Below are 139,398 nucleotides of genomic sequence, written 5' to 3' on the forward strand. Positions count from 1 at the left end.
CCATAAGGTGGCGATATTAACCTGTGCCCCCACATGGGCCTGTCTGGAAGGCACAAGGGACTGCGTGCTGATCGCTCACGTGGAGACTGGGCCTCTATTTCTGCCCCCCCCGAACTCGCGGCCCTCCCCCCAAAGGCGGATCTCAGAGCCCACCTCCCATGACCTGCTTTATACCCTATAAACACCTCTGCGCCTCCACATGGGTGGCCTCCCGTCTTGGCCTGCATGCCTCTGATGACAGGGGACTCACGCCCTCACCGAGCAGCCCAGACAGTGAGAAAGCTGTATCCCTGAACCTTCTATTTCCAACGCAGCCCTCTGCAGTGCCCCACCCCCGCCCCCCACGCAGGACCTGGAGGGGACAGTGGTCATGATCCACCTTTCTGGGGGAGGGGGGGTCAGCTGAAGCTGGTGGGTGAGGAGGCAGGACTGGGACCGCAGAGGCAAGGCCACAGGTCACCTGAACGGTCCCTTCTCCCCAAGGGGCCAGGCAGCCTCTCAATGAGGACAGGCAGTGTCAGAGACACCCGGCCACCCGCTCTGTGCTCCCAACTGAGAAATGACCAAAGCTTTTGTAAAAACAATTTTAATTTTGTATAAAACAAAGGTGGTCTATGCCCGGGAGCTGTAGGAAGTCCAAGCAGACCGGCTGGGGTGAGGGGCACAGCCTACCTCAAAGGGGCTGGTGGGCAGGGGGACTGTCCTGGAGGGACTGAGAAGGCACATCAGAGGCCCAGGTCCCACCGAGAGGCCTGGGATGCCCCTCCTCCGGGGCCGAAAACTGGGCCGTGGGGAGCCCCCATTGTGCCCCAGGGGTGGCCACAGGCTGGGGGAGGGGCCTGAGACAAACCCCCAGGGCCACAGTCCACTAACTTTTTACAGGATAAAAGGAATGTCAGGCTGGGGAGAAAAGCACCAGGTGAGGCAGGGCCCGAGGGCCCCGGATCTGAGGAAGGCCCAGGGCTTGGGGTGCTGGCTCCGCCCTAGCAGCCCCCGCAGCTCCTCGCACAGGAGGCTGCCACGGACTGGCACAGGCCACTGCTGGCCATCACGCCACATTTGGAGAACTTGTCCCGACACAGGTCAGCTGTTGCGGGGGGCAAGGAGTCGGGGTCAGGGAGAGGCTGGTCATGGGAAACCATCGGCCCCTTCCCGATCCCGGGACAGGGAATGTTCTGAGGAGAAGCAGCCAGGAGGGAGTTCAGGAGCCTCCTGAAAGTGGCCGTGGTGCAGAACACGGGTTTAATAAACACCAGGTGGACGGACAGGAAGAAGGGCGGCGAGCGGGTGTGGGGAGGGGGAAGGTCTGGGGGTGCAGGCCTCCCTACCTCGGAGGAGCTCCTCGTGGGCACACACCGTGCGGACACAGATCTCCTTGTTGACCACGTACACGCGGCGGAGGCTGGGGGGTGGAGCCGGGACGGCGGGGTCACCCCCGACCCCACCGGGGGGGCTCCACGCATCCCCGCCCCTAGGCCTGGGCTCACCCGAGCGGAGTTCAGTTCAGGGTTCATGCTCCCCTACAGTCCCACCTCGGGCCGGGGGGCACTGTGGCTGCCTGCCCTGCCCCCCAAACCCCACCTGTGCTCACCTGTAGAAGCAGACCTCATTGAGACACTGTTTGCAGGGCTTGTGGATGGAGTAGAGGCGGGTGCACGGGTACTGTTCCTCGCGGCAGTCTGGGTGACGGGCAGGATCAGACTAGGGGCCGCAGCTTGGGCGTGGCGTAGCCCCCAACGATGCCCACCGAGACTGGCTCTCATCGCGGGGTCTAGGTCCACCCTGCACCCTCTGGCACAGCGCGGGCACACGCACACGCACGCGCACACACACACACACAAGCACAGACAGCATTGCTGGGGCTCCCAGGGCTGCCCGATTTTATACAACACATGCATACACGCGCAAGTTTGCAACGCTTGGAAGCATGTACCTGAACAGGCATAAGCTCAAACACAACCGCACCCACACACAACGGTCACCCAAGTCCACACCAACCAACTGGGCCGGGCTCAGAGGAGCACACGCGGACACTGAGCTCACGGGAGTGAGAGCAGCCTGCACGGTCTGGCCGTCTCCGGCTCTCGGTGGGGGCGGCACGGGGGCTGGCTCAGCTGGCCTGGGCTTCTGGTCCCCTCTCTGCCTCGCTGGCCACGAGCACCGCCCACTCCTGCTGGCTGGCAGGCAGGCAGGAAGCCCCCAGCACGCTCCCTCCCTCTTCCCAGTGTCTGGGGGTGGAGGGCCCTTCCTGAGGCTGCGACCAACTGGGGGGGGGGGGCAAGGGGGGCGTCTCCCAGAGCTTCCCGGGGGGCCCTGCGGTTGCCTAAAGCACTGGCCTGTCTGCAAGCCCCCGACCCTGCCATCGGCCCGGCAAACGCAAAAGGCTTGTCTGTCTCTGTCCCATCAGCGCTGCAATCAGCTCTACCCCCGCTGCTGAGGCCGTGCCTCTGTTTCTCCAGCTGTCAGGAAGCTCTTACCCAGAGGCCCAGGCTCCGTGGGCTCTGTCTCCGCATTTCCTGGTGCTGGTGTCAGGAGAGGAGCAGGCAGACATCACTGAGAGGGGTCCATTCAGGGCACCAGCCCCGCCCCGGCACAGACCCGCCGCTCCCAGGGTTGACAGGAGCCGGCAGCCTACCTGGGGTGGGGGCCAGGACGACTTCCTGCCGGACTTGCTGCTGGGACTGGAACTGCTCCGCAGGGGGCCGAGGAGTCACCTCTGAGTGGGGGGGGGGGGGCAGGCGACAAGGGGGTCCACTCCATCTCTCCACCCCAGCGCTCAGCTGCCCGCCCCCGCCGCCTGCCCCACCCCAGCCCTTTACCTTGATAATCATAGTAGTCCGGTTGGTCTAAGAACAAAGATGAATGTGAAGTTGCGGGGGCGGGGGGGGGGGGGGGGCAGGCGAGCTCCCAGTCTCGGGGGGCACAGGAGGTCACGGCTACACCCAGGACCACCCCCTATGACTCCCACCACCCTTCCCCACCTGGTCCCCAGCTGCGTCGTGCACACCTGGGAGCCAGGCCTTGATGATGTGGCCGGGTGTGGGGAGGGCTGGGCGGGGGGCAAGGCCCTTACCTATCTGGTCACTGTAGTGGGTGTACTGGACGTGTTCCGGGAACGGAGACAGAGAGTCTAGGTCATACTGGCCCTGAGCCAGCAGGCCCGCTGTGAGGAAGCAAAGCATGAGGGGGTGCCCTGCAGGGAAGGACAGCACTTCTGGGAGGACAGGTAGAGGTCCCAAGGGCAGGCCGGTGAGACCCTAAGATCCTACAACCCAAGGGATCCAAACTCCTTCCTCGACCCTTACAGAGGCCCTTACAGAGCCGGCTCCTGGGCACCTCACAGACCTTTTCTGGCCTGTCTTCCCCTGCCAGCCTCCTGGCCGTTCCTGGAACTCAGCACACTCCTGTCTGCCCCAGGGCCTTTGCACTCGACTTTCCCTAGGCCTGTGATCCTGGGTAACTTCTCCTCCTTCAGATCTCAGCTAAAAATTCAGTTCTGCCCAAAGGCCATCCCCGGCCTACCCACCCTCTCCATCCAGTTCCTCTGTTTACTTCCAACCTCATGCTCAACACGCTGGCACTTATCACGCCTACTTGATATAGCAGCCTCCCTTCTCTAGACAGGCGGCACCAAGAAGGCAGGGGTATGTCTGCCCAGGTCATCATTGTACCCCAGGGTCTAGCCCAGTGCGTGGCACATGGTAGGAACTCAGTATCTGTTAAATGAATAAATGTTAGCTATGGCAGGGCCTTCAATCCCTATGGATAACTCCTCACTTCACCAATAGGGATCACTCCAAAGTCAAGATTGCATGGTGGGGGTGGTGGGGGGGTGGGGAGGGGGTTGGGGTTGGGGTTGGGTCCCAAATGGGTCTGGAACCCGGACCTACAGACTCCCTGCCTTGGGCGCCTCCCCCTCCTACACATCGGCTTCCTCCTGGAAGGGAGGGAAGGCACGGACTCTTGGTGCCTGGGTGTGTGCCCACTCTCCAGAGCCCTGCCTGGCTGCTGCTGTGGAGGGTTGGGGTGAGGGCTGGGGAGGCTCATGCTTTGGGAGGGGTTGGCCAGTACAGTCTGTGGTCCAGGAGGTCCCGGGACCGGGGAGTTGAGTGCTGGCCACAGGGCACAATAAAGGCTCACTGCCAGCTCCCAACCCCCAGCCACACAAGGGGAGCCCCCAACCCCAGGAGCCACTTACCAGGCAGGAACAGCAGGAAGAGGTAGGCAGCTCTCATGGCTACGCGGTGAGGCAGTCTGGGCTGGTGTCAGGACAGCTGGAGGGGGTGGGGGGGCGGGCTGTAGCTTGGACCCACTCACCCAGGACTGTGGAGCCCACCTCTGCTCCCCCGCATCTAGCCCGGTGAAGAAGGGGGTGCTGGGAACAGAAGCCAGGCATAGGGAGTGCCGGGAGTAGGGCGGAGCGGGGGCCGGGTCTACATCTGCTGTCCCCGAGGGCCCCCTGGGTGTTCAGGTCCCAAGTCACAAGGCCCCCAACCTCGCTCCAGAGTTGATCTTACAAGCGGACGGAACCCACCCTGCCCTTCTCACCGAGGGCACGTTTCTAGCCCCCCGCTAGCTCTGACTCTGCTCTCCTGGCCCGCAGCCGTGCCCGCTTCTGATTCAGCACCTCCCGGTGTCTGGCGCACTGATCATGGAAACCCTTGACCCCAGGCCCATCCTCAGGACCCCAGCCCCTCTCAGCCACCATCATAGCCCCGACTCTGCAGCGTCTGCCAACCCCACCACCTGTTCCCAATTGCTCTGTGGGGAACCACATGCATGCATGGGCCCCAGGGGCCGAAGGGCAGCCAGGCCCGGGCAGGGCTCCCACCCCCAGAAGATTCCTCTCCTGCCAGGCCTCCAGGCCTCCTAAGACCTGGCTGTCTTCATCACAGACTCACGAGACTAAGGTCTATTTGTCTGCAGCAGCAGGAAACGCTCAGGGTGGAGTCTGAGGAGAGATTCTCTGGATCCTAGAAGGGCAGAGCTGGAGGGGACAGTGATGTCACCCAGCCCAGAGGCTCTGAACCCCTGAACACTGTATGACAAGTGTTGTGTGCGCAATTCTGGGGGGAGAGGGCAGTGGCCCTCAGCCTTCACCAGGCTCTGGAAGTTCAAGAACTCCAGCCTTTGGCCACACAGTGGGCTTGGCAGGGTCTACAGGTCCCAGCTCAGTGGGGGGGGGGGGGGGGGGGGGGCAGGCATCAGCCTTCCGCCTGGAGCGCTGGGAGAGAGTCCATGGGCTCACCCATCCAGGAAGGCCCCTCCCACCACACAAAGGGACTTCTTCCAGACGGCTAACTGGAGACCTAACTGCCACAGGGCGTCTAAGGAGAGAGGAAGGACGCTCGGGCATCTGTCCTTCTTCGCTCCCAATCCAGAACCTTCCGGGACCCCCTGCCCGGCTCATACATTTACCATGTCCCTTCCTTACTGAGGTGGGGGTGGGGTGGGGTGGAGGAGAAGAGACCCACCACTCAGGCTGCCCCGGAGGCAGGGGACCTCGGGCTCCCGGTGTTCCTATCCCGAAATCCCTTGGCCCTCTCTCAGTAGGAGGGACCCAAAGACCTGGAGCTCTTTCCCTGTAACTCCCCCCCGCAAGGCCTCATCATCCCCTCCTTGTCCCCACGGGGCTAGTGGCAGCCAGGCCAGTTGGAGCTGTCACCACTCAGAAGGAGGCCCTGAGCTGGGGCCTAAGAGGCCTTAAGAGGTGGCGTGGGGGCTGTCTGTCCCCAAAGCCCCTCCTAGGCCTCACAGCCTCCCGCATGGAGTCTTTTCCTCCCCTGGAAGGTCTGGCACCCAGGCCCAGGCTTACTGGGGGCAAGGGGCCCCCAGGGCAAGGGGCGTGGGAGTCCTGGATCCTCCCCCGGGGCCACATCTCCAAGCACTGCTGTCTAGACTGTCGATTTTGGGGTGTGGGGGAGGCCAGGACCTGCCTAGAAGGCGGCCCCCCTCTGGCCCCTTCCGCAGCTGGGGACCCCACCCCGAGGCGTTCGTGGGCAGGAGGGAATGAGCGGGGCCTACTCAGAGCCCGGCCCCCACACCGCCCCGCGGGGAGGCCAGCCGCGGTGCGGTGCGGCCGGAGGGGACCAGATGTGGCCGCCGCCGCACAGCTGGGAACAATCAGCCACGGAACTTGCTCGGCGGCTCCCCACGCCCTCCCGGTCTCGGGTCTCCCTTTGTCTCTCTCCGCCGCTCTAGCCCGGCGGCTCCGGCCGACGCCCCCACCCCACTCGCCAAAGTCCAGCCTCCCGGGGCGAACGGAAGCCCCCCCCCACCCCGGCCCCGACGCCCCCAAACGGGCCCCCCTCCCAGCGACCCCAAACCCCCCAAGTGTCCTCGTAGCCTCTGCTCAGACGGCCCCGGGTTCGGGAACTCGGGCAGCCGCCCCCAGGCCTGGGGACCCGCAGACCCCTACACCCCTGCCTCCCCCCACCTCCCCCGGGACCCCCTCCCCCCCACTCCCGAGTGCCGCCCTGCCGCTCCCGCCGCCAGGCCCGCGCCTACCTGGCCGGGTCACTCCGCCGCCCGCTCCGAGTCCGCCCGCGGAGCCGCCCCTGCGCCCGCTCTGAGCCCCCCTCCGGGCCCCCGACGGGCCGGCGCCCGCCCTCCAGCCCCGGAGCCGCTGGGTCCTAACGCGAGCCCCGCCCGCCCGCCGTGCGTGCGGGTCTCCAGCCCGCTTCGGGGGCGGCCCTGGGGGAGGCGCCCCAGGAGCCGTCCTCACGTCTGCGCCGACCTCTGGCGGGCAGGACGCCTCTCCAGCCTCCTCGGCACGTCTGGGCTGGAGTCCAGTGTGAGGTGGGTTTTGGAGGACGTGTTACCCCGTTTCACAGAGGAGGAAACTGAGGCTCCTAAAGGCGATACACCCGCCGCGACTCAGCTCTCCCCTCTGGCTTCTCCTACCGTCCGGGACAGCCTTCCGGGCCTGCTTTCCCTCCTGCCTCTCTGGCTCTGCCTTCTGGGTATTCTTAGCCAGTTCCAGGCGGGGGGCTGGCTTCCATAACCTGCATTGCAGACCTCGGGCCACAGGCTACCAGGCCTGGCCCCGTGCATGTCTCCAAGGATCCAAGTCCAAATTCATGACCCCTGACCCTCCCCCAGACCTGGCTGTCCTAGAGGTTCCCGTCTAGGGAGCAGTCCCCGCACCCTTCCATTACTCAGGCTTCCTCTCTTGCTCTCAGCCCCTGCGTCCAATCCAGCACCCGGCCTCTAATCCAGCTTCACAATCCTTTTTCACACGGGGCCGCTCTCTCCGCTGTGCTGTAAGCCACCATTAGTTCTTGCCTGGACTGTAATAAGCTCTAATCTAGGCTTTCCCCAGTGGGGCCTGCCCTTCCAGACCCACCTCTGACACTGGCCCCCTTGTGCTTAAAGCTTCTGCTGGTTTCCATGGTACCTGGGATCAAGGCTGAATTCCCCTGTGGCCCCCAAGGATCCTACCCTTCCCCTCCCGTCTGGCCCTGCCTCCTGGTTCCGTGCAGCCACAATGGCCTTTTGGTAATCTCTCACTAAACCCCTTCCTCTGCCTGCTCCGGGACTTTTGCTCAAGCTGTTTCCTCCTCTTGGAACCCTGGTGAGGTCTGCCTCCTCCCGGTTATAGAGCAAACCCTCCCTTCTTCAGGGGAGCCTTCCCTTTCTCCCCGTTCCGCCCCTGAGCACTTTCTGCTCTACTGCTCACAGCTGTCGTGCTGCCCTATGTCTGTGACCATGTGAATCCTGCTCCTCTCCCAGAGGAGCTCATGAGCTTGTGCGCCACACGAAGACAGCAAGACGGCGACAAAGTCTGTTTTCGCTCATCCCCGTTGATGCTCATTAGGCACAGCGCCAGGCTCAGAGCAGCTGTTCGGTGAACATTAACGGAATGAATGAACGTGCACTCAATTCTCCCGGGAGAGCCCGCGTGGGGGGTGGGGTAGGTTCCTGCCTCTGGGCCAGTCCTCAGCCCTGCCTGAACCTGGGGCAGGGGCTCAGGCTGGGAGGACGTGGGGGTCTCCTTGCCCCCAGTCAGGCACCCCACAACCGCCTAGCCCTTGGACTCTGAAATCCTATTAGGCAGGACCTCGATATGTCTCGTGTATCATTTGCTCCCCGGTGCTGGTTTGGCAAATGAATGAATACCTGCCACCCCCTCTCCAGGGTCTATCACCGAATAGCAGGGGCTTCTGCTACCTGGAGCCCTGGGGGCCCTGGGGGCCAGCACAGCCCTCCCTGCCCTCCCTTAGCCCTTGCCTGCTCCAGGCACAGTCCCTCTAGGGTAGGAGAGGCAGAAACACCTGGCAGAAATGCTGTTCCCTACACTTGACAAAAAGGGGAAACAGAGGCCCCAGAGCTTGCCACTCTCACGTCCTGGCCCCCAGATTCTCTGTGCTGCTTCTACCCACTCCCCTGGCCCTAAGGACCCAAGCAGAGGCGGCAGATACTTGGGGAGCGGGTAGTGGGTGTGGGTGCTCCCATGACCTTGGAGATTCGCTCTGTCTGTTCACCTCTCACACCAGGTTACAAGGTACATGTGCAGAGGCCAAGTTCTTTTTTTTTTTAAATTATTTATTTATTATTTATTTATTTTTTTTTTTGAGAGAGAGAGAGAGAGAGAAAGCACAGGAGGGGCAGAGAGAGAGAGAGAGACACACACACACAGAATCGAAAGCAGGCTCCAGGCTGTGAGCTGTCAGCACAGAGCCCGACACGGGGCTAGAACCCATGAACTGCGAGATCATGACCTGAGCCGAAGTCGGACGCTTAAGTGACGCAGCCACCCAGGCGCCCCTAGGCCAAGTTCTTTTGTACACTGTGGCAGCACCTGTGCCTGGCACATGACTGTCCAATAAATGCGTGAACCAATCGGTTGAGGGATTCGAACCCAGCCTCTCCCCGGGTCCTCCAGCCTCCACCACCCCGAACTGTTGCTGGTTGACGACTCCGTGCCCGGTACAGGAGGTCTGTGGATGTGCCTCATGTTAGAAATTGCTTTTTCGGGGCGCCTGGGTGGCTCAGTCAGTTAAGCGGCCGACTTCGGCTCAGGTCATGATCTCGCGGTCCGTGAGTTCGAGCCCCGCGTCGGGCTCTGTGCCGACAGCTCAGAGCCTGGAGCCTGTTTCAGATTCTGTGTCTCCCTCTCTCTGACCCTCCCCCGTTCATGCTCTGTCTCTCTCTGTCTCAAAAATAAATAAACGTTAAAAAAAAAATTTTTTAAAAATTGCTTTTTCATGCTAACTCGGATGTAAATTAAAAAAAAATAAATAGGGGCTCCTGGGTGGCTCAGTCGGTTAAGCATCCGACTTCAGCTCGGGTCATGATCTCACGGTTTGTGGGTTCCAGCCCCGCGTCGGGCTCTGTGCTGACAGCTGGGAGCCTGGAGCCTGCTTCAGATTCTGTGTCTCCCTCTCTCTCTGTTCCCCCCCTGCTCTCACTCTCTCTCTCACTCTCTCAAAAATAAAGATTAAAATAATAAAAAAAAACAAAAACAAATTTCTACTCTGAAAAAAAAGAAAATTGCTTTTTCACACCCCACATCCTTTCTGCTCAGTTTGATTCAACATTTACTCGGTTCCTGTAAGGGGAGGCCAGGGATGGTCCCAGGACTCCCAGGAATGAGGTTGGCGGGGGGCTTCTGGAGGGCAGGAAGCAGTCTTTCTTTCCCACTCCTTTCTGCCCAGCACTCGGATGACCGAGTTACATCTCCAGAGTGGGGCTTGGCCAGGGTCCCACTGATGGGATGAGGTCAGAAGCACCCACCCTTCCCCCGGGGACAGTGCACGTGGTTCGGGCTGGGAGACGTGGGCTCAGAGCCTGGACCACAAACACGGCCCAGGATGCTGGGGGGGGGGGGGGTGGTGGATAGGAGGGAACTGCCCCAGTCAGATGCCTCCTCGGCGCTGGCACAGGAGCGTGGCAAGCGGGTACTGGAGTCAAGGCGATCTGGCCCCACCTCCGGCAACTTGTGTGACCTCTGAACCTTAGTCTCCTTATCTGCAAAAGGGGAATCAGATGCCGCAGTCGTAAGGATTAAAAGACGATGCGTACAAAATGCTTGTTGGAGGGGCGCCTGGGTGGCACAGTCGGTTAAGCCTCGGAGCTTCTGATTCTGGATCTCGGCTCGGGTCACGGTCTCACGGTTCCTGAGTTCCTGCATCGGGCTCCAGGTTGATGGTGCGGAGACCGCTTGGGATTCTGTCTCTCCCCGTCTCTGCCCCTTCCCCACTCATTATTATAAATAAATAAATTAAAAAAAGAGAGAAAAACAAAACCCCAGATGCTTAACGGAGGACCAGGCACTGCTCAACCTGAAAGCATTACTGTCCCACGAGGAGACGGAGGCCCGGAGAGGGGAGTCGTCCACCGTGACCTGAGGTGCTCAGAGCGGACACATGCCAGGGGCTCCCAGCCGGGAACCCGGTCAGCGGTACCACGTAGGAGACAGCCACGGCCGTGCCAGGAAAATATCATGACTTTATTTGTTCCACTGACAGAGGCTCTGGGGGCATTGGTAGCTGTCATGTGTACACGGGAGGTCTGAAGTTGGGGACGACGGCATTTCCCCGGCCGAGGGCAGGGAACGCTGGGCCGGGCAGACCCGGGGCAGGAGCAGGACATCTGCCAGCCTCCGGGCTGCACGAGCGGTGGCGGTGGCGTCTCCGGAGACGGGTCCCAGTCGGTGGCTCAGAGGCAGGGAGATCGGCGTCCGGTGTGCGGACGGGGCCGCGCTACCTCGCGGGCTCGGCGGGCGGTGGCCAAGGCTGCTCGGCCAGCTCCCGCTCCAGCTGCTTGAAACGCTTCTTCGAGACCTTTTTGGGTCGGAGCCGCCGCAGGCAGGCCGGGAGGCACTGGTCCAGCACGCTCTGCGGAGGACAGGGAGAGGGTGGGAGGGGCAGCTGCGGCCGAGCCCACCCTGAAAGCCCACCCCCCCAGCCCCAACCGAGGGTGCGCCCCACCTCCAGCATGAAGGCCCCCACGAAGTTGCAGGCCACCAGGCCCAGCAGCAGCAGCTTGAAGCAGGTGTCAGCGATGTTCCTCAGCCCCAGCGGACCTTGCAGGAGGCCAGGGACCAGGAGGAGGCCCACCAGGACGGAGCCCAGGAGCGCCAGGGCCATCAGGAAGGGCACTGGAGGGGGAGGGAGTCCGTCAGGCCGGTGGGCCCCTCCCCACTCCACCCACGCCAGCCCCGCCCCGCCCCGCCCCGCGGCCGCACCGTTGGTGTAGAGCGGCCGGCGGAAGGGCGCCCCCTTGGACACAGCGGCGGCCAGGATGAGGTACTGGAAGCTGGACAGCGAGAAGACCACCGTGTTCTCGTAGTTGGGCAGGTTGTCTGGCGCGGGCACGGTCTTGTTCAGGGGCACGAACCTGGGGGCGCGAAGCCCGGGGTCAGGGAACGAGCGTGGAGGAGGGGGCTGGGCTGGGATTGGGGGACGGACTCGCTACTCACCAGGGTTGGGCCACGGTCAGGAAGTAGCCCCCCAGCTGCACGCCGGCCACCAGGGCCACCTGCAGCAGGAGGCTGCTCAGCACGGGCGCACTGAGCAGGGCCCCCGGCGGCCGCGCCCGCCCCAGCGCCAGCGCCGGCCCCGTGCGGCTCATGAGCACTGCCACCGTGGTGGTGATGACCAGGTCGATGGCCAGGAACTGCAGGTCGCCCAGGTTGGTGTTGATCTGCCAGCAGGGGAGGGAGGGCAGAGGGGCAGGTAGCAGCGGGGGCACCAGACCTGCGCCCAACCAGTCCGATGGGAAGGGAATCGTTCCGCCCAAAACCTGATGGGGAGGCAGCGCCTTCCTGCCTCCGGGAAGCGCCTAGTCTGATGGAGAAGACACTGCACCGCCTTCGGGGAGCCCCTCTCCCGGTCTGAGGGAGAAGGCAGGGGGGCCTAAATCTGAGAGGGCAGGTTCCTCCTACCCACGGGGAGCTCCCTCCCAGGCTGAAGGGCGTGCTTCGGCTCTGCCCGTAGAGGACGCAGGTCCTGGTGGACACAGGGACAGAGGCTCGTACGAGATCTGCATTGCCCGGAAAGGTCACCTCCTTTCCATGGGGGTGAGCTGCGTGTGCTCAGAGCAGAGCGGGGAGATACCCCTCCGGGCAGGGTGTGACGGGTACAGCCAAGGTCTCGGCCAGGGCAAGCAGGGAAACAGGTGGATCCGTGGCGCAGCGACCCTGGCTCTCCGTCCCACGCCTGCCTCGGTCCCTGCCTGGGCTCTGCCTCAGTCTCCCTCGGGCATGGCAGCTCCCGGAGGGCAGGCGCGAAACGCCAGCACGCCAGGTCATTCTGTGGACCTACTGTGTGCCGGGTGCTGAGCTCGGCGTTGTGCGACCCAGGGCTCAGGAGTCGTCCAAGCCATACAGCCAGAACGCGGCAGGGCAGGATGGGAGACGGCACCGTCCATTCCAGAACCCGCTGGGCTCCCAGCCACGCTGCCGAGCGTCCTGGCCGTGGGCCTGCTCTGGGCGGCAAGATCACTACTCACCGTGTAGAGGATCAGGACGGAGATGAACTGGGTCAGGCTGTACAGAGCCATGTACTTGAAGACGCTGAACGACGTGTCGAGGGAACACCGGCCTTCCCTGGGTAGCAGGGTATGGGCATTAGGGGGCCCGGGCTGGGCCGACGGGCCCCGATGAGCCCTGGCCCACTGGCCCCTGCCCGCCTCACCTGATGACCATGGGCACACACTCGATGCTGGCCATGCTCGAGGTGAAGGGCGAGACCACAGAGGCCTCGGCCTGGGAGAGTGAGATGCCCACGTCGGCCGCCTTCAGGGCGCCGCAGTCATTGGCGCCGTCCCCACACATGCCCACGCAGTACCTGACGCAGAGGGGTGTGCAGGAATGGCCGGAGCCGGTGAGGAGCCTCCGTGTCTGTGAAGTGACCCCCCTCCCCTCCCATGGGCTTGCTGGCAGAAGGTGGGGTTGGCCGGGTCCCTGCTGCCTGCACGGCACCCGGCACACAGCAGGGGCTCAGCAAACAGGGGCAGTTACTGCTTCCGGCATCACGGACCCAGGAGAGCTGCTTGGGTTTTCCCGGAGGGTGAGGATCATCCTTAATGCCTGAGGTGTTCGTGCACCACCACGACCACCACGGACCAGCTGCCCCCTGCAGGTCCCACATGTACTCACTGAAGCTTCTGGAGCTCACAAACCAGCTCTGTCTTCTGCTCAGGAGCCATGCGGGCAAAGACAGTGCCCTGGACCAGGACCTGAGAGCACAGGGAGACAGGGGAGGCTGGGGCAGCTGTAGGGTGGGGGCGGGAGAGCCACGAGGAGGGAGGAGAACATGGGGTGGCGTAGAGCGACCAGGGGTGAGGCTTGGGGGCAGCCCTACCTTGGGCAGCAGCTTGGGGAAGTGCTTCATAAGGACACCAAAGGTGGACCCGCTGAGGGCCAGGTGGCTGCATCGGGGGTCTGGCTCCAAGGTGCAGCTTGCGGCCTGGCCGAGATCCTGGGGGCCCAGGAAGCTCCGCTCAGCTTCCCCTGCCCACCCCGGAGAGCTGGGGCCCGGGTCAGGTGACGCGGGGGCGGGGTCATCGGTGGGGGGTGCGGCTGGAACCCCGGCTCAGCCTCACCTTAGCCCCGTTCATAGCCGTGGAGGATTCTAGTGGCAGGAGCTCAAGGGAGGCAGGCCGGCCTCGCTCGGGGGGGGTGGCGTGGATGAGGACCAGACGCTCCTGGGGGCCCACCATGCCGCAACCCTGGGCCACGGTGACGGCCGTCTGCAGGTTGTCCCCTAGGAGCGTGGGGACGAGGTCAGGGCCCAGGTGCTATCTGGGGGGCCGTCCTCACCCTGACACTTACAGATGGGAAAACTGAGGCCAGACACAGGGTGTCTATCACGGCTGGCTGGGTGAGCTCGGGCAGGTACATCAACGTCTCTGAACCCCACTTTCCTCTTCTAGAAAACCAGGTATCGAAGGGCTTAGGGGAAACTGGGCACCCGGGTTTCAAGTTCCACATACACTACTCGGTGCTGCCGGACCTTGCTGGCGGGTGTGCGTGCGAGCGTGTGCGTGCGAGGGTGGGGAGGACCAGGACGAGGACGCAGACCTGTTGGGCTCCTCCGTGTTGCCCTGGCTAGAGTCTTTCCTTCCTTGCCCCATGAAATCGTCACCACTTTCGAGGCTGACATAACTTCCCCCATTTCCTACAGGTGGAGCTGGAACTTGGGACTTGGAGCCGGGCTGGAACCCAGGCTGATCAGCACCACCCCGGGACTCTCTGGAGGTCATTCTACCCCCCCGAGTTTCGCCTGCCTCATCCATCGAATGGAGGGACAGTTACCCCCTGGGAGGGACGTTGTGAAGATCCACGAAACGTCTGAAAAAGCCCCGGCCTGAAGCGGGGGTCCGAAAAGAAGGGACGCGGCGCGCCCTTCCCTCTGCCCGTGACGGGGTAGATTCTGCCCTCCTGACCCAGGCCCTGCTGCCCGGGGTACCTGTCACCATGACGGTGCGGATGCGGGTCCTCCGCAGAGCCCGGATGACCGGCGTGGTCTGCGGCTTCAGCAGGTTCCTCATGACGAGCAGCCCCAGGAGGCTCAGGTCCTGCTCCACGGTGTCCCTGGAGGGCGCCAGAGCTGGGTCAGAGGTCAGGCGGTGGCCAAGGCCCCTCTGCCAGCCACCGGGCAAGGACACCTTCCCAGGGCGCTGCCTACGCCTGGGCCTGGTGCGCAGTCCCCAAGGGGCGGGACAGGGGACGGTCCACCTGGTCAGTCGCTGAGCGGCCTCCAGGCTGGGCGCGATGGGCAGCGGCTTGCTGGCGAGGGCCACGACGCGGTAGCCGGCGGCCGTGTAGCTCTGCAGCATCTGGGCGAAGTCCGTGGGCACTGCCAGGGACAGGCAGGTGTCACCGGGCCGGGGGGGGCGGGGCCAGGGGCAGAGGCCGGGTGCCCACCCCATTCCCGTCAGTGGCCCGCCCCCTGCACCTGTCTCGGGGTCGCAGAGGCCTGCCACCAGCTCAGGGGCGCCCTTGACATAGGCCTCCGGCTGCGCGGCCCCCGGCCACGCCACCACCACGTCCATGCGCTGCAGGGCTGACGAGAACGGGAAGCGGCTGAGGACGCTGACGGGTGCCGGGGGCTCCTCCTGCAGAGTCGGAGGGGCGGCTGAAGGGCCGGCCTGTGGGGCCCACCCCGGCCGCCCCGCGCCCCGCAGGCACACCCGAGACTCACCATGCCCTGCAGCTGGGGCTCCTGAAGCGGGGGTTTCATCACCGCCAGGACCTGGGCCCCGAATGCCGAGTCTGCGGCCGGCCCCTCCTCCAGGACCTGCGAGGCGGGCAGAGAAGGTTGGCATCTGACGGGCTGGGCACCGGCTTGGCCCCGGGGCGGCCAATCCTTGGCCCACGGAGGGAGGCGGCGCGGGATTCAGATCAGATTGGAGGAAGACTTCCTCCATGGGAGACTGGATGGAACGGGAAGTCAAGAGCGCGGGCTTTGGAGTCGGATGGACCCAAGTTCAAACTCTGGCTTTGCCACTTACAAGCTGCAGGGTGACCTGGGACAAGTTATTCCAAATCTCCCTCAGCCCGATCCTTCCTCCCTGTGAGGCAGGTTTGAAGCTTCCTTCCTGGGCTACAGGAGGAGCACGAGACAAGGCCTGTGCAGCGGAGTGCTGGCACACAGTAGGTGCTCGTGTGTGGCCTTGGCCACATTGTTATTAATGACGGCGGCACACTGGACACCACCTGACGTCCTGGAACGGAGACCGGGCAGGGTCCGTTAGAGCCCAGCTGCCCAGAGGCAGGGGCTGCCCTGCTCCTCACCCAGCCAGTAGATTCCACCATCTTGAGGTCCATGGGGTCGCCCACCGGGGTGTCCTGGAGCCGGGTGAGGGCGTGGCAGGTGGCCAGCGCTCGGAGCAGGGGCCCCACGGGCAGGCGGCGGGGCTCCGGGACCAGAGGCAGGAACGCCTGCCCTTTTAGGGGCACCACACCCATCACATCCAAGCCGTCCTCCGTGAGGGTGCCCGTCTGCAGGGGGCAAGGGGCAGGCCAGTGGTGAGTCCTCGGGTTGAGCCGTGTGCGGCTGTGCTGGGCGCCCACGCCCCAGAGTCGCCCTCCCCAGCCCCCACTTCCTCTGTCTGGCACCACTGCCGCCGGGTCCCCACCCGAGGCCCCTTTGCTGCCCTATCACCCATCTGATGCGGTGCCAGGAAGGGGCCCTGCCACACGCAGCGCTCGGTGTACCTGCTGAATGGATGAGCGAGGCAGGCGCCAGCCTGCACGCCCCAGGCTGTGTTCCCGCGGCCCAGGGACAGCCGGGGAGCTCTGTGAACACGATCAGCTTAAAACCTCTGTGGCCCCCGGTGCCCTCAGAATAGTTAATGTCCAAACTCCTCCACGGGGCTCACCAGCCTCTGACGACCAGGGCGCCCCCCCATCTCACCCTGCCCCCTTCCCCCCTGCTCCTCTTGCCTCAGGCACGTGGTCTGCTCAGCTTCTCCGGCCCTGCCCCAGTGGCCCAGCCTCCCAGCGAAGACTTCCTCACTGCCATCTCCCTGAGGGAGTGACCTCAAGTAGCACCCGTCCCATTACTCCGTTCACTTCCTTCCCCAAGCCCATCACATCGTCTGCAGCTTTCTGTGCTTTCTGGTGGGGGGACATCGCCGTGGGGTCTCTGCTGGGTCTCAGCGCTGAGAGCAATACGGGGGAAAAGCCTGAATGATCTCGGACAGCTCATCCGCCAGGCCGTGAGCTTGACGCGGCTGGGACCTGGGTGGGGGTGGGGGGGTGGTATCTCTAAGGGTTTCCCCCCCCCCCAGGACAGGATCTGGCACCAAGCAGGCCCTTGGTCAGTGTTGCCGAATGAGACACGGGTGCGGAGGCCTGGCCGTGGCGCCCGGGCCCCCTGCCCTGCGGCCCCCACCTTGTCGAAACACACCAGCTGGAGCTTGCCCCCCAGGTTGATGCGCAGCGGGTGGATACAGAAGATACCCTGACTCCGGAGCCGGCTCTGGGCGTAAAGCGTGCACACGGTCATGGCGGCTGGCAGGGCGGGGGGCACCACGACCGTCACCAGGTCCAGAGCGCGGATCACGATCTCATTCAGAGGCACCTGGCAGGAGGCACCGTGAACGCCAAGGGCCAGGCCGGCCCCGGGTCCCCGCTGCCGGGCCCCACCCGGCCCCCCGAGACTCACCCGGTTGCGGTGAAGGACGAAGATGCTGTAGATAGTGCCGAGGAGAGCTGGGGAGACAGCAAGGGACTCAGCGGGATTTGGGACGGGATTTGGGACGGGATTTGGGATGTCCCACCAGCAGAGGGGAATGCAGGGGGACGCTCACCCAGGACAGAGAGGGCGGCCACAAACTTCATGCTGTGCTTGTAGAACTTGAAGCTGATGGGCCGGGGATGCAGGATGGAGCTCACCAGGCCCCCTTTGGCTGTGCAGAACCCTGGGGGGAGCCGGGGAGGCCGAGGGTCAGGACGGGTCCTCTCGGCCCCTCCCCTCCACCACCGCGCCTGGGGGCTGTGAGATGTGGTGCTCCCAGGATTAGGAATCATCCAGTTTGGGGTTCCTCGTGATGGCCCGGCGCTCACAGGGCTCAGTAAAACCGGAATGAATGGACAGTTATCTATAAAGTGGGTGGTTTCACTTAAAATTCAGATATGTGGCTTGTGCTGAAACACTCAGATCTGGTGACACCGGGTCCCATTCCCACACGACAAGAACCTGCCGGCGTCGTACGGGGCTGCTCCCTTCCGGAGGGGTGGGCTCCTCCTTGCTGGCCACATCCCTGCCCACATCAGCCAACCCCAACTTGGCAGTGGGACTTGTCTCAGGTCCCATGGTAGGACAGCAGCGGAGATGGCCCCCGCCCTGCCCGGTGTCACGAGCCCAGCATCCCTCCCTGCGTCCCGGACTCCCACCTGTTCGAGTCACCACTGCCAGGACGTGGGGTCCAACAAAGGCCCGGGCCTGCAGGACGAGGGTCCCACAGAAGAGCGTGTGCCGCCGGTGGGTCTCGGGGCAGTAGGGCACCGGTCCTTCCGGCAGGGCCGTCTTCAGCACTGGAACGCTCTCCCCTGGAAGGGACGCGGTACGAAGCTGGTGAGGGGGTTCCATGCCACTCCTTCCCACCGACCAGAGTGAAGCACCGAATTGTTTCCTAAAGCCCTAGGTCTCATTTAACTCTGGGAACCATGTGTGCAGAAACCACTGCCCCCATTTTACACAGAGGGACACTGAGGCTGAGAGAGGGCAAAAGACCTAAAAGACACAGTCAGGCAACCCTGCAAGGCCGTGTGCCAGCCAGGTACCGGGACCCCTCCCGCGGGGAACATGGGAAAGCGGGTGTGCACTCGTGTCCACATAGTTGGGGGGCAGGGGGTGGGGAGGATGTTCTCATTCTGTTGGAATTATTTTATAACAAGCTGTACTCCTTTTATAACTCAAGCCAATAAACCACAGGGTGGGGCGTGGGGACTAAACCTCTACAAAGCCCCGAGCATGCTGTCTGGCAGAGTAGTAATCTTTTTTTTTTTTTAATGTTCATTTATTTTTGAGAGAGCGCAAGCAGGGGAAGGGCAGAGAGAGAGAGAGAGAGAGAGAGAGAGAGAGAGACACAGAATCCGAAGCAGGCTCCAGGCTCTGAGCCGGCAGCACAGAGCCCCACGTGGGACTCGAACCCACCGACATGTGAGATCATGACCTGAGCTGAAGTCAGAGGCTCAACCGACTGAGCCACCCAGGCGTGCCCCGAGGGTCAATCTCTTACTGAGTGCCTGAGCATGTAGGATTAGCAAATGCCGACCCGACCCCCGGGTTGTGACTTGAGCACAAAAGAAAAACCTCAATGTCCCCGATGCGAGCAGAGGGGCCTGCTGGCAGGGGAGGAAGACCCGGAGGGCTGACCTGTCAGAGAGCTCTCGTTGACCATGCACTCCCCAGCCACCAGGGCAGCGTCGCAGGGCACCAGGCCGCCTTCCTGGGGCAGCACCAGGCAGTCTCCAGGCACCAGCTCGCTGGAGTCCACCCACTCCTCCTCTGCGGGTGCGGGCAAGCGGAGGGGGCCTCAGCACGGCCCAGGGCGCCCCCCCCCGCCCTGCCCCCTCCCTTCCCCAGCGCTCACCTCCCCCGGGCCGGCACACGCACACCCGTGTGGACAGCTGCACCATGTCCCTCAGAGTCTGGCTTTGCTGCGGGCGGGGGGACACGCGGGGAGTGGGTAGGCAGTGGCCCCCTTGGGGACCCGCCTGCCCCGCCCCGGCCCCCTCACACCACTCACCTTCCTGGTCTTGTAGAGCGACAGACAGATGGAGGCGGTGGAGATGAGCAGTATGCAAAGGGCATATGAGTAGTAGCGGTCCGCCAGCCACAGCCCGATGCTGAAGGCCTGGAACCCATAGTAGGGGTTCAGTGCCTGGGGGAGGGGCGGGGAGGCAGCATCAGGGCCCGTGACCCCGGGCCAGCGCAGCCCCGGGCCGGGCCGTTTCCCTGCTCAGCCCCATCCGGACAGCTCTCGAGCCCCCGGCTTCTCTGCTCTAGGGAGGACGCGGGCATTTCCATGCCAGGCCCCCGCTAAGCGCCGCGTCTGAGTACCATCCGATGGTGATGACAATTCCACGGGGTGGATGCTACCCTCACTCCATTTTGCAGACAAGGAAACTGAGGCACAGTAGGGTCAAGTCACTTGCTCCAAACCACACAGCTCCCGAGTGGCTGCCTGGGGTTTACATCGGGCCAGACTCCTGAAGTCTGTTCCCCTTCAGGGGCGTCTGCCTCTGGCTCAGAGGGCTCAGATCCCTCAGAGGGATCCCTTCGTCCCCTATGCCGTGTCACCCCTCTGAAGCCTGGGTTCTTTGCATATGAACCGAGTGTCCCTACTCCACGGCTGCCAGACGGTTAAAGCGGCTTAAGCACAGAGAGTCACGGCTCTCACCCGCAGGAGAAGCCCAGCCCCTGTGGCTTTGCCTCCGGGCCTCTCTTCCCAGCCTCAGCCTGGATCAGAGCCTCCAAGTCCTGGCCCTGAGCTGATGGGGCTGGGTCTGAGATGACTCTCCCCTGTGGAGAAGGGGACGGCTGCTCTGGTCTGCCACTGGAAAGTGGCCCAGAGAGGCCAAACCCCCGGCCAGGGTCACATAGCCCATCCAGGCCAGAGCTGGGGCGAGGCCCAGGGACAGCCCTACCTCGTCCACCAGCAGCTGGGGATAGGACTTGACCGGCACGCTGATCACGTTGGGGCCATAGATGGTCTTCCTGCAAGAGAGGTGACGAGGCCAAAAGATGGAGGGGGGGAGCGGCGGCCGGATCCTCCAAGGGCAACAGAGGTCCTCATCTCACAGCCAGGGAAACCGAGACCCAGACAAGGCCACACTCAGGGGAGCAAGACAGGGGTCCCCAGAGTGCAGGGAACCTCTGGTCCAGGGCAGCACCCACCTCACGGCTTGCTCCTGGAGGCTGAGGCCAGAGCAGGAGCGGCGGACGTCGTCACAGGTGCGGCCGTGGTCCAGCAGGCTGCGGGGGGGTGGGGGGGTTACTCAGATAGGTGATGGGACCCGGGTGCCCTGCAGGCCAGGGACTTGGGGCTCCAGGTCCCTTCGGGCCCACTGAGCTCCTAGGAGGAGGCAGGTTCCTCACAAACTCTGGGCTTAACTTTCTCCTTCCATCCCTCTGACTGGCCCCAAACTACCTCGCCGAGGAAGAACAATGAGAGATGATTGATAACATTTAATACCGACAAGAACCACTCTTATTTAGTGACAGGAGTATCATTTACAATGATGACGCCTTCGTCAAGCGACTCAACCTCTCTGTGACTCAGTTTCCTCCCCTGCGGAATGGGGATGGTGACAGCACCCGCCTCACAGGGCTACAGGTGGAATAAAATAGAAGCCACACAAAGCGCGTGGCTAGTCCCTGGCACCTACGTCGTGACGAACACGTCAGCCATTTGTGCTATTCTCCTCCTGTGGCAGGGGCTGGCCCCGTCCCCCCATCCGCGGGGTGCCCACCTCTGCAGACGCAGCTGGCACTGCAAACACCTGTCTTCGCTGGCGGGTTGTTCCTGGCTGCAGGAGGGTGCTCCACCGCGAGCCGGGGAGCACCAAGGAATTCACGTCCGTGGCCAGGAGCCAGCCGCCAACACGGGTGGGGCAGGGGTGGGGGATGATGGGAAGTACCCCCAGCCTCCTCGCTCCTCGGGTGAGGGCACCCCGGGCTCCGCACTGGCTCGAGAAGATCCCCAAGGGGACCAAGCTCCCTATGATACCTCCTGCTCCCCCCACACCCCCCAGTGTTCCCCGGGATCACCTTCCACACAAGCTCCCTGCACTTGAAGATGTGTTGTGAGCTCCCATTTCTCAAGTAGGTGGCAGAGCAGGGATGAGACCCCAAATGGAGGGTCCCAGTCCAGAGCCTCAGCTCTGATTTGGTGTCACCCCCTTGGCCCGAGGCTGAGCCAGACTTTACACGAAGCTTACAGATTTCCCCCTCAAGATAACCCTAGGAGGCATGGATTCTCTTCATGTCCCGGTTACAGGGACTCTGAGGCCTGGAGAGGCTCAGGGGCTCGCTCACGCCGCAGGGGACCAAAGCACAGAGCTGCGGGGAGCCCGCCGGGCCACCTCATGCCACCCCTCCTGCCCAGCCCAGCATCGGCGTGTGCGTGCCGGCCCTGACCCCTACCTGACTTGGCAGAAGGCCTGTTGGCTCTCGATCCAGACGTAGCGCTGGCCCCGGAAGAGGTAGTATCGCAGCTTCCGCTGCTGCATAGGAGAGAGAAGAGGCTGGAAAGCAGCCCCAAGAGGAGCTGGGGGGTGGGGAGGGCAGGGGTAGAGAGGCCAGAGTCACAGGAAAGAGGGAGGGAGGCCTGGATGTGTTAAGGTGCTCAGCCGGCATCCGGGACATTTGGGACAATGGAACCGGAGGTGCCTGGGGAGGGTGGAGTCCAATCCATCGCCGTATAGAGCGTGAAAGTGAGGCCCAGGGACGGGTAAGGACTTGTGCGGACCCAGCTGTCCACTCACTGCCTCTTCGTTCCTGCAGAACTGGGTGGTGTCCTTCCATGCACCCTCTGGTACTGCCCCAACAGCCGCCTGGCTCCGGCCGTCCTCCGCCTGGACCTGGGCAGGCAGCTCCAGGCTGGGAGGGGTGTGGGGGTTACTGCGGCACTCTGGAACGTTCCAGCACCACCCCATCCCCATGGAGCCATGGTCCCTCCCTGGGGTGCACGGCACCAGGGTCAGAGCCTTTGTGGGAGGAGGCCGGTGGGGAGCAGGGGCTTCTGGGAAGGGTGATGGGCTGCCTCACCTGCTCTCACTGATGGCCTCAGTCTGCACCTGCACAGTATACAGCTGCCACGAATTATCCTGGAACACAGAGGCGTGGACTTGGTCCCAGAGGAGACTCCTCCCTTCCCAGGCCCCACCCTGCCCACCCTGTGGCCCCTGCTGGAGAAGGCAGGGATCAAGGACGTAGATGATCCTCCTCTCAGGAGCCACCTAACCTGTCCCTTCTACCCACTGCTCAGATGGGAAAGCTGAGGTCCAGAAAGGACAACCTGTGTCAGGTCCCACAGAGATTCCGGGGCCGGATCGGGCTGAGAACCCGAGCACGATCCATCGCCTTCCTCCCCCTGCATCGGGCCCTCTCCAGCGCCAGACCCACCCCACCCTCTCCTCTGCCCCTGCCGGCCGGGACTCACCTCTTTGTCTCTTATTTCGATGACGAGTGTTTCGGCGCGGGCCAGGTTGCAGGGCCGGAGCCGCAGCCGCACCCGCCACACCGGCTTCCAGCGGAACAGCAGCAAAGGGACCCCTGCCATCATCCAGACCACGATGTGATAGCCTATGACCCTCCATGGACTGCCACAGTAACCGCTGAGCCTCTGCGGAGACGCCGACAGAGAAGGCCGAGGTGGGGGCGGGGCGGGCTAGAGGAGGAGCCGGGGGGTCTGGGGGGCCCACCCGCCCACACCCGCCCACACCCGCCCACGTACCACGGATGAAACTGAGGAGCTGAGGGGATCTACAGATGTCTCTATCGTCAGGGTCCCATAACCGGCGGGCGTGCTGCCCACGAGAGGGCTGCTGTCTGTGGGCACAAAGGAGAGAGGTCACGGCCGGGGGGGCGGGGCTCCTCCTGCTCCTGTTTCTTTAAACATAACAAGCATTGTCATTTTGTGGCCCCTACAGAAGCCGCGGCTGTTTCCATGCAGCCGCTGTGGTCAAAAAGGAGCCGGCGTGGCTGTTCTCCCTGACGGTCACGGTTCTGTTTGCCATAACTGACCTGCAACATTTTGGGAAAAGACAGTCCCCGCTGTCCCTGCCAACTCTTGGGTACAGAGTCCTTTGCTAAAACTGGCATGTTTCCAGAAGTCAGGAGAAACGTTCCATGGGTGGGGTCTCGCATATAGTTACCAGAAGGAGGCTCTCGAGAACTCGCCTGCTGAGACCAAGGACCCGTCCGGAGGGGCAGATGGGAGCGGGCTGGACACGTACTGGAAAAGACCTGTGTGGTGCTTTGGGTCCTTGCCCTGAAAAGCTTAAGGTGTCAGTACCAGCACCAAAGGCAGTCAAACCTTGATGCTGAGGAGCACAAGAAGGGGGCCATAAGCTTATTCAAGACAACTGTAGTCACAGCTGTGCGAGACAAAGGTTCTGGCATGAGTGAAGTGGCGCTTTCCGTGAGTGGGGATCCTGGGGTCAGGACCGCGACGGAACACAACCCCCTCAGGATCTGGCTGCCCCCAGGTTTCCTGGCAGCGTCTGATTCTGCAGACGCTAGCTTGTTGCTGATGCTGTGTTCAGAGTGAGGTCTGCTGGGGCGCCTGGGCGGCTCGGTCGGTTAAGCCTCCGACTTCGGCTCAGCTTATGACATCACGGTTCGTGGGTTCGAGCCCCGCGTCGGGCTCGGTGCTGACAGCTCGGAGCCTGGAGCCTGCTTCCGGTTCTGTGTCTCCCTCTCTCTCTGCCCCTCTCCCGCTTACTCTCAAAAATAAACATTAAAAAAATAATAATAATAAAGTGAGGTCTGCTGCTCACAAAGCTGTGTCTGTGATTAAGCTCCCCTCATTCCCCTAGTGTTTCTCTCCCAACTGTGAACCCATAATCACCCGGCCTGACCAATAAAAGACTGAAGTAAAAAGCATCGCTGTTTTATAAACTGGTCTGACGGATCTAATAGCAGTGATCTGGCTGTTCTACTGGTTCTCACTCACCATGTCGAGCTCCTTTGTGCGTCTGGCTCTCTCTGGCTGGGTGTCGGCTCACAATGGGGTGGGGGACAGGCCCTGGGGGGAGGCACCCTGAGCTCACACCGCCCTCACACATCTAGCTGGTAGCTTCCTGGGAGCTATGTGCCCCTCTTTTCCGTCTGGTCCCCACCCTGAGGGCAGGGATCAGGGCTGCTCCTCCTTGGTCAACTCCCGTGCCCGGCAGAGTCCTGGCAGCGAGGAGATGCTGAGAAGCCAAGACGTCAGGCCCGCCTCTGATGGCAGCCAGGAAAGGGGCCTCCACTGCAAAGGGGAACTGGGGAGGGGTGAGGGGAGGGAGGAGCCCAGCCAGTGGGGGGGTGGGGTGGGCAGAGAGGAGGGTTCAGCTGCAAAGAGAAGATGCTGTGTCCCAGCTGAGCAGTTACCAGGGTTCCTCACTTAACCTCTGCAAAGGGAGGGCTATCACCCCCATTTTACAGATGGGAGAACTGAGGCTCAGAGAACAGCACTAGGTGGCTCTATTGCAGAAATTCTGTTTACTTCTGTATCCCCAGCTGTAGAGCTGTGGTCCTGGCAGGGCGGGCAGGCAGTGAATGTTCCAGGGCTACAGACGGGGTGGGCTCACGGCTCCCGCTGTCAGGCAGCCTTTGTGGGGTTCAGACATGCAGGTGCCTGGGCCCCTCCCCAGACCTGCCAGAGCAATGGCAGGAGCCTCTGGAAAAGCTCGCTTAGAGGGATGGGAGGGCCAGGCAGGTGGGGGCGGGCTGCAGGTTTCCCAAGCTCCCGTCCTTTCCCCTCCCCAGAGGAGCCCTGCACAGCCCTGGCCTAGAAGTTTCCACCAACGAGCCCAGAGTGTCCCAGGCCGCTGCCACTGTCATAAACATCCCCAGCCCCTCAGCTGCTCTCTCCCCAAACACTTGGGCTTCTGAAGCTTTCCAAACAGCCAACGCTTCCGAAGGCCCATTGTACACGGTTGACACGATAACCCTGCCATGGGAGCTCAATTATTAGCCCCTTTCTATAGAAGAAAAGGAGGCTCAGAGAGGTTAAGTCACTTGGCCAAATCACACAGCAAGTACACGGTAGCGTCGGGATGCAAGTCCAGGCAGGCTGACTCCAGGGTTTTCTCCCTCTGCTGGACCACCGGAGGACACCCTGAGGATTGGGGCCACGGGTCCCCATCAGGCCACGCAGATCTCCTACCCCAGCCCCCATATCGCCACGTAACGACGGGGATAATAATTACTATGGTAATGACTATAAAAAGCAGCCAACAGTCAATAAGCACTTCCTGGGAGACAAGACCCACTGGGAGCATCCCTATGAATTCGCTCCTTTACCCTCCAGCAACGCGAGGAGGCCGACTCATTTTTCTCATTGTACAAATGAGGGAACTGAGGCTCGGAGGGACAGAGAGCCCCAGGTAAATGATGGAGCCAGGAAGCTGGAGCCAGATCCTGTGTTTTGGGGGCCCATGTGGGCACTTTCAGAGACCAGGGCTCATGGCCTGCACCTCCCTAGGCCTCTCCGAACCTGATGAGTCAACAACCAATTAAGCCCCACAAGCCCCACCTCCAGCCAGTCCCTCCCCTGCCCTGTCCACTTGGCTGACTCAGAACACAAATGGAGTGTCAGCTCAGGGACAGGGACACACACACACACACACACACACACACACACACACACACACACAGCCTGGGTGTCTGGCCGGCAACAGTCTCAAAGCCGGAAGGGCAGGAGGCCAGGTCAGCCTTCTTCCCTGGGGTTCACACAGGTCCCAGACCGGGTCTCCTGAGATGGTCCCTTTCACTCTCTGGTCCCAGCCCAGTCCAGCTTGTGAGTGAGGCTTAGCAGAGCATCACTTCCTTCCCTTCCCGACAGCAGCCTGCAGACGACACACAGCAGAGGGCCCTCTGCTATCTGGTGTGGCCTGGGGGTGGTGATCACTAGGGTTCCGGGCCTGGAGGGGGGGGGGGCAGAGAAGCAGGCATTTGGGGCAAGTGACACAGCCTGGCAAGCTGGGTTCGCAGGTCCTTGGCCACCCAAAAAGCCATAGTCTTCTCTCGCCCCACTTCAAAAGGGGACAGTCCCAGTTGCTACCAGAACCCCAGCCATCTCTTCTGCCAGACAACTGCTCCCCGAGTGGGGCAGGGTGGGGAGTTTCTCCTTTAAGGTTGATCTCGGCTGGTCCGAGGTGTAAGGGAAACAGAGAGCATCTTGGAGTGATAAGAGGTTGACACAGGCCGGGCATCGTTCCGTGGGCTTTATACACATTAACTCACTCAATTCCTCACCACAACTCTATGAAGAGGGGACTCCTTTTATCCCTATTTTACAGATTAGGAAACTGAGGCCGGGAGGGGTGAAGTAAGTTGCCCAGACGCCACAGAGCCGGTGAGTGGCGGGATCCGATCTAGGCGGTCTCGCGCAGGGGTCCGTGTTTTTTTTTTTTTTTTTTTTTTTTAATTTTTAAGCTTATTCATTTATTTTGAGAGAGACAGAGACAGTGTGAGTAGGAGAAGGGCAGAGAGAGGGAGAAAATCCCAAGCAGGCTCCGCACTGTCACCACAGAGCCCGATGCGGGGCTCAAACGCGTGGAACCGATGCATTTGAACTGATCGTGACCCGAGCCAAAACCAAAGAGTCGGACGCTCACCGGCCTGAGCCACCCAGGCGCCCCTAGGGTCCACGCCCTTAACCACTGCCCTACCGTCCTCACAGCTGTCTTCGTCCGAGCCCCTGGCTCCCTTACAGGCAAGCTGTGTTTTGTGAGGCAAGTACCTTAACCTCATCACCCCGTCTGAAACCCACAGCGTCCCCTGCTCCCCGGTCCACACTCAACAGCCTCTCCGGGCTAACTGCTCGGCTGGGGATGGGGAAGAAGCCTGCGGCACGCCGGGCCACCCAGAGCGGGTCGCTTCCCTGATCTGCTTTCATCCTGCCGTTTACCCCACTTAACAGGTGCGAAGGCTGAGTCCTGGGGAGGCAGTTTGCCCACCGACTTGTCGCAGCTGGAAAGGATCTGTCTCGCTCCCCCGTCCTCTCTGTCCGCCTCAGCCACACCCACTGGCAGCCATCACAGCATCAGGCCTGCACGGGCGTCCCCCTCCGGCTCCCAGTGCCTGGCACGAGGCTGGGACTCTGGAACCGTTTACTGAATGAACGAACGGCCGAGGCACGCCTGCACGTCTCGCTGACATGACAGCACCAGCCCCTGCCTCTGGGCCAGTCAGCTGCCAGGTGCAGAAGTACGGGCCTCGTCTTGAAGGGCCCTGCCAGAGATCACCCTGTGGCACCCTTGTTTGCTCGCTCCCCCCAGGCCCCAAGCACCGTTCCCTCTGGGAAGTTCTTCCTGGTGCCATCACACACCCCTCCTTTCAGGACGGGATGCTCTCCCAGTCAACCTCGGGAGGAAGGAAGGAAAGAAAGAGGGGCTTGAAGGAGGAAGTCAGATCTATGGAGAAGTCTAGCCTAGAAAACTCTGGTCTTCCAGCAAGATCAAGCCTAGGGCACTCTTTCCCTCCAGCAGGACACTTGTCAAGACACTGGCAAGTGCCTGTTGATCTCCTGTCACATCTCAGCTCCCCAGGAATGGCACAGGAGGATCAGGGCAGTATCTGATCTCTTTCAGTATCGCCAGCTCAGGCTGGCCCAGAGCGGTCTGTGCGGTGTGGGATGAGAATACTTTTCAGGATGATTCGGTTGCTCTTCTGAATAACAGTGACTGAGGGGCAATTATCATCTCATTTTACAGTAGGGAAAACTGCGGAACAAAGCTTCAAGATACCTCGCCCAGAGACCTACAGCTCGAAAGGGCAGAAGCTGGAAATGAGTGGTTCTGCAGGAACACATTCCTCTTAGCTCATCCTCGCAGCCGCACCGTGAAAGCAATGGATTTGGATCCCATTTAAAATGAGGCACAGAGAGGTTGATTAATATGTCCACAGTCACACAGATATGGGTGGTCAAGACTAGACTTGAAGCCAGCTTGACTCTGCAGCCCTGGGGCAATGCCACCAGCACTCCAGAGTGAAGGGGCTGCAAAGCCATCTGAGAACCTCTCGTTTCCTGCGGAAGCCCCAGCTTCCTGCTGGTGACCTGGCAGTGGCCCAGGGCAGCAGCACTGCCTCCTCCTGCACTGTGCTTCCCCCGTGGCCAGAAGCTCCTCTCCTCTGCCAGGCTAGGGGGGGAGAGGAACAGCCTGCTAGTAGTAATCCGATCTTCGGGTCTGGTGTTCGGAGGGTATCTTTCCTCAGCTTTCCCCCTTCCTCACCCCCGGTGCACTCCCAGCTTCCGGTGGGGTGGCAGCGGTGGTTGGGGAGAGAGGTGGGAGGTGGGGAGAGAGGTGGGAGGTGGGGAGAGAGGTGGGAGGTGGGGAGAGAGGTGGGAGGTGGGGAGGGAGAGCCCAGAACTGAGCCTTCTGCGGCTGTACAGGATGCTCGACCTTTGGTGGGCCCTCTGCCGAGGCCTGAGTGACTGACATGGAGATGAGACCTTCCCCCTCCCGGAGAAGAGCGGCTCCTTCTCAGAAGGTGGGATTTAATTTATACTCAGAAAAGGGTGGGCTTGGGACACGTGGTCTGGGAAGGGTAACAGGCAGGGTGTGGTCCTCGGACCCCGGGTGTTGACAGGCTTCCTCTGGAGGCCTGAGGCAGGAGTGGCATTTTGTGTCCAGGGCACTCTGACCCAGGGACTCGGGAGCCTGGCGTCTCCAACCCCATTCATTCATTCATTCTTCATTCATCCAAGAGGAGTAAGCACCCAGAGGCCCCGGATGCGGCGGCGTCCACGCATCTTCCCCATTCATGCGGCCTATTCCCCCGCCCTGGACATCCGTCACTGCGGGAGGGAGTCCAGTGGGAGTGGGGCATCTCCCCGCGCCCCTTCCCCGCGGGCCGCCAATCACCCTCGTGCACAGCGCCCAGGGCTGCTGGAAAGCAGGGAGGCGACGGTTCCGCGCGGCGCCATCCCCGGGCTCCTGGCCTCTCTGGGAAGGGTCCCCGCGCCGACTCCCCCAGGAGGGGGCCGGGATGGGCGCGGGCATGCCTCCGGAGGTCGTTCCCCTGGCCTGCGAGCCTGCGGTGGGGGTGTCGCGCCACGGCAGGCGCGACGACAGGAGGCCCAGGAGGCCCGGGGACCGCGCCCTGTTCGGGGAGGCCCCAGCCGCGGACTCACCTGCGCTCATGCCGGCTCCTCGCGCTCATCGCCGGCCCCGGCGCTGCGGCCCGTGGCCCGGGCCCGGGCGTCGCGATGCCCCGCGGCGGGGGCGCGAGGCAGGAGGCGGGAGGCGGCGGGGGGTGGGGTGCGGGGCAGAAGTCCGGTGGCGCGAGGTGGTCCGAGGCACCTGCACGGGAGCCGGCTGCCGGCGCGGCTGGGACGGTGCCGCAGTCGGGGTGTGAGCGCAGCCAAGCCCCGCCCGGCCCACTGCGGCCCCACGTCCGCCCCGCGCGCGGGCTGCCGGGACTTGTAGTCCGAGCCGCCTCCGCCGCCCGCGTAGAGGCGGATCCACCGCCCGAGGTACACAGACCCAGAGGAGGGCGGGGGGGCTCCGACAGGGACTGTCAGGAACTCCGACGGCCAGTCCTCAGACACGTGAACACACGGACACACACTCAGAGACGGTAACCTTCAGACACACAAACACCAGTGCACAACACCCCTCCCACGCCACCCAGATTCACACACAGAGGTGTGACATTTAGAGAGAGGACAGCAGCCCTCAGGCGCACCCACACAGATGCACCCACAGAGGCAGGGGTCTGTTTCAGGGAAACAGGACAGCTCTGGCCCAACAACACACAGGTACACAACAACCTCAGATACACGCATACAGAGTCACGCACGGAGGTGACACGTAGAGACAACACACACATATGCAACGGTGATGTGATGCTCAGAAACACAGCTATGACAACCCCCTACCAACGCACGGCACGCACAGAGTGGGCCCCAGATACTGGTCAAGGGCTATGCAGCCTGGGTCAAGCTGGCCTCCATCTTTTCCAGGCTGGGTGACCTTGGGCAAGTCACCTGACTCTCTGGGCCTCCCTTTTTAACCTACGGGATGGCAATGACATTAGCGATGCCTGCTTTCACAGCGTTGTGAGGCTCACATGAGGAAAGACATCAAACACTTGGGACAGTAGCTGGCACGGCTCACTAAATGTCAAAGAAGGAAGACACACCCGCCCAGAGACTCACACGGTCAGATACGCCCCTCAGAGATAGGGCGTGGGCACGGGGAGACTGCAGTGATGCATGAGAGGCCTCTAAAATGCCGGAGAAATAGCGGAGGTATAACCCAGGCCTCAGAAGCCTCACCTCATGACTGCGGATACACCTGCACAAGTGGGACGCACGGAGGCCTCATACTTGTATGCAGCTTGTGACACTGCCAACATGGCGTCCCCTGACCCTGGGGTCGGTGGCTTCTGGACCAAGGACCTCCAAAGGCAGAGGGTGAGTCAGAGACCCCCAGGGTCTGGAGTAAATCAGGGAACGACCATATCAGGGCCAAGGATGGGACCTGTCATCTATCCAATGTGTCATCTATCCAATTGTCATCTATCCAATACGATCTATGGCGTGCCAAGCGGTTCTAGAAGCTGGGAACACGATGGTGAATAAAGCAGACACGGGGAACAGCCAAAGGCAGGCAGAGGAAAACTCCAACAATTGCCTGTCATGGAAAGGGCTGGAAGAAGCCAGAGCTCCGATGGGGGGTTATGGTGTAGGATGGCACCTTCTGGAGAAGGGAAAGAAGGGAAGGCCTCGACAGTGTCTTAAACAGCAAGAGCTCGATACGTCCATTTGCTAAAGGGACAGATGTTGGCAGGACCCTCTCATGGGTGGGACGAGAACGTGCAGGAGTATGGAATCAGCTATGCTCCAGGGTTTAGTTCTGAGCGGATGGGGGACAGTGGAGCCACTTACCGAGCTGGGAGGCTGCTGGCCTAGCAGCTTGACCGCCTGGGGGACGCGGCTGGCTTCACTCAGTTCAGATAAGTCCTGTGTCATCTGCCGATGACATTTCCAGTGCGGGCAGGCTAACTTCTCACAGTCCCCATTTCTTCCCCCAGGGCTTAGCTCAATATGCCCGACGGATGTCCTCCCCGGGGAGCCCAGACCCCCACAGCAGGCACAGTGGCTGGGTGTGGAGAACCGGCCTGCCAGCATGGCCTTGCCAAGAGGCAGTGTGGTCCTGGGGCTGGGGCTGGGCTGTGACACCTCTCCTGGGTTGGGATGTGCATCAGGCACTTTCTAGCTGTATGAGCTTACAAAAGGCACTTTCCCTCTCTGAGCCTCTTTCGTGGCTCAGAGGGTGAAGAGAGATAGCAGGTGCTTGGTAGAAGCCAGTTGCTTTCTTTAGCTCCTGGCGCTGGGCTAGAAGCTTCATAAGAGCAGGGGGCTCAGATACCCGCACTGCAAGGTTGGTTCCCTCGCCCACTCCCCGCCCCCCTTCCTACTGCTTGGCTTTGAAGAGGCTCCACCCTCTACGCCCATCTAGGGAGGAGGCACACCTGCCGCTCTCCCCATCGCCTTCATGGGGCAGGAAGCCAGAGGAAGCTTCTTCCCAAACCACAGAGGATGTGGAAGTCTCTGCCATCTGCTGGGGTTACCTCTGGGGAAGTGGCTCTCCCTGTGTGGTCCTCTGAGTGGTTTGTGGGTTGGGCTCCAGGCACCTGTGGGTCAGGACCCATCAAGGAACTTTCCTTGCAGGGCTGCTGCTCCCTTGGGGACTGGCGAGAAAGACGTAACATATGTGTGGTCCACGTGGCCAAAGGATTGAGAAGTCACTAGTTTGGGCCAGTTGATTCTAGAGCGTTGCCTTACTTCTCAATTTCTCCAGCTTTGCTAGATTTTTGCCACGAAAGCGGATTTTCTCACCTAGTGACAGAACCCATGACAAGATGATGGCCGTCCAGACACATGAAGTGGGGTTTCAGCAATTTGTCTTACAGTCTCCTGGGCAAAAAGGAGAAGGGCCAGAGAGAATTTGGGTGTTGGGGTCTGTTGGTGGCACTCTGTCCCTGCACCGAGTGGTCAGTGGGACATGAGAAATGAGCGTTGTTGGTTCCGCCCAGAAAAACCATCCTCTGAGTGGGAGGGAGGTCCCTCACTCTGGTCAGGCGTGTCAGAAACGTCCCGGGTCGTCAAGTCCAAGGGGCCAGGAATAGAAGGCCTGTGTGGTCCCCGTGGCACCGAGTGGGCCTTGCATGTCGTGGGTAGTTGAGACCAATCAGTTGAATTGTGTTTCTGGAGCATTTGCTCTACTGCAGGCTAGATGCTTTCTCATTTATCTTTTTTTTTTTTTTTAATGTTTATTTATTTTTGAGACAGAGAGACACAGAGCATGAACGGGGGAGGGTCAGAGAGAGGGAGACACAGAATCCGAAACAGGCTCCAGGCTCTGAGCGGTCAGCACAGAGCCCAACGCGGGGCTCGGACTCACGGACCGCGAGATCGTGACCTGAGCTGAAGTCAGATACTCAACCGACTGAGCCACCCAGGTGCCCCATCTTTTTGAAAACTAATGTTAAGTATTTATTTAAAAAATTTTCAGCTTTTTTGAGGTATAAAGGATTCCCTTCATTGAGTTAACACATCTATCACCTCACATACTTACTTATTTTTTGAGTAAGAACTTAACATTTATTCTCATTGAGACTTGAACCACAATTCTAGTAGGCGAATGCGGTTAATGCCTGTTTTATATATAGGAAAAGAGAGGCACAGAAGTGAAAGTTGCCCAACGACCAGGTAAGAAGACGTGGCTGGGTTCAGTCTTAGAGAAACTGGACGAATTCCACAGTATTACTTTTGCAGATGAAGGCACATCGTCCGGACACAATCGGGGCACAGAAGTAGCACAAAGGACAGGTTCCCGTCTCTCCGCTGAGATCTGCAGTTTTTATTAGAACGAGCCTTTGTGACTGTTAAAAATAGAACGGTTGCCTGCGTGCAATCCAGGGAAAGATGAAATAAACAGTCAATACAACTATCGGTTGGTACCGTGTTCCCATCTGGCCCCGGTGGAGACGGGGTGCCCTGAAGCCACAAATCTGACGTGCCCTGAGGCAGATTTGCAGTGACAACTCCCAGGACACTGCCTCGTACCAGCAGCTGGGGGGGCAGAGCTCGTCTTTCTGAGCCATCATGTTATTCGTGGGAAAAACTTATGTTTCTCTGCAGACCTGGATATTAGAAGCAAAGTCAAATTATCCATGAATCCAAGGAATGTGACCTCCCCGAGGCTGAATCGGTGTCAACGGTATGGAAGGTATGGGGGCTGCCCCGGGGGGTTTTCAGTTCTCACTTCCGGGTTTAGGCTTCAACACCAGAGGTTGGGTTACCCGTGTGGTCTCACTGGGGTGGTCGAGCATCTGAGATGCTATACTTTAGGGCGAGGACCCTGTTCTGAATTTCTAATAATACAATGTTTGTGTGTTGTTTTTTTTTTTTGGTGTGTGTGTGTGTGTGTGTGTGTGTGTGTTTGTGTTTTAATTTGGCGACCTTGGCAGGGATGGCAGGGAACGTATCTTGCTCATCTTTACCCCCCAGCACCTCGCCTCTCCTAATGAGTAATGCTGGAGACAAGACTAGTGCTTTTGAACTGTCCCTTTTCAAAGCCACCAATGCTCATTAAAGGTTCATCCTGGGTGAGTCAGACATTTTTCTTGGCTGCCTGCCTCACGATGCAAGAGGCCTTTGTTTCCTGGATGATCTCACTGCTGTGAGTTAAAAAGCAGCCTTGGAGTGTTCCTGAATGTAAGGAGGGCTTGCCCAAATGGGCAGCAGTAGAGAATCACTGTGCACCTGCCCCACCAAACACTTAACCAGGGGTGCCAAAGGCTAAGGTGGACAATAAATCACACACACACACACACACACACACACACACACACGCACACACTGAGGCAGATCATTATTAGCACCAAAGAGGCCCTTATATATTGTGGGGTGAGAATAGAAAGCTGCTATATTATTGATGATAGCTAAAACCTGGAAGCAACCAAGTATCCACTGAGGGATGGATGGATCCAGCAAACTGTGGCATCTACACACAATGGAGTATTATTCAGCCTTAGAAAGAAAAGTAATTCTCGGGACACCTGGCTGGCTCAGTCCGTGGATCTTGGGGTTGTGGGTTTGAGCCCCATGATGGGTGAAGAAATTACTTAAAAAATAAAATCTTAAAAAAATAAAATCTTTTATGAAGAATGTTTATTTTTGACAGAGAGCATGAGCGCACGTGTGGGGGAGGGGCAGAGAGGGCCAGAGAGAATCCCAAGCAGGCTCTGTGCTGACAGCACGGACGTGGAGCCTGAACCCACGAACCGGGAGATCGTGACCTGAGCTGAAGTTGGACACTCAATGACTGAGCCACCTGGGCGACCCATATTGTACTGTATGTGTGTGTGTGTGTGTGTATATATACACTTTTTAAAATTTCTTTTAATCTTTATTTTTGAGAGAGACCGAGTGCGAGTGGGGGAGGAAGAGAAAGACACACAAATCTGAAGCAGGTTCCAGGCTCTGAGCTGTCAGCACAGAGCCCGACATGGGGCTTGAACTCAGGAACCGTGAGATCGTGACCTGAGCTGAAGTCCGACGCTTAACTGACTGAGCCACCCAGGGGCCCCTGCACTCTGTTTTTGAAGGGAAAGCTTTCTGTACGCCCATTTGTCATGGCAGAAAGGTCTGGAAGGAAGTGCCTCAGCTGTCATTGGGGGAGGCGGTGTGGGACTCGGGGTGTTTGCGGGGCTTTCCGTTTCCGACCTGCCGCACTTTTTGCACCATCTGTCTTTTCAGTGAGTGTTGCTGCCTTCGTGGTAGAGTGTTACAGCCAAGGTGGCAGTGTTGGGAATTCTGGCAGTGTTGGGAATTCGTGCTTGCCTGGAGAGGTCTCCTGAGGTCAGCCGTGGAACTCAAGGTCACAGCTGATCCCGGTCATTGCTCTGTGCTGGAGGCGTCTAACTGACTTAGCAAGACGTGGCTCGAAGTAATTCTAATACTGAAAGCTTCAGGACCCGGGAGGCTGTAGGACAAGAGCTCCCATCAGTGAACGCACACATTCCCTCCTGCAGGGAGCAGGGGGGAGGTGGGCAGGGTCACAACCCCCCCCCCACCCCCACTTGGGCAGACCGAGAGGCCAGGAGGAGGAGGAAGCTGCCTGAGGGCGTCCCACGGGGGAAGGGCAAAGGGAACAAGTCCCAGGCCCAGGAGGCTTGTCCACCGGGACCCCGCCCTACCCCCAGGGGCTCAGTTCCAGGGTCGGGCCCTCTTCAAGGATAAGGGCCCTTCCTTCTGGCACCCGTGCATCCCTCTTCAGCAAGTAAAAGGAACAGGCGTGCTTTTTTGTTAATAAAGTAGAATAACATTTATTTCTTTCTTAGAATCTTTATTATACATGCTGTATTCATGGAAAATCAAGACCTCAAATTGGATATAAAGTATGTCCAGCTGGGCCGGTTAAGTCGCGGTTAGCGCGGGAACAGTTACACTGACGCTTTCTTCCCCTTATAGGTGGCCATCATTTTCTTGATTTCAGCAATAGCTTTGCCTGGATTCAGCCCCTTGAGAGAAGAAAAGAGAATCAGTACCAAAGGGTACGTGAGACTGAATGAAGAACCCAGGGCCTGGGGCGAACCCCCCTCAAGTGGGGCTGGGGTCAAAGCAAGGCGATGCGAATCTCATCCTTTCAAAGCCAGGGGCTGGGGCTCAGGGCTCTCCGGTGTCCACCTGGAGACGCCTCACAGCGGCCGGACGGCTCCGGTGACCCCTCCCGCCCCCCTGCGCAGACCCACGGGGGCCGTGTGCTCGAGACGCACGCACGTCCAGGAGAGGGCAGCTCTTCCACGGCCACGGCCGGCGTCCCAACCAGCCGGCAGCCCTCAGTCTCTTACGCGTTCCCGTGGACACACGAGAGCCCTCACGGGTGCCGGGAAGGAAGGGCCCTCCCTGGGGACCCTTCCCAAGCTCCCGTGGCAGCCTGACTGGCCAGTAACCCTGCTTCCGCAGGAGGCACCATGACGAGCCCGGTGAGCGCCGGCCGCCTCAGCAGGGCACAAGGACGCAGCCGAGGTGAGAAGAGAGCCCCGTCTTTCTAGGAGCACAACTCTACCCTTGAAATGACAGTGTGGGTCGTACGGGCCCTGAGCAGGAAGTGGAAGTTTGGTACCTCTAACACCCGTGACCTGGGCGGGGCGGGGGAGGAGTGGCGCTGCCCTCTCAGGGGCCTGAATCTGTACGCACACGCAGCTCCAACAATCGTGCAGAGGAAACTGAGGGAGTGAAGAAGGAGGTGGCACTTTTTAAAAAGTTTACTTATGTATTTTGAGGGGGGAGAGAAGCAGAGAGAAAGGGAGAGAGGGAGGAAGGGGGAAGGAGAGGGAGGGTGAGGGACAGAGAGAGGGGGAGAGAGGAGTAGACAGGGAGAGAGAATCCCAAGCAGACTCTGTGGCACGGGGCTCGAACTCACGAGCCACGAGATTGTGACCTGAGTCTGGTGGACGCTTAACCCAGGCTCCCAGGAGGTGTCACTTTTTTAAAAATTTATTTTAATTTATTTTTTTAATTTTATTTTTTACTTTTTAAAATTTACATCCAAATTAGTTCGCATATAGTGCAACAATGATTCCAGGAGTAGCTTCCTTAGTGCCCCTTCCCCATTTAGCCCATCCCCCTTCCTACAAGCCCTCCAGTAACCCTCTGTTTGTTCTCCATATTTAAGAGTCTCTTTTGTTTTGTCCCCCTCCCTGTTTGTATATTCTTTTTGTTTCCCTTCCCTTATGTTCATCTGTTTTGTCTCTTAAAGTCCTCATGTGAGTGAAGTCATATGATTTTCGTCTTTCTCTGACTAATTTCACTTAGCATAATAGCCTCCAGTTCCATCCACGTAGTTGCAAATGGCAAGATTTCATTCTTTTTGACTGCCGAGTAATACTCTGTTGTATATATATGCGCCACACTTTCTTTATCCATTCATCCATCTATGGACACTCGGGCCCTTTCCATACTTTGGCCATTGTTGATAGTGCTGCTATAAACATGGGGGTGCATGTGTCCCTTCGAAACAGCACACCTGTATCCCGTGGATAAATGCCTAGTAGTGCCATTGCTGGGTCATAGGGTGGTTCTATTTTTAGTTTTTTGAGGAACCTCCATGCTGTTTTCCAGAGTGGCTGCACCAGCTTGCATTGCCACCAACAATGCAAAAGAGATCCTCTTTCCAGGAGGTGGCACCTTTTAACAACTTTCTCACTGATGCCAAGCACCCGGCTCTGCCCGAGATCAAGCCCGTCCGGCCAGCTGGCCCTGCCCAGATGCTCCGCCCTGGCCTGACCCCGGCACTCCCCTCTCCATACTGGACTCCGCGGGGGCTGATGCCCCCGATCTTGGGCTATGGAGCCGGTGCTGTCCGCCCTGCAGTCCCCACTCTGGTGGGGCCGAGTAACTATGACGCCTCCCGAGGCCAAGGAGGCTGTCCTGGGAAGCCCTGGAACAGGATGGTCGGAGGAGACCCACGGGCTGCTGTGGAGTGCTGTGATCAGGACGCTCCAGATGATGGGATTTCTTTTAAGCCACCTCCCTCTCCGCACTCATGGTGTCACCTAGCCTCGTGACTGCCTGGTCCCATCCGCTGAGAACCTTTTGTATGTTCGACCCTACTGCCAATAAAGCACTTCCATAGTGTGGGGGGTGGCGGTGGGGGAGGGGGAGAAATGTGTGGAAAGAAAGAAAAGAGAAAAAGAGAAAGAAAAAAAGAGATCTTCAGAAGGAAAGAAAAGGAGAGAGCACACTCTTCCAAGGCTGCTATGGAATGATCTCGAAAATAAATTAAGGGGTAAAGGCAGTGACTGGGACTGAATAGGCCCTGTATGCATTTGGTACAGCGTGCAATCTCTGGAAAGGCACACGAGAGGCGGGGAACATAGGCTGCGTTGGGGAGGTGGAGGGGGTGATGGGGTGAGGGATGAGCGTCCACGGCGCCCCTGCCCGCCTCCGCTTACCACAGGACTAGGGGGTCAGCACACCCGAGCCCACCTGATCTGGGGCAGCAGGAAGAGGCTAGTCTGGGAGGCAGGGGGCCTGCTTTTCTGGCCTTGCCCTGCCCCGACAGTGACCTTGGCAGGTCGCTGCCCTCTTTACTCCTGCCCGGGCTCGGCTTCCCCATCTGTAAAAGGGTCCCTTCCAGTTCAAACAATCTGGGCCCGTGTGTCCTCCCATGGGTTCCAGACAGCCTCCGTTCTTGTCTGCTCCCATGTGTCATGCAAAGACGCCCCCCAGGGAATGCACCCAGAAGCCAAGTGCCCCCCGGAGCTGCTGTCTCTGAGTCTGGAACAGGCCGGGCACCCGTCTGTGGGCCCATTTACTGAGCGCTCACTGTGCCAGGAGCTGTTCTGAGCACGTCAGTGGTCTAACTTGCCCCACAAATTAGAGGTCCCGGGGGCAGAGCCTCACCCCCGCCTGGGGGCCCCTACCAGGCCCCACTGCTGATGGACCACGAGAAGCACCGTGGCAGAGACGGGCGCCTGGAAACACGGGTGTCAGGCAAAAAAAGAAGGGAATTACCCACCTGGATGTCCTGTTTAAGCTCGGCTGCCTCCCCCCACGCTTTCTTTAAAGCTGCTGGCTGGTTATCCCGGTTTCCATCTTGCTGCCTGCTCACACACTCACCCCACTGCCTATAGTCTCTGCTCGAGGGGCAGCCATGCTCTGAGCTGCGTGGCCCGGGCTGCTCCCTGCCCACCGCCTGGACCGAAGGGCAGCCAGCCCACAGCGGGCCACGCGCAGCCAGCCCACAGCGGGCCACGCGCCTCGGATGTGGCACAGAAACGCAGAGAAGACAGGCGGATGGCCGGAGCTGAAATCAGGGCGAGTCCAGGAAGCAGGAGGACGAGCAGGAAGGGGAGGGAAAGCTAGGTGAGCTCGAGCTGAGACCGAGAAGAGACCCCGAGAACGAACGGGCTGGCTGCGAGAGCATAGCAGACTGGCTGTGGGACGCTGCGAGACGGAGGCACAGGGACACAGAGGGAACCGCACATGGCACTTCGGACGCTTCGGCCCGGAGGCAGGGCGGAGGGCCGCCGGCGCCTCGTACCTTGGGGCAGGTCCTCGTGCAGTTCATGATGGTGTGGCAGCGATACAGGGAGAACGGGTCCTGCAGCTTGGCCAGGCGCTCCTCCGTGAAGTCGTCTCTGGAGTCGATCATCCAGCGATAGGCCTGGGGAACCGGGGGCCGAGGCGCTGAGCTGGCAGCTTAACCCGTCACAGCTCAAAGCCCCAGGCAGGGGTGCAGAAGGGAGGGAGTCTCTCAGTTTAGGGGCCTCGTCTCTGCTCCTTAAGTCCTGCCATCTTTCAAGGCAAGGCCCCCCCCTCTCCTCGGTAACCCCCTTGATTAACGACCCCCCAACTTCTGAGCCACACTGCACCTGGTACCCTGGTGCTTAATTACATGCGAGCAGGCACCGCCCCCTCATCACTTCAAGGCGCTCATTGGCTTCCTGGATGCCCAGCATCTGAGTCAGGGAACCGCCTTCACAGCACCTACCCACAGTCTCCCGTAGACTGATGACTTAAGATCTCTGTCCAGAGAGGATATTTAATATTTGTTCCACCGACAGACTCCCGTGATTGGCCAGCCCATCTGGGAGCCTGGCCTGGGCCGGCTGAAGGCGGTCAACCGCCCGAGCACGGGCTGCTGGCGCAGGGAGGCGGAGGGGGCTCCGTTCCCCAGGACCTCACAGCGATGGTGCGGGTGCCAACGGTGAACGAACGGGCCTCGTCGTTCGATCTTTTATGTGGATGGGAATCAATGCTGCTAAGTGGTCACACCGCACGGAGCTTCCCTTTTTGTGGGAAGATGAGAAATGAGAACTGGTGTTTTTGAGCTGCTCGAGAATCTGAGAAAAGCACTGGCCAGAAACTTAAAAAGCACAGCTTTATGGGAAGGAACAAAGGCAGTTTCCCTGCAGTGAGTACACATGCAGTGATGTGCCCAGAAAGGCTGTGCTGCCTCCTCTCCAAGCAACCCCTAAACCCAGGACTCCAGGTTTTCATCAGCCTGGAAACAAGTGCCAAACTTACAGCTGGGAGGCTGCCCCTCAGTCAAATTTCTCTCTCCGGCCTGCACGTCCAAACTCCCCGGGGAGGGAGACGGGGGGCTGCCTGACAGATGTGGTCTGGGGAAAGCAGGCACGTGGGGAAGCAAGAGACAGCTGCACAAGGAATGCGTTTTAACATCTGCAGGGCGTGCGTTGCCTCGGGGTGACCCTCACCACACAGAAACGAGGTATCTTGCAGAAGATGTACTGAAACCACGCGAAGTCCAGGCACCCCATTGCCCTGCCTGTGACGGACGCCCATTGGCATCCTGGTTTCCAACAACCCACCGTCCTCTGGGACTTCTGGATGCCTCAGTTTTAACTTGTCTTAGAGCAACGAAGGAGCACCTTACCTGCATAAGGACTGCAGGTCCCAGGTATTTGTCTCCGTTCCACCAGTAGCTGGGGCAGCTGGTGCTGCAGCAGGCACAGAGAATACACTCATACAGCCCGTCCTGTGCGGAGGGAAAGGGCATTCAGGGGCCCAAGGCCGAAGAGACTTGGGTTTCTAGCTGACTGAGTGTGATGTCGGCGGTCGGCACGTGAACAAAGCGACTATTTGCATGTGAGTTTTCTTGGCAAAATCCTAGGGGTGGCTTGTAGGGATGTATCAGATTTGTAAAAAGAGATCTTGGAACCAAAATGTAAACATTTGCTGGATTAGAACCCAGAGTTCTGAAGGCCATGTACAATGTACTTATCCTTTAATACACCACCTCTGTTATCTAAAAACAAACAAACCCCCCAAAAAGCAAAACAAAGAAAAGCAACCAGGGAAACCTGGGTGGCTCAGTTGGTTAAATGTCCGACTTCGGCTCAGGTCATGATCTCAAGGTTCATGAGTTCGAGTCCCGCGTCGGGCTCTGTGCCGACCAGCTCTGAGCCTGCTTGGGATTCCGTCTCCCTCCCTCCCTCCATGTCCCTCCCCAGCTCGTGCTTTCTCTCTCAAAAATAAATAAACATTAAAAAAAAACAAAACAAAAAAACTTCACAGCCTGGATACTGGAACTCAGAGTGACAGGGCTGTCCCCCACCCTGCCCAGCAATCCCTGGACTCTCGGTGTCAGCAAAGAACAGCAAGGTTCTAGTCCCAGTTTTGCCATGAACTCCTTTGCTCCTGTCTGCAAAACAGGTGGTGGAAGCAGGACCACCAACGGCCAGGACGTGTCTGATTTGCCCCCGAGTGTCAAAGAGCCTCTGATGGGGGCGTCAGCTTGGAAAAACCTGGTAATCTGCATACAGGTTTCTTTTGAAAAAGACAAACATCCTGCAACACGGTAATGACGTGCCCTTCTAGGCAGTGTGGGCCTGCTCCAGACCCCTGGTCCACTGTGGGCCCTTGTGGGTTCACACTGCCCACGTGGTCCCGAGAGGATGGCAGTCCAGCCCCTGGACAGATGCTCTTGTAGTTTCCTTCCAGAACACACTAAATAAACGGTCCGCACGATCCCATGCTGCCACTCTCCACCCCATCCCCCCAAGCCACACTTCCTGGCAAGCATCTTGGCAACAAGATTCCTCAAAGCAAGACAATAAATGGGGACTAATGACCAGTTTCTCACGATCTTCTATGGACTGCAGGTACTGCTGCTTGCCTTCCTGGGATTCATCCTTCTTCTTCAAATAAGGCTCAATGGATTTGTACTGAGCATAGAAGTTGCTCAAGTCCTGAGGTTAAGAGGCAGAAGGAAAACAGGGTCAGATTTCACCACCACTCCTTAGCTTCCTTATTCACCCCATTTCGTGGACAATCCCTACTTCCCCCCCGATCCTACAGAAGTCTGACTCACTTCGGCGTGGATCTGTGCAAAGACTGCAGAAGGAGAAATCGTCAGCGTTAATTGTGGCTCGGAAATCTCTCCTTCACCCACTCAGGAAGCCTTCCAATCCCATAGCCCCTCCAGTGAAGGTGGTCAAACACGGGGAGGCAGAAATTAAAGTCCAACGCGTAACCAGTGTTGCCTTCCCCACTGGGATTTTCCACATGAATTCTTTGTAGTTATGGCCAAATTCTTGATTCTGGGACTGTTCCAACTCTACAATCTTGTGCCCAGTTATTCCCAAACAATCCTCACCAAATGAGCTGCTGGAGAATCTTCTAGGTGGGTTTATCTTCCACCATTCAAATTCCTTAACTCAGGGAAAAAGCCTGCCCTAAAGAACTGATAACATATCTTTCTCTCTCTCTCACACACACCTCTTCCCCTCTCCCCTGAAGATAAAAAAGGGGGAGGGATGGGGGGGATAGGAGACAGAAGGGGGGATGGGAGGGAGGGAGGGAGGGAGGGAGGCAGAAACTCACGGGAACAAGATCCTTTATCACATACATATGTGGAAGAGGGTAGATTTTGGAGACTTTGCTGAGGTTGGTGTCAATCCTGCGGGTGCAAGCCAGAGTGTTGCCTCCGTTGATGTTCATCGCGCAAGAGCCACAGATGCCTGATAGAGAGAATGCATTTAACACCTCCTCCCCGCCCCCGCTCAGGCGGTCCAGCTTCAAACTCTCTTTTCTGGAATGTTGTTCCTCTACCATCAGGGGCAGCACTGACACAGAATCCACTGGGGCAGGAGGTGATGCTGTTTTCCCTCTCCTCCATCTTTCTGCCTGGAATGCAGATCTAGCGGCCACAGTTCCAAAAGCCATTTTGGGACCGTGAGGTAACCTTGAGGCTGGCATCGACACGCCACAGATGGCGCTGGGAGACAGAAGGGGTCTGGGGCACTGGTGGCATCACAGAGGGCCCACATCAGTCCTAGCTCCAAGATTCATGTATTTCCAGGGGCATCACAGAGGGCCCACATCAGTCCTAGCTCCACGATTCATGTATTTCCGGGGGGGGAAAAGTTTTTTTTTTTTAAAGTCCCTGTTACTTGAACTCAAACTCTAACAGACAGAAACCAAAAGCAAAATATCATCTTCCGGTTTAGGCCTGGGTGTGATCACCCACATAGAACTCTTACTCTGTTTTCACCAAAACTAGCAGCATAGCGGCTCTGGGGATATGAAACCCACGTAAACTGGCTGAGCACTGACCTTCCAAGGAGAAGAATGAACTAACTGGAACCAAAGCACAGCAAAAATAAGGTGCTGACGCAGGACCCTGAGAGTGAGACTTCTCTTTGCCTGGACTCACGTCCCGTGTAGGGAAATTTCCTAGGTATTTCAGAGTTTAAAGATGACTATGCAGTATGAATCCACTTCTCTGAAGCTGTCTTTTGAAGATCAGGCCAGAGAAATGTGATTACTTGTGAGACGTGCACTGGGTTATCACTTTTATAGTAAGACCACTCCCTTCTGTGAATCTTAATAAGCGTGTCTTAAGCAAATACTCCTATAGTTCCCCAGGGGACTGAATGTCGTCAATATATTTATGTAAGCCTGGCATCCCAGCAGAGAAATATGCTTTTGTAAGCGATGGCATACAATTTAAAAAATAAATCTGGGGTGCCTGGGTGGCTCAGACGGTTAGGTATCCAACTTCGGCTCAGGTCATGATCTCACAGCTTGTGAGTTCAAGCCCTGCGTTGGGTTCTGTGCTGACAGCTCAGAGCCTGGAGCCACTTATGCTCTCTCTCAAAAATAAACAAATTTTCTTCTTCTCTGAAAAAGGCTCCCCTAGAAATTCTCTTACCAACAAGGGAAGAGAAAGGAGTGGTAATTAATATCATTCTGCTTCGTAGTTTTTAGTCCAGATGGGCCACAGCTTATATTCTTGGCTCTGAAAAAGTCTTACGGGGAAAGGTTACTGAAAAGCATCTATATTTCCTGTGTTGCCAGGACTTACATGGGGAAGGTTGGTGTTTAATTACAGCAGAATGTTCCCTGAACAGCAGGACTCAGCCAAACTATGGTAATATCTGTCAGCATTTGGTACACTAAATCCCATCCTGTAAGATTAGATGAATCAAAGCAGATGTCTTAGAAGCAGGACTGAATGACCTGAAATGTACAGCAGAACGAAGATTAAAAAGTGATGGGCCAATATCTATAGTGACTTTCCCTTTTAGGAAAGGTTATTTTAGGAAGAAGATTCAATCACTTGTTTTGGCCCACACTACCCTCTGTTTCGTTTTCTCAGGTTTTCCAAGCCTGGCCAGCAGACCGTACCGCCTGAGTGCAGTTCTGGAATCTGACAAATCTGGCGGACTCCTGGCTCCCCAACTATCTGTGTTTTTCTGGAAGTCCCTTAACCTCCCCGGACCTCAGCGTAAACAGTAATAGGGCTGGTCTATTCCGCGTAAAGTGAACAGAACAGAGCCGGGCATGCACACTGTGCTCCACCGCCATCGGGACCAGTCAGCCCTCGTAGCATCCCTCTGTGACTTTTGTGATTGGTACTCAAAACGTACCACTGAAGATTATCTAGGGGTTTTCTTAAAATCAACTCATGTTTACTTAGATTTATGTTAAAAAACTTTACCACTGTTACACTGTCATTAGTAATTATACTTTTCTAACGTAGCATATAAACACACGGCTATTAAAGTAAAACACGCGGGTCTGAATACTGCTGGAAATCAGCTCCTGCGACACCGGCTGCACACTGTGGGAAACTCTGTTCCCACCCAGAATGTTCCTACTGAGCAGCTGCTCTGAGCGTGCGTAATGCTGGGAGCTGGGGGTGGGGGCACACCCGTACCCCCCTGCCCCCCTGCCCCCCTGCCCCGGGGCGAAACAGCTTGGCAGGGGTGCGGAAGTGGCTGGCTAGCAGACCCAAGCTGGTCCCTGAGGGTGTGAGAGCTCACGGGGACCGCCGGATGCAGTGACCGCGTGACATAAAGCTCCTGACGGGAAGAAAATTCAGAAACCAGAGCTTGTACTACGGTTCGAATTTTTGACACATTTACCCAAGAGAAGGAAGTGCGACGCACAGCAAGGTCACCCGGCGGATGGCCAGCTGTTCGGGTAGCTGTCTCAGTCGTGGCCGGCCCGGGCACCAAGCATAAGGGTCTAAAGCCTAATAAGGAAGGAGATACTTACCTTCTCTGCATGATCGTCGGAAAGTCAAAGTCGAATCGATTTCATTCTTAATCTTGATTAAAGCATCCAACACCATAGGACCACATCTGACCAAAAACAATAAGACACTCCAGTCGTACTGATGGGAAGTCCAATGTACCTACACTTCATTATTATAATATGACCTGACACGTCTGTGTATATTAGCTGCTCTTACCCTTTTGGCTTTCTGAGGTCACACTCAGGAATTTTTCCATCGTTCTATTTTTGTGTATTCTTACACATTGTAAGTCCTGCAGAGTCACACTGCGTATACATTTCTAGGAAAAGGAAAGCTGAAGGAGCAGAGAGAGAGCCCCCTTACTCCAAAGCACTGCGAGTGCCCATGCGTGAGGGGGGCAGTGGGGTGAGAGGAAGGGCAGTAGCACAGGGCTTGGAACTTGGGGCGCAGGCCTGGCGTCTGAGAACCTGGTCAGAACCCTGGCTCGGCCACTCGCCAGGTTCTTGGCAAACCGCTTCATCAGCTTCCCACCTACGAAGCAGAGGCAGCCCCTACATCTCACGGGACCGCTGCAGGTGAATTAACACACAGGACAGTCAAACAGAGTGCCTGCCACATCCGCTCAGTGTAACTGTGATCATCATCGTGCAGAGGCTGCAGTTGTATGAACGGTTCACTCTCCCTGAGCCTGTTTCCCTGTCAAATGGAACCAAAACTTAAATCGCAGGATTATTACAAAGATGAAATAAAAGCATGCGACTTTCACAGTATCTGGCACAGTCACGTGCTCAACAAACCTATTTCCTGGTTGTCACGCCCATGCCTCCCAGTCCTGCTCTATGCATGGGATTTTAAAAAATATGCCCCGCCCCGATATCCTTTAGCATTATCCAGATTTCTTTTGTTTCTACTTTATTGAGCTATAATTGCCATATGACATGCAAATTTAAGGTGCACAGCATGATAGCGTAGCACATAATTTAATATACGTATATACTGGGGCACGTGGGTGGCTCAGTTAAGCGTCGGACTCTTGATTTCAGCTCGGGTCTTGATCTCATGGTTTGTGAGTTTGAGCCCTGCGTTGGGCTCTGTGCCGACAACCCAGAGCCTGCTTGAGATTCTCTGTCTCTACCTGCCCGCCCTCAAAATAAATAAACTTAAAAAAAAAAAGCGCCCCTAGGTACATATGGTGAAATGATCACCACAACAAGATTAGTTAACAGGGCCGCATTATCTGTATTTCTATCAGCAAGATGCAAGTACCCTTTTCACCCTATCTTTGCTAACACTGGGAACCACCCTTTGAAAACCTCTGCTATTTTGAGAATGGAGAAGTATTATCGTTTTAATCTGAGATCTTTGAGTATTTCAGCGGTTGAGTATCTGTCATAAAGCCATTGATGTGTCTTCACGCTCCAGCTGCTTATTGGAAGTGTGCTGTGCCAGGTTCCACGCTGGCTGCTGGACATACACCAGAGAACAGATGAAAACCCTGCCCGCGAGGCACCTTCATTCTAGTCGACTATGCTACAGACTCGGTCCACCCATGTTCTTTGCCTCTTTGTTTAGGAGATCTTAGGAATTGTTTTTAAAGGAAAAAATCTTTTTTAAAGCTCCAAAACTCATCATTCCCAGTACTTCACTTCTGACACTCCTGGTCACCAGGTGTGTGGTTTCCGGAACCGAGCAATCCTGCAACCCCAGCTGGGTGTCCCCACAGTGTAACTCAATCTGGCCCCACCACCACTGGCCGGTGACAGCACCAGATCCCACAGCTGAAGGGCTCGGTCCCAGCCCCCACCCCCACCGTCCTCGGACACCCGCTGCCCGCTGCAAGCTCGGGCTGTCCCCCGGAAGACTGGCTGTGGATCAGAGATTCTCATGATCCCCTCCCTTGGGTTTGACAGTTGCTAGAGCAGCTTACAGAACTTGGATAAACAGGTAATTTACTAGGTTCTGATTTAGTAGAATGGCCAAGTGGAAGAGGTGCACAGGGCAAGGTGCCCAGGAAGGGGAGCAGAGCTTCCGTGCCCTCTCCCTGCACCTGCACGAGTTCACGCACCCAGACTCTCTGAACCCCACAATCCGGGTCCTTTCATGGAGGCTTCACGGCACAGGCATGATTGATTACATGGTGCTGCTGGTCGGTGGTTTGACCTCTAACCTCTCTTCCCTCTCAGGTCAAGGGGTAGGGCAGAGGGTTCCAACAGTCTAAACACAGGGTTGGTTCCCTAGTAATCAGCCCCCACCCCAACCTGTGGTTATCTAGACTTCTAGAAACCACCTCATTAGAGTAAACTCAGGCGGCTGAAAGGGGCTTGTCATGAATAAAAAATACAAGCCCATTTCACCTTCAGTATTTATCCGGAGCTATTTCAGGAACTGGGAACAAAACCAAAACTATTATAACAAAAGATGACCCTATAGCTCTTATCACTTTGGATCACAAGGGTTTTAGGAGCCAGAAACCCTGGAAAAGACCAAATTTATACCACCAATCTTTTCTATCAGTGGCGAATCCTGCCCCTCCCTCACCTCCAGCCCATAACCAGCAATTGGCTATTTGACTTCTAATTTTGGTAATGGAACTTTTAAACCACACAGATTTAAATGCTTACATGTTACAGTTGACCACCCTTTCCCCTTATGATACTATCACTATTTTTAATGTATGTATGTATTTATAAAATTTTATTTTTTAATAATCTCTATACCCAATATGGGGCTTGAACTCATAATTCCAAGATCAAGAGTCACACACTCCTCTGCCTGAGCCAGCCAGGGCCCCAGTACTATCAATTTTAAATCTAAGAAGATTAAACCCCTTCCTGACGTTTCAAGACTAGAATTTTCCTCTAGATTTTACATTAAAAAAAAAACGTGTATTTATTTTTGACAGAGAGAGAGAGAGAGAGAGAGAGAGAGAGAGCGCGCGCGCGCGCGAGTGCACACGAGCAGGGGAGGGGCTTGAACTTATGAACTGTGAGATCATGACCTGAGCTGAGGTTGGAAGCTTAACTGAGCCACCCAGGCACCCCATGCATTTTAAAATTATTCCCCCCAAATTACAAAAACTGCTAATCAATTGCCCCAAATCACTGACTAAACCTTCTTTTGCTTCTGATTCATGGTACTTCCTTCTGGTATTCTGTAACAGAATTTCACTGAAGTAGAGTTTATTTTGCAACTTAAAAAAATTCAAATGATCTGTCTATTCTTGTCCTGGCATGTTTTAAATGGCAGCAATCCTCTATTTTTACAAAAATTTCAAATATCAAGTTAAAAAGCCAAAGCCCTCCCTTCAAGTGATCTCTCCTGCTAAATTTCATAATAGCTAGGGACTGTTAAAGAGTTTGGTATATTTTTCTCACACCTAAAAAAAGCAATATATATAATAACACCTTGCTTTTTTCATTCAACATCTCCAATAAAGGACAATAATCACCTGTTTTCCTATGGAAGGACCCTTAGCTTGCTTAAATCCTCCTCTATCATATACAATGATGCAAATAACATTTTTACATAGAAATCAAGATTTTTTTGGCTATTCTGTGTCCCTTACATTTCCATAGACATTTTAGGATCTGCTTGTCAATTTCTGCAAAAATGACTGGTGGGCTTTTGACAGTAATTGTGTTGAATGTGTAAATCAATTTAGGGGTGCAGTGCCACCTTAAAAAGATTGTTTTCCAGGGGCGCCTGGTTGGCTCAGTTGGAGGAGTATGTGACTCAGTCTTGTGAGTTTGAGCCCCACGTTGGGCGGAGACTACTTAAAAAAATTGTTTTCCAGCCCTTAAACATGGGATGTCTTTCCATTTATCTAAGTCTTTAATTTCTTTCCTTTTTTTCTTCCCCCCCATTTGAGAGTGAACAGGGCAAAGAGAGAGAGTGAATCTTTTTTTTTTTTTTTTTTTAGCATTTACTTATTTTTGAGACAGAGAGAGAGAGAGCATGAACAGGGGAGGGTCAGAGACAGAGGGAGACACAGAATCTGAAACAGGCTCCAGGCTCTGAGCTGTCAGCACAGAGCCCGACGCGGGGCTCGAACCCACGAACCGCGAGATCATGACCTGAGCCGAAGTCGGCCGCTTAACCGACCGAGCCACCCAGGCGCCCCAGGGAGAGAGTGAATCTTAAGCAGGCTCCACACTCAAGTGTGTTGCCCAATGTGGGGCTTGATCCCTTGACCTGGGGATCATGACTGGAGCCATAATCAAGAACTGGGACACTTGGGGCACCCAGGGTGGCTCAGTCGGTGAAGCATCTGACTCTTGATTTTTAGTTCAGGTCATGATCTCACAGCCTGAGCTGGAGCCCTACAATGGGCTCTGCACTGACAGTGAGGAGCCTGCTTGGGATTCTTGCTCTTTCTGCCCCTCCCCCACTTGCATTCTCTTTCTCTAATAAGGGTTAAAAAAAAAAAGGAATGTATAATACCATCTTAAAAAAAAAAAAAGGGTCGGATGCTCAACAGACTGCACCAGCCAGTTGCTCCTAGGTTTTTAATTTCTTGTCACCGATGTTTTATAGTTCTCAGCGTACAAGTCTTGCATTTCTTTTGCTAAGTTGGATCCTCAGCATTTTATTCTTTTTCATGTTATTGTAAATGGAACCATTTTCTTATTTAAGGACTGTTCACGACTAGTTTATAGAAATACAACTGATTTTTATATACTGATCTTATATCCTCGCTGAACTAGTTTATTAGATCTAATAGTTTCTTGGTGTGGATTTGTTAAGATTTTCTATATACAAGGTCACGTCATCTATGAAGAGTTTCCTTCTTCCTTTTCAATTTGCTCTATTTTCTCTTGCCTAATTTCCTTGGTTAGAACCTCCAATAAAATTCTATAATGGCTGATGCTAGTAAAAAAACAAACAAAAAACCCCTTTTTGCATGACCTTGTACCATGCAACCTTGCTAAATTTACTTATGTCCTTGTAGTTTTGTAGATTCCCTGGAATTTTCTTTTTTTTTTTTTGGTAGATTCCCTCAAATTTTCTATGTAAGCAATGATGTTATTTGTGACTGGTGACAGTTTTATTTCCTCCTTTCCAAATTTCATGCCCTTTATTTTTAACTTGCCCTTAATGCACTTGTTCAAATGTCATGTAGAACACTCAACAGAAGCGGAGTGGACACCCTTGCTATGTTCCTTATGGGCAGAGCACTAACTATTTCATAGTGAGCTGTCGATTTTCCATAGATGCTCTTTATCTAGTCGAGGAAGCTCCCCTTCTTTTTTCAAGTGTGCGGACTTCTGGCTTTTCTCCTTTATCTTGTTACTATGGTGAATGACACGGACTGATTTTCCAATTTTCCTAAATGTTTACTTACTTTGATAGAGGGGTGGGGGTGGGAGTGGGAAGTATGAGCAGGGAGGGGCAGAGAGGAGAGAATCTCAAACAGGCTCCACACCCAGTTCGGACCCTGAAGGCTGGTGTGGACTCCATTTCACAAACAGTGAGATCATGACCTGCGCTGAAATCAAGAGTTGGACACTTAACCAACTGAGCCACCCAGGCACCCATGATTTTCCAATGTTAAAACTACTCTGCACCCCTGGGACGAGCCCAAACTTGGTTATTAAGGCATTATCCTTTTCTTATAGATGGTTAGATTTGATCTGCTGAAATCTTGAGAATTTTTGTGTCTATGTTCATGAAAGATACCAATCTATATCCTTCCTTTTTGTAATGAGACGTCTCCATTAGATTTTGGAGTCAGGTTTTGATGGCCTCCTAAAATGAACTGGGAAGTGATTATTCCTTGTTTATTTTCTGAAAGGATGTAACAGGCATTAGGAGTTTTCTTAAATGTTTCATGATTCATCAGTGAAGCCACCTGGGCCTGGAGTTTTCTTCATGAAAAGGTTTTTGACAACGCATCTCATATCTATAATGAATACAGAACTGTTCATATTTTCTTTTTATTTGAGAGAGAGAGAGAGAGACAGAGAGAGAGCGTGCGCATGAGAAGGGGAGAGGGACAGAAGGAGAGAGAATCTTAAGCACACTCCACACTCAGCATGGAGCCCAACATGGGGCTTGATCCCAGGACACTGGGATCATGACCTGAGTCAAAATCAAGAGTCAGATGCTCAGCCGAGCTATCCAGGTGCCCCCTGTTACTGTGTTCTATTTGAATTCCATTGTGGTCAGAGAATACACTCTAGAAGATCCTAATTTTTTGGAATTTACTGAGATTTGTTTTATGGCCCAGCATCACAGTGAATGTTCCCTGCACACTTGATAAGAACATGTATTTTACAACTGTTTGGTGTGGTGTCTCAAAAATATTAATTAGATCAAGATGACTGATAATGTTCAGATGATCTGTCTTTAGTTAAAAAAAAATTATTTTAAAATTATGTAAAAATTCTTAAGGTTTATTTATTTATTTTGAGAGAGAGAGAGAGAGAGAGAGAGCGCGCGCGCGCGTGTGCGCTCAAGAGAGAGCACGTGTGGGAGCAGGGGAGAGGCAAAGAGACAGGGAGAGAGAATCCCAAGCAGCCTGTGCACCATCAGCACGGAGCCTGATGTGGGCTCGAACTCACAAACTGTGAGATCTTAACCTGAGCCGAAACCAAGAAATCAAGAGTTGGGCACTTAATCCACTGAGCCACCCAGACATCCCTTTCCTTTTTTTTTTTTTTTTTTTTAAAGAGACAGCATGAGCGTGTGAGCAGGGGAGGGGCAGACTGAGAGGGAGAATCTTCAGCAGGCTCCATGCTCAGCATGGAGCCTGACTCAGGGCTCGATCTCAGGACCCTGGGATCATGACCCGAGCCAAAAACCAAGGGTTGGACGCTTAACAGAATGAGCCACCCAGGTGCCCCATGCCAGTAAGATCTTTAAATTTTACTTAGTTGAGTTTTGTTTTTAACAATATTTAAAGTGTATTTCTTATAAGTAGCATGAAATTGGGTTTTGCTTTTTATCTATTCTGACAGTCTTTGCCTTTTAATTGGAGTGTTTAATGCCTTTAATGATATAATTATTGATGAGGTTGGATTTGGCTCTCTCATTTTACTATTTGTCCCAACATTTTTGCCCCTGTTCTTTCTTTCCTGCTTTAAGTAGCATTTTTAGATGGAGTAAGCAGTTTTGGAATTCCATTTAATTTATATATTGGCTTTTAGCTATCTCACTCTGCGTTTTAATAAATGGTTATTCTAGAATTATAATGTGTCCTTAGCTTTTCGACCTATTTCGAGTGAATACTGTACCATTTCATGTACTGTAAGAACCCTCCAACCTTACAGGTCAACCCACTCCCAGCCCTTATGCTGGTCATCACACACATTACATCTGTGTAAGCGGTCTGTTACACAACACGGTATTAGATTGCTAACAGTCATATGTATACTTTAATGGAGTTCAGAGGAAAAATGGTTTCCTATTTACCATAGCTAGTGCTTTTCGCTCCTTCTCCTTTCTTCCTTCTCAACAGGCAAGACAACTTCTCACACTGCACTTAGTACAGGTCTTCTGGCTGTGAATTCTTGGATTTTTTATTACCTGAAAATGTCTTCATTCCATCCTCACCATTTTGCGGAGTACAGGATTCTGGCTGACGGTGTTTTTCTTTTAGTAATGAAGCGATGGCGGTTCATGGTCCTTTGGCATCTACAATTATTGAGTAAACAATCATTTGTATCGCTTCCCAGGCTGTAATGTGTTTTATCGTTCCTGCTTTCAAGATTTCCTCTTTCATTCTGATCTTCAGCAACCGGAGTATGATGTTCCTGGGTGTAGTTTTCCTTGTATTTACCTTGTCTGAAGTTCATGCTTCCTGAATGTGTCAATTATGTCTTTCACCAGCCTGGGGAATTCTTGGTCATTAGTTCTTCAAGTATTTTTTTTTGCCCTTTCTCTTTCTCCACTCCTTCTGGGACTCCAATGACATATGTTAAACCTTCTGATATCATTCCAATCTTTTTAGTCTCAAGAACACGTGATTCTTGTTAATGTATTTTCAGGGTCACTGAATCTTCCTGCTGTCTTCAATCTGCTATCCGGTAAATTTTCTATTTCAGATATTGCTGTTTTCAGTTCCAGATTTTCCATTTGGTTCTTTTTACAAGTTTCTATTTCCCTGCTGAGATTTTCTAGCTCGTGAGCATCTTTTCCTTTATCTACGAGCATAGGGATAACTCCTTAAAATCCACATCTAGTTCCAACACCTGGACTGCTCAGGGCTGGGTGGCCTCCATTGCTGGTCTTTCCATTTGAGTATGGGTCAGGTTTCACTGTTTCTTCATATGGTTAGTAATTCTGGACTATGTGCTGGACTTTGTGAATAAATGACGTGGCAACTCTGGATTTTATTGTGTTTCTCTATAGAGTATCGATTTAAAAAAAAATCCTTTTAAAATAGTTTTCTATTTTAAGTACACTTCATGCCCAATGTGGGGCTTAAACTCACGACCCTGGGATCAAGAGTTGCATGCTCTACCGACTGAGCCAGCCAAGGGCCCCTGAGTTGTTTTGTGTTTTTTTTTTAAAGCAGTAATTACTATGGGCTGAATTTCAGACTTGGGCAGTTCACAAACAGACTTTGGGGCTCCCCCTCTATGTTTCTTTCCAGGACTGCCCCCTCGTTTACTGGTTACTGTGGTAGCTATACAACATCAAGCTAGTAAGTAAGACTGTGGTTTTACCGTGTTTTTGGCCTTGTACCTCTGCTTCCACTGGGGCTTGCCCTCAGGTCACAGAGTGTAAAACCCAGTAACATTCTGTTCTTCCAAGTGTCAACTCATTTCCAGTGTCTCTGGTCACTCTGCTGTGCCTGTAGGTCATTACTGCTTGTCTTCTGTCCAGAGTTTATAGCTGTTACTTGAGGGTTAGTACGATGAAAGCTACCCTGCCGTAACCGGAGAAGAATGCAATTACTCTTTACGTTTTTTAGCGTCAAAAAATAGTTATGGGGGCACCTGGGTGGCTCAGTCGGTTAAGTGTCCGACTCTTGATTTCGGCTCAGGTCACGATCTCAGGGTTCACGGGATTGAGCCCTGCATCAGGCTCTGCGCTGACAACACGGAGCCTGCTTGGGAGTCTCTCTCTCTCTGCCCCTCCCCTGCTTGTGCTCTCTCTCAAAATAAATAAACATTAAAAAATTAGTTATGAATTTAACTCTTCTGAAGTTTCAGCCACATTCTGTAGGTTTTGATTTGCATTGTTTTTATTCTCCAAGTATCCAACAATATTTGAAATGATTCCTTAATAAAAGTGGTTGTTTAAAAGAGTGCTTTTTAACTTCCAAGTAGTTAAGAGTTTTTTGTTTTTAACACGCATTTTACTAATCACTTTTGGTTGTTGGGTATTTGGTAAGTGTCTGTCTGACAAGGTTATATATCAACTAACTCTAGTGCTTAATAGAACTTACATGTTGGTAAAGTCAAAGAAAGCATTTAGAATAGTTTTCAAATCTTTTTTTTTTGTGCCACGGAAGCTTTTGTTCAAAACACATAAAGTCCTTATTCATTTACAAATAAAACAGATTATGAAATAGGACAGTTCTGATTACACTGGAGAGGGGAGAGGTGGTGCAGTGGGGAGCTGGGGAGCCCAGCTCACCAGATTTCCTTCCGTTTGGCTGCCTGTGGAGGTCCTCCGGGGTGGAAGATGATGAGAGTGGTTCAGAAAGAGGTGAGGACTCACCCTGCTGTCGCTGGCTTTGAAGACGGGGAGTATGAGCTGCGGGGTGCATGGCCTCTAAAACCTGGGGGCGGCCCTTAGCTTACAGCCAACAAGAAACCAGGGACCTCAGTGTTGCAACCATAAGGAACTGAATTCTGCCAACAGCCCAAGGGAACAGAAAGCGGATTTCCCCGGTCTCCAGAAAGAAACAGGGCCTGCTGACACCTCGACCCATGGTCTGATGACACCTTCACCAGACTTCTAACCTGCAGAACTGAAAAGTAATAAATCCAGGCGTTTTTAAGTTGCTAGGTCTGTGGCACTTTGATATGACAGAAAGACAAATAATACAGAGGTATGGATCTCTGCTACTATTTTAACTGCATCGCTATCTTGTCATATTACCATTCCAGAGACATTTACGGTGTCCTTCCAGCTCTACCAGTACTCCTAGAGACTTGTCATCCTCTGGGGGGGCCCGGGTGGCTCAGTCGGTTAAGTGTCCACCTCTCGATTTCGGCTCAGGCCACGATCTCATGGTTCGGGAGTTCGAGCCCCACGTCGGGCTCTGCGATGACTGTGTGGGGCCTGCTTGTGATTCTCTTTCCATCTCTCTCTGCCCCTCCCCCACTCATGTGCACGTGCTCTCTCTGTCTCTCAGAAAGAAATAAACTTTATTTAAAAAAAAAAAGAAATTTGTCATCCTCTGATTTGGGGAAAGGAAAGGAATTTTACAAAAGTTATTCTTCCTGGTATTAATTATCTTTTCGAATCAGGTGCCTACCTCATTCATTTGAAAAAGAGACGATAAATTCCAGGGCCACTGGGTGATCTGTTTTTAAACCTTCCGCGGATGTGAAAAGCAGGTCCCTGACTCGGATCAACAGCTCACCTTCACTTAGCAAACATCTAGCTCTCAAAGAGATACTCACTTATTCAAATCAATTTCATAAGTTTGCATACGAGGCTTATCTCCCGTCTTGTCTGGGTCCCATCGGTAGATGGCAAACTTCTTGATTCGGGGAGCTGTGGCTGCCGCTGTCTGTGCCCCCCGGCAGGCCTGAAATCGAAAAGGTTCACAAGAAGGGGGGAAAAAAAACTATTAAAAATGCAAGACAAATCCTACCGTTTAGCTGGTGCTTTAAACTACAGCACTGGCTATAAACCCACACGTTACTGTCTTCTTGCAAAAGGCATTCAATAGCCATCAAATATTAAGCACCTAGCATGTCACGTACCAGACATGGTGCTGGGGGCTAGTGAAATAGCACTTAACGAAACAGTCTTTGCCCTCACGGAATCTACTTTAAGCAAGAGAGAAATTAAATATTTATGATAAAGTATAAAGAGGGAAGAATACAGAAAAGACTTACACTAGTACAAGAGATCAGGGAAGGCCCCATAAATGATAATGAAGCTGAGACTTGGTGAGTAGGGATTCGAGAGTGTTATAAACTGAGGGAACACGTGTAGAGGCCTGGATGGGGGAGAGCACAGCGCATCTGGGAGAAAAGTCCAATATGAGTCAGGGGGGCTTGAGTAAGGTCGGAGGAGTGGGAAATGTGAGGAAGTCAAGATTCTGATGTTACCCTAAGAGCAATGAGAAGCCAGAACGAATTATCAGGTGGATGACATGATCATTTTTATTTTTGAGAACGATATCACTGGCTACAAAGGAAGAATTGTCAGGCAACACGCGGAGAGACCAGTAGAAAGCTACCGCGGTTGTCAAAACGAGATGCCGGTGTTTCTAGATTAGGTGTCTCCATCAGTCTGGGCTGTTGTAACAAGACATCAAAGACTGAGTGGCTTAAACACGACAAATTTCTCACGGTTCTGGAGGCTGGGAAGTCCAAGATCAAGGTCTCAGGCAGACTTGGTGTCTGACGAAGACCCTCTTCTTGGTTGACAGATGGCCACCTCCTTGCTGTCTCATGTGGCGGAGAGACAGATCTCACGTCTTTTCCCCTTTGTGTAAGGGCACTAATCCCATCGTAAGAGCTCTACCCTCATGACCTCATCTAACCCTGATTTCCTCTCATACGTTCCATCTTTAAATAGCATCATAATGGGGATTAGAGTTTCGACGTTTGAACTTGGGGGAACACGAACGTTCAGCTCACAGCACTGCAGCAGGAAAGACGGTGAAGAATACTGTAAAACAGAACCCATGTAGGGAACTAACCAACACCCGAGTCCTGTTCTCCATGATGATTCTATCCCATCTCCTGGACACTTACATCTCTGCCAGCGGGTCTCACACGGTGAGCTCAGCAACTCCAGAGTGCTACCACCTTAGAGGCTGCTATGAGAGGGTCAGGTTAAGAGGGCTGGTCTCTGGTTAATTCCGTCCTTCACCAGAACAGCTCCCCCATGACATATTTACAAAAAGGGTGCTGTTGCTCAAAAGTTTTATATTTAAATTCACGCTCATTTTTTTTTTCAAAATTTTTTAATGTTCATTTATTTTTGAGACAGAGAGAGAAAGAGCATGAACGAGGGAGGGTCAGAGAGAGAGGGAGACACAGAATCTGAAGCAGGCTCCGGGCTCTGAGCTATCAGCACAGAGCCTGACGCGGGACTCGAACTCATGGACTGTGAGATCATGACGTGAGCTGAAGTCGGTCGCTTAACCGACTGAGCCACCCAGGCGCCCCAATTCACACTCATTTTTAAGGCCACAATTTATTATTGCCAGGAACTGTAGTAAATGCTTTATACTAATTACTCCACTGAGTCTTTGTATGAGAAAAATGGGGCTCAGCGACCGAGCGATGGGCCCATGATAACACAGCTGACAAGAGGAGTTACGACTGGAACCCAAGTCTGTCTGACCCCAGAGCCGATGCTCCTGAACACTGTACTAGTCATTTGTGAATATTTGGAGGTTTCTTCTTGGCTCTGTCTCCTTTTTATGTCTCAATGCCTTGAGGGCATGTGTATTAGAGTTCTCCAGAGAAACAGAACCAACAGTGTGTCTATCCATATAAATACATGATACATATGAAAGGTATATATACACATATACATATACATAAAAAGAGATTTTTTTTTTTTTATGAGAAATTGGCTCACATGATTATAGAGGATAGAAAGTCCCAAGAGCTGCAGTTAGCAAGCGGAGAGCGAGGAGAGCCAATGATGTAAATCTAGTCAAAGCTTGAAGGTCCATGAACAGGAGAGCCGATGATGTGGTTCTAGGCCAAAGGCCAGCAGGCTTAAGACCCAAGAAGAGTCGATGTTTCAGTTCGAAAGCAGTCAGGCAGGAAGAATTCCTTCTTATTTGGAGGAAGGGGAGCCTTTTGGTCTATTCATGCCTTCAACTGATTGGATAAGGCCCACCTACATCAGGAAGGTCAATCTGCATTACTGGGTCTATTGATTTAAATGTTAACCTCCTCTAAAAACACCCTCACAGAAACACCCAAAATGTCTGACCAGCTATCTGGCCCCCTGTGGCCCAGCTGACACATAAAACTAATCATTCACAGAATGGAACAGGTTCTATTTTGCATCTTCTAGCATACCTGGTCCAGGCCTTTGTGTATAGCATTTCAATTCGTGGTTAGGAAAAATTGAAGACACACGCAAGAAATTATACTGGAATTTAAAATAAAATTAAATAAAAAAAAAAAGAAAAAAGTACAAAGCAAAAATTGAGCATTAGGCAAATGCAAACATGCTGTCCCCATTCCACAGTCCTTGAAGACCTTTCCCTCGAGGTGAACACACAAGGCGGCCACCGCTGGCTCTACCCTGGGAGCAGAGCAGGGATCCTGTCAGTCCAACGGCAGTTAGAAGCTGAGCCCCTGGTCTGTATGCAGAAACACACAGACTATATCCCAGGTCAGCTAACTCTCTTACAAACTGGTAAAAACAGACAAAACTGGGGAGGTTAATGGTGTAATTACAAGAGGTGCGATGGTGTTTCTTACTTGCCGGCAAAAAATGTCCCAAATTAAGTGAGGCTGAAAATATAAACATCAGCTACCAAGAGGAAAAAAGGAAAGATGGGAAGATGAAAGTGAAGGTGAAGAGAAAAGCAGATTTTTCCTTTATCACCAGGCTGGCTAACGTCAGCAATAAGAGGAAAGTCATTTCTACAAAAGAACATCTTCCATTAGGGACTTCCATTTTTTTTTTTCTTCTTCTTTAGCAGGATTCTATTCCATGCTACTGTATTTTACTTATTCTTTTTTTTTTTTTTAATTTTTTTTTTCAACGTTTTTTATTTATTTTTGGGACAGAGAGAGACAGAGCATGAACGGGGGAGGGGCAGAGAGAGAGGGAGACACAGAATCGGAAACAGGCTCCAGGCTCCGAGCCATCAGCCCAGAGCCTGACGCGGGGCTCGAACTCACGGACCGCGAGATCGTGACCTGGCTGAAGTCGGACGCTTAACCGACTGCGCCACCCAGGCGCCCCTATTTTACTTATTCTTAAAAAGCTCTCTGCAGGGCCTGAACTCATGACTCCAAGATTAAGAGTCGCTCCCTTCACCAACTGAGCCAGCCAGGCGTCCCTAGGGACTCCATTTTGTAAAACAGGAACATTTGGCTAACGCCACCTTGTGGCACTTAAGACAAAGTGAAGGAAGTGAAAAGAAAAGATCACTGAAGATACGCCAGCAGGCTTCTGCTTGCTTAGTGCTTCACCTCGTTTTGGTTAGATGATAAAGTCTACTTCATTATGATAAAACTCACCAATTTTAAGTGTACAGTTTGAAGAGTTTTAATAAAGTGGTATAACTGCTACCATAATTATGACGGCACACTTCCACCTAGAAAGTTCTCTAGTGTTCCTTTACAATCAGTGCCCACTCCCTCCCCCTTGCAACTGATCTGCTTTCTATCACTACAGATTTTTTTTACAGAATTTCATTTTTAAAAATATTTATTAATTTTTGAGAGAGAAGAACGAGCAGGGGAGGGGCAAAGACAGGGGACAGAAGATCCAAAGTGGGCCCTGCGCTAACAGCAGAGAGTCTGATGTGGGGCTCATGATCCGCGAGATCCTGACCTGAGCTGAAGTCATACAATTAACCCACTGAGCCACCCAGGCACCCCTGCCCCCTTTTACAGAATTTCATATAAATGCAATCAGACAGTGCATCCTGGGTCTAGCTTTTACCACCTAATATAATGCTTCTGGGTTTCCCTCATGCTGTCGCATATATCCAGTCTGTTGTTTTGTTAAAAAATTAAACTTTCCATTCTGAGATAACTGTAGAATCACATGCATTTTTAAGAATTAATAATGAGACCCCTCATACCCTTTACTCAATTTCCCCCAATGAAAACAGTCCCGATCTATAGCACAAACTCAAAACATCAGCACTGATAACGGTCAAGACACAGAGCATTCCCACCCCCGAAAAGAACCCCGGGATTGCTTTATCAAAGCCACTCCTCTCATACCTCCCCCCTTAGTCCCTCACTCTTGTAATTTTGTTATTTCAACAATGTTATATAAATGGAATCATCTAGTATGGAACCTTTTGATTGGTTTTTCTCCATTCAGCAGCATTCTCTGGAGATTCATCCAAGTTGTGTGCACGTCAACAGTAGTTTCTTTTTACTACCGAGTAGTGCTGCATGATATGATGGACCCTAGTTTGCCCAGCCATTCTCCCACTAGAGGACCTCGGGGCTGTTTCCAGTTTTTGGCTATTATGAATGAAATTATAACGAGTACGTGTGAACATATCTCCACTTCTCTGGGATAAATAAATGCCCAGGAAGGTAACTCCTGGATTCCAGGACAGTTGCATATCTCGTTTTTTTTACAAAATAACCAAATTATTTCCCAGAGTGGGTGGCTGCCTTGCCTGTGGTAGGTGGTAGAGAGAGGGAGAAAAATAAAATGCATTTAAAAAAATATCTAACTCCTTAAAAAAGAAACTTTTTTTTTTTTTTAACACTAAAATATTGGTAAAGCTTGGACTTTCAAAAAAACTTGGGACTTTGAGGTTGTCAATTACAGCTTCGTGGCCGTGAAGCCTGATTTAAAAGTACTGAGGGCAACAGGCATCCAGCCGTATCAAGCTTGGTCTCATTCCCACAAAACCTGCCAAAGGTGACCGTGGATTCGTGCAACGGGTCCTCACCTTAACAACTCTTTCTAATACGTATGTCTGCTTCATATCCACTCTACAAAACTACAAAGGTCTAGACTTGATCATGCAGATCTTCCCAAAAGTGATTAGGTTTTTAGACATCATTTACGAAGTCTTATCTTGTGAACGATGTGAGCAAGAAACCACAAGGGTGCATCACAACAGAGCACCATGAGGAACCCCAAACCATAACTCATTCTTTAAAAAACACCTAATTTAAGTTTATTTTGAGTTAAAAACATGTTTTACACAACACTTGGAGGGATAATGGGGGGGGGGGGCGGCTAACAGGAATGAGGAGAGAAGATGCAAAAAATAAAAATTACCAGAGGTGGTTGTGGTTCTAAACTGAAGGAGTTTGCTTGTCTTGAGCTGCACTAAGAGTTAATCCACAGGATTATGGCAGCTGTGATAAGAACAAATACATTTATGCAATAGAGAAACGTGAACATTTGTTATGTCGGTGTTCTAGTAGAAGTAAAAAAAAAAAAAAATAATGGCTTTCATTCACTGAGCCCCTACCGTGTAAGAAATGTTGTACTAAATTGTCTCTAATCTTTATAACATCTCTACAAAGGGAAGTTTTATTATTCTCATTAAAAAATTAAAATGGGGCGCCTGGGTGGCTCAGTTGGTTAAATGTCCAACTCTTGATTTTGGCTCAGGTCATGATCTCAGGGTTGTGGGATTGAGCCCCACGTCTGGCTCCGTGCTGAGTGTGGAGCCTGTTTGGGATTCTTTCTCTCTCCCTCTGCCCCTCTCCCTGCTCATTCTCTCTCTAAAATAAAAATAAAAAATAGGGGCTCCTGGGTGGCTCAGTTGGTTAAGTGTCCGACTTCGGCTCAGGTCATGATCTCAAGGTGTTGGAGTTTGAGCCCTGTGTTGGGCTCTGTGCCAACAGTTCAGAGCCTGGAGCCTGTTTCGGATTCTGTGTCTCCCTCTCTCTCTGCTCCCTCCCCGCTCATGCTCTGTCTCTATCTCTCAAAAGTAAATAAACGTAAAAAATAAAAATAAAAATAAAAAGTAAAATAAAAATCATAGACCAAAAGAGCCAGGATTCAAACACAGGTTTCTTTGTTTTTGTTTTTAATCTCCAAAGCCCGACCTTTTACCCATTATACATGTGGCGAAAATGCAAATCCAATACTGAAGAGCACAAAGATAATTCCTTTCCTCAAACAAATCCAAGGGACACTGAATTCATACAATTAGTAAGATCTTGCGCAGTAGCTGGCCCAGACACACTCATTTATTTGTTCGATAAATAATTACAGAGTGGCTAATATGTTCCAAGGGCTGTTCTAGGCCCTGGGGATCAGGGCAAAACACACACACACTCTGATCCTTATGGAGCTTATGGTGACTGGAGACACACACAAATAAGATCTATAGTAATGTCAGGGGGTGATAAGTACAATGCAGAGGGTGGCCAGGGAACTCTTCACTGAAAAGGTGACAGCTAAGCAAAGACCTGAAAGGTGAGTAAGTAAGCCATACCTAACTCAGGGGAAGAGCAAATTGGGCAGAGGGGACACTGAGCCCAAATCTTGAGGTGAAAATGTGTTTGAGGAGCAACAAGGCAGTCAGTGTAGTTGAGAATGGAGTGAGCTACAGGGGCAGGAATGGGGGAGGAGATCGGGAAGTTAATGGGACAGCCAGATCACATAGGATCCTGTAAGGTTCTTTTTTTTTTTTTTTTTTTTTAAACATTTATTTATTTTTGAGAGACAGAGAGAGGCAGAGCATGAGCAGGGGAGGGGCAGAGAGAGAGGGAGACACAGAATCTGGAAGCAGGTTCCAGGCTCCGAGCTGTCAGCACCGAGCCCGATGCAGGGCTCGAACCCATGAATCACGAGATCATAACCTGAGCTGAAGCTGGAAGCTTAACGGGCCAAACCACCCAGGCGCCCCCCCCCCCCCCCCCCCGCTTTTTTTAAAGTAATCTCTGTGCTGGAACTCATGACCCAGAGATCAACAGTCTCATGCTCTACCGACTGAGCCAGCCAGGTACCCCCTAGCAAATTTCTTTAAATGCACTCAATGAGTTGTATATTTGAGATTCCAACTTTGGAGAATATTCTATCTCTCTCTTTTTAAATTAAGTACACTCTATGCCCAACATGGGCCTTGAACTCATGACCTCAAGATCAAGAGTCGCGTGCAGTACTGAATGAGCCAGCCAGGTGCCCTGACCTTGTAATGGTTTTTGCTTTTACCGTAAGATGAGAAAATACTGGTTTTGAGCAGAGGAGTGACAGAGTCAGATTTAAGCTTTGAAAGGATTATTTTGGTTTGTGTTGAGAATCAAAGATGAAAGTGAGAAAACCACACAAGAATTACAGTATACGGTAATTAGCTAAGGGATGTTGGCAGCTTGAACCAGGCTGGTGGCTGTGGATGGTAAGAAGCGGTAAGTTTTGTTTTGTTTTTGCCTTTTTTTAGAAGTGGTAAGTTTCTGAATACATTTTAAGAAGGAACTGATAGGATTTCCATGCAGACTGGATGTGACAGCGGGGCAAAGAGCAAGGATGACTGCACTTTTTGGCCCAAGCCCCATAGAAGATGGAGGTGCCATCACCTGAGAAGGAAGGACAGAGTGGGGCTGTGTGTGGTGAGGGGTAGGTACTAGGAGCTGGGTTTTGGGCCAACAAAGTTTGTGATGTATTATCAGATATCCAGGTGGATATTAAAAAAAAAATTTTTTTTAAATGTTTATTTATTTTGAGACAGAGAGAGAGCAATAGGGGTGGGGCAGAGAGAGAGAGAGAGAGCAAGAGAGAGAATCCCAAGCAGGGTCCATGCTGGCAGCACAGAGCCCTCTTTTTTTTTTAATTTTTTTTAACGTTTATTTATTTTTGAGACAGAGAGAGACACAGCATGAACGGGGGAGGGTCAGAGAGAGAGGGAGACACAGAATCTGAAACAGGCTCCAGGCTCTGAGCTGTCAGCACAGAGCCCGACGCGGGGCTCGAACTCACGGACCGCGAGATCGTGACCTGAGCCGAAGTCGGCCACTTAACCGACTGAGCCACCCAGGCGCCCCACAGAGCCGTCTTTTGTATAGGGGTAGGGAGTATTAATATCTACCTTATAAACTGGAGAGTCAACCTTCTAGCATAGCCCAGAAAATAATTTCTGCTTTTCAGTGTTGGCAATATCATCAGTTTCTGATTGGCAGATGGGCATCCTAAGACCTGCCAGTGCTCAGAACAATGATACACACAAATGAAAGCGGGCAGTACTTGCCCTAACGGAATTCACGATCTAGATGAAGAAATAAGGCAATACAATTGCAGGTAATACATTACAGCTAAACACTTATAGGCAGAACTATGGTTCAGTGCAGACTAATGCATGAAAGGAATTCAGAAGAGCCATATTCTACTGTGTCTTAGAGTCCGAGGAACCTCAACATCACTCAGATAATACACCAAGCTCATTTCGGGACTCTTATGAGGTGACTTTCGTGGGTATGAATGCACATTCCTACGAGGGGGAGTGGACAGGAGGCAGCTCTCTATTTCTCTAGCCTCAGGAGGCCCTGCAACGGCCTCACCTGGAATTATGAAACTGACCTATGAAACCAACCTTCTGCTCAACTCATTCATGGAAGAGGGACCTGAGCTTTGGAACTCGCTCTCACTGGTGGGGCTCTCACAACTTGACTGCTTGCTCAGCAACTATGAAAGGACCTGGTAAACAAGGTCATTACTACTCATTAATGCTCAGCGGATACAAACTTCCAGCTCTGATAGGCAGTCCTCCTTCCCTATCTCCCCTTTTTAGAAAGACTATAAAATGACTCATTCAAGTTCATATACAGCACATTGGAAAGAACTAGCATTTGAAGGCAGGCCGTATGCTCTGTGTTATGCAGCCAGGGCTGTATTTAAAATGAGAGAGATTCTCGTGTCAGTGCAAGAATATTTCTGGTTCACCTGTGCCCAGATCTGGGCTAAGAGTTTTTCCCATATTATGTAACAAACAGACAAACAAGCTGGATTTTGGTCTTAGATCTACCACTTTGCAGCTGTGATATTTTGAGCAAGTAAAAAAATTTTCTCTGGGGCCTCAGTTTTGAAACTTCTAAAAAGGAGGTAAGAACTACTATTCGCCCACGTTGCAGGGGTTGTTGAGGAGCTGAGAGGAGGAGACAGACTTCAAAGGGATTTGTAGGGGCACCCGGGGGGGACTTGGTGGGTTAAGTGTTCAACTTCAGCTCAGGTCATGATCTCACAGTCTGTGAGTTCGAGCCCGGCGTCAGGCTCTGTGCTGACAGCTCGGAGCCTGGAGCCTGCTTCAGAATCTGTGGTTCCCTCTCTCTCTGCCCCTGCCCCGCTCATGCTCCATCTTTCTCTGTCTCTCAAAAATAAATGAACGTAAAAAAAAAAAAAAAAAAAAGGATTTGTAAATTCTTAGTTCCTTATGTGTGCAATGCCAATTTCCCTTCCCCTTCCAAATAAATCTTCCATTTGGAACGGAGATAATTGTGTAGAGTCCTAATACAAGGGGTGTGGGGAAACTTATCACCGCAAACTGAGTAGTAAATAAGGGCAGCACCAGGCTCAGTTCCTATGGGATCCATGCCAAAACTCTGAGCTTGGTACTGTCGTAAGCCCTTTACAGACAGGGACACTGAGTCAGTGTCATCCGACACTGCTTTAAGGCACCTTTCCCGCAGCCCCCCACCCCCACCGGGAAGGGCCCAGATCCTTCGGGGATCTGATTTGCCTCCATTTTCCCTTTCCTCTGCCCTTTATTAATTCCGGTCCAGTCTCTGTTTACTGAGCCCCCAACCCTGCACCCTGGAGGAGAGACCTCGATTCCCAGCTCCCATTCCTCCCACTCCCGCAGCCCTGTGTCTTCCACAGAGGCTAGTTTGAGGACAGAGAACGGGCTTAGAGCCCAAACGTTTGGATTCGAATTCGGCTACAACAGTCACTCGCTTGCCACATGACCTTGGGCACCTCAAGACCCCCCCCCCCCCGAATACTTTCCCCTTAACTTAAAAAAAAAAAATCGTCTCCGCCCTGATAAACTCCCGGGCTGCGGCGAGGCGCAGAAGGATAACGGACTGGGATGCTCCAGGACCAAACCCGCGCGCGACACAGCGGGAGCGGGTCCTTCCACTCCCTGTGGCCTTGTCCTGTGCTCCCTCGCCCTCCTCCACGGCCCCCTCAGCGCCAGGCTGCCTCCATGACTCTCATGCCTGCCCTCTTCCTCCGGCCCCGCAGCTCACCTGCAGGCAGGCTCCGCCAAGGGCCGTGGCCGGGAACCGGCGCCTCAAGGAGACTCCGACCGCCGCCGCCGCCATCTTGGCTCCTGACGTCAAGCCCCACCCCTTAACCCTGAGGTCGCTCTCCGCCGTCGTCCCGCCGAGCACCGCGGCGCCCAGCCGGCATCCGCCGAGGCCCCGCTAGCCGGGCAGGAGCCGCCGAGTGGGAGGCGGTTCCAGTTTCCCCGGTGGGAGGAGGGAAGGCGGAGAAAGCCAACGCGAGCGTGCGCAGTTGCGGTGTGCGCGGCGCATGCTAATGGACCTCCCGCCTTCCTAAGGTGACCTTCCCAGAAGGGAGCGGAGTCGGAGAGGGGGGGTGTTGGGACGGCTGGGGCTGAGAGGACGGCGGGGAGGAGCCACCCGATCGGGAGTGCAGTCCGTATTTGGCCCCCTCTTCTTCCTGAAAATTTGTCAGTAGTATCACTCATCTCTTAGTGATGAGCTTAGTGGCTTTGGTCAGACATTTGTCAGACGCGGTGTTGTTTGCCCGAGACTGTCCTGGTTTCAGCACGGCTTACTTAGCCATTTAGCAGCAGAATCCATTGCTTGAACACCTGCTATACGCCTAGCATTGGGATCCATCATCTCACTTAAGACCCAAAACAGTCTTACGGGAGAGGTCTGTGCATGAAGTCTCCACTTTGGGTATTTCAGTTGCCTTCCCCAACCTCTCCGTGGCTCATCCCAGGACCAGCCTCCCTCTGGGGGCTTGATGACCTCAGTCTTCCGAGTCACATGGTCTCCTGGGTCACCTGGGGCGTTTATGCAGGTAGTTAGCTTTCCAGGTACTTGTGTTTGTCAGGAATGATGTTTCCCTTCTCTGCCTGCTTGTTTGTGACATACGAAGGGCATCTTTTCATAGTCTTTGGTTTCCTCTCACAGCTCATGTAGATGCGGCTGGGGAAATTAAGATGGCCAGGCAAATTGGTTTGTTGGGGCTAAGTTTCTGGAGCCCTGGGCTGGAACCAGCCAGCTACACTGCTGTCTGATCTCATTAAAGGAGGTGTGTAGTGAGGTCACAAGAAACAGCCTGGACCCCTGGGTCTAACCTTGAATCTTCTCAAGGCTGTGTGACCTTGAACAAGTCCCTCCCCATCTCTGGCCTATAGTTTCCTTGCCTGTAGCATCAGGGTGTTGGGCCAGCTGATTTAGGGTTCTGGGATTCATGTGACTGTCTTGGGGCGCTGTCTTGGCGGTGACTATTGACAAGGCTGAGGTCACCTTGGCTTTCCACTGGGGCTGACCCAGCACTGGAATAGGGCTTCTCCAAGTCTGCCCCAGGGCCTCTTGGGCCACCCAACCTGGATGGAATCATGGGAAGATTATCACCCTCTCTCTAACTCCTCCTGGCTGAATCGTCTTCTGAGATGAAGGGAGAGCATCCTCTCCCTCCAAGGAACGTGTTCCTAAAGAATGGGGCCCATTGGCATTTTCACGACTCTTGTCTCCAAGGTCGATGCTACTCCTAGATAAGTGATAACTCTTTTACTGTACCCAGGTCACCTTGGAAAGAGCCATCTGAGGCCAGCAGAAGTGAGACCTTGATTTATGGAGGGGCTCCTGGTGCCAATGGGCCCACGCGCCCTGCAGTCACATCGTTCCTGGGCTTCATGGGGATTTGGGGAGCTCAGAGTTATGGAGGAACAAATTCCTGGGCGGCTGCACCTCCGCCCTGAACTTTGGGATTCCAGAAAGGCACAGCTGCACGGCTTAGAGGTTTTCATGGCCAGCTCCTGACAGATCTTCCCAAGGTGTCCTCATGGTGAGAACCAAGGTTTTTTTCTTTGTCAGTTTCCATTTGTCTAGCGAGTGAAGTATGGCTTTTCAACAGTTGGCTAGTCACTTTAAGTTTATGCGGAACCTCATCGCTTACAAATGTGTTTACATAAACAGTCTGCTTCGTCCTCATAACAACCCTTCCAGTTGGAATAACTCCTCCCCCTCCCCCCCGCCCCCATTTTACAGACTTTCTTAGTCTTTGGGTAATGAGAAAGGTGAGCAATCTGGGGTGAGAATCTTGCATCAGGAGTGCTTCCTTTCCCAAGGGCTGGAAATCCACTCGAGAGTTAAAAATTAAACCCCAAGAGCATTGTGTTGTATCCACTGTCATTTGTACGATCAACTCTATTTCTAGTGTCTTGTGATTTAGGGCAACCTGCACTGATTCCCCTCCCCCACCCCCAACCAGAGGGCCAAGGATTTAAGAGAGATTTATTTTATTTTATATATATATATATATATTTATTTATTAAATATGAAATTTATTGTCAGATCGGCTTCATACAACACCCAGTGCTCATCCCAACAGGTGCCCTCCTCAATACCCATCACCCACCCTCCCCGCCCTCCCACCCCCCAAAAGAGATTTATCAGGTAAGATTTAGGGGAGAAATATCAGATAATTTTATTGCCTGGGAGAGTTATTTGTCTCCAAGAAAAACCCACCTCACCCCAATTCATCTCTGTGGTGGGACTTAGGATCCGTGCCATCCAAAATTTAGGATTTCATGCTCCTTCGACCAATGGGCTGTCACTCTTCCATCTCTCTGGCTGACCCCCTCCCGCCCTTTGTCCAGCTGTCTCCTGAGCATCTGTCTGGGTGTCCCAATGGCCTCTGAAACTCAACCTGTCCCCAATCATACATACCACCTGAGGCGCTCACATCTCTCTTTTCAGCACCGTCTACCCAATCTCTAAGCCAGAAACCTAGTGTGCACCTGACTCTTCCCCCTGCCACATCCAATCAACCACCAGCCCCCGGCATGGCCTCCAAGGTCTCCAGGTCAGCTGCCACCTCGAGAGGTACACAGCTGCTCCTGTGTACCAGGCCCTCTGCAGGGCACTCTGGGGACGTTTTCTCTGTCTAATCATTACAGCAACCCCACGAGGTAAGGATTTATGTCCTTCATTTCAAGTTGAGGCAGCTGAGCCTCAGAGACGGTCAACGCCTCACGTAAGTCACACAGCCGGGAGGTCAGGTCGGTATCCTCTGTTAGAGAGACGGCTGGGCTCTGGGCCTGCCACCCAAGGAACACAGTGGTTCACGGGCTCTTGGGAACGTAGTGGTTGCAGCTACTGTGTCTGGTCCACCTGCAGAGGGGGCCCCTGCTTCACAGAACTGCCCAAGCCTCCCTAATAGCCCTTTTCATCCTGCCCTTAGAAAGGGCTTATCTAGCCCCTCTTCCCTCCGAACCCCACCATATAATTAGACTTCTCAAAATATTCTCTCCGAGTGGGATGGGGACAATCATATGCTACAGACTTCTCCAATTTCATGAGCAGCCTCTGTGGAACTCCCGGAGCAAAAGTCACGAGCCACTCCCAGTCCAGATGGGGCTGCGTTTCGCACAGCTGAAGTCAGCTCAGCTGCTGGGACTTAGCGAGTGGCCCAGGGCCTTCTGGGGACTGTCACGTTGCTGGGCCCTATAGCATCACACCACAGCACACACCACACATGCACACACACAAAGAGCTCACCCACCCTGCTTAACCTCTGTCCCCCTCCTGTCTGCCTGCCCCATCACCAGCGTAGTCTCCAATTAGCAGTTAATTTGGTCCTCGGGGCGTGTGTGGGTGTGTGCTTTTTAAAGGCAGTACATGATACGACTCCCTTTCCAGCCGAATCTGAAGTTTGAGCACTTCTTCCTATCAGAGACAGAGCCGTGTAAATGAAATGCAAAAAAAGGAATCAGTGGTAAATATTCATTGGTAGTGACTATTTATTGGCTTACTGCAAACAGCTCAAGTCAGAGGGGGGAAGAAACTTAAAAGCGATTTTGACCTTCTAGAGAGCAAGGAGGGGGAGTGTTTAAGTCTGCCGGCCTTTGGGGGTTCAAATCCTGTTTTATCAGACATTTGCTGTGTGACATCGAGCAACTTACTTAGTGTCTCGGTGCATTACTTTCCTATGGCGTAAAATGGGGGGAGAGAATCATGGTCGTCTCATGGGCAGGAGTAAATGAATTAGTATCTGGAAGGAAGTGTAAGTCTTAAACTGGCAGTAGGAAGCCCAGCTGGGGGAATAAAAGAGGCCGAAGAGAGCTGTGAATTATTAGAGAGAAGAGATTATGCTAATCAGGATGGGAAGACTGCAGCATAAATAAGATGCCAAGGGTTTCGGGCGGCTTTAAAAAATTATTTAAAACTACATACGTAATTAAATTCTCACTATGTAAAAATTTCAAGCAACATAGGTAACGTGTAAATCCCCTCGTCACGCTACCTTTCGCAGAGGTGATTAGTATTGTCAATTTCAGGGATTGCTTCCCTATCTTTTTCTCTGCATGTACATACATATGTATGTTTCTATAGAAATCCATGGCTTTGCTTGGCGTTCTTTTTTTCTTTTTCTTTTAAATGCCAACATCACATGCTCTGCCTCGGAGCTCTTCCCGCATCAGTGTCCAAAATCTATTTCATCTCCATGCTGCCAACTGTTTAAATGTAGGGATGTGCCACAGTTTGATCATTCCTCAGGTGGTTTCTTAAAAAATGATTTTCCTATTAGCTTTTAATTTTTAATTTTTATTTTTTGAGAGAGAGAGAGAGAGCAAGCAAGTGCACGTGTGTGTGGTTGCATGCTTGAGCAGCCAAGGGGCAGAGGGAGAGAATCTTAGGCCCCATACTCAGCAAGGAGCCCATTGTGGGGCTCCGTCTCATGACCATGAGATCATGACCTGAACTGAAATCAAGAGTCAGATGCTTAACCAGCTGAGTCAGCCAGGCGCCCCATCATCGCCATTTCTTAAACGTGTCATACATTTACATCCGGTTGTGTCTCTGCTCAGTTTGCCAGCCCTCCCTTCTCTGACCAGGGGAGGGGCAGAGAGAGAGGGAGACACAGAATCTGAAACAGGCTCCAGGCTCTGAGCTGTCAGCACAGAGCCCGACGTGGGGCTCAAACCCATGGACGGTGAGATCATGACCTGAGCCGAAGTCGGACGCTTAACCGACCGAGCCACCCAGGCGCCCCCACAGCTCTTTGTACCTTATTCATTCCTCCATTCAGCAAATATTTGTCAGGTGCCTACTCTATCAATCTGCCTCCTTGCTCTCCTGTCTCCCTGACTTGGCAGTCAGTTCCTGGGGAAGGGGGTGAGCTCATGTCTCACGCATAGGGGTTTCCGGGGAGAACAAGTATCCTGGTTTACCCAGCACGGCTCCAGTTTTCATCAGTTATCTGGGTGGAGTTATTGGTAGCGCCCCCTTTTCACTCTGGCTTAGATGAAAAGATCACGCGATCACTTGAGTTTTACGCACGATAGACGCTTACCGTAACTGTTCGTTGGAAACAAGAACGGATGGTGGATGAATGAATGTAATTTGCCGCTCGCGATTTGAGATGCCGCCTTACCCTGGGCTGAAGACTGGAGGGAACGCGCTCCATTATGGAGAGGTCATTTCAACCTGGGCTCTGTTGCCTTTGAGGGGTTTGGTTTACGGAATCCTATAATCCCCAGACAGCTTGCTTATAGGTAGTGGGGCATTCTTGTTGTAAGATTCTAACGGGACATGCTGAGAAGTAACTAGCACAAAGGCAGCATTTATGAATGAAAGACGACGACCCATTGAACTGGGGTTAGGAAGCTGTTTCTTTTTTTCTTTTCTTTTTTTTTTTTTTAACGTTTATATATTTTTGAGACAGAGACAGAGCATGAACGGGGGAGGGTCAGAGAGAGAGGGAGACACAGAATCCGAAGCAGGCTCCAGGCTCTGAGCTCTCAGCACAGAGCCCGATGTGGGGCTCGAACTCACAGACCGTGAGATCATGACCTGAGCGGAAGTCGGACGCTCAACCGACGGAGCCACCCGGGCGCCCCAGGAAGCTGTTTCTAAGACGAGGTAGTGCAGAGCAGAGGTTCAGCAGGTGAGCTGAACAGTTGTTTCATTGTGTTTCATTCAGAACATATTTGCCGGGGTGCCCGGCTGGCTCAGTCAGTAGAGCGGTTGACTGTCAATCTCGGGGTCTTAAGTTCGAGCCTCACGCTGGGCATAGAGATTACTCAAAAAAATAAAAATCTTAAAAAAAAAAAAAAACCCAAAAAAACCGCAAACGTATTTGCTGAGCACTAGGTGCCAGGAACCGCAGGAGGGAAGTAAAACAGTCTTTCAACATTTTCAGCAACAGGGTAGCAGGGAAGGAGGGCTCCAGAATGCAGGTCCAGAGACGGCTCTGTAAGACTGCCTGGCCGGGGGCGCCTGGGTGGCTCAGTCGGTTGAGCGTCCGACTTCGGCTCAGGTCATGATCTCGAGGTTCGTGAGTTCGAGACCCACATCGGGCTCGCTGCTGTCAGCCTGTCAGCGCAGAGCCCGCTTCGGATCCTCTCTCCCCCTCTCTCTGCTCCTACCCCGTCTGCGCTCTCTCAAAAGTAAATATTAAAGTCATCTGGCGGTATGCCCCATGACGGACAAAACGGGCCTTAGCTGACAGAGCATGAAGGGCTGAGGCAGAAACAGGCTTGACCTGAACCTGGCACTTTGCTTCGAGACTGGCAAGAGAAGCCCAGACCTTCGCTTTCTCAAAGATCACGGCTCAAAAGGAGCCTGGGCTGCCCAGAGGTGAAGCACAGGGGAAGAGGCTGATTTCTCACAGCAGACAGGCTCGAGACAAGGCTGTTGAGCTGAGCTTTCTGCCTGGGCATGTCCTTTTTGTGGTTGTCCGGCTGGAGACGAGATTCCACACACTGTCACTTGATGTCACTCGCTATACTTAGTTACCAATAATATCGCCGTTAGGCCCCCTGGACCTGATGCCACTTGCAAGGGTCAGGATCCTGGATAAGTTCCACTTTCAGGCAGAATTCGTCCCTGGCTGCTCTTTTTTGGCGGGTGGGGTGGGGTGGAGGAGGGATCCTGCTTCTACACCTTTCGGCCATGCCGAGGCGTGGATTGGATCCCGTGTGGAATGAAGGGTTTGAGCTGAGGAGGACCTCAACTCGGCTCACCCGGGACTTGCCGCCCACATCCTAGAGTAACACACAGAAGCAAGTTGTATCCCAGGCAATGGTGAGGGGAAGGAGGCTAGAAGTGAGGGAGTTATATTTTCCCTTTCACGGGCATGGGGCCAGTGGGGGTTCTCATCTTGACAGGGGGCAGAGGCGACCTGGCCAAAGGCACTCCCCTGGCTGAGAGAGAGGCCAGTTCGGGCAACACAGCAGCAGCCACAGGCAAGAGGACCTTCTGGAGGGACAAGGCTCTGCACACCAGGGCTCTGGAGGGCTGACGTCTATTGTATACTTCTCTTTTCGGTGTTATAATAATAAATTTTTGTTAGCCATTGCAGTCAGACTAGCCAGACTCTGGGGATTTTAGGAATGTGCCTACTCTTATAATTGGGGCTCAGCCTGGCAGAGAAGATTCTAGAACTATGCTTTCAAACCTGGTAGCCACTTGTGGCTATCGAACACCTAAAATACGGCTAGTCTGGGGGCACCTGGGTGGCTCAGTCAGTTGAGCATCTGACTTCAGCTCAGGTTATGATCTTGTGGTTCGTGAGTTTGAGCTCTACACTGGGGTCGCTGCTCTCAGCCTGTCAGCACACAGCCCGCTTTGGATCCTCTGTCACCCTCTTTCTGCCCCTCCCCCGCTTGTGCCCTCCCCAAAATAAATAAATATTTTAAAAGTATGGCTAGCCTGAATGAAGATTTTAAGTACAAAATATCCATCAGCGTTCAAGGACTTACTATAGAAGAATGTGAAATGATGTGGTTCTGGGGGTGGTCTGGAGTTGACAACCAAGAAAGAATTCTTGAGATGTCTTTGGTGCAAAAAGGTATTGTTTTCTTTTTTTTTAATTAAAAAAATGTTTTTAACATTTATATATTTTTGAGACAGAGACAACATGAATGGGGGAGGGTCAGAGAGAGAGGGAGACACAGAATCCGAAACGGGCCCCAGGCTCTGAGCAGTCAGCACAGAGCCCGACGCGGGGCTCGAACTCACGGACCGTGAGATCGTGACCTGAGCCGAAGTCGGCTGCTCAACCGACTGAGCCAACCAGGCGCCCCCAAAAAGGTGGTTTTATTAAAGCACGGGGGGACAGGACCCGTGGGCAGAAAGAGCTGTCCAGGGATTGTGAGGAGTGACTGACTGTATACTCCTTGGGAGTTGGGGGAGGTAAAGGCAAGGGGAGGTCTCCAAAAGGACTTTCATAGGCTACAGAGGACTCACAGGGTCCTGGAGGCCTAGCTATTGTCAAGCTAAGGTGGTTTTTCCCTGGAGGAATGTCCTACTCTGCCTGCCTCAAATATTTGTCCATGTGCTGCAAACTATAAGCAAACTTAAATTTCTCTACCATTTCCTTCTTGCCTTTGTTCCCCACATCACTATGGAGGGGAGGGTGATGTTGGGGCTCCAAGAAACTGAGTCTACAGGATTCTGGAGATGAGGCTATTGGTAAGATTGCCTTTTTCTTGTAATTTACTAAGACATCTGCAAAGTGATGGAGACTCAGGTCCCACATGACTGTGATCTCTATCAATTAACCACTGGTTTTTCCCTTTCCTTTGTTCCTGGGCAGCCAGGAGTGCCTGAGGAACGTCACACAAGTCCCACCTGGGGAGGACAGGGGGTTTGTCGGGGTCAGCTTGCCTTATGCTCCCTCACCATGAAATATTTCGCTGATATTTAAAATTTTTAAAAAATGTTTATTTATTTTTGAGGGAGAGAGAGAGAGAGACAGAACGTGAGTGGGGGAGGGGCAGAGAGAGAGGGAGACACAGAATCTGAAGCAGGTTCCAGGCTCTGAGCTGTCAGCACAGAGCCCGACATGGGGCTTAAACTCACGAGCTGTAAGATCATGACCTGAGCCGAAGTCAGACACTTAACCGACTGAGCCTCCCAGGCACCCCGATATTTTTAAATATTGATTACACGTTGAAATGGTGATAATTTGGATATATTGGGTTAAAGGGAACATATTAACTTCACCTTTTTTTCTTTTTTTTACTTTTTAAAACATGGCTACTAGAAACTTTTAAAATTGCATGTGTAGCTTGCATATTTCTATTGGAAAGCGCTGTTCTAGAAGTCTCAGGGTGACTTCCAGCAATCCTGAGGTAGGTGAGTAGCCAAGATATGAAAGTGTCACTAGACTGGATTTAACACACCAGCATCCTCTGGGGAGTCTCAGAAATGGGTGGGGCAGGAAACCACAGTGAAGATTGCCTTTGCTATGGCTTGGGCCACATTAGTTGGGTATAAAACGGAGGACTGACCTCAGAGGGCTGGACCCATGGGTTAAGTCTGGGAGTATAACTAGTGACTTTCATTTTGCAGTGGCTCCTTAAAATGGCATCACCAAAATATCAGTCCAGAATTCCAAGGTGGGGCTGAGGGGTAAGACCTCCTGAGGTATACCCCCAAAGAATTGGGAGTGGCTTCTAGGCCCAGCAAGCAACTAGGTGGCTTTATTTTAGGGCTTCAGAGAGTTTCACGAAGTTTCACGAAGACCGTGTTAGACCATGGCTATGTAGTATGGATTTTTCTACCATGGGTCAAATCACAAATATCTACATGTAACAATTCCATATAAGAATATGATATTATCTACAGCAGTGGATACTGTTGGTGCCCTCCCAGATTGTCTTCTGGTTAAGAGCCCATTCCCCAGCTCCTGTGACTTTGCTGCTCACTGCAGCTGTGATCCCCTTTAGATGATTGCTCATGGGCTACTGGTGTCCCCTTGCCCATTTGGAGAGCCAAAGTCCCCATCGCCAGTGACTGCCTGGTGCAGGTGTACAAAACTCTGCCCCCAGTTGGGACGACTCTGAGCTGCCACGTATGTTCCAGAGCTCTTCCTTCAGTGAGCAGGCTGAGGCTACACCTCAGGTCACATTCCTGTTTGGCTTCTTCCCTTTCCTCATCCTGCTTCCTCTACCCCCTTCCTGGTTTCTTTTGGACGGACTTAATAAATAATAAATCATTTGTTCCCAAATGCTTATTTCAGGGTCTGCTTCTGGGGAACACCACCAGAAAAACATAGCCAGACTTTACTATGGGTATTGGTCTTGACCTTGGGTGGTGGCCATGTAATACATATGCATTGAATGTGTAGGGGGTTCTAAACTCGAGATTTCCTTGCTGAACCCTGACCTTGAGCCCAGAAGAGCAGGGGCTGAGCCCACCAGGACAGGGCCCATGTGTGGACTGCTTCACTCCAGGCTGTGTCCGTGAAACAACAATGAACATCACACCAACACGTGACTTCCCCTCTGATGGTTTATTTTATTGCTATTTATTCAGGCTCTTCCCCAAACATCTTTCGATCTCCATCATGGCCTCGTCCAGAAAGTTGAAACTGTGCCCTGCTTCTTGCCCTCTTCACAACACCCCCCCTTCCCTCTTACACAGAATATTTCAAAATAAAGATCGAAACAGGAACTTAGCTGAATTTTGCAACACAGAAGTGTATCCTAGGCCTACATTTAGAGAAAGTGGGGGGCGGGGAAGAGCAGTGAGTCCATGGGGTGGGGGAGGCGTGCACGCGGAAGGCAGTCACACGGGGTGGGAGGCAAACAAGATAATAGGTATCTGAGTCCTGGGGGCTCCAGAATCATCAGAAATTACCGACTTCCCGATGGGAAGTTTTAGAAAAATCTGTAACACACACTGTCTCCACATGGGAGGCGTTCACTTCCCCTTAAGGTAGACTAGAAAAAAATGAAAGAAACCCCAAACCCCACATTAACCGAACACACACACGCAAACACACACACGACAAACTCTAAGTCTCCAGATAAACTCCTTCAAATAGGCACTCTGGGGTGGCAGATATCTGGGGCTTTGGCCCCAAAAGGCAGGGGGGCACGATAGCTTCTGAAAGCTCTGAGGTCTGATCTGTCGGGGGGTACCGGCCCAGCTGGATGGGAAAGGAAGCTGGTTTGAAAAAGAACCTTCTACCTTCATCTAAAATAGTGACTTACAGGAAGTTCTGTGCCCTGTGCATCTCCTGAATGTAGCAGGTTGGCATTGCTAAAGAGCGCATCACTGAGATGGCAAAAGCTGGCCATTTAGATGTGGGCATTGCATCTGGAGACCTGACTGGCTCCACGAAGCAAGGACAAGGTGCAGTCTGCTGCTAACCACCGTATCCTCAGAGCCCAGCACTGTGCCGGGCACTTAGTAGGCCTGCAACAAATGCCTGCTGATAGAATGAATGACATAAGCCAAGAAGAAAAATCCTGTTCTCTCAAGAAGACAGATGTATAACCTTTTCATTGGTTATAAATTGGCTCTTTTTAAACTCTCAAAGTGGAATTAAACTTTACTTATTCTCCTGACATCAGCTGGCCCTATGCTTTTTTTTTTTTTTAGTTGAAACTGAGTCTTTCTGGTTGGAGCCAGGGAATTAATCTAGTTATGTCCAAATTAGTGGTTGCTCAGCAAATGCACTGGTGAACTTCCATGGGACAGACGGTCCGTCTGAGGCCAGCTGCTGGCCCAGAACTGGCTGTTCGGCTGGAGGCCAGGCCAGGTCCTTACACGTTGAGTCTAAGATCTGGGGAGGACAGGTGGGTCTTTCACTGTATCCTGGGGGGCAGCGCTGAGCTCGGCTGGTGGTGAAAAAGTCCTTGTCTAGCTGCCTGGAGGGATGGCGTCAGGAATAGGAAGTAGAGGCAGGAAAGGAGGGAGGTCAGGGATTGCCCAGGGACTGGAGAACCAGGAAGCAGAAGGCTATGGTGGAGCCCGGGTGTCTTCACGCACTGCACTCTTGGGCACAAGGATGCTGGTGTGGGGGGATCAAGCACTTGGGGGAGCCTGTGTCCATCAGAAAGACGAGGTATAAGGAGCATCTTGAAAATGGAGAAGGCTGTTCTGATAAAATCCGCTTCCAGGGAAGGTTCTAAGGTAAATGATTGGACCCTCAGGGAATAGGGAAGCTAGTCACTGGTGTCTACACTGCAGAGAGAAAGCCAAGGGGATCGGAGCGAGGCAGGGAAGGAATGACTAATTGGAGGCAGCCACCTGGACACCCCAAGAGTGCTGAATTTGAAATGATGTCAGCAGTTCAAGGTATGTCTGGGGCGGGGGCCCAGGGTCCCTTTCCATGGGATCTAACTTGACCTTCAGGGCATGGCTACCGGAACTGGTGATCCCAGAGCCTCCAGAACCTCCTTCCCTTCTCCCCTCTTTCAATTTTGGACAAGAGACTAAGGACTCTTTGGGGGAATGATTTGGGTACAGAGTTTTGGTTTTCTTTTTTGTTTTTCGTATCAGGGTTATACAGACACTGGCCAAGTGCACGGCTGTTTTCAGGAAGGACAGAGTTGAGGCTCACCAGGGTGGTTTGGGTGGATGCTAGGGCCCTTCTGAGAGATGACAAGGTACAGATATCCCAGATTCCTCATCTCTTGCTTCCAGTGGGACAGAATCCTTGTCAAGTCCCTGCCGGGCAAGGGGAAGCTCTGGGGGGTTCAAGGAGTCTGGAGAAGGAAGGGAGGAGGGAATTGTCAAGGCACCTGTAGTGTAAGCCCTGACAGTTGGGTTTTCTCTTCGGTGGCTCAAGTGCCTGACTTAAGCTTTGATTGCTGAGGTAGCCACTTTAGAGAAGGCTATCTCCAATAGGCATATTGCCAGCCACAGGACTAGATAAAAAGCCAGGCTTCTTCCTCCCCCCAGGCTCCTTTGTTTTCGATTTGGTTGGTTTCTATAGCTGACCATCTGGGCCCCTGGATTTCCCTCTTCCTGTGCTTTAAATTCCAGCTCTTATGTTTTAAGCTCACCAATAGGAGCGAGCCCGCAAAACCCGAGGCCCCCACCCTCAAACCCCCCCCCCCCAAAAAGCAGAACCCCAGGCCTGTGTGGTCTCTCTCTCCCTGTGACCTCGCTGTGTGGCCCCAAGCGTGCCGTCCCGCAGGTAATAATCCTAAAGTTTCCTGACAGTTACTGCCAAAGGGTATCTTGCGATCGTAAAGAACCACGAGGGCGGGCCCAGCCACGATACGGGTTATGGGTGAGCTGAGACCCGCACACCGCAGCCCCCTGAGATCAGGGTACCATGTGCCACCACTTGAAGGTGAAGGGCTTCCTGCGGACGTTGGTGCCGCAGTGGACTTCGCCCAGAAACTTGTGGTAGGCCGAAATGTCATCCACGAAGGTGCAGCAGAGGCCCAGGGGCTCCAGCAGGGAGCGCACGTGTGTCTCCAGGCAGCATACCTCCTCCACCTGGGGCCCGAACGGCTTAGGGATGCCCAGGTCCTTGTCCAGCACAATCATGTTCACCTGCCACGGGGGTGAGGCACCAGCTCCGTTTAGTGAGCGCCTACCACTCGCCTGGGCCCCGTGCGAAGCTCACTGAACCTTCCCAGCTACCCTACGATGCGAGTGTGGTGATTATCCCCACTTTACCGATGAGGAAACCGAGGCACCGATGGGGCGAAGCAACCTCCTACGTGGCAGAGCTGAAGTGGAAAAACCAGGCAACCTGCCTCTGCACGCACGCGTGGGAATATGCACACGCACACGCACGTGGTCAAATGTGTACATATCGGCGCGTGAGTATTTGCGTGTGCATCGATAGGTATCTGTGTGTGTGTTCTAACCTCCCTCCTTCTCATAGAAGACTCTCCTGTATGACGACAAGGATCCCTCCTGTCCATAAAGGTCTTTTTAACTCGGAAAGCCCTTTCCGATCTGTTAAAGGATTTCCCGGGACCCCCGTGAGGCAGCTGTAGGAGGGGCATTCTCACCCCTACGAGGGAACGCGGCCCCGAGAGGACAGGTGCCTGGGGTGGATGGGCGAGGCCACGCAGCAGCTCATCCAGGGCGGGGACCTGGACTTCCCGACCCACAGACTTAGCCGAGGGGACCTTCTGGCTCTGGCTGCCCCTGGTTGGCCCTGACGAGGTTTGGGGCCCCGCGTGGCTCACCATATTTGGGAAGTAGGCTCTGGCCTGGCGTTTCTCATCCATCTTGAACAGAGCGGGCAGATCGATGATGTCCTGCTCTGTCAGCCCCAGCTCCTTCTTGAGGATGTCACGGTTCCAGTCCAGGCAGCGCTGGGGGGGGGGGGGGGGAAGGGAGGGTAGGCAAGTCCGGGGACACTCCTGCCATCTGCGTCGACCCTGCTCCTGTCTGCAGCATCACACCTAGGGCCCCAGCACTCCAGGGAGACTTCCAGCACCTACCTAGCGCCCCGCCACCTCTCCAGTGCCCCTCCCACCAGGGCTCAGTAACGGTGGGAATAAAGAGAACAAGACAGAAGAAGGTCACAGAATGACGCTTGGTACAAATGAGACAGGGACTCAGAAGGGGGGATGCATCCATAGCAAACTTCAGGGAGCGCTGATCCCCTAAGAAAACATTAAAATCCAGGGCATATATTTACACACGCATTTCCTAGAAAGCAAGTCCGAGGCTTGCATCATATTTTAAAGGCGTGCGCCTCCCCCAATGTCATGGGCCTTACAGAACCCTTGGCTCTTTAGCGCTGCCTGATGCACCTTCCTTCCCAGGTCTCCTGTCTGCTCCTGGCCTCCGCGGGCCGCCACAGCCTGCCTTTGTCCCTCCATTTAGCTCCCAGCTTTGGCACAGCAGCAAAGCAGGGAGGCTGGACCGGAGGCTCATCGAGGCCCTTCCCTCCGTCTTGGACCCTGAACCCTCGGTCGTTCCCTATGGAAGCCCTGAGGACGTGAGAGGCGTCACTGGGCACAACCCCATCCCTCCCAGGGCCCCCTGCTCCCGCCTCACCTGGAAGTACTGGTTCTCTTGCACGAGACTCTCGCTGGACAGAATCTTGTTGATGGTGATTCGCTTGCTGCTCATCCCGCCCAAGCCTGTGGAGGTCAGAGGTCCCAGGGGACAGTCGAGCCTCCGGTTCCCAGCCCGGGTGCTCCCCTCTGTCAGCCCTCCCCGCCCTGCTCCCAGCTATTGGGCTAACTGCTGGGAGGGAAGAGATGGGGCCGGGGACAGGCAGGGACCCAGGAAGGTAACCCCAGGGCAGGGGAGGGCAGCACACACACTTCCTTCTCCAGGACGGGCCATGTTGCTTGAGCCAAGGAAGGCTTTCCCTCTGGCCAGAGGGTGGAGTGGTACAGGTGGGTACCTGGGTCTCCCCCCGCCGGAGCCTGCTTCTAAGGACCAGCAGCTGCCCAGGGTGAGTGTGGCGAAAGCAGGAGGCCCAGAGGTCGCCCTTGCTGTTTTCTAGAGCTGCCTCATGCTTGGCCCCTGCCCTGGTGTGTGCCTGCACCTGCCTCCTCCTATTCCACGCACGGCTTTTGGTCTGATTAGTCCTGCCTAACGCTCGCTGAGCACTCTTCTGGCTGCTTTACATGGATCGACTCAGGAATCTTTCCTGTATTCCTAGGAGGTAGCCGTTCGCAAGAAAGATGAAGAAACTGAGGCACCGAGAAGCTAAATGACTTGTCCAAGGTCTTTTAGCTTTGGCAGACCCTGTATGCAGACCAGGCAGTCTGATTCTAGAACCTAAGCTGTTAATTCTTCTTCTTCTTCTTTTTTTTTTTTTTTGGTGCCTGATCTGGGAAGAGTTGGCTGGTCCATCGCACTTCCCAATCTTGCAGCCTGTCAGTGGCAAAGAGACTGGGGCTGTCACACCCTGCACCTGTGCTGCCTCCACAGTGCCGCTTGGACCTGTCCGTATAAAGATAATGGCTCCTATATCCTATAGGTAGCTTTGGGGGTGTTTTTACTGTATAAAGAAGCCTCCAGGAAATCCAGACTCATGCTGGCCAAGCCAAGAAAAAAAATTCCCCATCGGTTGGGAATAAAAACAGGACAGTGGTCTTAAATTGGCTTTGTCTGTTCTGGCCCCTAGTCACTATCAAGAGCACTGCCTTTGGATACGGAGGGCGGTGATGTACGTAAGTATCAATGAGCCTTAGGAACGCAGACTTTTGGGAGTAGGCAGACTGGAGATACCAACCTGAAAAGGGACAAAAAGTAATTTAAGAAAAACGTGTAAGAAATTGTTACGCCCTCTGTAACCTGGCTCGCCGTCTCCAGCCGATCAGCTTTCCCTCTTTCCATAATTAATTCAAGAGCACACCTAGTCTCCGTCTGCATCTGTCCCAGTTAAGTGCATGCCTAAATTAAGCAGATAATTTCTCACTCTGGGACTGATAGTGACGACGTCTGGCTGTAGATCGTGTCAGGCTATTCCCACTTTTCTTCCTGTCCCCCAACTGCATTACGTATATTTTTCTCTATCTCCCTTTCAAGCTCCTCAAATCCAGATCACGGGTCAGTTAGCTCTTTTTGGGGTCTGGTGCCACTTAAAGTGTCCACTTTAAACGTGTATGCTGATAATAGGGAGCAGCGGGCAGCTCGATGGTCCCGCTGACCACGGCGAAGGTCACAAGAGGCCGGGGCTGCTTCCCACCATGGTGACCTCACAGCCCGGAGCCGTCCGGACCCCCAGAAACTGGAGCCGGATGCTCAGGGGCAAAGTGCTCTGCCCCCTCCTCCTGGGCGTCTCTCTGGGGGGCTCAGCTCCCCACTCCCCGCCAAGGGCCCGTGGGCACTCACCTTTGAACATGATGGCCTCCCCGTGGCCCTCCCTCTGCTTCTCTCGGAAGAGCTTGTAGCAGGCCGAGGTACTGGCCATGAGCAGACGGAATTGCTGTGGGAGAACGTCCAGAGGGACGGTGTCCACAGAAGGGAAGTGGCCGAGGAGCACGAGGGAGCCCCCCCCCAGGGACTCGGAGCCCTGTCTGCCTCTGGCCATTTGTACAACATTCCCAGGGTATGCCGCTGCAGCCATTCCTTTCCCTTCAGAAAACAAAAGAGCCCCAGGCCCACGCCCCACAGCTCTCCAGAGCATTACGGTAGCCCCTAGCCCTGTGATGATTGGCCACTTGAACTGTGTGGCTAGTCTGAATTGAGACGTGCCGTTCCGGGTAAAGTACACACCGCATTCTGCAGACTTGGTATGAATAAAAAAATGTAAAATCTCTCATTAATAATTTTCAGATCGATGACATGTTGAAATGCTAATATTTTGGTATATCGGGTTAAAAATTGACCCTGCCACAGCGACAACGTGCAAACCGACTTGAGCCTACTTCCTTCTTCCTCTCTGCGGTGCACTACCTCTAGATCCTGCCCTCTGCTGACGAGAGCTGGTAGCACATGAGTTCTCCACCATCCTATTCACTCAGGCCTCAGCGGCCAGCTCACCTTTGTGCCTGGGATGGGGACGAAGGTCATGAACTCATCGACGTGGCCCACGGTCAGCCAGTCTGAGTAGAGCTCCACAGGTGCCTGCACCTGCTGGGCTTGTAGGAAGTCCCGCACCACCTTGGTCATCCTCCGACCACCGGACCTGGGGTAGGGGTGGGGACGAGGTAGCTCTTCAGGGGATTTCCTGCTGTGCCTCCCTCACCAGAGGGCCTGCAGGAGTTCAGCCTCTGGGACCCAGCCTGTACCGAGGGCGGCATCAGCCAAAGTCACGGGAAGGAGCCTGAGGCTCAGGGCTGAGAGATCCTGGTGTAGGCACAGGAAGGCGTTTGTGCCCAGAGGCAAAGAAGGAGGCCGTGGCTGCAGCCGTGGCCTGTATGAATGGATGGCACGGAGCCCAGCCTCCAGCCCCTTCAGTTCCTGAGGGTGTCACGGGGTAGAAAGAGGCCAGCTTCTGTGCTCAGGGGTCCTGCCTGGACTGCTGGAGGGGGCTCGGGCACAGGCACAGTTCGAAAACCTGCCCTAGCCCATGTGCCTCTTTGTTGCATTAACTTCTACTGATCTTCGATCTTTAATCAGTTTAAGCAACACCTCCTCCAGGAAGCGCTTCCTGTTAGACTCTCTGAGGGCTTCGATGTCCCCAGTACCCTGAGACTATGACTCCAGGCCTTTGCAGTGGCCAAAATTCCTCTCTGATCTGGCCGCTGCCCGGGTCTGCTACCTCCGTTCCCTCCCTTCCTCCTTGCTCTACTCGCTCTGCTCGCTATCCCCCAAGGCTTTGCTTTTGCTGTTCCTTCTATCTGAAATGCTCTTTCTCTCCGATCTTCCCATGGCTGTTCCCTTCTCCTTCAAGCCTCAATTCCCAAGTCATTTCCTTAAACCCACGGAAGCTAACTTTACTCTTCACCACGTAGCCCTATCCTATCTCCTTCATTGCACTTATTAGCCTCCAGAAGGATCTCATTTATTTGCTGGCTTCCGTGCCGATTTTCTGTACTCCTCCGACCCTAGCTGAAAATTTCCCAAGGGCTGGGCTTTGTCTATTTGGCTCACTGTTGTATCCCTACAGCCTAGAACAGTGCCCGGAAGAAGAGGCCCTCAAGAAGTATTTGTCTCTAAGGAGCCCTCCCTGAACTCCCCGAGGGGGACCTATCTTTGGGTTCCCCTGGCTCCCTGTGCTTCTGTCTATCACTGTATATGTCCCTCCTCTGCCCCTTCTGTTTCGTGTCTGTGATCTCCACTGTCTCCCTGAAGGCGGGGCTGGGCTTCATGTTTAGAACGCCATGACTGGCACAGGGCTTGGCACTTGGCTGCTATTTGGAAAATACCTGCTGAATGGATGAGTGACTATGGAGTGGAGGGTGGCAAGAAGCTAGACCAATGGTCACTTCCTGGCCGGTGGCCTCCTCCCAGAAGGTAGAGCATCCTGTGTGGCTCAGAGGGACTTGGTGGCCAAATCCCGGCTGGTCCCATATAGGCAGGTTCCTGGCAGCCCTTTTGTGAAATGAGGACCGATAGCTCTTCATTGTGAAATGAAGACCGATCGCTCTTCCCACTGACTGTCCTGATCAAGAAAGAATCTGCCTTTTCACTGGGAAGTGGGTCACCCGGGGAGGGAGTGATGGTGTTACAGACAGGCCAGGGAGCCAGGGACTGGTGGTTTGGGGTAGGGCCACGTCTTCGCAGCCCTCTTTTATGCGTGGGCACCCCCAAGGACTTATTGGTACTCTCCCGCTCATTCTCTGTCAATTACCTTCTACGGACTCCTTTGTCCCTTCCCTACCTGGTTTATAGTCTCGCTACACACCCTCCCATTTGGGGACGAACTATGTATTTAGTTTTATATTAGATCCTAAGTCATGCTAAGATACAAAGGCCAACTTGGTTTCATTTCCAAGCGTGTCTGCATCTTTTCAGAGTTGTGGAAGGGGTTCGTTCTCCCAGCCCATCGCTCCACGCGTGAGCAGCCCAGGCCACTCCTAAAGAGAAAGAATAACTCCTCCACCCCTGCTCCCCCCCAGCCCCGCCCTGGCTTCTCTTACAGAGGAAAGCTGCTTCCGATGAGGATCCGGCCCAGGGGGTATGTCTTGCCGTTGACAGTCACTGGTGGACTGACCTCCAGGTTCCCAAAGGAATCGAGGCTGGTAACAGGCTCATAGAGGGGCTCCCGGGTCACGTAGCCGAAATCTGGGCCCTGGGCACGGGACACACACCCATCATTAGTCTCCTGGAGCCCGAGGTCCTCAGCCCCCTCTCAGCCACCATCTGATGACTACTCTTTCACCACCTTATTAATCTGCCACTTAGCGTCTAGAGCCTTGCCCATGGTCTTCTTATTCCCGCCAAAGAGCGGGGGCTGGGCACGGGGAGGCTGAGTTCGTGGGCGCGCTGGTGTAAGGGTGGGCATGCCTGACGGTATGCAAGTGTGTTTTAGTGTGTGTGTGCCCCGGGTCTCTGCATGTGCCTCTTTTTCTCAGACACAGAGACATATCGGTGACTTCAGAGTTAGTTCTCATTTTGTGCTGTTGAAATCCCCGCTCATTGCTTCATTTACCTGACCCTCGGTTTCCCAAGCTGTAAAAAAGAGGCATCCGATTAGATACCGGAGAGAGAGGGTGGTAGATTGTATCGTTGTTCCCAGCAACTTGCTACCCTTTTCCCAGTGAGAAGACTTTGCATCCTGAGCCGTGGCTGGTACGTGGGTATCTCCCCGTGGAAGGAATAGAATTCCCCGCCTAGTGTTGGACTTGGTCGTGTGACTTGCTTTGGCCACTGGCACGTGAGCAGAAGTATGCGTGCCAGGGCAGAGCAGAGGCCGTGAGATCCACCGCGTGTGCCGGCCGACTCTTTCTCTTCCCCTTGTGCTAGGAGAATGGCATTTCCCAGGCTGGGGGCCGCTCCTGCAGCTGGGGCTCTAGAAGGCGGAAGGTGTGAGGAAGCCGGACTGCAGGTAACCAGCCAACAGTCACTGCCGAGTTCAAGCAGTACATGGACCGTTAGTCGTTAGCCATTAAGATTTGGGAGTTGTGGGGCGCCTGGGTGGCGCAGTCCGTTAAGCGTCCGACTTCAGCCAGGTCACGATCTCGCGGTCCGCGAGTTCGAGCCCCGCGTCGGGCTCTGGGCTGATGGCTCGGAGCCTGGAGCCTGTTTCCGATTCTGTGTCTCCCTCTCTCTCTGCCCCTCCCCCGTTCATGCTCTGTCTCTCTCTGTCCCAAAAATAAAATAAAAAACGTTGAAAAAAAAAATTAAAAAAAAAAAAAAAAGATTTGGGAGTTGTTTGTTACTGCAGCCTTACTGAGGAAAAGCTGACCGATACACGCGGGAATGACGGACACGCAACATATAGACCATCCCACCCATTCCCAGCCAACCGTATCTGTTCACTGAGCCCAGAGGCAGCCTCTGAATCCTTCTTAGCACAGAGCTCCAACGAACTGGAGTTGACACATAATATAGCCCTCTAGTGACTCTTGAATTTTAAGGTTCCTGCCCTGACTTTTTGGTGAAAAAGTAGGGGCCTTGCTTGGAGACTTGCCTTGGGGCCGGGACGAAGCTTGCCTGACAAAAATTCTTGTTTGAAAAGAAAACAATACCGTGGGGTGGGAAGATGTGGCTTGCCCTGGCCCAGCCGAGGGCTCAAGGGACGGCCGTGCCCAGTGGGGTGGATGGCTGCAGCTTAGCGCTTTCTCGCCTGGGAGCCCCAGATGGCAAGGTGTGATTTGCCGGGAGCCGGAGCAGTTGGGTTTTATGGCAGCACAAAGCCGGGCTTGGCCCAGGCCTCCGGGAACAATGCAGCCCGGGGCCTTGGAACCAGGCCAGCCCGGAACAAAGAAGGCAGGTGGTGACCCGGGAAGAGTGTGGGAGCAGGAGCTGGGAGGCCTCGGTTCTCATGCCTGCGGCCACCGTTGCTGGCGGCCAGTTTGATTCTACCCCTCACAGTGTGGGAAGAAGTGGACAGTCCTCACCGAGGACGATGTCTAGGACTGGGGACTGACAGCCATAATGATGGCTAGTAATGACCACTGTATTAGGTGCGCCAGGATGCCCCAGATGTGCCTCAGTCCTCACAACAATACGGTTTCTATCCCCGTCTGCAGATGCGCGAACTGAGGCTTGAGGAGGGTAAGACGCGAGGCCAGGCTCTACCATTTCACCGTGGCGAGGGCCCCAGGTTAGGGAAGGTTCTCGAGAAGTAGGCGTGACCCTGTGGCCCTCTCGGGACTCCAGGAGAGGCTGCCATGCATGTGACCTTGGGAAAGCCCCCTGACCTATCCCCGTCTCTGCCTCTTGCTCCATCCAAGCATCCCCTGCCTGTTCAGGGTGGACGGTGAGGACAAAGGAGACAGGTTTCGGTTCTGCCCTTATTCTGCCAGTGGGTCAGGGCATAAGTGGGGTGGCGATGGCCTCTAGAATCAGGGGGTCGGATTGCTTTCAAGAAACACATACACTGGGGCACCTGGATGGCTCAGCTGGTTGATTTCAGCTCAGGTCATGATCCCAGGATTGTAGGATTGAGCCCTGTGTTGGGATCGGCATTGGGTGTGGAGCCTGCTTGAGATTCTCTCTGTCTCTCTCTCCCTCTCTCTCTGCCCCTCCCCTGCTCTCTCTCTCTAAACAAAAACAAAACAACAAAAAATACCCCACACATAAGCTAAAAAAAACACAGCTTCAATGAGCTTTGAAGTTGGAACCATGATTTTCGACAATGGCTTCACTATAATTTTCCTCTTTGGAACTTATTTTTCTGCCAGTGGGGGGTGGGGCAGGGGCAGGAGTTAGGGTTCTTGCCCCGTCTCTTTCCCATAGCTCCCATTTCCTGCGAGATAACTCTCCTACGAGAAAACTTTTTAGCCAGGGGATCAAAAAAGTCACGTCAGGGTGCTTTTCACTCCTGCCTTCCCAAGTGGGTGCAAGTGATAACAATAGAACGTTTATCGAGCACTTGGGGTGTGTCAGGCCCTGGGGTAGTGTCGCACTTTCCTATGAGAAAATTCTCCAAGGAAAGGACCTTGGAGGTCACTATCCCAACTGACCCATTCTGCAGGGGAGAAGATGGAGGTGCTGGGCCACAGTCTAATTTGTCAAGGATGCCCAAGGTCTCCTGACCATTCTGTGCTGTAAGAGTCCTCAGGATTGTTTCCCCTGCCCCTCACCCCAAGGTGGCCCTCAGCATCTCACCAGAAGCTGCTTCATTGGGAAGTCCTTCAGGTATCCATCTCGGGGGGAGTCCAGTACCACGGGGAAGCCTTTATGGGGGGCCTCTATGTAGCCAAACTCAACTTCATCCTGTGGGGACACCAAGGAGAGCTGTCAGACAAGCCAGCCTCCCCCGTTCTTTTCACTAGCAAACGACGGCAGTGGTTTCTTACATATCCTTCTTCAAATAGTCTCTGCATGCTCCAAGCACGTTTGTACTCATATCAACCCCACTTCTTAAAACATAATCAATAACATCCTATGTACATTTTCTTGCAAGTAACATCTTTGTTTGAAGTGCATTCTGTATATATAGGTTGGCTTCTTTTTAGCTGCTGTATAGTACTCCACAGTAAGGCTAGCCCATCATGCCATATTCCAGTCGCCTGTGGATAAACATTTAGGTTGTTTTATAATCTTTTGCTGCTATAAGGAGCAATGCTGCAGTGAATTGCCTTATACATTTATATCTCTGTGCACATGTGCACGTATGAGTTGACAGCAGAATTCCCATACATGGAGCTGCTGGGTGCCAGGGCCCTGACATGAAGCCAACTCTCCCTGCGTAGCCATGGCCCATGTCCCTCCCAGCCTGGGGTTCCTCACCTGGATCCAGCGGTCGCCTCGATTTACATACTGGAAGCAGACCTTTAGTTCACAGTTCGTTTTCTCAACCAGGTTCTTCACCTCTTTCAGGAACAAGTAATTGTCCTTCATGCTGAGAAGTTTGGGGAAGAGAGGGAGGCCAGGAGGAAGGGTGAGGAGGGACAAGGGCCAGTCCAACCGAGGTGGCAACAAGCAGCTGGCACCTCCGGGCTGTGCTGGGCAGATGAGGCCACAAATGCGTTCATAGTGACCTTTGCAAAGGTGGAGCCAAGGCCAAGCGAATTGCTCTAGTCGCGGCGTTTGCCAAGGTCACAAACAAATAAAACGAGAAAGGGGACTCTTGCCCCCACCTTCCCAGATTTCCAAAGAAAAGCTGTGTCTAGCTTAGAGGCAGGCGATGGGTCCGGGGCCTCAGGGTCCCATTGGGCTTGATCGGCACCCATGCAGGCCCTGCTTTTCCTTGCCTCTCCTTTTGCTGCAGGTGCCTAGCACATAATAGATGCTCAAAAAAAAAAAAAAAATGCTGCCTAAGATGAGCTGAACACCCATGGGAGGTTCCCAACCAGATGACACGGGCGAGAATGAGAAAAGAAATGATGGCTATCGTATTTGAAGCACAGACTGTACCAAGACCTTGGATTAATACTTTGCCTGCTTCTTTTCATGCCCACGGTGACTGTGTGATGTCAGCATTTCAGAGCAACGGAGGCACAGAGAGGCCCCGCGGGTCGCCCAAGGTCACACGGGCGGTAAATGACAGAGCCAGGATCTGAACTCCGGTCTGTCTTCCCCCAAAGCCCCAGCGTTAGCCCCTTGCTTGCTTACCAGCACACGAACACTGACAAGGGAGGCAGGATGTTGGGGGTCATGATCCACGGAGCAATCCGGAACACCACAGTGTCCGTGAAGATAGGTGTCAGGGGAATCTCCTGGGCACGGGACAAAGGAGGGGATCACAGAGTCTGGTCAGGGTGCGTCTCAGGCCTGCCTCGTAGAGCGGGTGGAATCGACAAGCAGCCTACATTTGTTGAACACGCGCCGCGTGCCGGGCCCTGGGGTAGCGTCCCATGTGCCCTCTCCTTTCTGCCCCACAGCAACCCCAGGGGGTAGATACTATCATAACCCCTTGCTTTGCAGGTGGGGAAACTGAGTCACAGACCTCTAGTCACAGGCTTGTTATGCGGCTGCCCACGGGCACGTGATCAGCAAGGGGTAAAGCCTGGATTTGAACCCAGGCAGTCACTATCAGATCTTGCCCCATCGAAGTCCACTTCCTGAAATTGGCCCACAGGACGGCCGAGCCGGCCCCGGGCCTTCTGCTTCTGCTCCGGGCACCTTGCCCTTTTCTACAGGTGAACGTTTCAAATGTTTGGGGGGAATTTTGCAACGTCCAGGTTGTTCTTTAAGGAAATGTTCGGAAGGCTTGCCTGGAACCTGAGGGAAAACAAGCGAACTCCAGGGTTCCTTTCCGTACTTGGCTTTGAACACCTACAGGAAACGGCGCCTGCCCTTGGCAGAGAAGGCGGGAGCGGACGGGACTATGGGCCTCGCTGGCCTTTCCTGCCTGGGTCTGCTTTTTCAATCTCTGCTGGTTTCCACTAGGGGGGCCGGTCTGACACCCCGATGGTCAGGCTACTCCAGGCACAGGTGGGAACAGAAGCCTTCTCCTTACCTCGTCCGGTGAGCGTCACCTTTCCTGCCTTTCTTCTTCTGAGGGACCTGAGGGATTCTGAGGAATGGGTTCCTACAAGTTTGGATGCTCGCAACGGCTCCAGAAGGAGAAAATTTGCCGTTTGTTTCATAGACGGGGAAACGAAGGCACGGGGGCAAATTCACCCTCCCCGTGTCTCGAGGGCTCGAAGCCGGGCAGTCTGACTCCGGAGCCTGTTCTCAGAAGTCTGAGCTAGACCCAGCCTCACCTTCTACAGAGCCCATTGTGTCCTGGCCCGAAGTGGTCTGGACCTGACAGTGGGCACGAGAGCCAGGTCCCTCCCTGTATCTGAGTAAAGCGGGCTGGGCCCGAGAGGTGGGAGTCTGGGCCTAAGATCCTTGTCAGCAGGATACATCTAAGTGAGGGTCGCTTCTCCTCCAGAGGGGCAGGTGCCCTCCTTCTCGTCCGGTTTCCCAAAACCAAGAACAAAGATGGGTGACATATGTGGCCATAGGGTGGGGGTGTGACCTGGGGCTGGGATTTGGGGTTCAGCCTATGGGTCAGAGTTGGTGTAACCCACAGTCAGGTGAGGGGAGAGAAAAGCGGGGCATATGAGTAGTCGATAAACCTCACGTGTGTGGCCCAGTTTGCTCCCTGCGCTAACCAGGAGGGATCTGTGCCTCGGAACCACGCTACTGCAGGGGGGAGGGCAGACCAGGGGACAGACGTGGGGGATGTCAGAAACGTCACGCACAGGGAATCCTGGGGAGTCGGTGCGGCAAGCCGGAGGGTCCCCAGCGCACGGCTCCGAGGACCCTCGCAGAGCATCTAGGTCTCCAAGCTTGGGGTGGTCCAGGCTTGGAGGGCAGTGGAACGAGTGGGGGCCCCGAGACGGACCCTCTGGAAGGACTCCACCTGGTCCCCGGAGGCAGCCCTTCATGCTGGAGGCCTGGAGCCCTCACCTCGGCCATGTACTCCAGCAGGCTGACGTGGATGGACACCAGGCCCGGGAAGCCCTCGTCGGGAAAACGCAGGCCTTCCACAAAGAACAGCAGCTCTGCGGAGCCGCCCGTGTACTTGACCACGTGGTAGAGCTTCCGTCGGCCCAGGATGTGGATGTAACGCTGGCCGAAGAAAGGGTCTGGAGGGAGAAGGGCCGATGTCAGGTCCCCGCCCCCACCAGGGAGCAGTGTCAGTGGGGCAGGGGGCGAGACGGCAGAGAAACTAGTCCTCTAGACTTAGGGAGAAAAGCACAAGCAGAAAAGGCCACCAGAAGGGCCATGGCCCGTTCGATGTCCCAGCACTGTGGCCCACTCGCCATGTGGCGTGGAACCAGGCGACCTCTCTGGCTCCCGGCTTCCTCGCCTATGAAATGAGCTAGCCCTCCCCGCCATGGTATACACAAAATGCCAGCAGATGATGGCTGAGCAGCTAGCCGCGTGGAGGAAGGACATTACGTCCCTGAGTTACAGATAAGGAACCCGAGTCTCAGGATAGGGAAATGGCTTCTCCGAGGCCACGCAGCCAGTGAGTGGCCAAGCTGGGACACAAATTCATGTGTAATTCTGAACCCCAATCTCCCTTCCCCCTTAATAAACAAAACGTCGCTGTGCCCACTTGCACCCCAAATTCCTGTCTGCGGAACAGAAGTCACGTTGGCATGAAGAACCACACGTGGTCTCTGGCTGTACCTTCTCGTGGCTCTTCCCTCCGCTGGGAATGGTTGTTCCTCTCCTTCCAGGCCTGGATGTGTGCCCCTTCTGGGAATTATGCCCAGATCCCCCAGAGACCAAGGCAGGGGCTCTGTGTGGAGCGTCTGCAGCCCCCGCTCCTTGCCCATCACAGACTCTCTGAGGGAGTATGATCTTGGGGGCTAGTTGTCGGCCCTGAGAGACTGCCACCTGGGGGCAGAGACAGGCCTGGCTGGGCGCAAAGCCAATGTGGCACATGTTCATGTTGAATAAATATCTACCGAATGAACCAATGGCTTCCGCGCCATGCCCTATAGGTTTTTCAGGCCAGAGCACACGTATTGAATTACAACTGTGTTGCCGGCATGGGCAAGGACCTCTGGGGAAGGATAGAAATGGTCGGGATGTAGCATCTCTCTCGGTCTACGCACGGTGCTCAGCCAACGAGAAGGTCACGCGGGTGTGGGAAGCGTCATAAGTGAGCCACAGGAGAGAGATCCCGGCAGTTACTGGGGTAGGGAGGGTAGGGGAAGGGAGGCAGGGCGGGAAGCATGTGAGCAGAGGAAGGGAGACTTTGAGAGGCCCTTTAGGGTGGCAGAGGTGGGGTGTGGCGAGGAGAGGAGATACTTGCATTGCCAAAGGCATGGAGGTAGGACCCTATGCAGAGCTTCCAGAAGGAGTTTCTTTATGCCCTGCAGAGCTGGAAGGGCAGAATCAGGCTCAGCTTAATACTCATCGTCAATAACAATGGTAATGATGAATGACCAGTCACCCATGGGTTAGAACATGTCACCGGGACAGTCCTGGTACAAATAGGGTGCTTGATTAAAACGTGTAAATTAAGGGGCACCTGGGTGGCTCAGTCGGTTGAGCATCTGACTTCGGCTCAGGTCATGATCTCAGGGTTCGTGAGTTCGAGCCCCGTGTCGGGCTCTGTGCTGACAGCTCAGAGCCTAGAGCCTGCTTCGGATTCTGTGTCTCTCTCTCTCTCTGACCCTCCCCTGCTCACACTCTGTCTCTCTCTCACAAATCAATAAACATTAAAAAAAAAAAAACCCTTGTAAATTAAATGGAGGGATCTCCGAAGCCCGGGTTCGGGACAGTTCCTCACATTAGGACAATATGCTCAACTAGACCCTGGTATAGGTCTGGTTAACCTATTCATCTCGCTGAGGGCAGGTGACCCTAGTGGTTATGACCTCCAGAGTCAGAGAGACCTGGGTTCAAATACCGCTCTAGCTTCACAAGCAAAACCTTAGGGAGTTCACTTAACCTCCCTGAGCCTCAGTTCGCCCGTTTGTTAAATGGGGATAATAACACCGACGCCACAAAGTCGTTGCAAGATAAAAGGACGCAGCATCAGTAACTTAGGGAAACCCAGTAACCCCGGGTAACCATCAGTAACCCAGCTGGGGCCCGTTGGCATTCGTATTACAAGAGCCCGTCAGTGAGTTGGCACCGACCTTCCTGCGAACCTCAGGGCCTTCTCACTGAACGGCTTATGAACAGAAGGCGAAGAAATAATACCTCACCTCACCTTGCCTTGGGTGGGCCCAAGAAACGAGGCAGATAGACTCAGACACCGGATGTGCCAAGGAGCTCGTCACGGCCCGACCCGGAAACGACGGCATGCGCCCTGAGTACCTCCCGATCACCAAGTAGATCCAGATGGGTGCACGTAATTGAGAAAGTTCTCTTCCAGGCCCTCAGGCCCACCTGTACGTCCCAGGTTGAACTTGCACTGATGCTCAGGGGAGAGGGCTCAGGCCTAGAAGCGGACCTGTCTTCGCAGGAAGCTCCAAAGCTTCCCCAGGACTCTGGGCACTTGGGCATTCGGCCTGGGCCTGGGCAGGGAAGGGGTCTGGTCAGGTAGCTGGGTCAGGTGCCAGGACACCTTCTTGCCCATCTGCAGGTGGTATTCTCCCCCTCGAGGCCTGCAATTTATGTTTCTCTCTTTCTGGTGACTTGGGTCAGCGCCGCGCAGATCGATTCCTTGGTGGGAACAATCCAGCCGCTGTCCCAAGGAGCCTCCTTCCCCCCCCCGTCCCCAGCTTGGTGCGGGCCGCCTGGGCATGGCCGGCTCTCCCTGCGGGACGCCACAATGCCCTTCTGTTGAGCAGCCCACATGCCTCGGGCTGGGCCTGCCAGCCACCCTGACCTCTCCTTGGCCCCAGGCATTGGCCCTACCGGCCGGCGCGTGGTATGGGTTGGCATAACCCTTCCGGTCACTTTGGAGCCACTCCACCTCCCAAGGAGGCTCCTTGATAGTGCGACCAACTGTCCTGGTTTGCCGGGGACTGAGCGGTTTCCAGGAGGAGGGATTTTCTGTGTTAAAGCCAGGAAAGTCCTGGGCAGACTGGGGCACGCTGGTCACTGTATCCTTAGAGGACGAGGTCAGGCCCCAACGTTGGGGTCCTGGGGCAGAATCTGAGGCTGGAACACAGATAGCTGTGTCTGCCTGACAGCACTGGGGACCTCTGTCTATGGCAATGATTGTAATGAATAATCGTCAGAATAAGCCCAACAGAAGCAACAGGTGCCACCTTTAGAAGCATTCCACGGGCCGGCTACTGCGCTGAGCACCCGACATCTGTTCCTTGTTTAATCCCCGCCGCGAGCAGGGACGGTCAGGCCTCTCATCCCTGACCCAGGGATGTTCATGAACCCGTAGGAGTTCATCCCTACGTCCCAGATGAACTCACAGGGCGTGGGCTTGTGAGCAGACTTGCCCAGATGCAGGGTTTGAACCTCCCAGGCTCCGGAGTTCCCTCCTGGGGTCCCTTGGCCTCCAGCCCGGCCCCCAGCCCTTGGGGGACACAGGTGAAACACCGCATTCATGTAACACAACACGCTCTCACCCATCGCCGTACTCAGATTTTGACCAAACCCGAAAACCTTTGCCCAGAAGGAAAGAAAACCGTCACAGATGGATTATTCCCTTCCCCCCACCTGTTCTTTCCAAGATTCCACATTTTGTGGGGAACTATTCTGGAATCGTCGCCGTGTCAGGAACGGGCCCCCCTCGCCCCTCGGGACAGCAGCCCAGATAAGACAGACGGGGCGACGGAGCCTCAAGGTGCTTGTCTACACAGGGCCCATCTCGGATGGCAAGTGAGGGGCCGCGATGTGATCGCGGGGCCAGACGGCGACCCGCGCCCACTACCAAACAGGGCCCTCTGGATAACGTGCTGGTGTCACCGCCAGCAAATCATCCTGCGTTACAATTCAACGTCACGGTCGAGAGGCACAGGTGGAGGCCCGGTCCCGCCGGCAGCCCCTGTCGCTGTGGCAACCCTGGACTGGACGGGGTAAACATCAACCTCTCCGGCCCCCTGGGGCAGCAGAGCCGGCCTGTCTCTGGGGACGTTCCAACCTGTGTGAGGTCACTGTCCGGGCCCAGGGTGGATCAGAGGGAGGACTGGCTTTGGGTGGCCGCTGTCCACTGCTGTCCTGGTTAAATCGCCCCCCGCGGTGAGGGTCCAGGGCCCCCGTGACCAACTCCTCGTGGTTCTAGCAAGCCTGTCCAGAGGCGGGCCCCAGAGGTAGGCCGGAGATCCGGGGCCCCCCAGACAGCTGGGCACACAGGGGAAGCCCCGCCCCACATCATGGCAAATTGCAAAGCAAACTATTTTGCTGAAGAGAGGCTTTTAATACATAAATCAGATCTTGACAGCCCCTTGCTTAAAACCCTCTAATGGCTTTCTACTGCACTCAGAATAAAATCCAAGGCCTCTCTCTGCATGCCCTGGCCTCTGCCCAGATCGCTGACCTTGACTCCAACACAGCCACCACTTCTGGTCTCCCTTTTGCTCCTCCAACGCCCCAAGCTGGTCCGCTCCTCTGGGCTTTGTATGTGCTGTTCCCTCTGCTTGGAACACTCTTCCCTCAGCTCATGAATGGCTATTTCCTCCCCATTGTTGATTTAGGTCTCAGCTCAAATGTCACCTGCTCAGAGAAGCCTTCCCAGACCTTCCCAGGCTAGCGAGGCCTCCCCTCTGTCTCTGATGTTCCCTATTACTCGGTGGGTATCGTTCCCTCCAGTTGTGCTCCTTATCAGGTCTCCCTCACTAGGCCATCGCCTCCCCCACGGCGGGCCGGGACTGCAGAGGTCACTGCCAGGACCCCGGCACTGAGAATGGCACTTGGCACTGAGGGGGCTCAACGTGTATTTCTAGAAAGAATGAGACAGAGCGGGCAGCTGTGAGGGCTAGTTCTGCGGTGGAAGCAAGCTCCCTGCACAGCGGGGACCCAGGGTGCCCTGTCACCATCAACAGGAGCAAGGGGTCAGCTCTGCAAAGGTGCCCAGAACCTCATCGGAGACCCTTTAAAAGTTAGAAGGCAGCCGGGGCACCCAGGTGGCTCAGTCGGTTGAGCGTCTCACTTTGGCTCAGGTCGCGGCCTCACGGTTTGTGAGTTTGAGCCCCATGGGGGGCTCTGTGCTGACAGCACAGAGCCCGCTTCGGATCCTCTGTCCCCCGCTCTCTCTCTCTGTCTGCCCCTGCCCTGCTTGTGTATGCACATGCTCTCTCTTTTGAAAATAAACACTAAAAAAAAAAAAAAGAGTCAGAGGTCGTTTTTTGCTCCAGAAAGTCTGAGATGGGCAGAAAACACCCAGGGAAGTGATGGGTGCATATCATGAAGGTGATGTGGCTCTAGAAAGGTGATGGACCTCAAAAGCCCTTCCTCCTTTGGTTCATGGGGAAGGGGGGACTCTAGGTTGTACATAAACCTGCGTCACTACCAACTCCTTTGAGGCGGGAGAGGCCCATCCCTGGGGCCTCGTGACTTCACAGGACAAGAGTGCTCCTAGTGGCTATTTCTAAGAGGCCAATCCTGGCCCTCTCCAGTCACCTGCACCCGCAGGGGCCATAACTGCTAAGGGGTGGGAGGACAGGAGACTCCACAGAGGCGTCTGGGGAAGGCCTGGGGCAGAGCTGGGGATAACTTTGGGGAAGGTGGAGGGCAGAGCTGGGCCCCGGCGAGCTTAGCTCAGCGAGCGCTTGAAGGGACGGAAACGTTCAGAAGGGCAGGGGTCACTCACTCTCCACGTAGAACACGCCCACTTTGTCCGAGTCTGTCATGGAAATGTAGAGAACGATCTCATATCCCACGGGGAGGCGGTCTGGGCCTTTGGTCCGCAGGATCATCTGGGACATGTCCTTGAGGTCTGTGGCGAGGGCGGGGGGTGGGGCAGGGGGGATGCACGGGGAGGTTAGAATTAAGAGGCGTGCGGCTGGACTGTTGGCTCGCAAAGAACCCTCACTTTTCCCATCAAGACAGAACCCGCACCCCCCCCCCCCCACATGCGTATTGTGGAAACTGCAGAAAAGCATAAAACCCGGTTATCACCTCCAATACCATGATCTCCTGTGACCTCTTGAGAATTTCCTTCCAGTCCATTCCCTAGGTATATGAGTACGTGTAACTCCTAAAAAATGTGGTTCCGATTGAACCACATTCGTAGATTTGTCTTTTTTTTTTTTTTTTTTTTTTTTGCAAGAGTGGATACTTCAGTCCACCAACCCCAGGAGACTGAAGGTCGCTCCAGCCTCTGCCTTGGCCCGGCCCAGGACTGAGCAGGAGTGTTTCCACTGCTTCTCCCTGCCCCCAACCCCGAGCGTGGGTCCCGCTGGTACCTTCCTTGCTGTAGACCTTCTCGTCGTTCAAATCCTCCTTGGGCAACCAGGGCGTGTCTCGGTCACAGTTCACCAGCAGGATGGCCCCCTGGCCCTCAGGACCCCAGGTCCAGGATGCCTGCGTCGGCAGGGAGACAGGTCAGTGCCTTCTTGTCTACCCTCTGGCTGATTCCCGGCGCCACTGCAGATCCCACGGGACGCCAAAGAGACAGCCCCAGGATGCCAGAAAGAGCAGTCACCGCTCATCAGGGGCAGGGGGCACTTGGCAAACGCGAACTCCCCATCTGATGCCCGGAGAGGGGCAGTGTAAGCACTGGAGGTAAGCTCAGGAGGGGGACGGTGGCACAGGGAGACCCAGAGATAGGAAAACTGACCGGGGCTTTTATGAGCCTTGTGTCTGGTGTGCCTGTGCCTGGAGGAGGTGGAGGCAGGGAGACGGAGGGAGGCCAGAGAAATGAGCCCGCCGACATTCTATGACAGGCTCTGAAGTCCACAGGGGATCACGGGGAGATGCCTGGACGGACAGACACCCAGCTGTTTGCAGACATGCTGAGTGGTCCAAATGGGACCTGCAAGGCGATCCATTCTCTACGCTGCAGCCAGGGCCGAATTGGAACGAGCTCCAACCAGATCATGTTGCTTTCCTGCTTTAAGCCCTGCCGGGGGCTCCCTGTTGACTTAGGATAAAGTCCCGATCCCTCACCGCAGGCTGCAAGGCCCGGCGAGACCTGCCGGCTCTCCTTCGGCCCCCCTCCACCTTCCCCCTCGCTCGCTCTGCTCCCCCAGCTCTCAGGCCTGTGCCCTTATGTGTCGCTGTGCTCACTGCGTGCTCCTGTGTCCCCCTAACCTGGCCAACCCCACTCCTCCTCCTGGTTGTGGCACGGCCATCCGTTCTTCCTGGAGGCCCTTCTGATTCTCCAGCCCTGAGCATCTGCCCTGGGTCTACGCTGAGGGCACCGTACACGTCCTCTCTGGGGATGAACTGGCATATGAAAGTAACATATGCCCCTGGCAAAAATATCGGTGATGTAGAAGGCCAGGAAATGGAAAATAGGTAGGAGCAAACCGCCTGGATATACGCAGGGCGAAACCAGTGGAGCTGAACAACCGGCTTGAGGGCAAAGGAGAAAAGCAGCATGAAATGGACAGCACGAGGCTCTCGACACGAGTTAAAACATACACGCGCACGAACCACACTGTGCGTTCTACGAGAATCATGAGAACACAGGGGCGCCTGGGTGGCTCCGTCGGTTAAGCGTCTAACTCTCGGCCTCAGCTCGGGTCATGATCTCGTGGTTTGTGGGTTCGAGGCCCCACATCAGGCTCTGCACTGACAGTGTGGAGCCTCTCTCTCCCTCGGTCTGCGCCTCCCCCCCTCGTGCTGTCTCTGTCTCTCTCAAAATAAAGAAAATTTAAAAAGGAAAAAAAGAATCATGAGAACAGAAAGAAACACCTTGAGCCCATTAAAATGGCCCTTTGCGGGGGAGCAGAATGGGAGTGTGGAATGCAGGATAAAAGAGGATAAATGAATGATGAATGAATGAATGAATGAGTAGAACAAGAGAGGCGTTGTGCGTGCACCATGAAAAATAACATGCACGGGCGCCTGGATGGCTCAGTTGGTCGAGCATCCCACTCTTGATTTCAGCTTAGGTCATGATCCCAGGGTCTTGGGATCAAGCCCTTGCGTTGGGCTCTGGGCTAAGAGTGGAGCCTGCTTGGGATTCTCTCTCTCTCTCTCTCTCTCTCTCTCTCTCTCTCTTTCCCTCTGCCTCCCTCCCCCCACTTGCTCTCTCCTCTAAAGTGAGAAAAAATATATGACTTGAACTGAGAACGATTAATGCAATCTTTCCTCCTGACAGTCCCCCTCGTTCAGTTTTAAAATTAAAAAAAATGGGGGGGGTGGAAATAATGAGAGCAAATGCTTTGGCAGCACTTTCTCTGGGGCAGGACGGTCATTATTTCCACAAACTAGTGTCCCATCCTGTGGGGGGGGTGGGGACGGAGCCCGGCTCCCCTGTGAGCTCTGCCACGGGTGTGCCGTGTGCGGGAGCCTGTGCTGGGCCTCAGTCTCCTCCTCTGTAAAAGGGGAGCTGTCTGCTGGGAGAACTACGGGATCCATCCTGGGGCTCTGCCCCCAGGCACCCCCCCCCCCCCACCCATGCCAGCCCCGTCTGCCCTGGTAACTAGATACCTTTCTTGGGTTGTTCTTCTCCACCACGCCGTCCCGGTCTGCGTCCACATCCAGGGAGATCTCTGGGGACAGACACATGGGTGAGTTGTTGAGCCTGCCGGACAGGGTGAGGTAGGCCAGGGATCTCCCAATACTTCACTGTTCCGCAGGCAGTTCTGGGGGGTGGGCGGGTTGAACCTCACTCTACAGGTCTAGGAGCCTTGGCTCAGAGGGGCCAAATTGTGTGCCCTGTGTGAACAGGTCGCATTAGCAGACCTGGGACACACACTGTGTTTGGTCAGATCTGAAGCTCACATTTTACAAAACTTTCACAGGGAGGGTGCCTGAGTGGCTCAGTCAGTTGAGTGTCGGACTTCGGCTCAGGTCATGATCTCACGGTCTGTGAGTTTGAGCCCCGCGTCCGGCTCCGTGCTGACAGCTCGGAGCCTGGAGCCTGTTTCGGATTCTGTGTCTCCCTCTCTCTCTCTCTGCCCCTCCCCTGCCCATGCTCTGTCTCTCTCCATCTCAAAAATAAATAAACATTAAAAAAAAGTTGAAAAACTTTCATAGGGTTTCCTGACTGCCTTTCCCAGTCTTCTGTCCTGGTGGTGCACACAGGTGGTGCATTTGTATGTGATCTCTTCTAGAACGCCCACCTCCCCCCAGGGTTTTACTGTGGGTGGGAAACTAGGTCTCCAACCCCTCTGGATCTCAGGGTGCCCGAGAAGCCAGGCTGTCAGATAGAAGATCCAGGGTGAGGTCCCTGTTTATTCTTTCTTTTGGGGAAGGGGCGTTTGGTGACCTTAGGCCTGTCCCGGGGACAGGTGTCACAGAAACTGTGTGGGGCAGTGAAATGAGCTCAAGATTTAGTGTCAAGAGAGTGCTAGGTTTGAACCCTGCTTTTCTGCTTACGAGCTCTGTGACTTTGGGCAGGTTAGACAGCCTCTCTGAGCCTTAGGTTCTTTACCTGCAAAATGGGGCCCTTCCTCGTCGGAGGAGGTGTACTAATTGCAACAGTAGGCACTGCTGACATTTCGAGCTGGATGCTTTGTTGTGGGGACTGTCCTGTGCACTGGAGGATGTTTAGCAGCATCTCTGGCCTCTACCTGCTGGATGCCAGTAACACCCCCCAATTTCAGCAATGAAAGCGTCCCCAGATATTGCCAAATGGCCCCTGAGTTAGAGACTAACAGGGAGGGGCAGGGGAGCTTGTCCCAAGGTGATGGGGATGTCACACAATGGGACAAGCTAGTCCAGGTCCCAGAACTGCCCCGTGGGCTTGGCCTCACGCTGAGCATGACTTGGACAGAGGGCAGGAGTTGGGTGGGAATGAATGCATTCCTGGTCTGTCCCCTTGGCAGGCAGGCTCTCTCCCTGGCTCGGGTGGGAAGGAGGGTCCTGGCACAGGAAGGGCACTGATGTCACCATTCCAGAGATGGCTCACCCTGGGGATTACACTCAAGTCTTCCCTTTGCCCATAGCCCGATTCCCTGAATGTGGCTTTTCTGGGTCTAGGAGGAGGCAGGGCAGGGGAAGCTTTTAGGGTACTCTTTCGTTGGGAGAGGCAGCACCCCAGGGTCCCAACCTCTGCCTCCCTAGGGATGTCAGGTGCCATAGGGCATGATTAGGTAAGCTTCTCCCATCGATCACTGTTGGTCATCTACTATTTCCAGGCACTATACCAGGCATGGGGACCCAGCAGTGGGCATTCAGGGCATAGTGCCTGCCCTGGAATCGCCGGTCCTATGAGATAAATATTATTGTTGCCGTTGTACAGGTGAGCAAACCCAACCTCAGAGATGTCACCTGTCAGCAGACGGGGCTGATAACCTGGAGGCTGGTGCAGGGTAAGGATGCTGGGGACAAAGTGGTGAAGGGGGGTGCCCCCAGCTGCTGTTAAGCGACTGAAGTCTCAGATGGAAAAGCAGTATTGATTTTGGCTCCCAGACCTTCATGAACGTTCCAGCTGGACACTCCCCAGTCAATGCGGCCTCTCCGCGAGGTTGGCTTCCCGAAGCTCCGCCCCCGAGAACCAGCAACAGACCCGGGCTCCTTAAGGAATCCCTTTCTTTGCTTTTCAAGGTAACAATCTCTCCTGTGTGCGCAGTTCCCCTTGCCAGAGGCAGAGAACTTGCCATGCAGGGAGGAGTTATCACTCGCCCTGCCACCCTCACCACACAGACGAGGAACCCGAGGCACCCAGCAGGGAAGTGACCATGATGTCCCCAGAGAGTGCAGAGCCAGGCATCCCAGGTGGGCCTCTGACTCCAGACCCCTGGCCTTGGCCTGTTTCCTGCACTGTCTCAGGCTGATCTCCACCTTGGGCTGTCTCTGAAACCCAAGTCCGCCTTCAAGGGGAGATTTGCTCCCCTTAAGGTCATTCCCAGAGGGGCTGGCCACATCCCCACCCTGGCACCCCTGTGGCTTTTGTCTCTGGGTCAAGGTGGCGCCCCGCCATGGCAGTGGTGGGTCCACGAGAGCAGCGGATCACAGGACAGAAATTACGAAGCACTTAATTGTGTTCTACCTCATGATGAATTCCTTAAGTTAAAACATTTTATCGATATAATATTTGCACATAATGCAAAAAAAAAAAAAAAAAAAAATCAAATAGCACCAAACAGCTCCTAAAGAAAAATAAGTTTCCTGTCCATCCCATCCCCTCACCTGCCTGAGGCAATCTCCATGGTGCTAAGTAACATGCTCTGTTGCTTTCCCTCGATTTGTTAACTTCAGACACGTTTCATTGACTTCCTGTTAGGATATTCAGGCATTACCTAATTGGGCCCTCTTATGACCCGCGGCCCAACCGAGGACTTCTCCCCCTTCAAAGCTTCCTCCAAAGTTCAGTTTAACTAGATTCTGACGGGATGATCCTTGTAGGGACAGAGAATAGGGCTCTCATGACCCTCCCAGAGCTCTGCCCTCTTGGGATAGCTCTGTCTTCCCTGGGGGGCGGGGGGGAGGGGGTGGAGGGAGGAGAGGAGAGGACATCTGTTTCGGGGCATCTAGGCTCCAGACGACATTTCCCAGAGGCTCTGAATCCTACCTCAGCTCCCCAGAATAGCCCTGAGGTATCAGGTGGCCTCTGGGGTGTGGGGCAGATTTATGGGAAATGTCACTGGGATTGGGTTCAAGGTAGTCTGCCCCGAGAATCAAGACACGGAGGCTTGACACAGAGGCCTGAGCATCTTGGCAGAGGCCGCCGGCCCCCATGGACAGTGGCAGGGTGCCTGGCCTTCTTACGTAACTGGGCAGCTTGGGGTGTGGTGGGGAAGAAGGACTTTCTCCCCCACAGCCAACTAGGGCAATCATCCTAGACTCTGGGGAAGGGGTACAAGGAGTGAGATCCTTAGGTTGATGCTAAAAATTCTCAGGGCTCGTGTCGTGCTCCTGTTGCCAGGATAGCAGCAAAGAGGAGCCCATCCCCCACCCCCATTCCCCTTAACGGGGGTGGGGGGGGCTTTGCAAATCAGCTGTACCTGGAGTCTCGGAGGCCCTCGGGGACCGCGGGGCCCAAAGGCTTCATTTCACAGCTGGGAAAAAGTGAGGTCTAGAGAGGTAGGCTCCTTGGTAAGGTCACACGGCAAGTCCTTGGCGGGACTGGGAACCGAGACCCGGTTTGGCCGAGGGCACCATGGGTTTATTTCCAAATCCCAGGAGGAAGACTGAGGGGCAATAAGGATCTTCCAACTTTGCTCAGGCAGAGGGGAAATGTGGCTACCCCCAAGCAGAAGGGAGAAAAGAAAAAGTCCTGAGTGAGCTGTCTTCTTTGCACACAGCATCCCATCGGGTCCCCATGAGCACAGCGCAAGCATGCGCCGTGAAGAGGAGGGCCCTGAGGCTCAGAGGGGTGACGGTCCCTATGTGGCTGAAGGGGCAGGGCCAGAACTTAGACTTATTTCTGTCTACTCCGCAGCCAGGGCTGTCTCTGCTCAGCGTGGGCTCAGGACAGAACTAGGGTTCAATGGGGGCGCCCGGGTGGCTCGGTCGGCTAAGCATCTGACTTTGACTCAGGTCATGATCTCATGGTTCATGAGTGTGAGCCCCACCTCGGGCCCTGTGCTGACAGCTCGGAGCCTGGAGCCCGTTTCGGATTCTGTGTCTCCCTCTGTCTCTGACCCTTCCCTGCTCATGCTCTGTCACTCTCTCTCAAATAAATAAACATTAAACAACAATTTTAATGGTCAGGCTTATTACTGGCCAGTAATACTGGCCGCTGCCCTTCCTGCTTTGTCACCAGTGTCCCTGTCTCTGTGGGATTAGGTTTCCTCAGGGCCAGTCATCTGAGACATCCTCACGTGCATACACCTGCTGGCTCCCTCCTGCAACGGGGGAGGCGTTGGCGCCTGTCTCCCAAGGCCCCGCGGAGGGCGTCCTGAGGACCCCACCCCAAGGCTGGGCTCTCCCTCATGAGGTGCAGAAAGCGGGTCAGGGTAACCAGCAAAAGAACCCACGGGGGAAAAAGTGAGAAGCAGGGGAGCGCTGCTGTTGAGCCCATTTTGGTGGCTAACGGCACACGGCTGGAGGAGGCGGCCCTGACGCGGGAATGAATTGTTTTCTGGGGGCAGTTCTGAGACCCCCTCGTCGATCCTTGGGACAGCTAGGAGAGTAGATGGCAATCGTGACAGTAAAACGTCTAGGATTGGAGCCTGGCACACTGTAGGTGCTCAATAAAGCTCAGGAGTCTCTCCTTCTCCTCCTCAAAGCACCCAGCACAGGCCGGGACACAGAGCGGGTGTTGAAGAAATGGAAGACATTATTCCTGGTTTTAAAGCGCTCAGCACAGAGTTGACTCTCAGTAACTGGTGGTTCTCGCCCCCTGCCATGTGGCAACTCTATCAATGCTACATTAAGGCTGGACAGACAGAATGACCCCCTGAAATATCCTCCCGGAAAAAGCATATACACGTGTATGTGCAACACCTTGACTGCAGAAGAAGCCGACCTGAAGGACTGGAGAAGACCGCACCCCATGTGCCCTGGCACCCGGGCAGGGGAGTGCTGTGCAGATAGGAAGGCCCTGGGAGGGGAGTAGTCCTGAGCTCCGGACTCAACCTGCTGTGGAGTTGCTGTGTGACTTTGAACAAGTTCCCTAACCTCTCCGGGCCTTGCTGTGCCAAATGCCAAATGAAGGGCTTGGACTAGGCGAGTTAAGGACCCAGGCATCTCTGTTTCCACGGCTGGGTCCAGGGAGGGCCGGGGGGTAGCTGGGATTATCAGGAACAGAGCAGACTTTGTAGAGAGGCCATTTCCCTCACTGTGAGAGGCCGACTCTTCTGCAGGCTGCAGGGGAGAGGCAAGGGAGGAACAGACTTTGCTCTTTCTTCTCGGTGGCCCACAGAGCCCGGGCTGGGAATGCCAACACTGGGGTGAGTTGCTGGCGGGCCAGGGCCTGCCTCCTCCTGCAGGACACCCCCCCAACCCAGTACGGAAGGGACTGGGTACCTGTGCATCCCTTCTCGGGCCCGCATTATTCAGAGGAAGCTCCGAGTGCCAGGTCCGCGGCACTGAAAACAGGCCAGGTGCCCCTGGGGAGCAAAGGCACGCGGGCCACAGCCCCACCAACTTACCGATGGCCGTGAGGAAGAGCCCAGCCTGGTCAATGGGCATGCTCCCCTCCTCCTCGTAGTAGTTGACGGTGACCTTGGCAGGGAGGGGCGCACCGGGAGGGAGAGAAGAGCAGAGATCACAGATCACAGGCAGCAAGGTCTGCAGGGACCGCCTTCCCTGACTCATACCTCACGGCCCGTCAGGCCAGTTCTCCCCTAACATGCAAACCGTCTCCTCCAGGAAGCATTCCTGGGTTGCGGGGCTGCTTCTGTCCAATTATCCAACCGGACAGGGGCCTCCCCTCCTCTCAGAGGGCATCCGGGGTGCTGACTGCTTACCTGTATGCCCTGGTCCATTCTGCTGGGTCTACCGTGGTGTATGACTAGCTTCTGCTAAGCAACCAGGGCTCAGGACTGAGGTTGTTTGCTTTGAATACCGCCCAGAGCCATCACTGCCGTGGGGCACATGGCAAAGCTCGTAATCAAAGGACCCAGCGACGAGACATCTGGTCTCAGCTCCGGGCAAATCACCCAGGGGCACTCAGCGCCCCATTTAGACCGCGCTGAGACCGAGGACGTTGCGGGGTGTACCTTCCACGGATTCTAATAGATCACTCGGCAGCCGACAGCCTTAACCTTCCACGAAATCATCACTCGGCCGTCTGGCACGGAGCTTCCAAAACAGGAGCCACCAGCCACACGTGGGTACCGAGCACATAAACGTGGCAAATCTGATTTGACATGCGCCGTGCGATACAGACTTGGTACGACAAAGAACGTGAGCCAGCTCCTTAGTCTGTCTTTTATGTTGGTATCACGTCAAACTCGTAAGACTGTCCTCTACGGTGTTAAGGGCCACGCACTGCGAAAATTAGGCCCACCTCTTTCTTTTCGCTCTTTCACCGTGGCAACTAGACAGCGGGCAAAAGGGGGGGTGTGGTTCCCACTCGCTGTGCGCTGGGATTGCGCGGTCTAGCTGGGCCCCTCGTTCCCACCGCCCTCGGAGCACCTCCCCAGCCGCGGTACCTTGTCGCTGCTGGCCTCGGTGCTCGCCTGGCTCATCGTGACCCGCAGCGTGGTGCTGGGCGACAGAAGCCAGCGCTGTTTGCCGTTGGCGGCCACCTCCTCGGCCTGCCCGTCACGCACCACCTCTACCCGCACGCGCTCTGAGTGCTTCAGGCTGAAGGTCTGGGCCTCGGCGGGGGCCGCACTGGAGGGAGAGAGGAGAGCGGGTCGGAGGAGGCGATCCCCGGACAGGTGGGACAAGGGGCTCCAAGAAAAAACTCCTGGGGGGCCAGGGGGCAAGGGCCCTTCTGGGGGATCGGGTCTGGGGGCCCCCGCAAAGGACCCCGCTGCACTACAGTCACCTGGTTGTGAGGAGGGCCCTCGGTTAAAATACAGATTCCTTGGGCCCGTCTCGTACCCACTGAGTCAGAATGTTTGAGGGTGGGGCCTGCGGCTCTGAATTCTTAATGGCTTCCTCATGGCTTCCGACGGGCACCCGTGTGGTACCTTACGGGTCCAGGCCCAGAGGTCTGGACCAAGGAATGAACTTGCTCCAAAGGCAGGGCCCGCCCCCCTTCCTGTGTCTGAGCTACAAGCGGAACTTGGTGGAAAGGCCTCAAAGCGGCAGGAGCCCAAGTGCGGGGTCTGCCCAGGGAAGGAGCCTGGAACTTGGGTCCTCAAAGGGCAGGGGTGGGTTGGCTCTGTCACAAAGGCCCCTCCCGCCGTGACTTTCTTTCCCGGCTTGGAACTTCCCATCTCACAGTCATTCCTAGGGGCTCTGGGGCGGCCTTCTATGAAACGGTGGTACATCTGGAATTCTTGAAAAGCCATTAAGATTTCAGGGCAGGAAGCGAACTGGTTTGATCTGGTTTGATCTAGGCACATTTGTGTCCCCCTACAGATACACATGTTGGAGCCCTGCTCCCCAACATGACTGCGTTTGAAGACAGGGCTTTTAGAAGATAATTAAAGTGACATGAGGTCATGCGCACGAGGTCCTGTCTGATAGGGCTGGCCGCCTTACGAGAAGGGGAAGAGAGATCTTTCTCCCACGCACCGAGGAAGGCCACAGCCAGAGAGCGGCTACCCGCCCGCCAGGAAGCATTCCCACCCCAACCCGACCACGCCGGCCCCTGATCTCAGACTTCCGGCCTCCAGGGCTGGGAGAAAGAGTTGGCTCTTTTCAAGCCCGCCAACCCGCGGTATTTTGTTACTGCCTGAGACACTGGTTTAAGGGGAGGCCACAGGAAGGACAGGGAGACTGGGGGAGGAAGGTGTCCGGGGAGGACAGTTTTGCTAAAGCCAGCGCCCAGTCTGAAGAGGGCTCAGAGGGATTTAGGTGGGATTCCCCTGGGCTTTGGGACTAAGACATAGAGGTAAGTGTCAGCTTTGAAGGCACATCTGCCGTCCCGAGGGCCCGGCACTCCCGGTTCCTGAGCTGTTCTCCACTACCGCTGGGCATCAGAATCACCAGAGGGTGCGGTCTAAATCCTCAGGGTTTTTCTTTTAAGGCTGGAGATTTGCGGATCCTCTCCCCGGAGCGTCTGGCTGGCAGAGCGGAGGTCCGGCCGGGGCAGCTGCAGAGGTGAGCAGCGGCCAGAGGCTGGGTGAGAGGTTTAGGGCAGAGGTTCTCAAAGCTCAGCAGCATCACCCGGAACACTTGTCTAAATGACGATCGCCGGGCCCTCCTCAGAGTTTCAGATTCAGACGCTCTGGAGTGGGGCCCGAGACTTTGCATTTCTACCATTTCCTTCCTTTCTTTTCTTTTCTTTCTTTCTGAGAGAGGGAGGGCACAAGTGCGCAAGGGGCAGAGAGAGAATCCCAGGAGGTGCAGAGAGAGAGGGGGAGAGAGAGAGCAGCAGGGCTTACCCGAAGCGGGGCTCGAACTCACGAACCGTGAGAGCACGACCTGAGCCCAAGTCAGATGCTTCACGACTGAGCCACCTGCGTGTCTACTGTTTCGGGGACCTGTTGGCGATGCTGCTCCAGAGCTACACGGGTCTAGGGAGCCACTGGCTTAGACGCCCGGCAGTGCAGTCTGGTGGTTAGAGCCCTGGGGTGACCAAGGTTGCGAGTGAGTCTGTAGAGGCCGCCAGGCAGGGTGTCTCTGAGCCAGGCCACGGACTGCAGGGGCCGCTGGCCAAGACCACTGGTCCGGGGCACTGCAGGAGAGCGCGGGTCAGGGTCTGGCCGTCCATGCCCGGGGCTGGGAAAGGAGCCTGAAAAAGCTCCAGGGCCACCCTGTTTCTTGTCCGACTGCCCCCTTCTGAACTCCTGAGCCCATCTCGGGGTCACTGAGCTGATCTGAGGCTGGACGCTTGTTGGCGGTGGGCTGCTGTCCTCTGTCCACACTCATGGTTGGGAGAAGCAGAGTCGCAGCAAAAACCCGGATTGGGGGTCCCCTTGCTTGACACGTGGGCTTGAGCCCAATTTTGCCACTGAGCTGCCGAGGGAGGCTTGGGCGTGTTCCTTGCACCTTCTGCGTGTCCGTCTGCCCACCCAGAAGACACCCACCCACGCCTCCTGTCCCTCGGGCTTTGTCCGTCATCTGTCACAGGGCAGGGACTGAGTTTTGTCTCAGGGTGTTGCCACGGGGTACCTGTTCTCTGGATGGCAAGCCCCCGAGGGCTTCAGGGGCGCCCCGCCTCCTGCAGAGACCAGCGTAGGGCTGGGGACATCACACACACCCCAGCAAAGACGGTGGAGCTGAGCAGGACAGAGGTGAGCCTTCCAGAAGTGCCAGGCGGCATCGCCCAAAGGGCACGCGCGTAAGACGCTGTGAGGTGGCACAAGGATGCACAATTGAAAAGATTTATGTATTTATTAAAAGTGTTATCTTTTCGGGGCGCCCGGGTGGCTCAGTCCGTTGAGCGTCTGACTTCGGCTCAGGGCATGATCTCGCGGTCCGTGAGTTCGAGCCCCGCGTCGGACTCTGTGCTGACAGCTCAGGACCTGGAGCCTGCTTCCGACTCTGTGTCTCCTCCTCTCTCTGCCCCTCCCTTGCTCATGCTCTGTCTCTCTCTGTCTCTCAATAATAAATAAATGTTAAGAAAAAAAATTAAAAAAAAGCGTTATCTTTTCATGGCAATTGATAAAGGATTGCCATTTATGGTAATAACATAAGTTCTCCATTTATTTATTTTTATTAAATTTTTTTAAGTTTATTTTGATCGAGAGAGAGAGAGAGAGAGAGAGAGAGAGAGACAGTGCAAGTGGGGGAGGGGCAGGGAGAGAGAGAGGGAGAGAGAGAATCTCAAGCAGACCCTGAGCTCTCAGCACAGAGCTCAACTCGGGGTTCGGACTCCCGTGAGATCATGACCTGAGCCAAAACCAAGAGTCAGACACGTAACTGATTGAGCCACCCAGGAGCCCCTATTTACTTATTTTTTAAAATAGGCTCCAAGACCTCGTGATGGAGAGTCACATGCCCTACCCACTGAGCCAGCCAGATGCCCTGCAAGATCGCCACTTAAAGTTAGGAGCGCCTGGGTGGCTCAGTCAGTTGAACATCCGACTTTTGATCTCAGCTCAGGTCATGATCTCATAATTTGTGAGTTCGAGCCCCGCATCAGGTTCATCCCCTCTCTCTCTCTGCCCCTTCCCTGCTCAAGCTCTCTCTCTCTCTCAAAATAAAGAAATAAACTGAAAAAAATTAAAATAAGATAAAGTTATAAAATGTGAGTTGATGTAAAGAAAAATGTTAACAGTACTACAGGTAGAATACAGTGTGGGGGAAAAAATCACAAGTCTGGGCAATTGTGGTCTCAGGTCAGGAAAATATTCCTCTGGCCCAAGCCCCAGCTTTGACCATCAACTTGCCGGATGGCTTTGGGCAACGCACTTTTCCTCTGTTTCACCCAATGGAAAATGGGAGCATGGCACCAGCGGGAGGTGGCTGGCACCGGGGGAGCGCAGGCCCTGCACCCAGGGGTGAGGAGGGAGGCACTGAAAAGCTGGGGGTCTCTCGGCTGGGTCCCCACTTCCCTTTACGCACAGCCACTATGATTTCATCTGGTTTTATACGTTGGGTCTCTGCATACAGTTTAGAAAAAAATGCTTTACAAACTCACAGGGCAGGATGAGTTTTAGGACCCGACTTTGACAACGGCTGCTCTAAGTGATGCTTCCTGCCACCTTCGTTCCTCGGGGCCAGTGAGAAACTGGGGGAGGCCCCAGAGGCTCAGGGGGTTAACGCCTGGCCCTGGCTGGCATTGGAGCTCCAGGGCCCCATTCCCTCCTACCCCAGCACCAGCCCTGCTCTGAGCTGAGCAAACAGCTATTCTTGGAGCGGCTCTGGCAGAAGCAACAAAGGCACCCATTGTCCCCTGGAGATCCTGTTGGCTGCCTCCCTCCCCAGAAAGAACCAACCTCTCAGAGCTCATCCCCCAGAAACCCGAGAACCAGGGGCTGTGGGCACCTTGATTGTCCCTGGAGAAGGCAGGGAGGGGCCCAGGACAGTATCGAGGGACCGAGTGGGGAAATTGGGGGCGGCCACGATCAGGTCACGATCTCACGGTTCATGAGCTCGAGCCCCACGTTGGGCTCTGCACTGACAGCATGCAGCCTGCTTGGAATCTTCTCTCTCTCTCTGCCCACCCTCCGCCCTGCTTGTGCTCTCTCTCGCGCTCTCAAAATAAATAAGTAAACTTAAAAAAACACTGCATTTCTTCCTCCCCCCCCCCCAAATTTATGGAGGAACAACTGACAAATATAATTGTGCATATTTAAAGTGTCCAACATGATGATGTGCTACGCATACACGTTGGGGAATGAAACTGCATGTCTTTTCTTTTTAAAAAACTTTGTTTAATGCTTATTCATTTTTGAGAGAGAGGGAGAACGTCAGCAGGGGAGGGGCAGAGAGAGAGAGACACAGGATCTGAAACAGGCTCCAGGCTCTAAGCTGCCGGCAGAGAGCTGGATGTGGGGCTTGAACTCATAGACTGTGAGACCAGGATCTGAGCCGAAGTCCAACGCTCAACCGACTGAGCCGCTCGGGTGCCCCGTGTCTTTTCTTCGTTTCGTTGTTCATTTAGTGGCAAACTAACAACGGTTATCTTCAAAAGTTATTACAGCAAAGGTGCTATCATTTCTCGAGGTGAGTGGGAGACCTAGGATCACAGACCCTTCCCACCTAAGAGGCATCCCTGGGGTACGTCACCAGCATTTGCAAAACCAGGACTAGGGACGGGACAGGGGTCTGGGGACACACGCGTGGTCTTAATACGGCGAACGTGTAGCCTGGAGACTGCCTTTCTAACAAGCTCCCGCAGTTTGAGAAGCAACGAATTGGACACGGAGAGGAGGAAGACGAGCAGAGGATTCCCGGCAGCACGGGCAGCCTGGGTGGCGACTGCAGTGGACGTTAGCCGAGCGCGTTGGAGAGACGAGGGAGAGCAGCGTGGCCGCGGTTTGTGAGCAAAGGGGAGGGGGGTGGCGGGAGGAGAGGACCTAGCTCATGGCGAGGAGCTGGCCTTCCCCCTGCGCCCCCCCCCCCACCCCGAGGGCACTGATGGCTTCTAGGCTTCGGTGACATGATCGTTTTTGCGCTGTAGACAGATGGCCCAGGGTGCGGGGTGGGGAATGCGTTTCAGGAGAGCAACAGCGCAAGGTGGCGGGGCGGGGGGGGGGGGTTCAGTGAAGTGACTGCCGCTGTCCGGGTGAGTCAGGATGGCGGTGTGGGACAAGGTGATGGCCGTGGGAATGGAGAGTCATGGCTGGTGTCACACAAAGGAGCTTTGAGCAAGACTGGAGTGCGGTGTCAGATGTGGAAGAGGGAGGTTGGCTGAGCCCGGCCCAAGGGAATGGACTGCAGAGACCTAACGTGTGCCCGGCCCCGCGAAGGTTTTAGGGCGTCCGAGGAACCAGTCGGTTTCTCCGATCTTTGCTCAGTCAGAGGGAAGGGTCACCAGCTTGGCCTCGTGGGGCTGGGGTGCCCACTCGGCCCCAGGCGTGAGGGCACGGCGTGCCCGCTCCTAGCTGGCATCTGGAACTCTCGGCTTATCCACCTGTCCCGGGCCTCGTTAACACCAGGCGGGGATCACCCCCACAGGGAGCCCAGCTCCTGGCGGTCTGAGTGCGACATCCTGCCCTCGGGTCTCTGCAGGATGGGAGGGGGTTCGTGGGTGCCAGCTTGGCAGGCAACGCCACAGCGAGCACCCTCCAGACGGGAGGAAGGCAAAGCCTCAAGCTGGCGTGATGGGGGCTGGGGACGGGGATGGGTCTCTCTTCAGCCACCCCCTTCTCTGCCTGGTGACCTCAGCAGCCTCTCTCAGTAGGCACTGGTGCTTCCAGCCGCCCCTCTCCTTAGGGCAGAAACAGTCTCCTCTGTGGTCACTCCCTCCCCAGACACCTTCAGTGGCTCCCCACTGCCTACGTCACAAAGTCTAACGTCTGAGCCTGGCAGTCAAAGCCCTGGCTTGAGCTCACTGACTCTCTAGCCTTACGCTCTAGGCTACGGAGTCGATGCCCTTTCTGCCCCTGTGGGTCCCTACCGTCTTGCCAGGTACCTTTGCTCCTGCATGGCATGTCCTGGTCACACTGTGCACCCTGTCCATCCTTCAGCTTGGCTGCCTCCTCCTCCAGCAGGTCTTCCCTGATGCCATCCGCCAGGATTCCTCCCTCCCCCCACTTTGTTGGTGCCTCAAACGGCACTTAAAACAAATGCTCAACATTTCTTTCCCATGCGTCTCATGGATGTTTTGAGGCCATAGCTCGTTATCGTTTTACTAATATTACAATAAGCCCAACGGTCCTTCACTGATAACGACTTACTGAGTATTTACTATGCGCCAGGCACTGTTGGAAGCCCTTGACTCACGGGATCTCGGTCCATCCTTCCGACACCCCATGAGGTCTGTCTCAATATCGTCCCATTTTACAGGGGAGCATGTTGAGACCGGCAGAGGGTGAGCACTCGCTCCGAGTCTCAGGGACGGTGTTGGCAGAGCGTGGGGGTAAATTCAAGCTCTCTGAGCTCTGGGTCTGGCGGCTCCCTTCCTGGGGGAGGATCCACAGGTTACAGTCTTCCCTAAAGGTCCTCTGGTGGAAGGCGAGGGGAGAATGTCAGGCCTGGCTCAGGACAAGAGCAAATGAGAGGCCCTTAGGGACCCCTAGAGCTCCCTGCTGATTTTGTAGGTGGGGTCAGAGGCCCAGAGAAGGGACACCGAAGGCTTGGGTGAGTGGCCTAGATAGTCAAAGCCCCTGGCCATGGAGTCTGGCATGGCTGGACAGGCAGAGCTGCCTCTGAAAACTGCCCCCCCCACCGCCCCATCTAACAGGTGTCTGTCCAGCCGGGGGAGGGGGGAGAGGAGAGGACAATGGTGGTGAGCCCCTGTCACCATGCTCCCAACCTGATGCAGGGCCCTGAGGGCAAGGAGGGAAGGCTCTCGGGGACCCCAGCTATGCAAGCTGGGCCGGACACACAGGGTCCTCCTTAGAACGCGGGCCCCCCTCCCCCCAACCCCTCCCAGGAGCTAGCCTGAAACCAGAGCCCCCGAACCGCTCCTGGCGAGGCCTCCTCTTTAGGGTTGAGAGCGCTGGGTGCTGTTCTAATTTATGAGGCCTCCTGACTTGGCCTGATTCCTCCTACCATCATTCTCTTAGGAGCAAGCGCTGCTCTGGCCAAGCTCGGCTACATGCCCTTGACCTTCCACTGGCCAGTCCAACGGTGCTCATCCCTTGAGGCTGGGGGTGGGGAGCTCAACCCAGTGACAGGCCAGTCTACATGCATCACTGGCCACATCCATCCATTCATTTACTCAATGAAGGAGCCCTTCATTGACTCGAGGGCTGGAGGTGTATGGGAGTGAGGAAGGCAGCCGGTGTGGAGAATGCTGCTCAGAGGAGGTGATATCTGAGCTAAGCCTTGGTGGATGAAATGTCAGGCTTGCAGAGGTCTGGGGGATAGTCCTCCAGGCAGAGGGAACAGCATGTGCAAAGGCCCTGTGGTATGAATGAGCTTGGTGTGGTCGAGAGCTAGTAGGATCCACAAAACCAGTGCGGCCAGAGTGGAGTGCGTGTAGGGTCGTTGGCCGGAGATGGGATCGGTGAGGCAGGGCTTGGCACTCTAAGGGAAGGGGAGATCATGGCACACCAAGTCTCCATTGCTTCTAACTGGATCGCAGACCCTCCCTGGCCTTTGTCCTAAGGATACTTTCTAAAACACTCATACCAACTGAGGAACAGGGAGGGAGGGAGTCTGAGAAGAGTCGAGGGAGTGAGGTGGTGAATTTTGAGGCTCTGGGCTCTTCCCCAAAGTCGGGTACAAATCTGTACCCTTCCCTATTTTCCCAACATTTTACTGTGCCTGCTTCTCCCGCCCTGGCACCCTCCTTCCTATCTTCTGCCCGAAAGTGATGGTCAAGATCCTGCCAAGAGACATGGCTGGTCAGCCTCTGCCCTGGGGTATGCCAGGGGAGGGCGCGGGGATCATTCCCACCTCCCTTCTCATCCTGAGGTCAAGTGTAATTTAGGAGACCACTCTGCAGAGGCAAGAGGCAATTGTTCACATCACCTGTGCCCTGAAGTTCCTGTGGACTTCAGGATACGGATCCTGAACTTTCTCCAACAGAGTGAGGGGGCCACCTCTCACCCCCCAGGACTGTGTAAACAAAGGGAGGGGTAGGAGAATCTGCCTTCACAACTTGGTCTGTGGGTCAGCGGGAGAGTCAGGCAGAGCGTGATCACCCCATTACTTGACCCCGCGGCTGCCCTTTCTCCAACGCCTCCCAGCTCTGGGGGTGTCCCCGCTGGGAAACCAAAGGTGAGTGGGGAGGAGGGTGAAACCAACATGGGAATGTCACTGCTCTGTGCCCTCACTAGCTTCAAGCCAGGATCAGGCGGGGGCCCCGGCAGCCCCAGTGAGGAAGCAGCTGCCAGCCAAAGGGAACATCGGGGGAGATGGTGCGGGCGAGGCGTACCTGTGCCAGACCTAAGATAAGACGCTTGGGCGTGAGAGAAGGAAACAGAAAGTGCCTTCAATAACTATGGCAAAGCAAATCTCTAGATAAAAATCCCCACTTCCCCTTTTCTGTGTGTTTAGTCACAGCTCGCTAGAACCAGCACCCAGAATGTGCCTGGGCCAGGGCGTCCACCCCCAAAGGGTCAGTGTGGCTGGGGAGAGGGGGGGTCAACCATAGGGTCTGCTGAGTAACGGGGCAGGTAGGCCCCCACCGTGTGTCTGGGAGGGGAGCCGCGTGTGCGTCTTAGGAAAGGGGGTGTGGGTGTGGAGACTTGTTCATTCTCCTTTGTCACTCAGGAGTGAGAAGTCAAAGATACTCCCTTACTAACTGGGCGCAGGGTCCACCAGGCCTTGTCCCTTGATGCCTCCACAGAGACCCTGGCGGGGGCGTGGGGGAGGGGGGGCTCATGTGGGGTCTGGCGTCAGTACCTGTGTCCGGGTCCAGGAGGACCCATTGGGAAGTGCAGGGTTGAAAGGGGGCGAGTGAAGTGTCTGGGGGCAGCGGAGGGTAGAAGGGACACAGGCTGAGAGGGTCGCCCAGTTCAACCTGCTAGTTTGAAGGTCACACAGGATAGAGTGGAAGTTAAGTCAGACAGACCTGGCCCGGAGTCCTATGTGACACCTCTCTGGGCCTCACTTTCCTCATCTACAAAATGGGATGATCTCAGCATGACCCCCAAGGTCTGTGATGAGGAAGATACAAGATAATGCATTTGGTTTCTCAGTGCTCCCTAAAATCTCTGCCATTATTAATACCGACAGTAACTCTTAATGCTACCGATATTAGGCGTGACAACAGCAGTAATAGCTCCAGCTCCTTTGTTCTAGAAAGGGCTTCCTTCCACTAGACCGGTGGTTCTCAAACCTGGGGGTGACTCTGTCCTCCCACCAGGGGACTCCTGGCGTTACCTGAAGACATTTTTGCTTGTCACTTTTGCAGGGACATTGCTACTGGGGTTAGAAGTCAGGGATGCAGCTAAACATTCTACGAGGCACAGAACAGCACCCCCCCCCCCCCCAGCAAAGAGTTATCTGGCCCCAAGTGCAATGGCGTTGAGGTTCAGGACCTCTGCTCCAGACTTGTGCTGTTCAGAACAATGACAACCGCCTACCTGGGGCTCTGGGCACCGATGCTCGGTGAAAACTGAACTGAGATGTGCCGTAAGTATAAAATTTACACACTGGATTTCAAAGACTTAGTATGAAAAAGACAATGTAAACTATCTCACTAACAAGTTTCATACTGATTACATACTGGAATGCTAGTATTTGGGATATACTGGGTTAAATAAAATATATTATGAAAATTGGGATGCCTGGGTGGCTCAGTTGGTCGAATGTCCAACTCTTGGTCTCAGCTCAGTTCACGATCTCACAGATTTGTGAGATAGAGCCCCGAGCTGGGCTCTGTAGAGACTCATAGAGCCTGGCTGGCTAAGATTTAAGAAAGAAATGTTTGCAGCCTGGGAAACAGCTGGTTGAAAAGCAGCAAAGCAGACCAGGGAAACCAGGTGTCCTTTGAAATGTCAAGCCTGGAAACAGCCAGACCTTGCCCGTGGATCAACATTCCCACTGTGTAAATGCTTAATCTAAGGTAGAAAAACAACCCCCTTCCTGTGATGTATACACTGCCCCCATCACGTTCCGCTCGCCTGCCTGCACGTCACTACCCTGATTGTACTCATCAGCCAAAAACTTAGGAATAAGCTTTGATCCTGCTTCTGATATTTCTTTCCCCTGCAGCCTTTGAGATGCACTGATAAGATTCTCAATAAAAACTAGGCAAGAGCTTTGCTCTGGGCCATCACCACTCGAGGTCTTGGCCCCCTCGCTCTCTCCTTTCTCTGATTCAGGAGCCTGGAGTAATCTGTCATTTGCTGCCCCAGGGTTTGCTGATCAAACCCGGCAGAGCTCTGTGCTGATGGCCCTGCTTGGGATTCTCTCTCTCCCTCTCTCTTTGCCCCTCCCCAACTCGTGCAGGCGCACACTCTCTCTGTCTCAAAATAAACATTTAAAAATATATTTTATGAAAATTAGTTTCACCTCTTTATTTAGTGTTTTATTTATTTTTGAGAGAGAGAAAGAGAGAGAGAGGGAATGAGCGGGGGAGGGGCAGAGAGAGAGGGAGACAGAATCTGAAGCAGGCTCCAGGCTCTGAGCCGTCAGCACAGAGCCCGACGCGGGGCTTGAACTCAGGAACCACAAGATTGTGACCTGAGCTGAAGTCGGATGCTTAACCCACGGAGCCACCCAGGTGCCCCACACCTCTTTCTTTTAATCCTAAAAAATGGGGCCACAAGAAAATTAAAAATTTACACTTGTGGCTCAGTTTGTAGCTGGCATTCTGTCTCTGCTGGACGGTGCTGGTCTAGACTGCACTTCTCTCGGGGGTGGGGGAGTCTTAAGGGAAGTGCAGTTGCGGGGTGTGGGTTGTGGTGGCAGTGGCCGCTTTCTTGAGAAAGGACAAAGCGGATCATCACAGCTCTGCCCCCTGGCAGAGGGAGGGTAAGTCCACACCTCCCTGACTCCAAGCCTGCCCCACCCCCACCCCGCCCCGGGGCTGGGCCTCTCTCTGCCAGGACAAGGTAGGGCAGGAGGCCTGAGCATGGCCCCTCTATTTTCTCCCCATCCCCCCTCCGGAGGCACCATGCCAGTCTTTCAGGCTGCGGCAAAAGGGCCCCAGTGCACAAACAGGCGGGTATGGGGACAGCTGAGGCTTAGAGACCTAAGTGCCCTGGCTACCTGCCCACCCCCTGGCAGTGCTCAGATTAGGACTGGGGGTGGGGAAGGGAGGGGAGCTCTCCCAAGCACTGAGGCCTGGACCACACTCCACTGCTGCGTTATGACCCTCAGAAACCACCCCTGGAGTTTCCATGTGGACAACCGAGGCCAGGGGCAGATGCCTGGGGAGGGTCCCTCATCTGCGTGGTGACTAGGACCTTTGCCTTCATGGAAGGAGGCTGGGGCTTAACGGTATCAGGGTGGCCAGTGCCTGCCCAAGAGGTGGCAGGCGACTGGGTGGGCAGGGCTGCTGGGGTCACTGGAGACGACAGAGGATGGGCTGGGGAGGGTGTGTGGGAAGACACAGGGATGGGATTGGTAAGGGTCTGGGGAGGCGGGTGGTCCAGATGACAGGGCAATTTGGGAGCAACATGTCACACTGGCACCTCCAGCTCAGCTCAAGGCACAGGGAGGTTAGGGGACCTGCCTAAGGTTATCAGCATGGGGTTCCGCCTTAGAGTCCGGCATGCTCTCTCCTGTTGGCACTGACCCCTCCAAACTCTAGCAACGAGGAACATTTCACATGCTTGGAATAGAGGGCTGCTATGGCAGAATGGTCATAGAATGATCCTACCTGGACCCCGTCCACCTTTTCACTCACACCAGCCACACCTTCGCAAGGATGCCCCACAGAATTACAGGAGATGGGCCACTGGCCTTGCCTGCTTCCTGGGGGCTGGGGGCTTTGGGGGGCATGGCCTCAATCCCCCCACCCGATGTCCTGCTGTCTCAGAAATCCTGCACCCTGCCAACATTTGTGGGCAAGTGAAGACGGGGAGGGGACAGGGTCTAGAATCAGGGACGCTCTTCGGACAAAGACCCCCACCTCTGCACCCTCCAGCCTGGCAGAATAAAGTCCTTCTCAACCCCAGGGTGAAGTCAGGGGAAGGCATTTGGGGACAGGAGCTCACAGCCAGTGCCTGGGGACAGGCAACCACGGGCAGCCCCCACAGGGCGAAATTGGAGCCTGAGCAACCCCCAGGGCCAGATTCCGCCCCAGGGCAGCTCCCCTCTGGCCTGGCCCCAGCCCCCCCCCTCCCCCAGCAAATCCTGGAGAAAGCTCAGCTGATTCGAGGTGAGTGGGGAGTCGGGAGGGTCTGAGAGGAAGGGGAGGGCCTGGGGGGAGAAGGGAGGTGCTGAGGGGAGAGGATGGCGGGAGGACTAGGGGTGTCTCTGGGGTTGTCCTGAAAGGGGCTGGAGGGGGTCAGACCGTGGGAAGATTGGAGTACAGGGGAGGGGCCCTGGGAAAGGGGTGGTGAGGTTGCTGGGTCTGTGTGAGGGTCTCGGGATTTGGTGGGGCGAGAGGCGGGGGGTCTCGGGCCGTCGCGGTGGCCCTGCTCACCTGTAGACATCGGTCCAGAGGTGCGTGCCCAGCACGTACACCGCCTCGACGCGGCTCCCGTACTGCAGCCGCACGGTCCGCTCCAGCTGCATCGTCCCCCAGTGGCCGGCCCTGCGCCGGTCCTCGCTCGTCCAGGTCAGGTCCGCCCCGAGCACCTGCAGCAGGTGAGTCCCCTCGAACCGCCTGAGCCGCTGCGGCCCGGGGCGGCTTTATCTACGGCCGGTGGGCGGGGCGGCCGGCCGGCCTCCTCTCGCAGTGGGCCGCGGGCCCGTCCGTCAAGCGTGGCCACGCCCCCACAATTCCCGCGCGCGCGGCCCCGCCCCCTCGCCCCCGGAGCCTGTAATCCGGGTGAGGTCAGCGGTTGCCAATTTCCTCCTTTCCACGCTTGCTTTGCTGGCTCGATACGCTTGCAGTGGGCTCCCAGCTACCCGCGCCAGGACGCCGGGGCCAGTCCGCCCTCCGGGCGCCCCCAGGTTTTTCAGGGCAGATAGTGCAACTGTGGAGCTGTCAGAGGTCAGAGGGGCGAGGACAGGAAGCGGCGGGAGCCCGGAGGGAGTGGGCGCCCAAACCCAGCCTGGGGGCCGGACCGAGCCTTCTTAAAGGAGGCATTTGCAAACTCGGGGGAAGGGAGGCGGGGGAGTCGCCGGAGCAAAGCCAGGAAGCCAGATACAAGCTGACATGCCTCCGTCCACCGGACAATCAGGGAAAATGGGGAGGGGGTGGCAGGGGAACCCAGCAGCCTACAGGGTCAGGATGCCAAGTCAAGGCATTGGTGAGTGGGTGGGCGGTGGGAGCCTTGGCGTGGCTTCTTCAGCGAGGAGTGGTTGGGTGTGGAAGTGAAAAGGGCCATTCTGGCTGTGGAAGATGGAGGTGCCCTGGGGCAAGGGGGGTGGGGGGTGGTGGTGGTGATGAAGACCCCAGCTGGGGCTGTGTGAGTGGGGGCCGGAGAGGAGGGGATCGACGACGTGAGCAGCGGTTGTGGGGTATTGACGTTCTGGGGGGAAGGGCAGTGAGGGGTCCCGTGCTGGTCTGGGCTGCAGGGCCAAGGAGGGTGGCACCGCAGGGGTCAGTTCGTGTCTTGTGGAGGCTGAGGTGTGGGACAACATCCAGTGGGAGCCCAAACCGGTCCCCACCCCTGTCTCAGACCCTCCCCGCTCCGAATCTGAGCCAGGGCCTATGCCTATTCAGATAATTCAGCCAGCTATGAATAAGTGTTCCTTGGTAGAGTGGACAGGAGCTGGTGGGGGGGGGCGGCTGGGGGAGTGAACAGAGGTTACAAGAAAGAGGGGGCAGGCTGGAGGGGGTGTGCGTTTGAGGAGGGGGCAGGACTGCTGGGGCATGGGAGCCCTGGGAGGGGGTGCACTTGAATGAGAGGGTTGAGGCTTAGAAGTGCCCAGAGCTGAGGCACACCCAGCCCCTGACCCCATCAACTTTCTCGACGTGGCCCAAACTAGGAGATGCTAGAGCCCAGCTGCTCGTGGGTAGAGCAGGATCTGGGAGGAATGTGGGTGGCGAAAGGGGAAGGCCTGAGTTGGGCTAGGGGGGCATGTGCCCCAAAGGGCACCCAGGGAGACGCTGGTAACTTTTAATAGGCTCCTGGCAGTGCTGAGGGAGTGCACCATCCAGTCAGGAGACAGCTCGAGGGGAGCTACCTTGTGCACCTTGGCGCTGACTTTGAGGGTCCCCCCAGGTGGGACCTTGTCTGGGCATCCCTCTACTGGAGTCACTTTTGCAGCCCCTACCCTGTGGCAGATACGGGGCATATGCTGGGGACCCCTCCTTCCTGGAGATCGTAGGGCATGGTACCCTTATCTCACCCACCAGGGAACTAGGGCCCAGAGTGTGTGTGTGTGTGGGGGGGGGTAGAGGAACATTGCACCCCCACCTAGGCCCCGGGAGGTCACGACAGCAGCCGCGTAGTGATAACGTCAGGCAAGAGGTGGTGATTGCCAGCAGACAGAAAATAACAGCGGGCCCTTAATGCGTTCTTTCTGGAGTGTGCCAGGCACAGCTCCAGCGGCACTTTTCATGTATTAGAATTAGATCATCGGACCGTCCCAATTAACCCTGCCACTTTACAGATGAAGAAAGCGAGCGGCGCAAAGGTTAAAGAATTTGCCCTCAGTCTCCTAGCTCCCGAGAGTGGCGGAGCCAGGGTAGGACTTGTGTGGCCCCAGGGGGTGGGGGTGGGGTGGGGTGGGGGACAGGGGAAGAGCAGGCGGGAGCAGAGAAGGAACGTCGGCTCTTAATTGGTAGACGAGGAAACCCAAGTTCTAGTCCCCTTGTGGAGCCTTGGACAATGCGCCCTGCCATTTGGAGCCCTCGGTTTTGTCATCTGTGAACGGCTGCTCTCTCCGCATCGACGGGAGGGTGGCATCACATGAGACAATGTATGGAAAACACTAGCACGAGGTCCCTGGCGCGAGGCAGAGCAAGAGATGAGACTCCCTCTCCTTGAAAAATTCCAACCGGGACCCGGTGGACCCACACTCAGGGTTCCTGTCCTTGCCTCAGGGCCTGGTTGGTGTTAAGATTGGGGGGGGGGGGGGCTCCCGGTGCCCAAGGGTTTAAAATAGCTGAAGTGGTCACAGCTGTTGGTGGATTCAGGGCCGGAGGTCTCACGCATCCCTGCTGCTCCCACCGCTCCCCTGGGGGCCGGAAGAGCCGCAAGGCATCTCATTGTGCCTTTTGGGGAATGCCAACAAAGGACAGGCTTAGCGTGGGCCAGTTCCTGGCACTGACCCGCACCCCACACCCCTGACTCCGGCTCCTGCCAAGCATTTGGCTGGAGAGTCTGGGCTGGAAGGGCTCCTCTGCGCTGCTCTGTGCTACGATCCTTTCCTGGGGGTCTCTGTGCCCCCCTGTGCCAGGCCTTGGGGAGGTGACGCAGACATCTCATGGGCCTGCTTTGAGCTCACTGAGGGCATCATTCACGCTAGAGTTTAAAAAGAAAGAAATATATAAGCAAGACCTGATGAGCATAGAAAAAGAAAACAAGTATGATCACCCATGACCTCAGGCCCGGAGACATCACCGAGAACTTTTTTTGAGGAAGGTCTTGCAGGGCCCGCCCAGAGGCGGTCCGGTGCTGTTGTGGGTGACCGCACTGGCTGAGCCCTCAGGCTCTGCCAGGAGCCGCTCTGAGGGCTTTGCACCTCTTAGCTCATTTAATCCTCCAACAACCCTGTGAGGCGGGAGCTATTATTATTCCCAATTTGCACAGAGGCACCAACTGGTCTGGCGGTGAAAAGCACGCATGGCCTTCGGACTTGGCAAACCTGGGGTCAAGTCCAGTTCTGCCCCTCGCTAGCTAGGAGACCTCTCTGAACCGTAGCTTCTTGTTCCTTATAGGGGAAACTGGGGGTCCCCTGCCCACAAGGTTGTAAGGAATAGTGAGGTGATACACACAGGAAAATGTTTAGCGTTATCAGAGCCCAGCTCAGACTAAGTACGATAGATGGAATTATATATTAACTCCAACCTGGATCCAGTGGACCCACACTCGGGGCTCCTGCTCCTGGCTCAGGGCTCGTCATTTAAAATATATGAATAGATTTTAAGTTTTTGTGAAAACAGGCTTCTGAGTGTACATGCTGTTCTATAACACACTTTAGAAATCTCTGCGGTTTGTCAAGAGCATGCGTTCCTAGGGTGCGATCATCACTCCCCCTTCCTATTCCAGAACTTCAGAGTTTGCAGATTAAAGCAAGGTTCTGATTCCCCAAGGAGGCTCGGAGAGGGGAAGGGACTGGAGCGAGGTCGCCCAGCCAGCCAGCAAATGGAAGAACGCAGGGTGGGGAGTGGACGATATTTAGCGTCACCGTGTGCCTGGCTGTACCAGGCACCAGGTGGTCGGAGATGTAAAAACGGACAGCTGTGGCCATTCTTAGGAAGGAGAGGGCAGGAGCAGGGGAGTGTTCTTGATCACTGCTGGGGTGGAGAGACTTTTCTCTACCTTTCAAGGTTCTTGTAGCTGGTCTAAGAATCAAACTGCATGAGACAGATTAACGAGAGAAAATCAAAGTCTAATAGTACGTATACCTTCTGTTTACATGGAGGAGACTCAGGAAAACAGAGTAACTCCTGAAATGGCTGAAGCCGTCACCTTAAATACCATCTAAGGCTAAAGACAAAAGAAGAGGGACGCCTGGCTGGCTCAGTCAGTAGGGCATGCAACTCGATCCTGGGATCGTGAGTTCAAGCCCAACATTGAGGGTAGAGAAGACTTAAAAAAAATTAAAGAAAGAAAATGGGAGTCAGTTGTGGGAGGTGACCGGGAAAAGCACAGTCAATAAGGGGCAGGTTGTTATGCAGATTTAAGTCGTGCCTTCTCCGTGGATAGAGTGTCTAGAGATTTAGAGTCCTCCCCCTTTTCCTGGCACAGTGAGGGAGACACCCTTACACATAAAGATTTCCCGTATACCTATTAAATGTCTCTTATGAAATGGTAACTTCTGGTTTTTGGAGCCTCTTTTGTGCCTGCGGTTTCTTAAAAATAACCAGTTTAAGGTAACCAATATGCCAAAGAGGCATATTTTGGGGTGGCCCCCTAAAGCCTCACAAGCAGATGTCTGAATCTAAAGCTCTTCTACACAGAAGTTCTTTTCTTTAAAATACATTTTCTTCTTCTTCTTCTTCTTTTTTAAAGTTTATTAATTTTGAGAGAAAGCGAGAGGGAGAGAGAGAGAGAATCCTGAGCAGGCTCTGAGCCGTCAGCACAGACCCCGATGCAGGGCTCGATCTCACTAACCATGAGATCATGACCTGAGCCAAATCAAGAGTCACATGCTTAACCAACTGAGCCACCCAGGCGCCCCTATACAGATATTCTGGAGAGGCCACTGACCCAGGGCCTTGGGGACCCAGAGGAAGGGAACAGGACCACCTTGTAGAATGAGTTGAAAGTTAGAGGGGGCGCCTGGGTGGCTTGGTCGGTTAAGCGTCTGACTTCGGCTCAGGTCACGATCTCACGGTCCGTGAGTTCGAGCCCCGCGTCGGGCTCTGTGCTGACCGCTCAGAGCCTGGAGCCTGTTTCAGATTCTGTGTCTCCCTCTCTCTCTGCCCCTCCCCTGTTCATGCTCTGTCTCTCTCTGTCTCAAAAATAAAAAATAAACGTTAAAAAAAATTAAAAAAAAAAAGAAAAAAAAAGCAAGTTGGAGGATCGTCTGGAGATGAGAAAAGTGTTTCAGACAGAGGCAAGTGCACGTGTGAGGGTCTAGTGAGTTCCATCTGGCCAAGGTTTGGGTAGGGCAGGGGCTGGCCTGGCCAGGACGAGGTCACACAGTGCCTTGTAAATCACAGGAAGGACTTTTGGCTTTACCTTAAGGTCACAGGAAAGCCTCACAAGGACTGATAGATGATATGACGGAAGCTTTAGGAGAATCACTGCGGAGCCAAATTTGGCAGGAATTTTGATAGGAGGCCAGAGCGGGGAGGTGATGGGCCATCCAACCTCAAAGCAGCTCCTTTATGCCCAGGGATTGCCCTCTACCCCAACTCTGCCCCCAAGAGCAGCTCCCCACACTCTGGGTCTTTCCTTGCTTCCTCACATCCCTTTTCCCCCAGCAAAGCCCACTCTGCGATCCCACTTTCTTGGAAGGGGGTCTCTGGGATGGCACATGAATTCCACTTCTGCCTCAGCGGTGGGTCCTGTAAGCCATTTCACTTAGAGGAAGGGAAGGGCTGAGATGTTACATTTATACGTTGTTACATTTATACAGTGGCTTGAACAATAACAATGTAGTCATTCTACCTTTAATATCATAGGTATTCAGAGCGAGACTCACACTTGAACGCTTTCCAGGGCTACTGTCACCTATGGAAGTGTGTGTGTGCGTGTGTGTGTGTGTGTGTGTGTGTGTGTGTACATACAGAGAGAGAGAAATTTATTTTAAGGAATGCTTCATGCTATCGTGCTATTGTTGGGGCTGGCTATTCTGAAATTTGTAGAGCAGGACCGCAGGCTGGCTGAAAATTCAGGAAGAATTTCTATTGCTGTCTTGAGTGTGAAATCTGCAGGATGGAAACCCGGGCAGAATTTCTATGTTGCAATCTTCAAGCAGATTTGCTGCCTGGAGAAACCTCAGTCTTTGTTCTGAAGGTGTTCAACTGATTGAATGAGGCCCACCCACAGTGTGGAGGTTCTCTGCTTTTCTCAAAGTCTACTGGTTTATTATTATTGTTGTTATTATTATTAAGTTTATTTATTTTGAGAGAGAGAAAGTGCATGTGAGCAGGGGAGGGGCAGAGAGAGAGAGAGAGAGAGAGAGAGAATCCCAAGTAGGCTCTATGCACAGAGCCCATGAACTGCAAGATCATGACCTGAGCCAAAATCAAGAGTCGGACGCTCAACCGACTGAGCCCCCCTCAGTCTACTGATTTAAATGTTAATCACATCTAAAAAAAAATATGCCCTGACAGCGACATCTATTCTGGTGTTTGCCTCAACAACTGGGGGCCACAGCCCAGCCACCCTGACCCCTAAAATTAACCATCACGGCGCCACAAAGGGGGCTAAGCCTTCGATTCATGAGGTCACCATGTCTGGAGCATCGGCTGCCTGCCAGCGATCCCCGCTACAACCTCAGAGGTAAGTTTCTTTATTGCCTTCGTTTTACCTTGCAAAGGGTAAAATGACTTGCACAGCATCCTGTCCCTAATCGTTAAGATTCAAGCCCAGCTCAATGGGAGGATGAAACTTGGATAAATCCCTCGACACCCCTAAAACAGAGGTGCGAAGGTAAATCCTCGAGAAGATGTGTGTAACGGGCCAAATCTCTGAAAAGCTGCCAAGGCGCCAGAGTAAGCCGCCCCGGTCTCTTTGCCGAGCTGTTCAACGTGGCAGGTGGCCACTGGCCCACAGAGCTACTGAGCGTTTGAAATGTGGCTCCTCTGAATTGAGATGTGCGGTAAGGGTCAAAGAAAAGACACAGATGTTCGGAGACTTAGTGTGGAGCAAAAGGTAATCTGAAACATCGACTCCACCTGGAAGCGGTGACATTTTGTACCTATTGGATGAAATAAAACGTATTATTAAAATTATCTTCACCTATTTATTTTGATTTTAGAAACGTAGCGACTGGAAAGTTTTATTTTTTATTTTATTTTATTTTTTAAACGTTTATTTATTTTTGAGACAGAGAGAGACAGAGCATGAACGGGGGAGGGGCAGAGAGAGAGGGAGACACAGAATCCGAAGCAGGCTCCAGGCTCTGAGCCGTCAGCCCAGAGCCCAAGGCGGGGCTCGAACTCACAGACCGCGAGATCGTGACCTGAGCTGAAGTCCGACGCTCGACTGACTGAGCCACCCAGGCACCCCACAACTGGAAAGTTTTAAATGAACACAAGGGATGTGCATTTGTGGCTTGGGTGTTTCTCCTAGAGGTGCTGGCCTAGATTCTTCTGTCACGCAGGGGCCGTGGCCCTCTTGCGCATGATTGTCTCTTCTGGGTTGAGCCTTCGTGCCGGCACATACGGAATATTTGGTGATCGGGGTGGGATGTCCCCGGAGTTCCCAGAGGGCGTCGGGGCAAGAAGATACACGGAAAGGAAACCGTTCGGACGAGGAAGAAGCGATGACCACGAGGTGGCGCCAAATCCCCATCGTAGAAGCCCGGGGGGAGGGAGGTTTTCTCCCCGGAGGGACGGTGGGTACCCGGTGGTGTTATTGCCAGATCCAGGAAGCCGCCTCTCTCTGTCTTAGCGCCTTCCCTTAGCTTTTGGGACCCTCTCCCTATTGGGTGGTTGGAGTCAGTAGGCACTCCATTTGTGTGAGGTCCGTGGTGGGTCCTTTGGAGTGGGACCCTCTCCTTGGACAGAGGAGCCCAGAGAAGGAGGAAATGAAGCCCAGAGAGGGACAGAGACCTGCCCAAGGTCACACAGCCTGTTGGTACTGGTAGCAGGAGCCAGGTCCTCTGAGCCTCGTCCTTTACGCCTGTCCTGTTGTCTTAATGCCTTGGTCCCGTGAGCCTGGGTGTTGATTCATTCTAATAAGCACTTAATAAGTAATCACTGAGCACGCATCATCACTGGGCTGGGCAGGAGGAGGGGCGTAGGTCCGTAAGACACAGTCCATCTTTAGGAGCAACCTAGCAGGGGTGGCACACGCATGCACACACACACAACCCCTTTTATAAGAACTCACGGGGCACCTGGGTGGCTCAGTCGGTGGAGCGTCCGACTTCGGCTCAGGTCATGATCTCACGGTCCGTGAGTTCGAGCCCCGCGTCGGGCTCTGTGCTGACGGCTCACAGCCTGGAGCCTGCTTTGGATTCTGTGTCTCCCTCTCTCTGACCCTCCCCCATTCATGCTCTGTCTCTCTCTGTCTCAAAAAATAAATAAACATTAAAAAAAAATTAAAAAAAAAAAAGAACTCGCCTCGGGCATTCACAACCACCTGGAGGCAGGCGTTGTCGTGACTCCTGCCGTATCCCACACGTGGTTACAGGCACCATCTCTGGAATCAGTCCACCTGGATTTAAATCCCAGCCCTGCCACCTGCTGGCGTATGAGACCTTGGACAAATCGTTTTACATGAGTCTTGGTTTTCTCATCTGTGAAATGAGGGTAACGATGGCATCTACTTCCCAGGTTTTCATGAGGTTTAAATGAGATAATACACAGCAAGGGCCAGGCATTTGCTCGAGTCGTCTTGCCTGTGTTTTCGCGGTCATCGCTCAAGGCCTCTGCTGACCGGTGCTACGGCAAAGGCATCAGCTAAATCCCATGGGGAGAATGCGGGGGCCTGGGGGCGGGGGGTTCGCTCGAAGCAGATCCTGCCACGGAAATTCAGTGCAAGTTGTTTATTTGAGAGGCAGGAGGAGAGGGAGGAGTTGAGGCAGTAAAGGTTAGGGAGTCAAGAAAGAGAGTATTGCCGAATTTACCACCACAGGCAACCGTGGCTTGATTCCACTGGGGTCTCTCGGAGGCGGTGTGGAACGTGAACTCAAGAGTTATCCCAGGGGGGCATCTGGGTGGCTCAGTCGGTTAAGTGTCTGACTCTTGATTTCAGCTCAGGTCGTGTCCTCACGGTTTGTGAGTTTGAGCCCCGCATCGGGCTCTGTGCTGACAGTGCAGAGCCTGCTTGGGATTCTCTCTCTCTGCCCCTCCCCTGCTCACTCTCAGTCTCTCTCTCTCTCTCAGAATAAATAAATAACCTTAAAAAAAAAAAAAAGAGTTATCCTAGAGAGGGGTGAGGGCGCTGGGGTGTTCAGCCTCCAGCTGAATCACGCGTGAAGGGCTGTGCCTAGGTGGTGGTGGTGGTGGGGGTAATTCCTCAGTACTCCTGGTCTGGGGCCTGCGGCAGAGAAAGCCTTCTGCCAGGCAAAGAGATACAGGCGCTGTTGGAAGTCTGGCTGGTACGCACAGCCCCCGCTTCACAGAGCAGGGAAAAGTTAATTCAAGCTAAGGAAAGAAGGGAAGGCTTTACGGAAGAGGTGGCTTTTGAATTCACCTTTGAAGGATGGGTAAGAGTTGGACGAGCAGGGCTGTGGGAGGGCATCCCTGGCAGGAGGCAGAGCACAGCCAAGAACGGCGAATGTGGGGACGCCTGGCCGGCTCAGTCGGTTAGCCCTCCGACTCTTGGTTTTGGCTCATGATCTCACGGTTCGTGGGAGTTTGCCCCAGATCGGGCTCTGCACTGAGCGTGGAGCCTGCTTGGGATTCTCTCTCTCTCCGTCTCTCTCTGCCCTTCCCATGCTGATGCTCTCTCTCAAATAAAAACTTAAAACAAAAAAAAAAGGGAATGTGGAAGCTCTGGGAGTGGGGGTAAATGGTGGGGAGATGTTTGGGGGGCAGGGCCAAGAATACAGTCTGGGGCCTTGGAATGCCAAGCCAGAGAGCCTTCGGGATGGATTCTTTGGGCAGTGGGGAGCCATGGGAGGTAGGATCTCTCTGGCTGCCCCTGAGGGTGGGCAGGAGGGACTCCTGAGAGCAGGTGGGAGGCCTGCTAGAGGTGGCAGGCGATGAGGTCTCAGATGGGACAGTGGGACTGAACTTAGAGGCAAAGTGGAGGTTGAAGAACTTTCTGGGGGCAGGTCCTAGAAATCTTGGAGCCTGGAGTCCTTTCTGTCCCTCTGGGGTGGAGTGGGGGTGGGGCAGGGCAGAAATCTTAGGTGAGCTCCTCTCCGTGCAGCCGAGCTCAGCTCTGCCATATGCCCACCGTCCAGCAGGGGGCGCCACTGGCACAGAAACCCTCAGCTTCTTAGCGCTCCTAGAAGGAAGACAGACGGGGCCAATCCTCCCCGCTCTGAGCGAGTGAATTAGCTGGATTCCATTCTTAGGGGAGGACTTGAGACCTAGCAAGACACAGCCAGCAGCCTGGAATTGGGCGGGCCTGGATTTAAATCCGAGAGTCACCTTTATCTCTCTGTGTGTCCTTTACCTTTCGAGAATGTAGGTGTATCCTCTGCACGTGATTGTTATAAGGATGAAATGAGATAAAGCACATTAAAGCCCCTGGCGCATAGTAGGTGCTCAGAAAATGGTAGCTGCTGTTGTTACTGGTGAGAAAGTTCTGGAAACAGCCACTAGCCGTGAGGGCTGAAGCCAGGTGATAGGAGCAGTCCAGAGACCGGGACCTTGCCCCAGGATGCCAGTCCATCTGGGCGGTGGGGGGGGACCCTCAGGTCCCTGGGAAAGCGGGAGCGGGTGACCTGATGTTCATTTCCAAAGCTATTGCTACCTGAGTGTCAACACGAGTTTTTGGTGCCCTTCAGTGGCTTTTCTGCCTGGACAAGATTATTCAGCCTCCTTTGGTTTTCCAAAATTAACATGCGATTGATTATAGTTATAAATTCAACAATCCCACTTCAGCGTTTGAGTTCAGAATAAAAATCTTTCGTGAGTAGAGCAACTTTTAAAATAATTTTTTGAAATGATCACTTAAAAATGATGAATGTTTGTTTGCAGTCTTGGTTAAATTAAACACGCTTAAACATTTTAAATGGAAGATATAAATTGAATGTATTCAATTTCTGTTTAAAATACTTCATTCACTTGCCTTAATGACAAACAAAACGTTCACAGGCACTTACACAGTTCTTAGAAATCTGGTAATTTATGTTAATAAATATGGTGAATTGAGATTCTTAGAACTACTCTAATACTGTTGACAAACTTGATTAGATTTCAATTTAAAAATCCGAAGTCTAAATCAATCAATGATTCGTTTGTGCATTTTCAATTAGAAACTTAAGGCCGATCTGTTATACCCATCAAGCATGTTCTCTTAAATATTATAAATACTTAAAATTCTAAACATGCACCCATTCTTTCTTAACACCACTATGTACCTGCTCATATGTTTGGTTCTCTTAAATATTTTTTTCACTCGATTCTTACCAAGCCTAAGAAAAGTGGGCTCACGAAAGCTATGATTTTGCTACTCCAAGCAAATTCTGGGGTTAACTTCCCAAACCGTTTTGGGGTTATCTCGTCTAAGATTTCTTCCTATCCATAGAAACCTCAGGGGTAGATGTGGGTTTTTGCCCATGACCTTGATGGGACAGGAGTCCTATGCATTGTCACTTAAACAGGATTTCCCATCACCTGAAAAGGGAGTGGTTCCATAGCCTGGTTCCTGTGGGTTCAACCTGTATATTCCCTATTTCTCAAGTCAAATTTGAGGTTAAGTGTTTGGGTTTGGGTTTGGGTTCAACTGGATTAACCGCTTGATTCTATTCTGAATCCTGTTCAAGCACTTCCTGTTGGGGCCACCCTGTTACAGATATTTAAATAACACCCAACTGATTCTTTCTGCTTTTGTCTGGCTCCTGGAGGTAATTCTAAGGTGTTCACGGTGACAGTGAACTGAAGCTCAAAAAACCCGGATGCAGGGCGCCTGGGTGGCTCCGTCAGGTTAAGCATCCAACTTCGGCTCCGGGCATGATACCACGGTTAGGTTGGTGAGTTTGAGCCCTGCGTCGGGCTCTTAGCTCTTAGCGTGGAGCTCGCTTCGGATCCTCTGACTCCCTCTCTCTCTTCCCCTCCTCCCACTCTCTCTCTCTCTCTTTCTCTTTTAATACACATTAAAAAAGAGAAAGAAAGAAAGAAACCTGAATGCAGGTGGAGAAATGGGCCTGGGGGGTTGTGGGGGGAGGAACCTGTGTGGGGGCGGAGCCTGAGATGGGGCTTTCTCTTCATTCCTGTCTTAGCTTCTCTGAACCTTCTGGCTAAACAAGGCGCCCCTCCCCCCCCCCCCCGCACCCCCCCCCCCCACGGTCTATGACACCAATCACTCTCGCTTATTTTCCTCAGATTATTTGTCACCAGCTGAAAAATATCTTATGCAAGCAAATAAAAACACAAGACACCCAGTGAAATTTGAATTTCAGATGAACAATGAAAAATGATCCCAGGTTCCAAATATTGCACAGCGCAAAGAAAATTATCCGTTGTTTATCTAAAATTGAAATTTCACTGGGCACCCCGTAGTCATCTGGCAAGCCGACCTCACTGGTTTGTGTTGATAATTGTCTGTTCTACAGCCTCTCCCCACCTACCCTGTAGGCCCATGAGGGTCCAGTCTCTCTGTTTCCTTCCTGCTGTGTTCCTGGGATCCCTTTTCTGGGAGGTCACCCTTGGTGATCTCTTGCGAAATCAGAATGAGCCCCCAGGCTGAGTTCAACACCAGGTTTTCTTCTTGGGGCCACCTGGGCCTGGCTGGGTTCATTCTGGACAAATTTTTTGAGTGTGTTGGTTCTGCGTCTTGTGATGGAATTTGAAGCTCGGTCTGTCAGTGTTTCCTGCTGTTCCTCATGGTTGGGACCAGCGGGGGAGCCTGGCCCATGAGCCCCGGAGGCGCCTCTGAGCCCTGCTCCATCGACCTGAGGCCAGGAGATGGCCACCCACAGCAAAGCCGAGTGCATCCTGAGCCCCGTGGAGGGGTGAGCCACTCACCAGTCCCACTCGCTACCTTCCCAGTGCCCACTACGTGTGCCGGAGAAGAAAACAGGAGTCCCACACGTGTCCTGCAGGAATGTGCCCTCCTGGGCCTGGTGGTGACCTTCCTGCCCTCACGAGTCCTTGAGGGCTCCAAGGAGGGGCCCTGGGGCCCCCACGTGGGGCTGGGCTGCATGGTGCCACCCTCACTCTGGCCAGGGAGGGGTCGAAGCTTCACCTCTGCCCCCACGAGCCAGATTCCGTGTGCACAGATGTGCTGACCTCACATTCCGGCCCAGACCCGCACATAGGCGCTCAAACGCACGCGTAAGCTTATCCTGCTTCAATCCCACGGGCCCTGTAAGTGTCAGCTTCCCAGAAGCCTCCCTGGGCTCCAGCCCCCTGTCGGAGGGCATGGCTGCGAGGGGCTGGGAAGTCTGCCCCCGTCCCTGGCAGTGAGCTCCTGGCCTTCAGGGCCCTCTCCTTCGCCTCTGTGCCCGGCGCCTGGCATGGGGAGTAGAAGGCTTAGTAACCGTTTCCTGAAAGGGGAGGGCGGAGACCTTGTCCCCCCAGACCAACAGAATGAAGCACGGAGCCCCTCTCTAAGCTCTTTATAGGTATGAACCCACTGAGTGCTCTCCACGAGCTTACCGCGTGGGTGCTCCCATCATCTCACTCTACTGAAAAGGCAACTGAGGCACGAGGATTCAGCGATGACACTGGTGAATCCATCTGAGCCCTGTGGGCCTGACAGCAGTGAAACGTTAAGAAACCCGCCACCCTTGTGCTCCAGAAAATGGCTTACTACAGAGAACTCCCCTTACCCACGTGACTCAGCTAAGACTCACAGAGGTCCCCTGGCTTCCCTAGGGTAAGGCCAGAACACATCTTCCAAACTCTCATTTTTTTTTTTTTTTAAATTTAGATTTTAGTTAGTTAACACACAGCGCAACATTGGTTCTAGGACGATTCAGTGATTCATCACTTACATACAACACCCGGGGCTCACCACAGCAGGTGCCCTCCTTTGTACCCATCGCCCATCTAGCCCCCCCCCCCACCTCCCTCCATCAACCTTCAGTTTGTTCTCTACCCTTAAGAGTCTCTTGTGGTTTGTTCCCCCTCTCCTCTTCCCCCCCTCCAGATGTTCATCTGTTTTGTTTCTTCGATCCCACACATGAGTGAAATCATATGGCTATTTGTCTTTCTCTGACTTACTTCGCTTAGCAGAATACACTCTGGCTCCATCCACGTCGTGGCACATGGCAAGATTTCATTCTTTTTGATCGCCAGGTAGTATTCTGTGGTGTATACACCACATCTTCTTTATCCACGTGTCAGTTGATGGACATTTGGGCTCTTCCCGTAATTTGGCTACTGTTGAGAGTGCCGCTATTAAACATTGGGGTGCATGTGCCGCTTTCCATCTGTGTTTTTGTATCCTCTGGGTAACTGCCTAATAGTGCAATTTCTGGGCCATAGGGTAGTTCTGTTTTTAGTTTTTTGATGAACTTCCATACCGTTCTCCAAAGCGGCTGCACCAGTTTGCATTCCCACCAACAGGGAAAAAGGGTTCTCCTTTCTCCCCAGCCTCACCAACACCTGTGGTTTCCTGTGTCGTTAATTTTAGCCATTCTGACAGGTGGGAGGTGGTATCTCATCGTGGTTTTGATTTGTATTTGCCTGATGATGGGCGATGTTGAGCATCTTTTCATGTGCTGGTTGGCCATCTGGATGTCTTCTTCGGAAAAGAGCCTGTTCATGTTTTCTGCCCATTTCTTAAGTGGGTTATTTGGTTTTCGGGTGTTGAGCCAAACTCCCATTCTTTACGGGACAAATGATGAGCGGGACTGCTTGTCTGCGCTGATAGATCAGAACAAGGTGCTTATTAACCAATCTACTTTCCTTCTCCCTACACTCGGGCCCACGGTCAGCACGGGCGAGCTACAGCCCCTGCCCCTGGAAACAGTCTAGCCTTGGGGCACAACTGGCCTACCTTCCCATCACCCACCTTTCCTCCCACTTCCCCATACCTGGTTCATCTCGCCTCTGTTACTTCTCTCTATGAAAGAAACGCCTTCTTTGCCTGCCTCTTGTCATGCTTGCACAATGTAGGGTCAGAGCTCTCCCTACTGCCAGAGCCTCCCCACCCCCACTGAAATCGTCCCTTCCTCCCCAGAAATGATCTGTATGAACAGAGCCGCTTCCCGCTAAGTCTGCGTTTGTTGGTTTTATTGGCAGTAACTTGCCCAAGGTCATATGGCTAGCAAGGGGCAGGGGCAGGGTTCAGACTCGAGCTTTCTTCTGCGGAAGCCGGGCTCCAGATGCTCTAATAGGCCTGTTGTGGCCTCTGCGCCCTCCATACCTCTGCGACTACCCGTAGATCCACACGTGAAACACGCCCCTCCACCACCCTTCCCAGGCACAGAGGCTCGCGCATGCGCTCGTCCTCACACAGGTGTAACCCCGCCTCGCCACCTGCACACGCCCGCCCTCCCTCTCCGCGTCTCCCCCCGGCCCAGCAGTCACGTTCTTTGTGCGAGGAAAGGAAGGTGAGTCTGTGTAAAAGCTTGTAACAGGCTTTGGCTGTGACCCTAACTCACCCTACATCCCTGCGCTGCCTGCTGGGATCTCTTGATCCCAGCCCCTACTCCCCTGCTGTCCCAGGGCACCCGCCAAGCTGATGGCACGTTATTCTCCACCCCCCACCCCCCACCCTCCCGCAGGGAGGGAGCGGGCAGGGGGTGGAGGATCCAGTAGACGGTTAAGGGAACTGGGGTAACTCGGGCCCCAGCACTCGGGATCTGGCCTGCAGCTGTGGAAAGAAGGCCTGAGCTGCACACGTTCAGGCCTTGCTCCCTGTCTCACCTGCCAGAGAGGGCCCTGCTGCCTGCCAGCTGGATGACCTTGGACAAGTTACTTAACCTCTCTGAGCTTCAATATTTTCATCTGTTGCACAAGCAAGGACAAGGAGGACAGTTAATGGGCTAGCGCTTCCTGTGTGCCAGTCACCGGGCCGAGGAAAATCAGACGGGTTAATTTATTTGATCCTCTCAGTAACCTCCCAGATTAGATGTTAGGTCAAACCATCTGAAATTGGCAATTTTACAGATCAGAAAGAGTCAAATGTTGACAAACTTACTTAGGATAGTCTAATATTATCATCCCTGTGTTGCAGATGAGGAAACTGAGGCTCAGAGAGAGGACAGGACCCGCCCAAGATCACATCACCGCGGAGTAGCTGGGATTTAAATGCAGGTCCGTCTGGTTCTTCTATTAAATGTCAATGCTGGGCGCCTTGGTGAGGACCAAACCAGCCCAGGTCAAGTACTTAGCACGACACCGGGCACACAGTAAGTGCTCAATAAATGCACTCTTTCTTTCCTTGTTCCTGGGGTGACTTCTCGGCTAAAATCTTCACCCCTCATCAGGCTAGGCGATTGGCCCCCCCATGCCTACTCCAGCCCCTCCCTCTGACCTGTCATTCACTCCAGTGCTGGGTGAAATCATGTGCTGGCCTCACCCATGCTTGACCCTCATCACTCATCCCCTAAATGCTTTCTGGCAAGGGCAATCCATCTCCTTTCAGGGAGTCTTCCTGGATGGGCACCTCCCTGCCAGGTGCACACTCCCCTTCTTCCTGGGCTCAGGTTCAACACCGCGTTCAACTGGTTCTGCATTTGCCTGGGGAGGCTGTGGGGCTGCAGGGCTCAGCGGGGGCTCTGGAGCCAGAGTGTCCCAGCTAATGTTATGCTAACGTTTCTGCTTTCTCCAATTTTGTTCCCATTGCAACCCTGCCGGGAGCGGGTACTTTTATCCTTTCCATTTATTTTGCGGTTGTTGAGACTGAGGCTCTCAGAATGACAGTGACTTTCAGGTTTGAGGTAAACTTGAGGTTGGAGGGGCTGTGACCTGTGCGCAGGGGAACGAAGGGGCGTATCCTGGTGGAGGGGGCATTTGGGGGGGCCCTTGACAAGTGGCTGGCCTGTCAGCAGGCAGGGATAGGGAGGTGAGGAGAGAGGGGAAGATGAGCCGGGCAGAGGACACTGTGCGAGCAAGGCTTGAAGACTCGAACCTCTCTGGGTGTCTTTGGAGAGGGCGTGGAGGGGTGGGTGGTAAGCAGGGTGGGTTTCGGGGACTCACAGCATGACCAGACAGTGAGACCCTGGGACTGAGAGCAGGCAGAGGGAGGAAGGCTGCTGGGGTCAGGGAGTCATGTCCCAGGGAAGAAGTGGGTCCTGACCATCTAGAACCATCTAGGACCATCTGGAAGGTCCCTTCCACCTAGAACACTGTGCTATTCTTCCACTGTCCCAAAACTCTGTGGCTCTCATGCACCTAGGTTAAATGAGTGCACCATTTTAGCATTTTCGTGTTTGTTATTTTGAACAAGTAGTGTCCTACGAGTCCCTGATCCTGACGTTTTAATGGTCTAAGGTCACGCGTTTCTCCCATCCAAGCTTCTACTAAAGCAAGAGCTTAGTAACTCAGAGATTCTGTAATTCGCACCTGCTGGGGATCCCTTTGCATCTTAGATCCCGTGATTTGCAGATTCTATGATTAACCCCAGGAAGACGCAGAACATGTGGGCGGGGGAGGCAGGCACAAGTCTGGTATATACCCACCGACCCCCTAAGGGCTGGGTACAGAAGCGGAATCAGGAAATGTTTACAGAATGACTGAGTGTTTGGGCGAGAAAGGACAAGAGCTGGGGTGGTTCTGGGCCAGGTGCAGGGGTTAGGGATGGTGTGCGTTGGCACAATTAGGGGGAAAGGGCGGAGGAAGTCCACACAAAGTTACAGAGGAAGGTTGAGCAGTTGAGCTTGTATTTGAGATGGGAACCATACCGACATCGGCGTGCAGTGAAGTCAGATTTGCAGTCCAGCCCCATGGCTGCTGTGAAACCAGGATAAGCCCAAAATGGGGGTGGGCCAACCTTTTCCATAGACCACCAGCTAGTAAATATTTTAGGCTTTTCAGACCAAGATATGTATTGTTTTCTTTTAGCACAGGTATAGTGTCATCGTGTGCTAAGTATAACGCTTTGCCATCGAATTCGATAACAAAATGATACACACTCCCCTGTGCCTTAAAAGTGTGATATTTGACCATCAGAACATACTGTAGTAAATGCATATGGCGGAACATTATTCAGCCTTTTAAAAAGGAGGGAAATTCCGACATCTGCTACAGCATGGATGGACCTGGAGGACATTAGTCTAGGTGACATAAGCCAGTCGCAGAAGGACAAATACCGTATGATTCCAGTTGTACAAGGTCCCTCGAGTAGTCCGATCCATAGAGTCAGAAGTAGAGTGGTGACGGCCAGGGGCCGGGGGAGGGGAGGAGGCAACGGGGTGCGGGGGTTAGCGTTTAATGGGTGCAGAGTTTCAGTTTTGCAGGATGGAAAGTTCTGGAGATGGGGGGAGGTGCTGGTTGCACAACAGTGTGAATAGTGCCACTGAACCCTACACTTTGAAAATGGTTAATACCCTATGACCCAGCAGATCGCACTCTTGGGCATTTGTCCCAGGGATGCAGGTGGGCTGTTTCGAAGGGACACATGCACCCCCATGTTTCTAGAAGTGCTATCGATAATAGTCAAAGTTTGGAAGGAGCCCAAACGTCCATCGGTGGAGGAATGGATAAAGAAGATGTGGTATAGATACACAATGGAGTATTACTCGGCAATCAAAAAGAATGACGTCTTGCCATTTGCAACTACGTGGATGGAACTGGAGGCTATTATGCTAAGTGAAATTAGTCAGAGAAAGACAAATATCATACGATTCACTCATATGAGGACTTTAAGACACAGAACAGATGAACATAAGGGAAGGGAAGCAAAAATAATATACAAACAGGGAGGGGGACAAAACAGAAGAGACTCATAAATATGGAAAACAAACAGGGTTACTGGAGGGGGTATGGGGGGAGTGGGCTAACTGGGTAAGGGGCACTAAGGAAGCTACTCCTGAAATCATTCTTGCACCATGGGCTAACTAACTTGGATGTAAATGATAAAAAATAAATAAATTATAGAAAGGACAAAAAAAAAAAGAAAAAAAATGGTTAAGATGGTAAATTTCACATTGGGTGGATTCTCCCACAATTAAAAAAAAAATTGCGGCATTTGAAGTCTCTGTGCCTCCCTGTTTTGACACAAGGATCGAGGATCGGTAGGCACCGGTTAAAAAACCAGGATGCACCGTGGCGATACGCACGCTTCACCTTAACAGCTGTGTGGCTGTGATTTGTTGTGCCCTGAGTGTCCCCGCGCGCGGTGAAGAGAGTGGTGGGTCTCACCACTCAGGTGAGGTCTAACAACCCAGGTCTGCTGTCTTCGGGGGAAAGCATCCTGGACAGCGTGTAGCGAATAGGCGCGGTTTTGTTCCGTTGCAACTTTCTTTACGGACGTGGCAGTAGAATTTCATTTAATTTGTGTGTGTTGTCATGAAAGAGTCTCCTTTTGATTCCCACCCCCCTCCCCAGTCAATATGAAAAAATGTTAAAACGGGGGCGCCTGGGTGGCTCAGTCGGTTAAGCATCTGACTCTT

At 54.2% G+C, this 139,398-nt stretch overlaps 4 protein-coding genes and 2 non-coding genes across 11 annotated transcripts; 1 reads left to right on the plus strand and 5 right to left on the minus strand.

The window, feature by feature from the left end:
* Nucleotides 1-598: 598 nt before the first annotated feature.
* Nucleotides 599-6,573, minus strand: MFAP2 (microfibril associated protein 2). The gene is made up of 9 exons (XM_042996154.1): nt 6,508-6,573; nt 4,199-4,274; nt 3,074-3,163; nt 2,820-2,846; nt 2,636-2,716; nt 2,478-2,522; nt 1,592-1,679; nt 1,329-1,402; nt 599-1,087 (listed from the first exon to the last, which is right to left on the minus strand). Exons 2-9 carry the CDS (start codon nt 4,233-4,235, stop codon nt 984-986), a joined length of 546 nt encoding a protein of 181 aa, XP_042852088.1. The 5' UTR covers nt 4,236-4,274; nt 6,508-6,573; the 3' UTR covers nt 599-983.
* Nucleotides 6,574-10,429: 3,856 nt separating this feature from the next.
* On the minus strand, nt 10,430-29,510 carry ATP13A2 (ATPase cation transporting 13A2). 6 transcript variants are annotated; one of them, XM_042996349.1, is made up of 30 exons: nt 29,308-29,510; nt 22,918-23,012; nt 22,624-22,806; nt 22,230-22,288; nt 21,947-22,061; nt 21,606-21,685; nt 20,358-20,435; nt 20,108-20,177; nt 19,207-19,314; nt 19,051-19,117; nt 18,834-18,965; nt 17,849-18,004; nt 17,263-17,373; nt 17,118-17,164; nt 16,845-17,033; nt 16,166-16,246; nt 15,743-15,949; nt 15,150-15,245; nt 14,904-15,063; nt 14,684-14,804; nt 14,415-14,539; nt 13,549-13,709; nt 13,308-13,424; nt 13,103-13,182; nt 12,639-12,791; nt 12,454-12,550; nt 11,423-11,646; nt 11,189-11,340; nt 10,932-11,101; nt 10,430-10,838 (listed from the first exon to the last, which is right to left on the minus strand). In XM_042996349.1, the coding sequence occupies exons 1-30, from the start codon at nt 29,315-29,317 to the stop codon at nt 10,704-10,706; spliced, it is 3,579 nt and encodes a 1,192-aa protein (XP_042852283.1). In that variant the 5' UTR covers nt 29,318-29,510; the 3' UTR covers nt 10,430-10,703. The 6 variants fall into 6 exon arrangements, with proteins under 6 accessions (XP_042852283.1, XP_042852282.1, XP_042852286.1 ...); XM_042996348.1 differs by having other exon boundaries at nt 19,207-19,341; XM_042996352.1 differs by lacking the exon at nt 13,308-13,424 and having other exon boundaries at nt 19,207-19,341.
* Nucleotides 23,100-23,233, plus strand: LOC122241743. The gene has a single exon (XR_006221966.1). It is a non-coding gene; the product is annotated as a small nucleolar RNA SNORA16B/SNORA16A family (small nucleolar RNA).
* Nucleotides 29,511-35,498: 5,988 nt separating the features above from the next.
* Nucleotides 35,499-66,287, minus strand: SDHB (succinate dehydrogenase complex iron sulfur subunit B). Its single transcript, NM_001290613.1, is given in 8 exon segments — nt 35,499-35,708; nt 39,236-39,358; nt 40,592-40,693; nt 41,790-41,906; nt 42,541-42,677; nt 45,220-45,305; nt 55,777-55,904; nt 66,199-66,287. Coding segments are annotated over 8 exon segments (846 nt in total). The 5' UTR covers nt 66,274-66,287; the 3' UTR covers nt 35,499-35,630.
* Nucleotides 66,288-76,434: 10,147 nt separating this feature from the next.
* On the minus strand, nt 76,435-120,131 carry PADI2 (peptidyl arginine deiminase 2). The gene is made up of 16 exons (XM_042994947.1): nt 119,963-120,131; nt 106,899-107,082; nt 105,894-105,966; nt 100,342-100,403; nt 98,148-98,265; nt 97,553-97,678; nt 91,783-91,961; nt 89,995-90,098; nt 89,170-89,281; nt 88,546-88,653; nt 85,410-85,561; nt 83,368-83,512; nt 82,717-82,810; nt 80,923-81,008; nt 80,103-80,231; nt 76,435-79,455 (listed from the first exon to the last, which is right to left on the minus strand). The coding sequence occupies exons 1-16, from the start codon at nt 120,052-120,054 to the stop codon at nt 79,222-79,224; spliced, it is 1,998 nt and encodes a 665-aa protein (XP_042850881.1). The 5' UTR covers nt 120,055-120,131; the 3' UTR covers nt 76,435-79,221.
* On the minus strand, nt 112,030-112,162 carry LOC122241731. Its single transcript, XR_006221954.1, has one exon. It is a non-coding gene; the product is annotated as a small nucleolar RNA SNORA72 (small nucleolar RNA).
* Nucleotides 120,132-139,398: the final 19,267 nt, after the last annotated feature.

Source organism: Panthera tigris, chromosome C1, assembly GCF_018350195.1.
Source record: "Panthera tigris isolate Pti1 chromosome C1, P.tigris_Pti1_mat1.1, whole genome shotgun sequence".
Classification (NCBI taxonomy): Eukaryota; Metazoa; Chordata; class Mammalia; order Carnivora; family Felidae; genus Panthera; species Panthera tigris.

Excerpts from the sequence above, each read along its gene's own strand:
- ATP13A2 (XM_042996348.1), bottom strand. Across the intron at positions 22,062-22,229 it reads GAGGCCATCAGTGAGAGCAG|CCTGGAGCTGCCTGCCCAGG; the intron begins GTGAGGCAGCCC and ends CACCCCTCCCAG. Across the intron at positions 17,165-17,262 it reads GGCCGCCCTCTCTGTCCTGG|CTCTCCTCGGCACTATCTAC; the intron begins GTGAGCGTCCCC and ends CTGTCTCCCCAG.
- PADI2 (XM_042994947.1), bottom strand. The coding sequence starts at position 120,054 with ATGCAGCTGGAGCGGACCGTGCGGCTGCAGTACGGGAGCCGCGTCGAG. Across the intron at positions 91,962-97,552 it reads GGGCGTGTTCTACGTGGAGA|ACCCTTTCTTCGGCCAGCGT; the intron begins GTGAGTGACCCC and ends TTCTCCCTCCAG. Across the intron at positions 90,099-91,782 it reads TGCTGGAGTACATGGCCGAG|GAGATTCCCCTGACACCTAT; the intron begins GTGAGGGCTCCA and ends TCCCGTGCCCAG.
- MFAP2 (XM_042996154.1), bottom strand. The coding sequence starts at position 4,235 with ATGAGAGCTGCCTACCTCTTCCTGCTGTTCCTGCCTG. Across the intron at positions 2,523-2,635 it reads CGTCCTGGCCCCCACCCCAG|CACCAGGAAATGCGGAGACA; the intron begins GTAGGCTGCCGG and ends TCCTGACACCAG. Across the intron at positions 1,680-2,477 it reads CACGGAGCCTGGGCCTCTGG|ACTGCCGCGAGGAACAGTAC; the intron begins GTAAGAGCTTCC and ends CCCGTCACCCAG.